Source organism: Bos indicus, chromosome 22, assembly GCF_029378745.1.
Source record: "Bos indicus isolate NIAB-ARS_2022 breed Sahiwal x Tharparkar chromosome 22, NIAB-ARS_B.indTharparkar_mat_pri_1.0, whole genome shotgun sequence".
NCBI classification, from domain to species: domain Eukaryota; kingdom Metazoa; phylum Chordata; class Mammalia; order Artiodactyla; family Bovidae; genus Bos; species Bos indicus.
In genome coordinates, this window is record NC_091781.1 from 3,268,662 (window position 1) to 3,412,840 (window position 144,179).

At 40.4% G+C, this 144,179-nt stretch overlaps 1 pseudogene; it reads right to left on the reverse strand.

Moving 5' to 3' along the window:
• Positions 1-35,348: 35,348 nt before the first annotated feature.
• Positions 35,349-36,260, reverse strand: LOC109575818 (mitochondrial carrier homolog 1 pseudogene; annotated as a pseudogene).
• Between the last annotated feature and the right edge of the window lie 107,919 nt (positions 36,261-144,179).

Consider the following 144,179-nt stretch of genomic DNA (forward strand, 5'->3'; position numbering starts at 1 on the left):
ATGAATATTCAGGAATGATTTCCTTTAGGATTGACTGGTTTGATCTCCTTGAATACAGGGACTTTCAAGAGTCTTTTCCAATACCACAGTTCAAAATCATCAATTCTTCAGTGCTCAGCTTTATTTATAGTCCCAACTCTCACATCCATACATAACTGCTGGAAAAACTGCTTTGACTAGATGGACCTTTGTGAGCAAAGTAATGTCTTTGCATTTTAATATGCTGTCTAAGTTGATCATAACTTTTTTTCCAAGGAGTAAGTGTCTTTGAATTTCATGGCTGCAGTCACCATCTGCAGTGATTTCAGAGCCCCCAAAATACAGTCTCTCTCTGTTTCCACTGTTTCCCCCATCTATTTGCCATGAAATGATGAGACCAGAAGTCATGATATTCATTTTTTGAGTGTTGAGTTTTAAGCCAGCTTTTTCACTCTCCTCTTTCACTTTCATCAAGAGACTGTTTAGTTCCTCTTCACTTTCTGCCATAAGGGTGGTGTCATCTGTGTATCTGAGGTTATTGATATTTCTCCTGGCAGTCCTGATTCCAGCTTGTGCTTCATCCAGCCCAGCATTTTGCATGATGTACTCTGCATATAAGGTAAATAAGCAGGGTGACAACATACAGCCTTGATGTACTCCTTTCCCAATTTGGAACAAGTCTTTTGTTCCATGTCCAGCTCTAACTGTTGCTTCTTGACTTGCATACAGATTTCTCAGGATGCAGGTAAGATAGTCTGGCATTCCCATCTCTTGAAGAATTTTCCATAGTTTGTTGTGATCCACACAGTCAAAGGTTTGGTGTAATCAAGAAAGCATAAGTAGATGTTGCTCTGGAATTCTCTTGCTTTTTCAATGATCCAGTGGATGTTGGCAATTTGATTTCTGCTTCCTCTGCATTTTCTAAATCCAAATTGAACATCTGGAAGTTCACGGTTCCTGTATGCTGAAGCCTGGCTTGGAGAATTTTGAGCATTACTTCGCTAGCATGTGAGATGAGTGCAATTGTGTGGCAGTTTGAAGATTCTTTGGCACTGCCTTTCTTTGAAGTTGGAATGAAAAATTGACCTTTTCCAGTCCTGTAGCCACTGCTGAGTTTTCCAAATTTGCTAGCATATTGAGTGCAGCGCCTTAACAGCATCATCTTTTAGGACTCGAAATAAGTCAACCAGAATTCCATCGCCTCCACTAGCTTTGTTCATAGTGATGCTTCCTAAGGCCCACTTGACTTCACATTTCCAGGATGTCTGGCTCTAGGTGAGCGATCATACCATTGTGGTTATCTTGGTTATGGAGTCCTTCTTTGTATAGTTCTTCTGTGTATTCTTTCCACCTTTTCTTAACATCTTCTGCTTCTGTCAAGTCCATACCATTTCTGTCCTTTATTGTGCCCACCTTTGCATGAAATGTTCCCTTGGTATCTCCAGTTTTCTTGAAGAGCTCTCTAGTCTTCCCCATTCTATTATTTTCCTTTATTTCTTTACATTGATCACTGAGGGAGGCTTTCTTATCTCTCCTTGCTACTCTTTGGAATTCTGCATTCAAATGGGTATATCTTTTTATTTCTCCTTTGTCTTTAGCTTCTCTTCATTTCTCAGCTATTGTAAGGCCTCCTCAGACAACCATTTTGCCTTTATGCATTTCTTTTTCTTGGGGATGGTCTTGATCACTGCCTCTTATATATTGTCACTAACCTCCATCCATAGTTCTTCAGGCACTCTATCAGATCTAATCCCTTGAAGCTATTTGTCACTTCCACTGTATAATCATAAGGGATTTGACTTAGGTCATACCTGAATGATCTAGTGGTTTTCCCTACTTTCTTCAATTTCAGTCTGAATTTGGCAATAAGGAGTTCATGATCTGAGACACAGTCAGCTCCTGGTCTTGTTTTTACTGACTTTATAGAGCTTCTCCATCTTTGGCTGTGAAGAATATCATCAATCTATTTTTGGTATTGATCATCTGGTGATGTCCATGTATAGAGTCTTCTCTTATGTTGTTGGAAGAGGGTGTTTGCTATGGCCAGTGCATTCTCTTGGCAAAACTCTGTTAGCCTTTCCCTTGCTTCAGTTTGAACTCCAAGGCCAAATTTGCCTATTACTCCACATGTCTATTGACTTCCTACTTTTGTCTTCCAGTCCCCTATAATGAAAAAGACATCTTTTTGAATGTTAGTCTAGAAGGTCTTATAGGTCTCCATAAAACTGTTCAACTTCAGCTTCTTCAGCATTAGTGGTTGCGGCATCGAGTTGGATTACTGTGACATTGAATGGTTTGCCTTGGAAATGAGCAGAGATCATTCTGTCATTTTTGAGATTGTATCCAAGTACTGCATTTTGTACTCTTGTGTTGACTATGAGGACTACTCCATTTCTTCTAAAGGATTCTTGCCCACAGTAGTAGATATAATGGTCATCTGAATTACATTCACCCATTGCAGTCCATTTTAATTCACCAATTCCTAAAATGTCAATGTTCACTCTTGCCATCTCATGTTTGACCACTTCCAATTTACCTTGATTAATGGACCTAATAATCCCGGTTCCTATGCAATGTTTCTCTTTACAGCATTGGACTTTACTTCCATCACCAGTCACATCCACAAATGAGTGTTGTCTTTGCTTTGGCTCCGTCTCTTCATTCTTTCTGGAGTTATTCCTCCACTTTTCTTCAGTAGCATATTGGGCACCTACCGACCTGGGGAATTCATCTTTCAGTGTCATATGTTTTTGCCTTTTCATATTGTTCATGTGGTTCTCAAGGCAAGAACACTGAAGTGTTTTCCCATTCCCTTCTCCAGTGGATGGATCATACTTCGCAGAACTCTCCACCATGACTCGTCCGACTTGGGTGGCCCCACATGGCATTGCTCATAGTTCTACTGAGTGAGACAAGGGGTGGTCCATGTGATCAGTTTCATTAGTTTTCTGTGATTGTGGTTTTCATTCTCTCTGCCCTCTGATGGATAAGGATAAGCGGCTTATGGAAGCTTCCTGATGGGAGAGACTGACTGTGGGGGAAACTGGGTCTTGTTCTGATGGGCAGGGCCAAGCTGAGTAAATCTTTAATCCAATTTTCTGTTGATGGGCGGGGCTGTGTTCTCTCCCTGTTGTTTGACCTGAGACCAAACTATGGTGGGGGTAATGAAGATAATGGAGACTTCCTTCACTAGACCATTCAAGTATGACCTAAATCAAATCCCTTAGGATTATACAGTGGGAGTGACAGACAGATTCAAGGGATTAGATCTGATAGAAAGAGTGCCTAAAGAAGTATGGACAGAGGTTCATTGTACAGGAGGCAGGGATCAAGACCATCCCCAAGAAAAAGAAATGCAAAAAGGCAAAATGGTTGTCTGAGGAGGCCTTACAAACAGCTGAGAAAAGAACAGAAGCTAAAGGCAAAGGAGAAGAGAAAAGATATACTCATTTGAATGCAGAGTTCCAAAGAATAGCAAAGAGAGATAAGAAAGCCTTCCTCAGTGATCAGTGTAAAGAAATAGAGGGAAAACAATAGAATGGGGAAAGACTAGAGATCTCTTCAAGAAAATTAGAGATACCAAGGGAACATCTCATGCAAAGGTGGGCACAATAAAGGACAGAAATTGTATGGACTTATAGAAGCAGAAGATATTGAGATGAGGTAGCAAGAGTACACAGAAGAACTGTACAAAAAAGATCTTCATGACCCAGATAACCACAACCGTGTGATCAATCATCTAGAGCCAGACATCCTGGAATATCAAGTGGGCCTTAGGAAGCATCACTATGAACAAAGCTAGTGGAGGTGATGGAATTCCAGATGAGCTATTTCAAATCCTAAAAGATGATGCAGTAAAAGTGCTGCACTCAATATGCCAGCAAATTTGCAAAACTCAGCAGTGGCCACAGGACTGGAAAAATTCAGTTTTCATTCCAATTTCAAAGAAAGGCAATGCCAAAGAATATTCAAACTACTGCACAATTGCACTCATCTCACATGCTAGTAAAGTAATGCTCAAAATTCTCCAAGCCAGGTTTTAGCAATATGTGAACTGTGAACTTCCAGATGTTCAATTTGGATTTAGAAAAGACAGAGGACAGAGATCAAATTGCCAATATCCACTGGATCATCATAAAAAGCAAGAGAATCCCCAAACAACATCTACTTATGCTTTCCTGATTATGCCAAACCTTTGACTGTGTGGATCACAATAAACTGTGGAAAATTCTTCAAGAGATGGGAATGCCAGACTATCTTACCTGCATCCTGAGAAATCTGTATGCAAGTCAAGAAGCAACAGTTAGAGCTGGACATGGAACAACAGACTTGTTCCAAATTGGGAAAGGAGTACATCAAGGTTGTATGTTGGCACCCTGCTTATTTACCTTATATGCAGAGTACATCATGCAAAATGCTGGGTTGGATGAAGCACAAGCTGGAATCAAGACTTTCAGGAGACATATCAATAACCTCAGATATGCAGATGGCATCATCCTTATGGCAGAAAGCAAAGAAGAATTAAAGAGCCTCTTGATAAAGTGAAAGAGGAGAGTGAAAAAGCTGGCTTAAAACTCAACATTCAAACAACGAATATCATGGAATCTGGTCCCATCGTTCATGGCAAATACATGGGGAAGCAATGAAAACAGTGAGAAACTGTTTTTCGCTCCAAAATAACTCTAGATAGTGACTGTAGCCATGAAATTAAAAGATACTTGCTCCTTGGAAGAAAAGTTATGACAAAGTAGATGGCATATTACAAAGCAGAGATATATCTCTGCCTCTATGTTGGACTTTTGAAGTTCTGGGAGTTTTGCTTTTGTTTTTCCTGTTTTCTTTCTCCTTCCATTTTTTTTTCTTTTCTATAATTTTAATTGTTTGAAACCAATTATAATTTTTCTGTGTTTATTCCTTTCTTTCCCTTTCCTACTGTTCTTTTCCCATTGCAGTTAATCTTTAATGTATATAAATCTTCTTCATGTAGCTCTCTTTAACTTTGCATATCTATTCTTTCTTTCTTTTCTTTCTGTCCTTTCCTCTCAACATATTTCTTAGTTTTGTTTTCATTGCTTTACTCTCCACTTGGCACCGTGCTTTAGTTTTGTTTTCCAGTTTGTGCTTTAGTTAGTTTTGTTCTTCACTGGTAAATAAAATGTTTTCTTTACTTTGTTTGCTGGATCAGTTACTGTACTTTATTTTTGTTGGGCATTTTCACTTTGCTCATATGTATTTGTATATATTCCATTGTTTAATTATTATTTGCCTGATTTTGTAACTGCCATTTCTCTGGTGTTCATCTTTGGTTTCTCATTTTTGGATATTTGTTTTAGTATCACTTAATGACATAACAGGAGAAGGCAATGGCACCCCATTCCAATACTTTGCCTGGAAAATCCCATGGATGGAGGAGCCTGGTAGGCTGCAGTCCATGGGGTCACGAAGAGTTGGACACGACTGAGCGACTTGACTTTCACTTTTCACTTTCATGCATTGGAGAAGGAAATGGCAACCCACTCCAGTGTTCTTGCCTGGAGAATCCCAGGGACGGGGGAGACTGGTGGCTGCCGTCTATGGGTCACCCAGAGTCGGACACGACTGAAGTGACTTAGCAGCAGCAATGACATAACAAACCACTTGTGGAATCTTTGTTCCTGACCTGAGATCAAGACCTGAGCCTTTGGAGTGGGAACACTGACTCCAAGACCATAGATTACCAGAGAACTACCCCTGCTGCTGCTGCTGCTGCTGCTGCTAAGTCATTTCAGTCGTGTCCGACTCTGTGCTACCCCATAGACAACAGCCCTTTAGGCTCTTCTGTCCCTGGGATTCTCCAGGCGAGAATACTAGAGTGGGTTGCCGTTTCCTTCTCCAGTGCATGAAAGTAAAAAGTGAAAGTGAAGTCACTCAGTCATGTCCAACTCTTAGCGACCCCATGGACTGCAGCCTACCAGGCTCCTCCATCCATGGGATTTTCCAGGCAAGAGTACTGGAGTGGGAGAACTAACCCTGGAGAGTATCAAATAGTGAGAACTCACACAAAGGAAACCACTTGAATACAAGACCCAGCATCACCAAACCACCATTAGCACCCTGTGCAGAATGCCTCATCTAAACAGCAATTAAAATAAAAATACACATATACACCTGTGGCGGATCCATTTCGATATTTGGCAAAACTAACACAATATTATAAAGTTTAAAAATAAAATAAAATAAAAAAATAAAAAATAAAAATATGAACCCAGTCTTTGGCAGACAGGATTACCACCTCACTCAGCCTTGCCCAACAGAGGAAAAACAAACAAACAGAAACTCAGCACAAAGCTTAAACAAACCACTGGGCCCACCTTAGGAGGGCAGAAACCAAAAGGAAGAAAGAATTCAGCCCTAAAGCCTGAGAAAAGGAGACCTCAAACACAATAAGTTAAAAAAAAATAATGAAAAGGCACAGAAATACTATACAAAATGAAGGAACAAACTAGAAACACAGAAGTCCAAATAAATGAAGAGGAAATAGGCAAACTACCTGGAAAAGAATTTAGAATAATGATAGTTCATTTCAGTTCAGTCGCTCAGTTGTGTCCGACTCTTTGTGACCCCATGAATCGAAGCAGGCCAAGCCTCCCTGTGCATCACCAACTCCCAGAGTTCACTCAGACTCACGTCCATTGAGTCAGTGATAATGATAGTAATGATGATCAAAAACCTTGAAAACAAAATGGAGACTATGCAAGAGTCAATTAACAAAGACCTGGAAAAATTAAAGAATAAACATACAGAAACAACACAATTACTGAAATTAAAAATACTCTAGAAGGAATCAATAGCAGAATATCTGAAGTAGAAGAATACAGTGAGCTGGAAGATAAAATGGTGGAAATAACTTTTGAAGAGCAAAATAAAGTACAGAATGAAAAGAACTGAGGATAGCCTCAGAGACCTCTAGGACAATATCAAACACACCAACATTCGAATTATAGGGGTCCCAGAAGAAGAAGAGGAAAAGAAAGGGTATGGGAAGATTTTTGAAGAGATTATAGTTGAAATTTCCCTAACTTGGGAAAGGAAATAGTCAATCAAGTCCAAGAGGCACAAAAAATCCCACTGAGGATAAACCCAAGGAGAAACACACCAAGACACATACTAATCAAACTAAGACTAAACACAAAGAAAGAATATTAAAAGCAGCAAGTAACGTACAAGGGAAACCCCATATGTATAACAGCTGATCTTTCAGCAGAAACTCTGCAGGCAAGAAGGAAATGGCAGGATATATTTAAGGCACTGAAAGGGAAAAATCTACAACCAAGATTTCTGTACCTGGCAAGGATCTCACTCAAAACTGATGGAGAAATAAAAAGCTTTTCAGACAAGCAAAAATTAAGAGAATTCAGTTCCACCAAACCAGCTTTACAACAAATGTTAAAAGGACTTATGTAGTCAAGAAATACAAGAGAATAAAAAAGATCTACAAAATCAACCTCAAACAATTAGGAAAATGGCAATAGGAACATATATATCAATAATTACTTTAAGATAAATGGATTAAATGCTCCAACCAAAAGACACCGACTGTCTGAATAGATACAAAAACAAGACCCATATATATGCTGTCTACAAGAAACCCTCTTCAGACCTAAAGACACATATAGACTGAAAGTGAGAGGATGGAAAAATATATTCCATGCAAATGGGAAGATGGGGTAGCAATCCTCATATTAGACAAAATAAACTTTAAAATAAAGAAGATTACAAGAGATAAAGAAGGACACTACATAATTATCAAGGGATCCATCCAAGAGGAAGACATAACCATTGTAAATATCTATGAGGCAATGGCACCCCACTCCAGTACTCTTGCCTGGAAAATCCCATGGATAGAGGAGCCTGGTAGGCTGCAGTCCATGGGGTCGCTAAGAGTCGGATGCGACTGAGCGACTTCACTTTCACTTTTCACTTTCATGCATTGGAGAAAGAAATGGCAACCCACTCCACTGTTCTTGCCTGGAGAATCCCAGGGACGGGGGAGCCTGGTGGGCTGCCGTCTATGGGGTCGCACAGAGTCAGACACGACTGAAGCGACTTAGCAGTAGCAGCAGCATGCATCCAACATAGGAGCACCTCAATACATAAAACAAACACTAACAGACATAAAAGGAGAAATTGACAGTAATAGTAGGAGACTTTAACACCCCACTCACAGCAATCATTAGATCATCAAAACAGAAAATTATAAGGAAACACAAGTCTTAAATGATGCATTAGATGAGATGCATTTCATTGATATCTTCAGGACATTCCATCCAAATGCAGAAGAATACACCTTCTCAAGTGCACATGGAACATTCTCCAGAGTAGACCACATATTGGGTCACAAATCAAACCTCAGTAAATTTAAGAAAATTGAAATCATATCAAACATCTTCTCTGACCACAACACTATGAGACTAAATATCAATTACAAGAAAAAAACTATAAGAAACACAAACACATGGAGATTAAACAACACGTTTGTAAATAACCAACAGGTTGCTGAAGAAATCAAAAGGGAAATAAAAAAAATTTCTAGAAATAAATGACAATGAAAACACAACAACTCAAAACCTATGGGATGCAGTGAAAGCAGTTCTAAGAGAGAAGTTTATAGAAATACAATCCTACCTCAAGAAACAAGAAAAACATTGAATAAACAACCTAACTTTATGCCTAAAACAACTGGGAAAAGAAAAACAAAACAACCCCAAAGTTAGTACAAAGAAAGAAATCGTAAATATCTGAGCAGAAATAAATGAAAAGGAAATGAAAGAAACAATAGTAAAGCTTAATAAAACTAAAAGCTGGTTCTTTGAGAAGATAAACAAAATTGACAAGCCTTTAGACAGACTTATCAAGAAAAAAAGAGAGAAGAATCAAATCACCAAAATTAGAAATGAAAAAGGACAGGTTACAACAGAGAATGAAGAAATACAAAGGATTATAAGAGACTATTATGAACAACTATATGGTAATAAAATGGATAACCTGGAAGAAATGGACATATTCTTAGAAAAGTTCAATCTTCCAAGAGCGTACTAGGAAGAAATAGAAATTATGAAAAACCCAATTACACACACTGAAATCAAAGCTGTGATCAAAAATCTCCCCAAAAACAAAACCCCAGGACCAGATGATTTCACAGGAGAATTCTGTCAAACATTTAGAGAAGAGCTAATGCCTATCCTTCTAACACTCTTTCAAAAAATTGCAGAGGAAGGAACACTTCCAAACTCATTCTACGAGGCCACCATCACCCTGATACCCAAACCAGACAAAGACAACACAAAAGAAGAAAACTAGGCCAGTATCACTGATGAACATAGATGCAAAAATCCTCAACAGAATTTTAGCAAACAGAATTCAGCAACACATCAGAAAGCTCATACACAATGATCAAGTTGGGTTTAATCCAGGAATGCAAGGATTCTTCAATATATGCAAATCAATATAATACACTATATTAACAAATTGAAACTTAAAAAGCATATGATCATCTCAATAGATGCAGAAAAAGTCTTGGACAAAATGCAGCACCCATTTGTGATGAAAACTCTTCAATAATGGGCATAGAAGGAACCTACCACAACACAGAAGAGGCCATATATGATAAGCCTACAGCAAACATTATTCTCAATGGCGAGAAACTGAAACCATTCCCCCTAAGATCAGGAACAAGACAAGGGTGTCCACTGTCACCACTACTATTCAACATAGTTCTGGAAGTCCTAGCTACAGCAATCAAAGAAGAAAAATAAATAAAATGAGTCCATATCTGAAAAGAAGACGTAAATCTGTCACTGTTTGCAGATGACATGATACTGTACATAGAAAACCCTAAAGATAGTATCAGAAAATTACTAGAGCTAATCAGAGAATTTTGCAAAGTTGAAGGATACAAAATCAACACCCAGAAATCACTTGAATCTCTATACACTAAGAATAAAAAATCAGAAAGAGAAATTAAGGAATCAGTCCCATTCCCCATTGCAACAAAAAGAATGAAATATCTAGGAATAAACTCACCTAAGGACACAACTGAGCGGCTTCACTTTGACTTTTCACTTTCATGCATTGGAGAAGGAAACGGCAACCCACTCCAGTGTTCTTGCCTGGAGAATCCCAGGGATGGGGGAGCCTGGTTGGCTGCCGTCTATGTGGTCGCACAGAGTCAGACACGACTGAAGCGACTTAGCAGCAGTAGCAGCAGCAAGGAGACAAAAGAACTGTATATAAAAAATTATAAGACGCTAATGAAAGAAGTCAAAGACAACATAAACAGATGGAGAGATATTCCATGTTCCTGGGTAGGAAGAATCAATATTGGGAAAATGACTATACTACCAAATGCAATCTACAGATTCAATGTGATCCCTATCAAATTACTAAATGCATTTTTCACCAAACTAGAACAAAAAATTTCACAATTCATATGGAAACACAAAAGACTCTGAACAGCCAAAACAGTCTTGAAAAAGAAGAATGAAGCTGGAGGAATCAACCTTCTTGACTTCAGATTATAGTACAAAGCTACAGTCATTAAGACAGTATGGTGCTGGCACAAAAACAGAAATATAGACCAATGGAACAAGATAGAAAGTCCAGAAATAAGCCCATGCCCCTATGCATATCTTATTTTTGCAAAAGGAGGCAAGAATATACGATGGGGCAAAGACAGCCTCTTCAATAAATGGTGCTGGGAAAACTGGAGAGCTACACATAAAAGAATGAAATTAGAACACTTCCTAACACCTACACAAAGATAAACTCAAAATGGATTAAAGAACTAAATGTAAGACCTGAAACTATAAAACTCTTAGCGGAAAACATAGGCAGAACACTCGATAACATAAATCAAAGAAACTCCTATATGACCCACCTCCTAGAGTAATGGAAATAAAAACAAAAGTAAACAAGTGGTACTTGATTAAACTTAAAAACTTTTGCACAGCAAAGGAAACTGTAAGGAAGGTGAAAAGACAACCCTCAGAATGGGAGAAAATAATAGCAAATGAAACAACCGACAAAGGATTAATTTCCAAAATACATAAGCAGCTCATACAACACAATGTCAGAAAAACAACCCAATCAAAAAGTGGGGAAAAGACTTAGACATTTCTCCAAAGAAGACATAAAGATGGCTAACAAATACATGAAAAGATATTCAACATTGCTCATTATTAGAGAAATGCAAATCAAAATTACAATGAGATATCAGCTCACACCAGTCAGAATGGCCATCATCAAAAAGTCTACAAACAATAAATGCTGGAGAGGGTATGGAGAAAAGGGAACACTCTTGTACTATTGGTGGGAATGTAAAGTGATACAGTCACTGTGGAAGATGGTATGGAGATTCCTTAAAAAACTATGAATAAAATTACCATATGCCCATCAATCCCACTCCTAGGCATATACCCTGAGGAAACAAAGGGTTGAAAAAGACACATGTATCCCATTGTTCATTGCAGCACTATTTACAACAGCTAGAACATGGAAACAACCTAGATGTCCATTGATGGATGAATGGATAAAGAAGCTGTGGTACATATACACAATGGAATATTAAACCATAAAAAGGAATGTATTTGAGTCAGTTCTGATGTGGTAGATGAACCTAGAACCTATTATACAGAGTGAAGAGAGTCAGAAAGAGAAAGATGCATATTGTATTCTAACACATATATATGGAATCTAGAAAAATGGTATTGAAGAATTTATTTACAGGACAGCAATAGAGAAATAGACATAGAGAATAGACTTATGGACATGGGGAGAGGGGAGCAGAAAGTGAGATGTATGGAAAGAGTAACATGGAAACTTACCTTACCATATGTAAAACAGATAGCCAACAGGAATTTGCTGTATGGACCAGGAAACTCAAACAGGGGCTCTGTATCAAACTAGAGGGGTGGGATGGGGGGGAAGATGGGAGGGAGGTGCAGAAGGGAGGGGATATATGTATACCTATGGCTGATACATGTTGAGGTTTGACAGAAAACAATAAAATTCTATAAAGCAATTATCCTTCAATAAAAAAGTAAATTAAAAAAAAGCAGAGATATTACTTTGCCGACAAAGGTCCATCTAGTCAAAGCTGTGGATTTTCCAGTAGTCATGTATGGATGTGAGAGTTAAAGAAAGCTGAGCACTGAAGAATTGATGCTTTTGAACTGTGGTGTTGGAGAAGACTCTTGAGAGTCCCTTGGACTGCAAGGAGATCAAACCTGTCAATCCTAAAGGAAACTAGTCCTAAATATTCATTGGAAGGACTGATGCTGAAGCTGAAACTCCAATACTTTGGCCACCTGATGTGAAGAATCCACTCATTGGAAAAGACTGATGCTGGGAAAGATTGAAGGCAGGAGGAGAGGGAGACAATAGAGGAGAAGATGATTTGATGGCTTCACTGACTTGATGGACATGAGCTTGAGCACGATCCGGGAGTTGGTGATGGACAGGGAAGCCTGTCTTGCTGCAGTCCATGGGGTCACAAGGAGTCAGTTACGACTGAGCAACTATTCAGAACTATCCCTTTTGTGGACTTCCCCGGTGGCTCAATGGTAAAGAATCAGCCTGCCATGTAGGAGTTTGAGGAGACATAGTTTCCATCCCCAGGTCAGGAAGATCCCCTGGAGGAGGGCATGGCAACTCACTCCAGTATCCTTGCCTGGATAATCCCATGGACGGAGGAGCCTGGTGGGCTACAGTCCATGGGTTCACAAAGAGTCGGATATGAGTGAAGCAGCTTAGCATGCACACAGATAGCCCTTTCATAAACTTGGTCTTTAGTAAACCATGGTAGGTGAGAACCTTACAGTTAATCTCCTTAATATGGAAAACCAGTGAATCAAAAAGAAAAGATATGTTAAGAAGTAACAATTGAGAATTCAACCAGGTATCCCAGGGTTGTCATTTTCAGTGGCAGATAAAACTGACAGCATTTAAGGGTGAGAGCAGATGTCCGAATGATCTGAAGAGACTGGTGTTACAGGAAGGAAGAAAGAAGCATTTCATTTATTGTGTTTTTGTTGTAAGAGAAGGAAGAGATCTGGTGATACACGGCTACAGTGAGTGTTTTTCCTAGATCATATATTGTTCTCATACCTGCCTATGAAACGCCCTGTGCTCAGTTTGTGGCTGAACTCAGTCCTCAGCTCCTGACATGTCTACGGCATGAATGAATAGACACACTATAGGAAATGCTGGAAGGAAGCTCTCAGCCATTAGTTCCCACCTTCTCCTTCCCTGAGGCTCATCAGAGCTGATAAACGGGGTAAAACACATTTCTCTTCATCACTGGTGTTGGTTTTTATCACTGTGGTGGGAGGAGAGATGGCCAGGGGCCAGGAGAACCCATACTCCCATCCTGGTCATTCTGATGTTGTATGCTGATGTTATCTTCATGATGGACCAGGCAATCCATGATGTGGGGGATGAGGGGCTGGGGTAAGAGAGACTTGCTGTTGGGAGGGGCTCACAGTGAGCTGTGGCGTTGGGTTGGGAGGTTTTGGTCAGAGGCGAGGAGGTGGGTTTACTCTGGAGTGAGTGCTTCTGGGAGGTGAGGTTACATTGTCTGGGGAATGTTTGGTTCGTTTTCTGATGTGGATAGTGGTTTTTATTTTCCTCTCTGCTTGGATCTAGTTATGGAGTCATGTTGTTTTTGTCTTATTCAGTAATGTTTACAGAGGAACCTTGTCTAATCTGAGTCATTTTCCTAAGTAAGGAGCTCATTGGCCTTGCAAGTAATGCTAAGCTGTGAACGTTAGATGGCTGTATTACATGTACCTACAGACAGACACATACTCACACACACACATACACATACACATATACCCCACACATACACCCACACTCGCACACACTCCCCTATACACACCCACTTCCATATTCACACACACACCCAACCACCCACACCCACCCCAACCCCAAACAAAATTATTTGTTTGATTGTGTATGTGAGGTAGAAACCTTGATCTACCCTCTCTAATCCTTCCATTCATCCTGATACTTGCATTCAGATATTTGACTATCTGGCCAGAATAGCAAAGTGATGTTCTTAACTAGAGTTGACATCCTAGCATTTTAAATCCAGAGATCAGGGAACCTGATACCGGTTCTTATGCATTTGCAAACTGTCATGGCCTCCACAGTTTCTTTAAAGGATAAGGACAAAACTGTGGGGAAACAAACTCGACCAATATAAACCTTACAAATGTGGACTTGCGTTTGAAAATGAACTATTCAGAGTATAGGAGGTTAGGGTCTGATTAGCTAAAAGGTCTGGTGAATGATAGCTTGTCTCTCAACGTGGCCTCCAGTGAATCAAGCCTCCCAGTCCTCACACCTCTGCCTTCCTTCCTCTCTTGAGCTCAGCTGGCCCTCTCTCGCACCTTTGACCAGTGGGGTGCAGTGCAGTGAGACTGTGGGGCTTGCAAGCCGAGGTGCTAAGAAACCTTGCAGTCTGGGCCTTACGCTTTTGGAATGCTTACTCTAGAAGAAGCTGTCTGTCACGCAGAGGCCCCATTACCCTAAGATTACAGACTATGTGGAGCCTGGATCACCTTGTGAAGAGGCTGCATGAAAAGAGAGAGATGGCCAGGCAATCGCCACCTGGTCCCAGTGTCTTGCAGAAGTAGTGAACCTGGGAGAAAAGATGCCTTCAGATGATGCTAACTCTTGCCACCGTCTAACCGCAGGGAAAGACCCCACGTGAAACCACCCAGCTGAGCCTGGCTGGTAGTTAGCTGTGCAGACAAAGGTAACTAAGGCTTGCTAGGTGGCTCAATGGTAAAGAATCCACCTGCCAATGCGGAAGATCCTGGGTCATCTTCTGGTTCCATCCCTGTGTCAGAAGACGTGTGTTCAATCCCTGGGAGAAGGAAATGGCAACCCACTTCAGTATTCTTGCCTGGGAAATCCCATACAGAGGAGCCTGGCTGGCTACAGCACATGGTGGGTTGCAAAGAGCTGGACTTGAGAGCGACTGAGCACGCACTTATGCAAAAGGTAGCTAAAGTCATCACTGATGTTACAATAAACATGACTGTTGTCCGTGGCAATGGCTAGGAAAGTGTTGTCAGTTACAAAACTCAGCTCTGCTGCTTTGAGTGACATGTGTTAACGTTCATTTGATGAATCATGCCTCCTATATGAAAGTAAAACACTAATTAGTGATTTACAAAGTTAAAATTTCACCCTGCAATCTTCTTTTCATTATTCATTGGCGAACAAATATGTCCCAAACTGATCAATGCCATTTTAATTCTCATTTGGCGCTCAGCTCAGACTCTTAGGACTTAAGACCCCAGAAATCATGAGCCTTACTTTTTTGCAGTGTTGTCCATAGGGTATGTTTGGGAGACAGTGATACTAACCAGATATTCCGCTTGCTTCCCTGCATTGCTCTTCCCTGCGCCTTCGGATGGTACCACAAGACAGATTTCAGCTGAAGTACTGGTGCAGATGGCATGCCGCTCACGTGTGGAGGCTGTGTGACCTTGCCGCTTCCATCTCCCACACAGGGCAGAGGGACCACGTGTCTCAGTTACAAGACAGTGGGGTCCCCGTGGTCTGGGTCTCTCAGTGAGTGAGAGGGGCAGATCACAAGCCAGAAACAAGCCCTTAATTATTCTCAAGCCATTGCGATTTGGGGTTTCTTTGAATCTGCAGTACAGTCTCATCTCTTGGGAGTAATACAGGAGGCTTTAATGTCCCATAAGCTCTCCATCACAACCATCCAAGCCATTCAAAATCAACTTGAAATCTAAATAAAAATAATGTGATTTCTGTGTAAACAGATCTTCAAGACAGACTTTCTGATTATTTCTCCAATTAGATTCGTATCCCTAAAGCCCTCAATTTAGAAATTCTGGCAACAACAGTTTATTTACTTGGGTGATTGGAGAACACTTGACACGCAAATCATTCTCAAATCAAGTTGTTATCCTTTTTATTTTTCAGAGTGATTTTATGGCAGATTATTAATAAAATAATATTCTAAAGGACTTAAATATTTATTCAATTAATATAATACCAACAAAAACATCTAAGTTTTTTTTTTTACTTTTATAAATGGTTATTACAAAATTTCCAAATGCATGAGAGTAGAGAGAACAGTGAAATGAACTCCATGTACCTCAGCAGTGATCAACATGTGGGCAGTTTTTCAAAGAGAGTTTCTGGCTACACACAATTTTATTCTGACTGATTACCCTTTCAAATATCAGAAAATAACTACTTTTCCCCTCCACCTCCAAAAATAGACCTGAATTTTCTATGAACACATGCACTTTGTAGTCATCTTCCTCATTTATTTCCAGCTTTGCCCTTTAAGAATAACTTGAAAATGTTTTGCTAGAATGACTTATTTAGAGGGTGACCTTTTCTCCCAGCCTGACCGGGAGGGTCACAGTTCACACTTGGTGTGTTGTTTCTTACTATTAGCACCCACTTACATTCTCATTCGTAATTGCTGGAGAGAAAATTACATAGTTATCCTTGTTATTAAACAGATGGGCCCATTCCTCTGTCAAATTTGTCTGTTCTTTTTTTACTGTTTTCCAACAGGTCTAAACCAATCCTAATCAATGGAGCCTTATCCCAACATGCATGGGTCCTTGCAATATCTTCAGTGTTTGAAATGTCTCTGGCATCCATAATGGCCAGCACATAATGGCCACATAATTCCTGGGGCCCGGTGCAAAATGTTAAAATATTGAGAATCTCAAGATGGTGACAGCAAATCATTAACCCAAGTGTGGTATCCTTGATTTAATGGTAGCAGCAAAGGTGGCTCATCTGCAAAGCCAGCCCTGGGCCCGCTACCTGAGTCCCCAGGTTGACCAGTTTCAGGATGTGTTCCTGTACTTGACCCTCTGCTGTACGTACGGTCAATTTATCCTCAGTCCTTCTCAAGGACTTCCCTGGTGGTCCAGGGGTTAAGAATCCACCTTCCAATTCAGGGGGTGTGGGTTTGATCCCTGGTTGGGGAACTAGATAGGACCCAACGTGCTGCAGGATAGTTAAACCTGCATGCCACCACTGCTGAGGCTCCACACACCACAACTGGAGAGGAGCCTGTGAGGATAGTTAAGCCTGCATGCCACCACTGCTGAGGCTCCACACACCACAACTAGGGAGGAGCCTGTGCATTGCAACAAACAATCCCAAGTGTCCAACTGAGACCTGGTGCAGTCAAATAAATACTTTAAAAAATTCCTTCTGAATCGTTCTGAACGCTGGCCTTTCTGGTTAGTGTTACCATTGTGATCATTTGCTATTACTTATGAGCAGCAGAACCAGAATCCAACACAAATGTGCTTGATTTCAGAAGGAGGGATTATAATTTCTCCTGTTCTGACACTTAACCCTCATGGCTTAGCTGACTCTTGGCAGGGTTCCCACCAAGACTCCTGTCTGGATTCCCAGGAATAAAAGCTGGTCATTTATGAACAGACGTCCAGGGACTACGGTGCACTTTCGCGACTCTCTGCATTCCCATCTGTCTCCTTGGACTTCTCTCTGATGGGTGCACTGGCTCAACTGTACCTTCTCCCCTAATTACTGTACCTACCAAGAAAAGCCTGAGCGTGAACTCTGAGGATCTCCTGGCTTACCTCTGGATCTAGCTTAGTTTCATCCACTTTAAAACTTCCTTCATGGTCCCACATTCAAGGTGTTGAATGTATTGAGAAATATGTATTGATATCCAACGTGATGATTTACAAAGGGAATTTCAAGGGTTGTTTTGATAACATTCAGTTTTGCCTTCTGCTGTCTATGGAACTGTTAAGGGAAGTCTCTACTCACTTCAATATAAACATATTTATTCAGTTTAAAGAACCCACATGGGCCAAAACTCCTGTGAGTTCTTTGAAAATAGTTACTGTGGAAGACAGAAGTTATTGAGGGAGCAATAACTTTGGCAGTCAAATAGTCAACTATTTTGTTTTAAGGAGTAAGCTTAGATTTCTTCTTGATTATTTTGTGTCAAAGAAAGGAATAAGATTTCTGTACAAGTTTTACGATGCATCATTAATATGGAAATGAAAAATGAGACTTGAAAACAATGAGGCTCTCATATCCTTTCTATATTGTTATTGTTCATTTCCTCACAAAAACAGATCCTACAGCGTCTGTTACTAGATCAGGGGTGAATGGGGCTATTACTGGAGCATGAGTGGGTGTTAAGAGACCACGTGATATAAATATAAATTAAAAACATTTATTCTTTTATGAATAAATGTTTGCTGTGGGAAAAAGCCATGAGCAGAACAAGAAGAGGTTCTGTGTCCATCTGATATTGACACGTCCACATTAGTGTGATGGACTGTCTGCTGGAGCACGTGACTTCTTCACTTCCACCTCAAGGGAAGCATGGCTACCTCAGTGGTCAGTGGTGCATTTCAGCCTTGGGGGAATTCTCCGTGGAATAAATGGAGAGACATCTTGATGTTTTGGGGACTGTGGAATATGAAATAAGTTAGTGATCTTACTTCTCTATAGACCCACTCATCCGTATTGTTGCTGATATTCAGTCGCTCAGTCATGTCCTGCTCTTTGTGACCCCATGAACTGCAGCACGCCAGGCTTCCCTGTCCTTCACCATCTCCCACAGCTTGCCCAAACTCGTGTCCATTGAGGCAGTGATGCCATCCAACCATCTCGTCCTCTGTCATCCCCTTCTCCTCCTGCCTTCAATCTTTCCCAGCGTCAGCGTCTTTTCTAAAGAGTCAGCTCTTCGCATCAGGTGGCCAAAATATTGGAGCCTCGGCTTTAGTCTCAGCAAATTAAATGCCCATTAGCAAATTAGATATGAATTCCTGAAGGACAGAAGCCTCTGCCTGATGTTAGCAGGGAAAAAAGCTGGAAAATGAGACACGAAAAGCCAGGTAGTTGTTCTTAGTGACACGTGGTTCAGTGGAGATGGACTTGATGTCTTTCTTCTCTGGTTACTGATTGCTATGTGGAAGCCCAACAGTGGCCTCACTGGCTTTGCTGTGCTGCACTGCAGTCTCTGCTCTGTCACTGAAGCTGCTTCCTATTTTCTTTTTTCCCTTTAATTTCTGTCATCAGTGTTGTTCTGGGTTTTGGTGGGATGATATGGGAGAATGCCACTGAAACATGTATAATATCATATGTGAAACGAATCGCCAGACCAGGTTCGATGCATAATACAGGGTGCTTGGAGCTGGGGCCCTGAGATGACCCAGAGGGATGGGATGGGGAGGGCGGTGGGAGCGGGGTTCAGAATGGGGAACATGTGTACACCCATGGTGGATGCATGTTGATGTATGGCAAAACCAATACGATACTGCAAAGTAAAAAATAAATAAATAAATACAACTGGAAAAAAATCTATTTTTATTTGTTTATTTGGCTGCACTGGGTCTTGGTTGTGGCATGCAAACTCGTAATTGTGGCGTGTGGAATCTAATTTCCTGATGAGGGATTGAACCCAGGCATCTTGCATTGGGAATGCAAAGCCTTAGCCAACCGGACCACCAGGGAGGTCCCTGCAGTTGCCTTCTTAATGGAGCACGATACCCTGTCGATCTCTTTCAGGGCTGCAGACTCTCAGAGTGTATCTCTTTGGAATTTGGGGGAAAAGATACAAGACTTGACCTCAGAATGATATGATTAGTATGAAAAGCCTTTAGTTCCATAGTGAGATATGGCTCTATAAGATGAGAGATCTTTTTGCTTTATAGGGTGTGTGTATATTTAACATCTTGCATACTAGGGGGAGAAAGAAAATGATGAGACTGGTGGGCTTGTTGTTTTGGGTGGCAAAGGCAAGGAGTTCTTGAGGCAATAATGGTTAAGCACTGGGACCCTGAGACATGCAAAGCTAGATTCCTCTCCCAAATCTGTCACTAGCTTGATCTTGGGACGTCTCTTAGCACTTGCTTTTGTATCTGTAAAATGGAGGAAATGATTGACGTTAACTCATAGAGGGTTATGAGTATTAAACGTTCAGTCAGCAAAACCCTTAGAATTTTAGTTTTCTATGAGAAGCATGCCATGAGGATAGCTAAGCCATTTGCACAGTTTGGCAATGAATGGGACTTTGGTGCGTAAGGGTTGTTGTATGAGCCGCTGCTCGTGCCCATAGCGCTAGTGTTTCTGCACAGACCATCTGAGACTTAGACCCACATTCACTTGTTACTATTTGAGATTGGGTTGGAATCAGTTAATTAATCCAAGTGGTGAATCCTTTTGAGCCACAGGTTAGCTTAACTAGACACTTAGAATGACAGTCACTTTCCAGAGTGTGTCTTCTGACTGGTGAATGTCTGGTGATGCTCATCTCTGTAACTGAGGACAGAAAAATGCAGACTGTTAAGGAGACTAAAAGATTTAGTTGATGCTGAGCATACCTAGAGAAGAACTCTCCACATCAATATTTATCGTCTTCTTTCAAGCTTATATTGACAGAGTTGACACTTTTCTTTGTGGCCAACATGAACATTATGACTATTATAAGTTCTAATTTATATAAAATATGTTAAATTGGATTTCCATCTCATACTAACCATACTCTTTTTCTATAAACATTTGGAAGAATTTTCATTACTTTGCTTTGAAATCATTTCACTACAAGAACAAATACAATTTCTAAGGCGCTCTCATTTCTCAGTTACTGTGCATGCATGAGCATTCTTGCAAAGTGAGAAAAATTGAATCTAAATTATTTTCAAATGTGAGGATATTTTATGAATACTAAATTTAACCACTGGTGAAACGGCTGGTTTTAAGTTTTATTGATATTTGTGGTCTACATTTTGTAGATTTGGTGTTATTGAAGGTTAAAGCAGTTTGAACCATGAAAAAAATAAATCTCGGCGTTACCCCTCCCCAACTCCTCACTGGTAACCGCTAGTCTGTACTCTGTATCTGTGGGTCTGCTTCTTTTTTTAATATTCACTGGTGCGTTGTACTTTTTAGACTCCACACATAAATGACATCATACAGTATTTGTTCTTTGTCTGTCTGACTTAACTTCACAGAAGTCCATCCAAGTTGCTACAAATGGCAAAATTTCTGTTTTTATGGGTTAGTAGTATTCCATTATATCTGTCTGTCTGTCTGCCTGACTATCTAGCTATGCCACTTTTTTACCCGTTCATCTATTGAAGGACACTGAAGTTGCTTCTGTATGCTGGCAATGGTAAATAATGCTGCTATGAACACTGGGCTACATACATCTTTTTGGTGGTGTGTTTTTTTTTTTTTTTCCAGATAGATGCCCAGGAATGGAATTGCTAGGTCACGTGGTAGTCTGTTTTCGTTTTTTGAGAAACCTCCATACACTCTTCACAGTGACTGTACCAGCTTAGACTCCCACCGACAGTGTAGGAGGATCCCCTTCTCTTCACACCCTCTCCAGCATGTGTTATTTGTATTCTTTTTGATCACGGCCCTTTTAATAGGTGTGAGGTGATATGTCTTTGTGATTGTGAGTGGATGTGCACTTCTTTGATGGCTATTGATGTTGAGCATCTTTTCATGTGCCTGTTGGCCATCTGCATTTCCTCTATGGAAAACTATCTATTCAGATCTTCTGCCCATTTTTAATTTTTTTTGATGTTGAGTTGTAAGAGCTATTTATATTTGTTGAATATTAATCCCTATGACCAGATGTATTGATACTTTAAAACTCAACTTTTTTTACTTTTAGAAAGTTAAAACAGCTTATATTCCATATACTTTATAACAGTCCTGAAAGAGTCTTGAACAATGTCCTTAATCAATCACATTAGCATGGGGCTAAATAAATAAAAAGCTTCAGATTATGTCAGGTCAGTTTTCACCACTAAATCTGTTCATGTCAGATAAATTCTTGTTGTAAAATGCCTTATGAAAAAAAGTTTGCCCAGCATTTTGAATTTTGGAATACCTTTGAGGAATTATTGACCTATGACCTCTAGCCTATTACTGGAATTAGATAATTTTATATGGCTTATAGATTAAAAAGGAATATCATCTTCATTTTATGGCTGGCTAAATTGAGATACAGAGTAAATTGATAACTTTTTTCTAGGTGACAGAGCAAGAATGTTATCAAAACAGAGATGGCATCAAAATGCTCTGAGGTACCCCCATCCCCAGGGATCCTCTTAATTTTTAACATGATCCTTAGTTATTCAAATGGCTGTTTCATTATAGCTTGCTTGAGCCTTAATGACACTAGTTTCTACAGATAGGTGAGGACCTCAGCCCTTCTCAGCATCACTGTGCCACACCGTTTCACTGAGTTTTGCTGCACTGGGGCCCTGGTTGTGTAATTGTGCTATAGAAAACCTCTAGGGCTCACACACCAAAATATACATGTGTGACATTGTTGAAGTGGAGTGAAACTCACTCAGTTATGTCTGACTTTGCGATTGCATGGACTGTAGCCTGCTAGGCTCCTCTGTCCACGGAATTCTCCAGGCAAGAATACTGGAGTGGATTGCCATTCCCTTCTCCAGAGGATCTTCTGGACCCAGGGATCAAATCTGGGTCTCCTGCACTGCAGGCAGGTTCTTTACCATCTGAGCCACCAGGGAAGCCCCTGTGACATTGTTGGGATGGGCTAAATTAGGTGTTATCTGTTCCTTGCAAGGTTCATTTGCTAGTGTTTTCCTGGCCTCTCTTTGCTGAAGTCAAGAGGATTGAAGCTAGCTTCCTGCTGTATCTCCTCCCAGCTGTTAAAATTTCCTGCTCTGTTTCGCAGGCACAACCCATGTCAGGATCCAGGCGTGTTTCCTTGCTGCTGCTTTACTCACTTATTTTCGTCAGCACAGAGCTTAGTCTCAGAAATGACAGCTTAAAATAATTCATTTGATGTTGTCTTCGTGGACATGTGAACTCTGAATGACTTCACAATACCTGGTATGCAGAGAAGCCTATTGTGACACTCGTGGTATCTTTAGCAGAAGCTAATATTAGCATTCAGGTTTTTTTCTTTGCATGTAGGCATTCATTCATTCCTTTGTTTTCAGTTTATCCAGGAAGCATATATTAAAACCCTAGGAGGGAGCTAGAGCTAGGAAGGTCACACGAAGATCACTGTACAGCTGTCTCTCTGGAAATACAGTGAGGAGGGAATGCCTTTCCTCCCTGGCACAGCTAGGTCATAAATTAGCCGAAGCATTCACAACTTTCCAGTAGAGTGAGCCAAGGCTTCATTCGTTTTTTACAACCACACATAAGAAGCCAGGCAGGGCAGTTTAATGTCATGGGTTCGCAGCACTGGGCTTTGGTGACATATGGCTGGGGTTCAAAATCTGACAGACCACTTACCTTTACTTTTTTTGTTTGTTTGTTTGGATTTTGGATCCTGCTACCCTGCTGAGTCTGTTTATCAGTTCTTAGTCTGTGCGTGGAGTCTTTAAGGTTTTCTCTGTGTAGTATCAAGTCATCTGACAGTTTTACCTCTTCCATTCTAACTCAGATACATTTTCTTTCTTTCTTGTCTAATTGCTGTGTGTCAACTTTCAATACTATTTTGAGCAGAAATGATGTGAATGGGCATCCTTGTTCTAGATTTAGAAAGAAGGCAAAGTGCTTTTCACTGTTAAGTGCCATATTGGCTGTGGGTTTGTCATAAATAGCTTTTAGTATGCTGAGATATGTTCTCTCTGTAGTCACTTTTGTAACAGTTTTTATCAGGAATGGATGTTGAATTTTATTACACGGTTTTTCTGCGTCTACTGAGCTGGTCATGTCACTCTTGTCTTGTTTGTTGTTGATGTGGTGTATCACATTGATTGATTTGCATGCACTGAAACATCTTTATGAGCCTGAGATAAACTCAGCATGGTCATGGTGTATGACCTCTTCTATGTGTTGTTGTATTTGGTTTGCCAACAACTGGTTAAGAATTTTTGCATCTATATTCATCAAAGGTATTGGCCTGTAATTTTCTCTACTGGTGACACCTTTTTTTGGTGGTGGTATCTTTATCTGATTTTGGTTATCAGAGTGATGGTGGCTACATAGCATGTCTTGGGGAGGTGTTTCCCTTTTCTTCAGTCTTTTGGAGAAGCATCAGAAAGAATATGTGGGTCCACCTGAGAATCCCCTGATTTTGGTTCTGTGGTCTGTGAAATGAGGGAGCTTAATGAAGCCACTGGTGGGTGTGAATTCACCCGATGCTGACCTGAGCAGTAGATAGTTTTCTTTCCCTTCGTTGCTGCCCTGTAACCTGTTTTCTGATATCTCTCTCAACTGTCTCTCGATGAGAAATTTTCTCACTGCTTATTGCCTTTTACAATAAGAATAGTATTAATTTCAGGCATTGAAATTTACATAAACAAAAGAGTGAGATGAGTTATTTCAAATATATATAATTATATATTAATTTATATGTAATAGTATTAGTTTATATATATAATTATATAATATATTAGCATATTGTATATGCAAATATGTATTATATATTGTGTTGACCAAGATGTTCATTTGGGCTTTTCCATAAGATGTTATGTAATATAAATTATATTACATATTTTCCATATTTCATAAATATAAATTTATTACAAATAAATATATATTTGTATATTATATACATTATTGATATGTAACTATAATATATGAATCTATTATATATTAACCATAATTGTGTTTGTTAAAATAAATACATTTAATATCAATATATTAATTTAATACACTTATACATTATATGTTTATATTAATATATTTATATATAACAAATCTGTATTTATGAAATATCTTAAAATTACTATAATTTATATCATATAATATAGTGACATATATTGCTGTAATGTAAATTATCTATTATATACATTTATAAATAAAAATGTATTATATATAAACACTTTAATATAAATATATAATATATGAATATATGTTTATAATATATATGCTATATTAATGTGATTGTCACTCAAAGTGTCTGACTCCTTGCAACCCATAGATTATATAGTCCATCAGGCTGCTCTGTCCATGGGATTTCCCAGGCAAGAATAGTGGAGTGGGTTGCCATTCCCTTCTCAAGGGGATCTTCCTGACCCAGGGATCAAACCTGCATTGCAGGCAGATTCTTTACTGTGTGAGCCACCAGAAGCTAACACAACATTGTAAATAAACTATACTTCATTAAAAAAAAAAAGTTTTTTAAAAGGGTTTAAAAAAAAAAAAGGAGAGAATTCTGCTAGGAGAAACCTTTAGACTCAAAATGAAGCATCAGCTGCTCCCTGGGTTTGCAGGCTAGAAATGGCAACCCACTCCAGTGTTCTTGCCTGGAGAATCCCAGGGATGGGGGAGCCTGGTGGGATGCCATCTATGGGGTCACACAGAGTTGGACACGACTTGAAGCGACTTAGCAGCAGCAGCAGCAGCCGTCCTTTGCAAATTTTGGACTTGCTACATTCCACAATTACATGAACTAAAACTGCTACTGTAAGCTACGAGCTAGGAAATGGACTAAACGCTGAAAAAACAAAAATATACAAGCTGTGAACTTGAGCTTCAAGTATCTTCCCTTTGAGGACGGATAGGGACCAATCACTTCCTTCTTTATCACTATTACCTGAAGGCAGAAGGTCTTCTCTCTGGAACACATATTAAACATATATTGACTCCTGTAGTTGCTTTTGGGCAATTGGTTGTCTAAGGAATACATCCGAAAGTCAATATATTTATGTTAAAAGGGCATAACGTTGCTGCCAGGAGGGACACACACAGAATATTAAAAGTGAATGTAAACCAAGATCACAAGTTTAACTCCATGTCATGTTACCTGGAGTCTCCTGGTTCTTACAATCTAGAGGAGATTGATCCCAACACCTAAGTTCGTGGTTTTTAAGAAATTCAAAGTTCTTTTTCTTTCACATTGAATTTTTTTTTTAATTTCAAAGAATACTTTTGTTTGATATAGGATCCTTTGTTGATAATTTATTTTTCTTTCGGGAATTTAAATCTGTCATCCCACTAAAGCTCTTCTTAAGCGTTCTCTCTTGCTGCCGCTGCTTAGTCGCTCAGTCGTGTCTGGCTCTTTGTGACCCCATGAACCGCAGCCCACCAGGCTTCTCTGTCCATGGTATTCCCCAGGCAAGATACTGGAGTGGGTTGCCATCCCCTCCTCCAGGGGATCTCTCCGACACAGGGAGGGAACCTGCCTCTCTTACATCTCCTGCATCGGCAGGTGGATTCTTGACTTCTAGTGCCACCCGGGAAGCCCAGGTGTTCTGTCTTATTCTATTTCTATTATGTGGAAATGGGGATTTTTCATCTTCCACGTGGCATATCTCCTAATCCTCCCTCCAAAATAACTGCAGATCAAGAGTTTTATTGTATGTTGTAGGGTTTATGTGGAAGGGCTACATTAGATGGTATGGAACAAATAACTAGAGTATTAAAAACAAACAAACAAACAAAAACCTCTATTAAAACATTTTTTTTCCCCAGCACCACTTTATCCTATAGCACTTGGAGCAGAAACCTCACCATCTTCCTGGTTCCTCTGTGGGCTGTATTAACATCCTCCTTGTCTCTTAGTGAGGATTTTATCACTCAGCTTTTGTGGTCTCTGTTTCTGCCAGCCCACAGGCCCACAGCCATCTTCTGCACCAGTAGGGCTAATTTCTCAAGTAAAGATATCTCCTCCTTACATCTAGTCCTGCACCCACTCTGGCCAGAAATTGTTTATAGTCCTCACCTAGGAGAATAGCCAAATCCAGCCTTGGAGACCATTTTCTTCATCCTAGCTCGTTTCCATTCCCCAAAACATCTTTTCAGGAAAGCAGAAAAGTTGAGTTTGATTCCAGAAGGCTTGGCCACAGTTTCTCAGTGATTATTAGAACCAGAGGAATAAGGGGTAAAATATTAAGAATTTGTTGAGACTTGAGAGACAAAGTGGCCTTCTTTTATACTCTAAGGAGGGACTTTACATCTTTACATTTTAAGTTTGTTCTCTCTGAAATGCATTCCCAGACTCCTTTCTACCTAGAAACCCATTTCTTCAGCTCCTCCCCTTCCTCCTCCTCCTCCTCCTTCTATTTTGGTGTTTCTTCTGTTACAAACAACTGGAGAAACCTTTCAAAATTAGCACCAGAAATTTCATCACTTCTAGCTCTTCTTTCTCTAATATAGTCGTTACTTTAAGACTGTACAATTTGACTGTGTCTATCTTTCCTACTAAACTGTGAATTATTTGCAATTTGGGACAGGATTTGTTCTGAAGCGATGTGTGTTTCTTAAAGTGGTTGGTAAATTAAGGAAAGATAGCATTTAAGAGGAAGTTGTGTTGATTCCTATGCGAGTTGGCCCAGAATGTTCATGTTTTGAAGTGATCAGATATAAGCTTTCTTATAATTAAAGAAGAAAATTTAGCTGCATGTAAGAAAAACACCTAAAACTTTGGCCAATGTACCTTTCTTTACCAAGAAACAGATGATTTAGTGGCTTCAGGAACTGCTAACTTCTGCTATGTTAAGTTATTAAGCGATTCATACATTTGTTCTCTACATCTGTGTTTTCTGGGGTGGGATAAATTGGGAGATTGAGTATGACATATATACACTACTATGTATAATGTAAAATAGATAACCAATGAGCATCTATTGTACAGCACAGGGAACTCTACTGCGTGATCTGTGGTGACCTAAGCAGGAAGGAAATCTAAAACAGAGGGGTTGTATGTATAGGTATTGCTGATTCACTTTGCTGTACAGTAGAAACTAACAAAGTTGTAAAGCAACTATACTCCAGTAAAAATTTTTTTAAAAGAGAGCAAAAAAACAATCAAGGGAAGTATCCGTTTGGGTCTTCCTCCCACTTTTTGGTTGGGTTGTTTGTTTTTCTGATATGGAGCTGTATAAGCTGCTTGTATATTTTGGAGATTAATCCTTTGTCAGTTGTTTCATTTGCAATTATTGTTCTCTAAATTTAATTTTATTTTTGTTTGGAGGATAATTACTTTACAATATCGTGTTGGTTTCTACCATATATCAACATGAATCAACCATAGGTATACACATATCCCCTCCCTCTTGAGCCTCTCTCCCACCTCCCACCCCTCCTACCCCGCTGCATTGTCACAGAGCCCTGGATTTGGGTTCCCTGCATGACACAGCAAATTCCTGCTGGCTATCTGCTTTACATATGGTAAGGTAAATGTTTCAATGCTATTCTTTCTCTCACTCCTTCCCCTACTGTGACCACAGTCTGTTATGTTTGTGTCTCCTTTGCTGCCCTGCAAATAGGGTCATCAGTACCATCTTTATAGATTCCATATATATATGCGTTAATATATGATATTTTTTTCTCTTTCTGCCTTACTTCACTCTGTGTAATAGATCCTAGTTTCATCCACCTCATCAGAACTACTCACATGCGTTCTTTTCTCATTTGCAATCATTTTCTCCCATTCTGAGGGTTGTGTTTTCATCTTGTTTAGAGTTTCCTTTGCTGTGCAAAAGCTTTTAGTTTAATTAGGTCCCACTTGTTTATTTTTGTTTTAATTTCCATGACTCTAGGAGGTGAGTCAAAGAAGATATTTCTGTGACTCATATCAAAGGGTGTTTTGCCTATGAGAAGTTGGGACACATATCTACAAGGGAATATTACTCAGCCATAAAAATGATATGAGTCAGTTCCAGTGAGATGGATGAACCCAGAACCTGTTACATAGAGTGAAGTAAGTCAGAAAGAGAAAAACAAATTTCATATATTAACACATATATACAGAATGTAGAATAATAGTACTGATGAACCTATTTGCAGGGCGGGAATAGAGATGCAGACATAGAGAACAGACTTTGGACACAGTGGGGGAAGGAAAGGGTGGAATGAATTGAGAAGATAGCATTGACGTATATACACTATCATGTAGGAAATGGATAGCCAGTGGGAAGCTGCTGATTGAGCAGAGGGAGCTCAGCCGGGTGCTCTGTGACAACCTAGAGGGGTGGGATAGGGTGGAGAGTGCGGGGAGGTTCAGGAAGGAGGAGACATATGTGTAACTGTGGTTGATTTATGCTGTTGTATGGCACAAGCCAACACAATATTATAAAGCAATTATCCTCTAATTAAAAGAAATTTAAAAAATCAAGTGAAGAATCTATCTATTGCTTGAGAACAAAGCAATCTCTATCTTTATCCTTATTCAAAGGAAAGACTTCAAGAGTCAATAAAGATGTTGCAAAGATATTTTAAAAAAAAATTGTGAGTGCAGAATTTCCGGTTTTTAGTGAAGCTTAAGACTTTTCATCTATCCTCATAGGTTGTGTGCAGAGGCCTTCAAGTTAACCCTACAAAAGACAGATCAACAGGAGAAATACATGCATATTTTACTTGATGTTAATATTTTATGTAGCCTGAAAGCCTTCATAGAGAAGAAAAATGGTGTAGGAATGCGATAGACCTGGGAACTTCCATGCCATGTTAACAAAGAACAGTTCACTGTGGAGATCATTCATGGCGAAGGGGCTGGGCTGGGGATGCTAAATTTTGGGAAAGTTAGGAAATATGTGGAGAAGGCAATGGCAACCCACTCCAGTACTCTTGCCTAGAAAATCCCATGGATGGAGGAGCCTGGTAGGCTGCAGTCCATGGAGTCGCACAGAGTCGGACACGACTGAGTGACTTCACTTTCACTTTTCACTTTCATGCATTGGAGAAGGAAATGGCAACCCACTCCAGTGTTCTTGCCTGGAGAATCCCAGGGATGGAGGAGCCTGGTGGGCTGCCGTCTATGGGGTCGCACAGAGTCGGACACGACTGAAGCGACTTAGCAGCAGCAATGAGAGGTAAAGGTTATTTGAGTAGGTTCGTTTGCACAGACTCATTGTGGCATCCACATTTCATGTCTGGACAGAAAAATGTTCTCTTCTTCTTAGTGCATGGTGGGCACTTTGCTCACAGGAAATCCTATGTCCTATTTTTAGGTAGAATGAGGGTGATCAGAGAGCCCTTCCTGCATCTGCTGTTTGTCAAGTACTTGCAGCTCAAAATCATCCACATGGCAGGGTGGCAATTTGGGGCTGCCATGTTCTGATCCCCTTCAGAGTGTAAGGATTTTCCCCCCCAAATCACCACCACTATAGTTATTTGAGGGAGAAAAGATCAAAATCTTATTAGGAACTTTTAAACTGGATAGGGCCAGAGAGCTTGATCTGCCTAATATCTGGGTGTTCACAGCTGCATGGGAGACCAAGTCCTGCACATGAGGTGTCATCATTAAAACAATGAATGGAGGACATTCTGAGCATTCACATGATGTTCCATTCAGAAAGTGCTGCATTTTTATCAGAAAAGTAGTGTTGAGAAAAATGAAGGCAGAACCTGACCAGAACTTCAGCACAAGCCTGGACATGATGGTGGCTCTTGAAAGGGGGTCACATGCTATTTACAAAGCAGGAGAGCAACATTCCCAGCCAAGCTGTAGGATGAAATCCAGGGCTGGCTGGAGGGGTTTGAATGGGATCGTGGCACCTGATCCCATGAGTTTTTGCCTGACAAGACCTGCCCCGACACAAGGCAGACTTGGTAAATCTTCAGATAAGGGGAAAGTGAAAGTGTTAGTCATTCAGTTGCGTCCGACTCTCTGTGACTCCATGGACTGTAGACTGCTGGGCTCCTCAATTCAGGGACTTCTCCAATAAAGAATACTGGAATGGATAAATTGCCTGCAGGGGATCTTCCCAACCTAGGGATTGAACCTAGGTCTCCCACATTGCAGGCAGATTTAAAACAATACCCAGCTGTGGATGTGACTGGTGATAGAAGCAAGGTCCGATGCTGTAAAAGAGGAATATTACATAGGAACCTGGAATGTCAGGTCCATGAATCAAGGCAAATTGGAAGTGGTCAAACAAGAGATGGCAAGAGTGAATGTTGACATTCTAGGAATCAGTGAACTAAAATGGACTGGAATGGGTGAATTTAATTCAGATGACCATTATATCTACTACTGCAAGCAGGAATCCCTCAGAAGAAATGGAGTAGCCATCATGGTCAACAAAAGAGTCTGAAACGCAGTACTTGGATGCAATCTCAAAAACGACAGAATGATCTCTGTTCGTTTCCAAGGAAAACCATTCAATATCAGAGTACTCCAAGTCTATGCCCCAACCAGTAACGCTGAAGAAGCTGAAGTTGAATGGTTCTATGAAGACCTATAAGACCTTTTAGAACTAACACCCAAAAAGATGTCCTTTTCATTAAGGGGACTGGAATGCAAAAGTAGGAAGTCAAGAAACACCTGGAGTAACAGGCAAATTTGGCCTTGGGATATGGAATGAAGCAGGGAAAAGACTAATAGAGTTTTGCCAAGAAAATGCACTGGTCATAGCAAACACCCTCTTCCAACAACACAAGAGAAGACTCTACACATGGACATCACCAGATGGTCAACACTGAAATCAGATTGATTATATTCTTTGCAGCCAAAGATGGAGAAGCTCTATACAGTCAACAAAAACAAGACCAGGAGCTGACTGTGGCTCAGATCATGAACTCCTTATTGGCAAATTCAGACTTAAATTGAAGAAAGTAGGGAAGACCACTAGACCATTCGGGTATGACCTAAATCAAATCCCTTATGATTATACAGTAGAGGTGAGAAATAGATTTAAGGGCCTAGATCAGATAGAGTGCCTGATGAACTATGGACTGAGGTTCGTGACATTGTACAGGAGACAGGGATCAAGACCATCCCCATGGAAAAGAAATGCAAAAAAGCAAAATGTCTGGGGAGGCCTTACAAATAGCTGTGAAAAGAAGAGAAGTGAAAAGCAAAGGAGAAAAGGAAAGATATAAGCATCTGAATGCAGAGTTCCAAAGAATAGCAAGAAGAGATAAGAAAGCCTTCCTCAGCAACCAATGCAAAGAAATAGAGGAAAACAACAGAATGGGAAAGACTAGAGATCTCTTCAAGAAAATTAGGGATACCAAGAGAACATTTCATGCAAAGATGGGCTCGATAAAGGACAGAAATGGTATGGACCTAACAGAAACAGAAGATATTAAGAAGAGGTGGCAAAAATACACAGAAGAACTGTACAAAAAAGATCTTCATGACCCAGATAATCACGATGGTGTGATCACTCACCTAGAGCCAGACATCCTGGAATGTGAAGTCAAGTGGGCCTTAGAAAGCATCACTACAAACAAAGCTAGTGGAGGTTATGGAATTCCAGTTGAGCTCTTTCAAATCCTGAAAGATAATGCTGTGAAAGTGCTGCACTCAATATGCCAGCAAATTTGGAAAACTCAGCAGTGGCCACAGGACTGGAAAAGTTCAGTTTTCATTCCAATCCCAAAGAAAGGCAATGTCAAAGAATGATCAAACTACCACACAATTGCACTCATCTCACATGCTAGTAAAGCAATGCTCTAAATTCTCCAAGCCAGGCTTCAGCAGTATGTGAACCGTGAACTTCTTGATGTCAAGCTGGTTTTAAAAAAGGCAGAGGAACCAGAGATCAAATTGCCAACATAGCAAGAGCATTCCAGAAAAACATCTATTTCTGCTTTATTGACTATGCCAAAGCCTTTGACTGTGTGGATCACAATAAACTGTGGAAAATTCTGAAAGAGATGGGAATACCAGACCACTTGACCTGCCTCTTGAGAAATCTATACGCAGGCAGGAAGCAACAGTTAGAACTGGACATGGAACAACAGACTGGTTCCAAATAGGAAAAGGAGTATATCAAGGCTGTATATTGTCACCCTGTTTATTTAACTTATATGCAGAGTACATCATGAGAAACACTGGACTGGAGGAAACACAAGCTGGAATCAAGATTGCCGGGAAAAATATCAATAACCTCAGATATTCAGATGATACCACCCTTATGGCAGAAAGTGAAGAACTAAAGAGCCTCTTGATGAAAGTGAAAGTGGAGAGTGAAAAAGTTGGCTTAAAGCTCAACATTCAGAAAACGAAGATCATGGCATCCGGTCCCACCACTTCATGGGAAATAGATGGGGAAACAGTGGAAACAGTGTCAGACTTTATTTCTCGGGCCTTCAAAATCACTGCAGATGGTGACTGCAGCCATGAAATTAAAAGACGCTTACTCCTTGGAAGGAAAGTTATGATCAACCTAGATAGCATATTCAAAAGCAGAGACATTACTTTGCCTACAAAGGTTCTTCTAGTCAAGGCTATGGTTTTTCCTGTGGTCATGTATGGATGTGAGAGTTGGACTGTGAAGAAGGCTGAGTGCCAAAGAATTGATGCTTTTGAACTGTGGTGTTGGAGAAGACTCTTGAGAGTCCCTTGGACTGCAAGGAGATCCAACCAGTCCATCCTAAAGGAGATCAGCCCTGGGATTTCTTTGGAAGGAATGATGCTAAAGCTGAAACTCCAGTACTTTGGCCACCTCATGCCAATGAGTTGACTCATTGGAAAAGACTCTGATGCTGGGAGGGATTGGGGTCAGGAGGAGAAGGGGAAGATAGAGGATGAGATGGCTGGATGGCATCACTGACTCGATGGACGTGAGTCTGAGTTTACTCCAGGAGTTGTTGATGGACAGGGAGGCCTGGCGTGCTGTGATTCATGGGGTTGCAAAGAGTCGGACACGACTGAGTGACTGAACTGAACTGAAGTAGAAAACAGCAGTGGCTACAGCACTGGAAAAGGTCAGTTTTCATTCCAATCCCAAAGAAAGGCAATGTCAAAGAATGTTCAAACTACTGCACAATTGCACTCATCTCACACACTAGCCAAGTAATGCTTAAAATTCTCCAAGCCAGGCTTCAAAAATATGTGAACAGAGAACTGCCAGATGTTCAAGCCGGATTTAGAAAAGGCAGAAGAACCAGAGATGAAATTGCCAAAATTTGTTGGATCATAGAAAAAGCAAAAGAATTCCAGAAAAAAATCTGCTTTATTGACTAGGCTAAAGCCTTTGACTGTGTGGTTTACAACAAACTGTGTAAAGTTCTGAGAGAGATGGGAATACCAGACCATTGTACCTGCCTCCTGAGAAATCTGTATGCAGGTCAAGAAGCAACAGTTAGCACCAGAAAAAGAACAACAGACTAGTTCCAAGTTGGGAAAGGAGTACATTAAGACTGTCTATTGTCACCTTGTTTATTTAACTTATATGCAGAGTACATCATGCAAAATGCTGGGCTGGATGAAGCACAAGCTGGAATCAAGATTGCAGAAAGAAATATCAATAACCTTAGATATGCTGGTGAACAGTACCCTTATGGCAGAAAGCAAAGAGGAACTAAAGAGCCTCTCTCTTTATGAGGATTAAAGAGGAGAGTGAAAAAGCTGGCTTAAAACTCAACATTCAAAAAACAAACATCATGGCATCTGGTCCCATGGCAAATAAATGGGGACACAGTGGAAACAGTGAGTGACTTTATTTTCTTGGGCTCCAAAATCTCTGCAGATGGTGACTGCAGTCATGAAATTAAAAGACACTTGCTCCTTGGAAGAAAAGCTATGACCAACCTAGATAGCATATTAAAAATCAGACACTTGATTTTACCACCAAAGTCTGTATAGTCAAAGCTATGGTTTTTCTAGTAGTCATGTATGGATGTGAGAGCTGAACCGTAAAGAAAGCTGAGCACCAAAGAATTGATGCTTTTGTACTGTGGTGTTGGAGAAGACTCTTCAGAGTCCCTTGGGCTGCAAGAAGATCAAACCTGTCAATCCTAAAGGAAATCAGCCCTGAATATTCATTGGAAGGACTGATGCTGAAATTGAAACATCACTACTTTGGCCACCTGATGCAAAGAGCTGACTCATTGGAAAAGACCCTGATGCTGGGAAAGATTGAGGGCAGGAGGAGAAGGGGATGACAGAGGATGAGATGGTTGGATGACATCACCAACTCAGTGGTCATGAATTTGAGCAAGCTCTGGGAGTTGGTGATGGACAGGGTAGCCTGGTGAGCTGCAGTCCATGTGGTCACAAAGAGTTGGACAAGATTGAGCAACTGAACTGAACCGAAGGGGATTCTGCCCCAGTTCCCCAGCCCTACTTGCTTCCCCAGGTGTAATGGTGGCCAAGCCACTTGAGCTCAGGTTAACCCCCACCCAGCCCCTGCTTCTGTGCAGGCACAGGGCAAATGTGGAACCTGGAGACCAACTGGGCTGGAGGTCTTAAAGGTGCTCAGAGAGTATCAGACCTCATTCATGGTGGCCAGGCTGACACTGTGGGTTTGTCTGTATGTGTACTAAAAAAAAAAAAAAAACTTGAAATAGAGTCAATTTACAATGTTATGTTTCAAGTGTATAGCAAAGTGGTTCCATTATATCCATGTATGTATTCTTTTTCAGACCGTTTTCCATTATAGTTTATTACAAGATATTGAATTAGTTCCCTGTGCTTTACTGTAGGTCCTTATTGTTTAGGGGCTGCAGTGTTTTTTCAGGTGGTTCACGTTGTTCTGGGCAAAGCAGGATTCTGATGACACTTGGTGGTAGAAAGGTATGGGGGCAGGGGGTGCTGCAAAAATGCTGGCCCCACACCCTCCGGTCCTTCCAGCCGTGGATCCAGACTTGAACCCTGTGAGTGAGAGGGGAGGCCCTGCCTGTGGCCCACAATTGTTCACAGCCATGAGATCCACCCACCAGCAGGAAGAGAGAAGTCAGCATGCTCACTGGCATCCCCATCACAAATTTGGGTTGGCTCCCGCTGGTCAGTCCATGGAGCGATCATCCACCAGGGATGGTGGATGCGGAGGGGCACTGAGGGAGGGGCCAGCAGGTTATAGCCTCGCAGGAAAACTGCATCTCCCAGGAGGTGAGGGACTAAGCTGACAGAGAATCTCAGCAACCCCCTTTGAAAATATTGCCAATGGAGCTCAACTCTCTGCTGTGCTTTGCCTCTGACCCCATGAAATGGACCAAGCAGCTGTTGACATGACACCCGGGGGGCGGGACAACACACAGGACATGGTCTGTATCAGCATCATCTGGGAGGTCTCCTTCTCTCCCCTCTTCAGAGAAGTCCCCGAGTCATCCTTGTTGGACAGCTTCTCCATCTCATCTGGAGGAAAACCCTTCATGCTGCCCAGGTCAGTGGAGAGGCTGGTAGATGTCTCAGCAAAAGGCTCAGGCCTTGGAAGAGCCTATCTTCCCATCCACTTGCAGTGTCCTCGGCATAGGTGAAGAAGTCTGGAGGGTAGAGGACCTCCCTCCCCAGCACACTGGTCCCAACGGTGGGGGCTCACGACCCATCTGATGAGCAGCTTCACGTAGAGCAGCAGGGGACTGAGCACCATCATGGTGGTGCCCAGCGCCATGAAAAGACCTTGGTGGGTAGGTCAGGGACTGGTCCCCAAAGCCCAGGTCCCCAACACATGGTGCCTCCTGCAGGCTGAGGGTGGGGGTGTGCAAGGCTGCTCAGGGATGCATGGGTATGGATTGAGAGCAGGCCTGAACCCCACCTCGGCTCCTGCTCTGGCTCCCACCACCCTTGGGTAGCCCTGGGCACCACTGCAAGCCCAGGGCCCAGACTCTGGTTTTCATTTTGATTAAACTAGCCTCTTAAATGTTTTCAGGCCCTACATCTCTGAAGAGGATGTGGGGGAGGAGAACAAACTCCAAGGTACAGGGCTTGTGAGAAAGGGTAAGTTCAAGTGATGCTGGGGCTTAACTTCCACTAGTAACTTTTATTAAGATTATTAGTATGTGTGTTAAAGTTCTATTCCAAAGTTTCTTAAGTTTTGATTAAATTTCTCCCACTCCTATTTTTTTCCCCCATAATACAGGATGCAAAGTTTTTTAGTAAAGTGTGTTTAATGTTAGAGCAGAAATGTGCGTATCTGCAGTTCTTAGCAAAAAGAAAGTTCTCAAAAATATTTGCTAATTGGGCAGGAAATATAACGATGAGGATAGTCCCAGAACATTTTACCTGAGTGTCTCTTATTTATAGCTGAGCTCACCTTATCTCAGATTCCTAAAAAATTATCTACCTTGACAGCCCCAATTCCTCTGTGAAATAAACCATTTCTGTTTCTCGTTATGCCTTATTTATTCTCCTCCCAACACGAACTCTTAATTACCTGTGTGTCTGTGTTCCCCATTAGACTATGAGTTCTACCAGACTGGGTGCCCGATAGGCGCTCCACAAACACAAATTGTTGAATGCATGAATCAGTGTCGGGCGAATGTTTGTGTCAGTTGTCAACCTAGAATCTTAATTTCTCTTGGGAGAGATAGAAAAATGACAAAGTGTATCCATCAACAGCAGGAAAGCTATTTCTAATAATGTCTTACATTTATTAAGTAATACATATGGACAAATGATTTAATATAATCCTCGTAACTATCATATCAGGGCTTCCCTGGTGGCACAGACGGTGGTAAAGAATCTGCTTCAATATGGGAGATTCAGGTTTGATCCTGGGTCAAGAAGATCCCCTGGAGAAGGAGCTGTCAACTCACTCTAGTATTCTTGCCTGGAGAATCCCATAGACAGAGGAGCCTGTCTATACAGTCCATGAGGTTGCAAAGAGTTGGACATGACTGGCAACTAACACATACATCATATCAAAGAGTACTATTTTGCCCTCACTTCATAGATGAGGCTTACTCCTTGGAAGAAAAGCTATGAAAAATCTAGACAGTGTATTAATAAACAGAGACATCATTTTGCCCAACAGGTCCATATAGTCAGTGCTATGGTTTTGCCAGTAGTCATGTACATATGTGACAGCTGGACCATAAAGTAGGCTGAGCACCAAAGAAATGTTGCTTTCAAACTGCGGTCCTAAAGAAAACTCTTGAGAGTCTCTTGGACAACAAGGAGATCAAACCAGCCAAGGCTAAAGGAAATCAACCCTGAATACTCATGGGAAGGACTGATGATGAGGCTGAAGCTCCTATGCTTTGGCCACCTGATGTGAAGAGCTGACTCATTGGAAAAGACCCTGATGCTGGGAAAGATTGAGGGCAGGAGGAGAAGGGAGCAAAAGAGAACGAGATGGTTGGATGACATCATCGACTCAATTCCATGGGGTTGCAAAGAATTGGACATGACTAAGTGACTGAACTGAATTGAACTGAACTGAACTTTGCTTCTGAAATATCATAATCTCATATAGATTGAGACATGGAGAAAATTTAGTCAAGGAGAGACAAAATGACATAAGATAATGCTTTATAAATGCAGAGTCCAGGAACTTCCCTGGTGATCCAGTGGTTAAGAAGGACTCTGTGCTTCCACTGCAAGGGCTGTGAGTTCAAACCCCAGTCAGGAAGCTAAGATCCCACATGCCTTGGTGCCAAAAACACAAAATACAGAACAGAAGCATCACTATAACAAATTCAATAAATCGAGTTTAAAAATGGTCCACATTAAAAAAAATGCAGAGTCCAAGTTCTTTATAGGAGTGTACAGTCATCAGAAGCAGGTCAGCAAAATGTTGCCTCATGAAGGCCCTTTGAGAGCCTGTTCTAAAGGAAGGACTCAAAATTAACCAATTCACTGATGATTTATAAATAGTTTCTACTCCAGGGTGTAGTGGTACTGAAAAAATTAGAAAATTAAAAAACATTTTGAAAACAGGTTATACTGTTAAGTAAACTAAAATAGGCCCATACTCAAATTATCCCCTAAGTCATAACCTCAAAATTATCTGGGTTATTTCATTTATTTTCAGAGCCAAGTTTTTATCCATAACTTTCTGTTTCATTCTTTCCCAAGTAATTGAAAATTCAATACTTGAAAGCCTGTGGTCTTAAGGTTTACTCTATCTGTTATACAGAAAGTAGAGTGTGTGTAAGAGTTGACTCATTGGAAAAGACTCTGATGCTGGGAGGGATTGGGGGCAGGAGGAGAAGGGGATGACAGAGGATGAGATGGCTGGATGGCATCACTGACTCGATGGACGTGAGTCTGGGTGAACTCTGGGAGTTGACGATGGACAGGGAGGCCTGGCGTGCTGCATGCAATTCATGGGGTCGCAAAGAGTCGGACACAACTGAGCGACTGAACTGAACTGAACTGAGAGAGTGTGTGTATGTGTTTGTCAGTGAGAGCAGGCGTAGGAACGCATATGTATGCATTCTTATGTGTATGTCATGTAGATTACCACATTCCATGCAAAAGTATTCTTATTAAAAAGAGGAAAACTGGAGAAACACATTTATGTAACTCCCCTATGCATAAAGAGATTTTTTTTAATTTGTCAGTTTGCATATTTGTTTTCTCTGTATATCTGAATTGTTTTGTGATAGCTATTCAAAGTTTATTTGAACAGTTTGGCTGAATAAATGAGGAAAGAAGAGTGAGAATAAAGACAAGTGGGTATAGCTTGATTTTGTGAAAAACCAGAAGGCAACTTTAAAAGATTTTTCTCAATTCTGGATGGATAAGCAAATGGTGCCCTTTACAGTTTGCTATTCTTTGAAGCTGGTATTGCAGAGAATATTTTTTTGTGCTTTAAATTGGATAATTTATAAATGAATGCTCCCAAAGGAACTATTAAAATCAAAGAAAAAATAGGCTGCTGGAAAATTGATTTGTCACCAGTACATTTTAGCCTAAATATTTTTCAACTTTGATAATGACTTGATTTAAAATTTCATTCGTGGAACATCAGGAATATGCAAATAATGTAGATGGGAGGGATGGATGTGGTGAAGGTATCTCCTGGGGAAATGTTTCAGCCACATCTCTCATATCATCTAATGGAAATAGATCATTACTTGCAGTTGTACTTATATACCTCAAATTTAATATGTGATTCCAGTTGGAAAAGGAGGAAAACAACATTCATGCTGAGGTTTCTGATCATCAGGTGCTGTGTTTGGTGTTTTCTGGATGTCTGGGCAGATCTGATTTAATTCTCAAGGCAATCTTGAGAGCAAGGTGATACCCTGATTCTACTGATGGGAAAGGTGAGGCAGAGAGGCTGGAGGGAGTCATTCACAGTGAAGGTCTTTTAATAAGCATTTTTAAATTGAAGTGTGGTCAATTTGCAATTGCTGTTACTTTGCCAACAAAGGTCTGTATAGTCAGAGCTATGGTTTTTCTAGTAGTCATGTATGGATATGACAGCTGGACCATGAAGAAGGCTGAGCACTGAAGAATTGATGTTTTTGAACTGTGGTGTTAGAGAAGACTCTTGAGAGTCCCTTGGACTGCAAGAAGATCAAACCTGTCAATCCTAAAGGAAATCAACCCTGAATATTCATTAGAGGCACTGATGCTGAGGCTGAAGCTCCAATACTTTGGCCTCTTGATGTGAAGAGCTGATTCACTGGAAAAGACTCTGATGCTGGGAAAGATGGAAGGTGGGAGGAAAAGTGGACAACAGAGGATAAGATGGTTGGATGGCATCACTGATGCAATGGACATGAGTTTGAGCAAGCTCCAGGAGGTGGTGAAGGACAAGGAAGCCTGGTGTGCTGCAGTCCATGGAGTCACAAAGAGTCGGACATGACTGAGTGACTGAACAGCAACAATTTACAATGTTGTGTTAGTTTCAGGTGTATAGCAATGTGATTCAGATATATATCTATATCTTCCCTGGTGGCTCAGATGGTAAAGAATCTTCCTGCAATGCAGGAGACCCAGGTTCAATCCCTGTGTTAGGAAGATCCCCTGGAGAAGGGAATGGCAACCCACTCTAGTATGCTTGCCTGGAGGAGGAGCCTGGTAGACTACAGTCAACTGGGTCGCAAAAAGTCAGACACAACTGAGCATGCACGCACACAAATATATAACACAAAAAATATATATGTTTTTGTTGTTATTATAGTTGCTAAGTCGTGTCCATCTCTTTTACAACCCTATGAGTCTTGAGAGTCCCGTGGACTGCAAGGAGAGCCAACCAGTCCATCCTAAAGGAGATCAGTCCTGAGTGTTCATTGGAAGGACTGATGTTGACGCTGAAACTCCCATACTTTGGCCACCTGATGAGAAGAACTGACTCATTTGAGAAGACCCTGATGCTGGAAAAGTTTGAGGGCAGGAGGAGAAGGGGACGACGGAGGATGAGATGGTTGGATGACATCAACGACTCAATGGACATGAGTTTGGGTAAACTCGGGGAGTTGGTGATGGACTGGGAGGCCTGGTGTGCTGCAGTCCATGGGGTCGCAAAGAGTCAGACATGACTGAGCGACTGAACTGAACTGACTGAGCTGTAGCCCGTCAGGCTCTGCTGTTCATGGTATTTCCCAGGCAAGAATACTGGAGAGGGTTGCCGTTTCCTTCTGGAGGGGATCTTCCTGAGCCAGGGATTGAACCTGCATCTTCTGCATCAGTAGGCATATTCTTTACCACTGAGCCACCAGGTTACATATGTATGTATATATGTGCATGTGTGTGTGTGCACGCGTGTATATATACACACACTTTTTCAGATTCTTTTCCATTGTAGGTTATTACAAGGTGTTAAATATAGATCCTTGTGCTATACACCAAGTCCTTGTCCCTTATCTATTTTGTATATAGTACTGTGTATCTGATAATCCCATGCTCCTAATTTATCTAACATCCTCCCTAGCTGTCCCCTTTGGTTACCATAAGTTTGTTTGTTTTCTTTGTCTACGAGTCTATTTCTGTTTTGTAAGGAACTCTGCTTACACCATTCTTTGAGATTCCATATGTAAGTGGCATCGATATGATTTATCTTTCTCTGACTAGCTTCCTGAGTATGAAGACGTCTGGGTCCATCCATATTGCTGAAAATGGAACATTTTCCTTGTTTCTCGTGGCTGAGTGGTGAAGTAATGAAATTTTAAACGGTTTTTATGGCTCCTTCCAACTTCTTCCACTGCAGAAGCAGTTCTCAGGCTTGAAGGGGCATCACAGTCCCCTGGAGGGGGTTGCTGGGCTCCACCCTCAGACCTGATGATCCAGGGGTCCTTTGGAGCAGTCAAGACTGCATTTCCATCAAGTTCCCAGGTGATGCTGCAGCTGATTCTGGGGCCACACTTTGAGAACCAGTATCCTGTCCCAGAGGATGGGGTCTCAAAACCCACATCAATCATGCTCTGTTAATAAAAACTGAGTCTCCAGGGCCTGATTGAAATCTGCAGCCTGATGTGCTTTACTGCGCCTCAGATACATGGTGTGTGCCCTTGGGGAATAAGGTGGTTTGCCCGGGGGGGTCCTCAAAGCTACAAGGTAAACACCATGCATCTTCCAGGACCACTGGTTTTCTTTGATGGTTAACAGTTTAACATGCAATTTTTATATTAAAACACACACACACACAGCTAGGCTCTGGAGGAGAATACAAATTGATATGCATTCCTAAATAAAGCTGTAGATTTCAAAGCAAGTCTGCCCTTGTGGTAAGCAGCTTTAAGCTGTGCTTGAGTCTCAGAGGGTGCAAGTTGGCTGTCCTCTGGCAATGACAGGATTTAGCCGAGGAAAAAAAAGAGGTCACTTTATGTCGATATTAAATACTTTCTTGAGCTGTGAGTTTTTGTTTCTGGGTTCATATTCTAGTCTCTCCCTGACCTGATATTCCTTCAGGACCACGTACATAGGCCTTTTTCTGAGGACATATAGAAACTTGACATTACTGTTTTTCAGAACTGGATGGTATAAACTTCAAATTTAAAAAAATTATGTGTGTGTGTATATATGTGTGTGTGTGTGTACATATATATACATATACATATATATACATATATATATATATATATATATATATATGCTGCTAAGTCGTTTCAGTCGTGTCCGACAGAGGGCAGCCCAGCAGGCTCCCCCGTCCCTGGGATTCTCCAGGCAAGAACACTGGAGTGGGTTGCCATTTCCTTCTCCAATGCAGGAAAGTGAAAAGTGAAAGTGAAGTTGCTCAGTTGTGTCCAACTCTCAGCGACCCCATGGACTGCAGCCTACCGGGCTCCTCCATCCATGGGATTTTCCAGGCAAGAGTACCGGAGTGAGGTGCCATCACCTTCTCCAATATATATATATGTGTGTGTGTATATGTGTGTGTGTATATATATATATATATATATATATATATATATATATAAATAAAACAGCGGCACGGGGAACTGTATTCAATATCCTATGACAAAACATAATGGAAAAGAATATGAAAACGAATGTATGTAACTATATAACTGACTCACTTTGCTGTACAGAAGAAATTAACACAACATTGTTTATCAATTATGCATGTGTGCTAAGTCACTGAGTCGTGTCTGAGTCCTTGCCGACCCCATGGGTTATAGCCCGCCAGGCTCCTCTGTCCATGGGATTCTCCAGGCAAGAATACTGGAGTGGGTTGCCATGCCCTACTCCAGGGAGTCTTCCAGACCCAAGGATTGAACCTTGGGTCTCTTAAGTCTCCTGCATTGGCAGGCAGGTTCTTTACTATTAGCACCACCTGGGAAGCCCAATATCAAGTATGGTTCAATAAAATCTAAAAAGAAATTAAGGAAATTAAATATACTTTAAACCTGTTGTCTTCATGGAGGAAAATAATTCAAAGTCAGCCTGGGTGATGTTTCCCTTCACTGGGGGTCTTAGTGAAACCTGGGGTTCATGGCATGGGCCTCTGGATGATACCCAGCCCCCAGCATAGACACAAGTACCAAGTCAGGGCCCTGTCCCAGGCTCCCCTGTCCATCAGGAGTGAGCGTCCTGCTCCGCCAGGCATGAGCAAGAGGCCCTATCTTTGGTCCTGAGTTTGCAGCTTGGCTAAGGGTGGTGACACTTACTTACTTCCTCCTGAAAGTTCTCTCACTACCAGTTTCATTTGGCCCACAAGTGGAGAGTGGTTTTGGTTTTAAATGGCCAAAAAAGATCAAAACAGGAATAATGTTTCATGGCACATGAAAATGACAAGAAATTAAAATTTCCATGCTGGGAAAGGCAGTTTCCATAAATAAAGTTTTATTGGAACACAGCCACGCTCATTCCATTTTATTGTCTACAGCAGCTTTTGGCTGCCTTCCCACTTCAAGGACAGAGATGAGTGGTTGTGACAGAGACTTTGTAGCCCACAAAGTCAAAACAAAGAAACTTTTCTGCAGAAACTGTATATGGATTACTGCTCTAGACTCTGCAGGAGATGAGTGCATTTTGCATGTCTTAGATCCAGAATCAGACAGGCCCCTTCCCCTTGTCCTCCCTAGAATAGATTGTCTCTTCCTTCTGTCCTTCCCCTAAGGAAAACTTTGGTAGCTGGTGGTTGTCTGCATGCCTGACAACTCTGCAACAGAAAAGTAATGTATCCTTACAATGGGGTACGTTACTCAGGCTCAGAACTCAAGGCCTGTAGAGATGAGGAAGGGAAAGTATCCCTTATTTATTCCTATCCCAGGATTTAAAAAAAACAAACTCTAAATTAATGTCAGTACATTTTCTTACCCTAATTCTTTTTTTTTTTTTTTTTAATTTTATTGAAGGGCTTTCCAGGTGCTGCTAGTGGTAAAGAACCCACCTGCCACTGCAGAGATGTAAGAGATGAGGGTTCGATCTCTGGGTTGGGAAGATCCCCTGGAGGAGGAAATGGCAACCCATTCCAGTGTTCTTGCCTGGAGAATCTCATGGACAGAGGAGCCTGGTGGGCTACAGTCTATAGAGACGCAAAGGGTCAGACACGACTGAAGCGACATGGCACACAGTTGATTTGCAACGCTGTGCTAATTTCTGCTGTACAGCGAAGTGATTCAGTCATATGTGTGTGTATATATATATATATATATATATATATATTCTTTTCATATTTTCTATTACGGTTTCTCATGGGATGTTGAATACAGTCCCCTGTGCTCTACAGTAGGACCTTGTTGTATATACTAGTTGGCATCTCCTAATCCCAAACGCCCAGTCCATCCCTCCCTCAACCTGCTCCCCTTTGGTAAGCACAAGTCTCTTCTCTATGATCTAAGTCTGTTGTTTTTTTTTTTTTGTAGATAAGTTAATTTGTGTCATATTTTAGACTGCACAGATAAGTGATATCATAATTGCCTGGTTCATAAAGTCTTCAAGAGGAAAGGCTGTGAGAAAATAGGAATGGATATGAGGTTTGCTCTTTATCCCATTGATACAAGAAAGTAAAGCAGGCAAAAACCTTGAGTGTCTCCCTAGGTGACTATGTTGGTAGTGGTACCACCTGTTCACTTTTTTCTCCAAGGAGAAATGTACTCACTCACAGACACCTATGTCCATCCTGCCTTCTTCCCAGAAAGCAAAGTCTGAATCAGGGCTTGCATGCAGGTAGTTCGTTATGAAGGGTGATCCAGGGAATAGACTGGAGAGAAAGGAAAATAGGATTAGAGGAAAAGCCAAGACAAGGGTGCAATTCTTTAGTGTCTTTATTCTTAAAATAAAAAAAGCCTTTTTTTTTTTTTTTGCAGATATAATCCACATAACATAAAATTCCTCCATTTGAATATATAATTTCATAGTTTTTGTGTATCCAAAGTTGTTGTTTTGCAGAAAGTTTTCACTTTCATCTCAGGTTCAAAGGATTTGTTAACAAAATAAGCCCCTCATTATACACAATACCAATATTTATTAGAGAATTAGAAATAGAAACAGCAGAGGATATATCACCAAATTGGGTTCTGACCAACATCCAGACTCAAGCAGTGCTGGGAAGTCCTGTGTCACAGCATATCTGGAGTCCCAGTTTAGAAAAGGTCCCAAGAACCCCATCTACGCCATGGGTGAGACTTTTAAAACTGCAGTTCAGGGTTCCTGCTTGTCATCCCAGGGTGCAATGTGATATCATCATCAATCTGTGAGCAATCTGCCACTCTGGTTTCACGTTAATGCAATTTGTTCTGTCCTATAAAACTTGGAGTGTCAATCCTGAGGCTTGGTTGGCCAGACCCCCTCCAGGGTCTCAACCGTCTCAAGATTCCTCCCCTATCTTATCTATGGTGCACTCACAGCAGGCAGGCAGGGCACTCACGGTGCAGTCTCCAGGCAGGTTAGAAGCAAGGTCGGAGGCCTGCTCTGCTTTGTCTCTGAAGCCTAAAGAAGACTATTTAATTTCCCTAACAGTTGTGCAGCCTTCACCTCAGTCAAAGTTTAGAACATTTTCAGTATCCCAACAGAAGCCTTGTTTCCTTTACTAATCCCTTCTCCCGGGTCCTGGTAACCACCAATCAACTTTCTGTCTCTATGTGTTTGCCTATTCCATGTAGGGGAAAGCACATGAGACCCGCTTTTCACTGAGCATGTTTTCAAGGTTCAGCCAGGTTTCAGAATGTGTCAGCCCTGCACATCTTTTTATTGTCAAATAACATTCTCTTGTATGAACAAACCACATTTTAATTATTCATTCACCAGCTGGTGGGCATTAGTGTTGTGCCTACTTTTTGGCTATTAAAAGGATGCCAGGAACTTTGGTACAGTATATAAGGTTTTGTGTGGACCCGTGTTTTCAGTTTTCTTGGGTGTATTCCTAGGAGTGGCATTTCTGGGTCATATGGCAACTCTATGTTTAACCTTCTGAGGAACTTCTGGCCTGTTTTCCAAAACGATTATACCATTTTGCATTCTAACGTGCAATGAATGAGGGTTTCAATTTCCCTACATTCTCGGCAATGCTGGTTATCATCTGTTTTTTTTTTTTTTTTGTCCGTTGTAGGAGGTGTGAATTGATATCACATTGAGCCTTTGGTTTGCTTTTCCTGGCTAATGATGGTGAACACCTTTTGTGTGCTTATTGACCATTAGTATATCTTTGGAGAAAATGTCCATTCAGACCCTTTCTCTATTTTTCAATTATTTGTCTTTTGATCACTGAATCATCAGAACCTGATTATACCATGGAAGTGTGCGTCCTTCAGTCTATCAGCGATGAATTCTGCCACATCCCTCTGAAGGATCAGGTGTTTCAGAACTGTCCGCCAAAAGGACAGAGAGAGGAGTATTTTTCTATCCACGCTTCCCATCCCCCACCTCTCATGTTTCCTCGTAAAGTGTTAGCGCCCTTGCATTTTCAGGATTTCCATGTGTGTGTTCCAAGTGAGTTCTTGCAGCTGGTCTATACTGCAGATTCAGGGGAGGAGCCGGGCAGCTGAAGTGATGTGCTCTTATGTGTCGTGGCAGGGAAAGCTTCTAGGTAGAAGCCTGTTGTTGCGCCAATGGCTGGAGTAAATGGTTTGATGGAAGATGTGAATTAGGGTACAAAGCTACTCAATATACTGTGTCCACGGAAGTACCTCAATCTCCTCATGCTTTTCACCATCTTTAACATTCACAGAGATTTCAAAGCTGTGGTCACCCCTCCAAGTCTACAAAATGCTTAAACATGAGGATCTGTGGAATTAGCTTCAGCTGTTACTTCTGCAATTCCTTCTGGGGCCGCAATTAACATTCATTGCCTCTCTCTCTCTCTCATTATTGATTTCCTTCACCTTTAGTCAGCACTTCAGTGCAGACAAGTTGCTTGGTAGGGTAGCTCAGAGCTTCATCTCTGAGGGCTGTAAGTCCTCAATTGTTTTACCTTTCCTGAACTGTGGTTTCTGCAGTTTCCCATTTACAGTTATTATGGAGCACAAAAGCACTAAACGATGCCCCAGGGAAGCCCCGAGGTACCGTACTGTGCTCCTTCCTGCTCATCATTGTAACAACATCCTTCCCCTACGTGGTAATGGGATCAGTTAGGACTGCCAACATAATAATGCCTTTTCTCACTTGATGTTCTGCTGTAACGAGGAGCCCCCAAATGGCAAGGTGGTAGCTGTAGGTTAAGGTTATGTGGAATCCGACCCAGTGGAATCTAACATTTTAGGGACAAGAAGAACACATTTCAGAAACCAGAAACTGGGCATGGGAAGTGTTCTCTACCTGGCTTGTGCCCCTTGGTGCCATCCAGGCCACTGACTCTGGCTTTTGGGGACATAGCACCATGAGGATCAGCCACGGCTTCAGCACCAAGCCTCAGAGCACGGTGTCCAAGACTCCTAGGCTGTTGTCCCTGAGGTGGGCCTTACGGGAGACTTCAGTGAGCCATTCCAATGCTGTCAGGCCGATTGCTTCTGAGTGATGTGATATATGGTGGATCAAGTGATCAAACGCCCATCACCATAAAAAGTGTCTTTTAGTTGGTGGTGATGGGTATCATAGGCAGCTGTAAAGATGTTCTGTAAGTCTGTACATAGTTCCAACAGAGGGACTGTAGGCCAGGAAGGCAATCCCGTGTCTGGAAGAGGTATCAATTCTAGTAAGTAATATTCTAAATGTGCTGTGTGTGCGCTGTCACTTCAGTTGTATCGGACTCTTTGTGATGCTAAGGACCATAGCCCACCAGGTCCCATTGTCCATGGGATTCTCTAGGCAAGAAAAGTGCAGCGGGTTGCCATGCCCTCCTCTAGGGGACCTTCCTGACCCAAGGATCAAACCCACGTCTCTTCTGTCTCCTGTAACAGCAGGTGGGTTCTTTACCACCAGCACCACCCGGCAAGCCCAAAGCCTGACTTGTGAGGTTCCAGCAGAGGGACCAGGCCAGGAAGGTGATTTCATGTCTGGAGTAGGTATCAATTCCGGTAAGTATAGGAGTCATCTAATAAATCAATCTACCAGGAAGTGGCTGGCAGCTCTCGTCAGGAGACAGTGCATCAGACTCTGCTCTCGGCAGGCTGAGTATTCAATAGTGACCGTGGTAAGAGGAGCTCCTTGCTGTGTGACCCACGCACCACCTCCATGGCTGTCACCATCACATAACAACTCTGTTCCTGGGCCCTTTGCCCAGGCTCTGGGGCAATGGTCACGTTAGAGTGAGCTCCAGCACGAAACACAGATGAGCTTGTTTTGCGTCCTTTGCAACAAGTTCACCCCATGTCTGTTTCTGCTCTTCTGGTCCCACTCTTTCCTGGCAGCTGACCAATAAGAAGAGACATTCAGCAATGCCCAGCATTGGGCATTGTTGTACATTTCAACTCGGGTCATTTCTTTCTCCATACAAAGCAAAGACCACATTTCCTGTTCTTACTTTTGTCCACTGGGAGGATTTCCCTCCAGGTCACCTCAGACCAGGCTTCTGTAGGGCAGCAGCATCAGCACCGATACCCAGAGCCCATCTGTCAGGGACCGGACCCACGTGTCTCCTTCTAGGATCAATGTCCCCCTGAGGACGTAACACATGAGTTGAGAGATGGGCCACCTCCTCCTGTAAGTTCTTTGTGCCTCCAAGACCCGTCTGTGCCTGATCCTGGAGGCACTGTTTCATAATATGAAGGACTGCTGCAGCCACTCTACATTATGGTTTGATGGATTTGATAGTATCAGTTCATAATGAGCCACCCAGACACATGCTTTCTTGGTGTTCTCTGGTCAGGCTGTTAAGATTCTCCTAGGGCTTCAGAATCTGCCTTCAGTCCAGGAGACCTGGGTTAGATCCCTGGGTTGGGAAGATCCCCTGGAGTAGGAAATGGCAACCCACTCTAGTATTCTTGCCTGGAGAATCCCATGGAGAAAGGAGCCTGGAGGGGGTTGGTCACAAAGAGTCAGGCATGACTGAGTGACTCACACTTTCACTCTCAGGGCTTCTTAGCACTCTAGGAACTGTTTTCCAACAGTTTCTCCTACTAAAAACATGGCCTTATTCTAGAATCCAAGGTATATGCACTAGACTCTTCTATAGAGGCTTGTCAGGGATGATACACTGCATTTTTATTAAGCAAGAGTGTCCCTAACACCATGACATCTGTTAGTCTTATGGCCTCAGTGGCAGGACAGCTCGCCCTACACCCTGGAACAGCTGCACAATCTTCTCTTGCCCTGAACACCCCTTTCGGCATCACCTGATAAATGGCTCAGAGCAATATTCCCAAGTGTGGTATGAGTTGCCTCTAAAATTCATAGAGACTCACCAAATGCTGTACATCATTTTTAGAGCTATGGAATAAGGGCAGCGATGCCTTCTCTGCTTAGGGGAGGCTGTCCTGCCATGCCAGACCCTGTTCCTGAGATACTGTGGTCTGTGCTCTGTAGTCACAGATCTTCATGGGTCAAGACTCCCTGGTTGCTACTTTGGCTTTGTTTTTCCTCACAGTAATTTCATCCATCCTGCCTCTGTCTGTTAAGTAATGCCACATGGCCTCTGTGATCATGGATCCCACTGTCCTTATTGATGCTATAAATCCCAGCCTTTGTCAGCATCTTCTACTGTTAATGTTGTCCTGCAGGACCCAGCAGCAGGGAGCCTGGAAAAGATGCTGGAGTTCCCCTCATGAATGGAGTGTCCACCTGCTTACTCTGTGCTGAGCTTATTTGTATGTTCAGTCTTGGGGTGTTACTGATTTTTGAATGTTCTACATCAGTCTTCTACCCAAATCCCTGTAAGTGCCTGGAGATCAGTTCCTCATATGCCCCGCTGTGGCTTCCTCATGTCCTGACCACACCTGGGACCTTGGGAAACTCCTGTGTTCAAAAACCTCAGAGTATATCCACAATCAAGCCATCTATTTTCAGAAGTACCCACAATTTCAAGACTCATTTCACATACTTCCTCTACCTGGGGTCTAAATCCAAGAGGATTGGAAGTGACACAAATTCCTTACGGGTTCCTGCTCTTTCTTATTTTCCTGAAATCCTGTTTGTTTTCTCCCCAGCTCAGAGCGAGTTTGGGCCTCGCTGAGGAGTGTGTGGAGGTGTGGGAGCCCCTGTCAGTGCTCACTGATACCTGCTCCCCTTTCTCTTTTGGGTGAACTAGCAACATAACTTCTGCAATGAGGCAGAGCCAGATCACTAGTTCCCATGGATGGTCTGGGGTCAGATACATTGTCTGTCACCCTGGAGCTGAGGCAGGTGCGTTATCAGTTAGCTCAGGCCACCAGGACAAAACACCACAGACTTCGGAAACTTCCCTGGTGGTCCGGTGGATAAGACTCCACCTACCACTGCAGGCATGAGGGTTCAATCCCTGGGTGGGGAGCTGAAATCCCACATACCTTGTGGCCAAAAATAAAAAAATAAAAACGACTGAAACAGAAGTGATATTGTAGCACATTAAGTAAAGACTGTATAAATCATCCACATTAAAAAAAAAAGTGTGGGACATTAAAAACAATACAAAACAAAAAATAAATGTCTCTTTCCTCACAGTCATGGTAAAAGGAGCTGGGAAACTGGGTTTCGGGAGAGAGCTGTCCTCCTGGCTGTAGCTGGTTACCTGCTTGCTGAGGCCTCGCTGTGCCCACAGGTGGGCAGAGCAGGAGAGCCAGCAAGAGTCTTCGTGCTGTATCTGCTCCTTATCAGGACACCATCCTCATCAGAGGCGGGCCCATCCTTAGGACCTCATTTCATATTAGCCAAACTAAGGGTCCTGCCTCCAGATACAGTCACAGGGATGCTAGGGCTTCAACTTGTGCATTTTGAGGAGACACAGTTTGATCTGTAACAGCAGGGCACATCTTCTGGGTCATCCTTCAACTTGCCTGATCAACCCTGGAAGCTCTGTGCCCAGGTGGCACAGCTGTTCCAGATGAAAGGGAATTGAGTGTTGAACCATGGCTCTTGGAAGGCACTACCTTGGCGGACAATGGGACTGGAGAGAACTTGGGTGAAGGAACAATGTCTGTGTGGTCAGAGCTACGGGGACTGTTTTGTTACTGCAGCACAACCTATCCTATACTGTAGGGTAATAAGGGAAATCAGTTTCTGATTAATAAGGGAAACTGTACTCCTGGTATACACATGCTCCCTAATTCCATTTTGCCTCATGGCTAGTGTCAGTCAGTCAGTCATTTGGTTCGGTCACTCAGTCATGTCCAACTCTTTGTGACCACATGGACTGCAGCACACCAGGCCTCCCTGTCCATCACCAACTTCCAGAGTCTACTCAAACTCATGTCCACTGAGTCGTGATGCCATCCAACCATCTCATCCTCTTTCATACCCTTCTTCTCCTGCCCTCAATCGTTCCCAGCATCAGGGTCTTTTCAAATGAGTCATTTCTTCGTATCAGGTTGCCAAAGTAGTGGAGTTTCAGCTTCAGCATCACTCTTTTCAATGAACACCAGGACTGATCTCCCTTAGGATGGACTGTTTGGATCTCCTTGCAGTCCAAGGGACTCTCAAGAGTCTTCTCCAACACCACATTTCAAAAGCATCAATTCTTCGGTGCTCAGACTTCTTTATAGTCCAACTCTCACATCCATACATGACTACTGGAAAAACCATAGCCTTGACTAGATGGAACTTTGCTGGCAAACTAATGTCTCTGCTTTTTAATATGCTGTCTAGGTTGGTCGTAACTTTCCTTCCAAGGAGTAAGCGTCTTTTAATTTCATGGCTCCAGTCACCATCTGCAGTGATTTTGGAGCCCCCAAAAATAAAGTCTGTCACTGTTTCCACTGTTTCCCCATCTATTTGCCATGAAGCGATGGGCCTGGATGCCATGATCTTAGTTTTCTGAATGTTGAGCTTTAAGCCAACTTTTTCACTCTCCTCTTTCACTTTCATCAAGAGGCTTTTGAGTTCTTCACTTTCTGCCATAAGGGTGATGTCATCTGCATATCTGAGGTTACTGATATTTCTCCCAGCAATCTTGACTTCAGCTTGTGCTTCATCCAGCCCAGCATTTCTCATGATGTACTCTGCATATAAGTTAAATAAACAGGGTGACAATATGCAGCCTTGACATACTCCTTTTCCTATTTGGAACCAGTCTATTGTTCCATGTCCAGTTCTAACCATTGCTTCTTGAGCTGCATACAGATTTCTCAAGAGGCAGGTCAGGTGGTCTGATATTCCTATCACTTGAAGAATTTCCCACAGTTTATTGTGATCCACACAGTCAAAGGCTTTGGCATAGTCAATAAAGCAGAAATAGATGTTTTTCTGGAACTCTCTTGCTTTTTCCATGATCCAGAGGATGTTGGCAATTTGATCTCTGGTTCCTCTGCCTTTTCTAAAACCAGATTGAACATCTGGAAGTTCACAGTTCACATATTGCTGAAGCCTGGCTTGGAGAATTTTGAGCATTTCTTTACTAGCGTGTGAGATGAATGCAATTGTGTGGTAGTTTGAGCATTCTTTGGCATTGGTGTTCTTTGGGATTAGAATGAAAACTCTTCAAGTCCTGTGGCCACTGCTGAGTTTTCCAATTTTGCTGGCATATTGAGTGCAGCACTTTCACAGCATCATCTTTTATGAAATATTTCAACTGGAATTCCATCACCTCCACTAGCTTTGTTCATAGTGATGCTTCCTAAGGCCCACTTGACTTCACATTCCAGGATGTCTGGCTCTAGGTGAGTGATCACACCATCGTGGTTATCTGGGTCATGAAGATCTTTTTTGTACAGTTCTTCTGTGTATTCTTGCCACGTCTTCTTAATATCTTCTGCTTCTGTTAGGCCCATACCATTTCTGTCCTTTATTGTGCCCATCTTTGCATGAAATGTTCCCTTGGTATCCCTAATTTTCTTGAAGAGATCTCTAGTCTTTCCCATTCTATTGTTTTCCTCTATTTCTTTGCACTGATCACTGAGGAAGGCTTTCTTATCTCTCCTTGCTATTCTTTGGAATTCTGCATTCAAATGGTTATCTCTTTCCTTTTCTTCTTGCTTCTCTTCTTTTCACAGCTATTTGGAATGCCTCCTCCAACAGCCATTTTGCCTTTTTGCATATCTTTTTCTTGGGGATGGTCTTGATCCCTGTCTCCTGTACAATGTCATGAACCTCCATCCATAGTTCATCAGGCACTCTGTTTATCAGATATAGCCCTTAAATCTATTTATCATTTCCACTGTATAATTGTAAGGGATTTGCTTTAGGTCATACCTGAATGGTCTAGTAGTTTTCCCTGTTTTCTTCAATTTCAGTCTGCTGCTACTGCTACTGCTAAGTCGCTTCAGTTGTGTCTGACTCTGTGCGACCCCATAGACGGCAGCCCACCGGGCTCCCTGTCCCTGGGATTCTCCAGGCAAGAACACTGGAGTGGGTTGCCATTTCCTTCTCCAATGCATGTAGGTGAAAAGTGAAAGTGAAGTCGCTCAGTCCTGTCCGACTCTGAGCGACCCCATGGACTGCAGCCTACCGGGTTCCTCTGTCTATGGGATTTTCCAGGCAAGAGTACTGGAGTGGGGTGCCATCACCTTTTCCGCAATTTCAGTCTGACTTTGGCAATAAGGAGTTCATGATCTGAGCCACAGTCAGCTCCCAGTCTTGTTTTTACTGACTGTATAGAGCTTCTCCATCTTTGGCTGCAAAGAATATAATCAGTCTGAATTTGATGTTGACCATCTGGTGATGTCAATGTGTAGTCTTCTCTTGTGTTGTTGGAAGAGGGTGTTTGCTATGACCAGTGCGTTCTCTTGGCAAAACCGTATTAGCTTTTGCCCTGCTTCATTCTATACTCCAAGGCCAAATCTCCCTGTTACTCCAGGTGTTTCTTGACTTCCTACTTTTGCATTCCAGTTCCCTGTAATGAAAAGGACATCTTTTTTGGGTGTTAGTTCTAAAAGGTCTTGTAGATCTTCATAGAAGTGTTCAACTTCAGCTTCTTCAGCATTAGTGGTTGGGGCATTGAGTTGGATTACTGTGATATTGAATGGTTTGCCTTGGAAATGAACAGAGATCATTCTGTCATTTTTGAGATTGCATCCAAGTACTGCATTTTGGACTCTTTCGTTGACTATGAGGACTACTCCATTTCTACTAAAGGATTCTTTCCCACAGTAGTAGATAGAATGGTCATCTGAGTTAAATTCACCCATTCCAGTCCATTTTATCTCACTGATTCCTAAAATGTCAATGTTCACTCTTGCCATCTCCTGTTTGACCACTTCCAATTTGCCTTGATTCATGGACTTAACATTCCAGGTTCCTAGGCAATATTGCTCTTTACAGCATCAAACCTTGCTTCCATCACCAGTCACATACATAACTGGGTGTTGCTTTTGCTTTGGGTCTGTCTCTTCATCCTTTCTGGAGTTATTTCTCCACTGATTCCAGTAGCATGTTGGGCAACTGCTGACCTTGTGAGTTCATCTTTCGGTGTACTATCTTTTTGCCTTTTCATACAGTTCATGGGGTTCTCAAGGCAAGAACACTGACGTGGTTTGCCATTCCCTTCTCCAGTGGACCACATTTTGTCAGAACTCTCCACCATGACCTGTCCCTCTTGGGTGGCCCTGCATGGCATGGCTCATAGTTACATTGAGTTAGACAATGTGTCCATGTGATTAGATTGGTTAGTTTTCTGTGATTGTGGTTTCAGTCTGTTTGCCCTCTGATGCCCTCTCTCGGCACCTACCGTCTTACTGCGGTTTCTCTGACCTCGGACATGGGGTATCTCCTCATGCTGCTGCTCCTGACCTTGGACGTGGGGTATCTCCTCTTGGCCACTCCAGCACTGTGCAGCTGCTGCTTCCACACCACATGGTTAGTGTAAGGTCCTTTAAGTCTAGGAAATCTTATTTGCATTTTTCTATGTAAGAGTGGCCATGATTTCAAGAACAGGTAATATTTTATGTACTGCTTTCCATCCCATGTCATCATATAGTTTCCATAAGGATCATTTTATTGGCTCCACAATACCTTCATTCAAAAGCTGAGTACTCTAATTTTGAAGACATTCTTTTCATATAAGTTATTATTTTACATCTAGTTTTGTTTGCCAATGCAAAGCTTTTCTTCCAGTGCCTTTCCTGGAGTGAATTACCAGAGTTTAAAAATATAGTTTATTTGTTACATTAATTTTTATTTGAGTACAGTTGCTTTACCATGTTGTGTTAGTTGCATGTATGCAGGAGAGTGAGTCAGCCATACGTATACATTTATCCCCTCCGTTTTGGACTTCCTTCCCATTCATGTCACCATAGAACATTGAGTAGAGTTCCCTGTGCTATATGGTATATAATTCTCTTTACAGAATTAACACACAACTAATTCTCATTACGGAGAAGGCAATGGCACCCCACTCCAGTACTCTTGCCTGGAAAATCCCATAGACAGAGGAGCCTGATAGGCTGCAGTCCATGGGGTCGCTAAGAGTCGGACACAACTGAGCGACTTCACTTTCACTTTTCACTTTCATGCATTGGAGAAGGAAATGGCAACCCATTCCAGTGCTCTTGCCTGGAGAATCCTAGGGATGGGGGAGCTTGGTGGGCTGCCGTCTATGGGGTCGCACAGAGTCGGACACGACTGAAGTGACTTAGCATAATTCTCATTAGTTACCTATTTTATACATGGTATCAGTAGGGTATATGTGTCAATCCCAATCTCCCAACTTTTCCCCGACCTATTTCCCCCTTGGCATCCATACATTTGTTCTCTATATCTGCATCTCTATTTCTGATTTGCAAATAAGATCATCTATATCGTTTTTCTAGATTCCACATATATGCATTAGTATGCAATATTTGTTTTTTGCTTTCTGACTTACTTCACTTTGTATGATAATATACCTTTGTTTTAGTTTAAAATGAATGTGATGTTCAGATTCATGAAGCCATGGTATCGTTCACTTTTCAAAACATGACATTTTTGTCTACTCTCTTTTGCTTTAGTTCCCAAGTAGTTTTATTTATGTGCTACTCTCGAGGTACACAGAGCTGTCTCAGATAATGTAGTGTGTCGTGCAAAGAACAGAAAGTTCCTCCCCTAAGGAGCTTGGAGTCAGCAGGCAGGTTACCTAATCCAGAATGCAGAATAAAGAACAAGCGCTGTGTGAGGGGTAGGGCTGTGTCTGGAAAGATCAGCAGCACGGTGTTTTTTTTAGCCTTGCACACAATTGATGCTATGGTTCAATAATTTATCAGGTAAAAGGAGACATTTAACAATGAAACAGGTCATTAGGAAGTCACCAGTGGGTCATTGCAGGAGGCATTTCCGTTTTAAGGATAGCCTCAGCCTTGTTGCAGGGAATGACACAGAAATGCCTACCCTTGTGGAGATCTCAGCATGGCTAAGTTATTTTTTAACTGTATGTCTGTGGTCTCTGAAGGGAACATAAGAGGATGGAGGAGCAAATACAGTCAGCCCTCCATCAGCACCTGTGACAATACCATCTCCAGTTATAGCCCTGTCTGAGATCGCTGGAATCGTGTTTCTGAAGTGGTCATTTATTAAAGGCTTAGGGCTCTTCTGATAAATAAACTGGGGGGGTCTGTCATTCTCTTCTCAGAGCCGAGGGAGCCGGTGCTGGGGCTCAGTGTACCATCAGGACCGTGTGGGCAGAGGAGGGGGTGAGGTGAGGCTCAGGCCTGTGATTCAGCACCTGAGTAATGAAGTGACAGTCTGGAGGCGACTTCATGGTCTGCAACTCGGTGGCCCCATCCATCTAGAAGTGAGAACCTGGTGAGGGGGCAGGCAGCGTGTGATGGGAAAGGAAGTAGCAGGAGCCACAGAGCAGGAGGTCTCAGGAGTGAAGAGAGGTGCGTGTGGATCCTGGATAAACAGGAGATTAAGGACAGGCTATTCAGCTTCTCTGAGCCTCGACTTCCCTGTCAGTAAAATGGGAATGAGAACAGTGCCTTACGTAAAACCTGTGGTACGTAATCAACAATATAATGTGCAACTGAATCACTTGGCTGTCCAGCAGAAATTTACACAACATCGTAAATCAACTAAACTTCAGTGAAATATTGAAAAAGTTAACAAAAAAATAAATGTGGATTGGAGCTTCCTGGCAGTCCAGTGGTTAAGATTCCATGCTTCCACTGCAGGCGGCATGGGTTCTATCCTTGGTTGGGGAACTAAGATCTCACATGCTGTGCAGTACAGCAAAAAATAAACATTTTTATCAAAGTAATGTGGATTAAAATACTGAGCCTAGTACCTGAAAACAACCACAGCAATAATAACAACATTCACTTCTGTGACCACGTGCTGGGTGCCTGTAGATATAAAATCATATACAATCTTCCACTTAAGTTTAACAAACCTCTGCAAGGTACCACACTCATCTTTGTAGGAAACTGAGGGGAAGTGAAATTTGTAACTTGCCCAGGGACTGAGGCGGGTAGCCTAGATTCAAACCTAGAGTTTTTTAGCAGAAAAACTGGCCATCTTTGCGCTGGGCCACCCTACAGACAGGCTGAATAAACATGTAAGACAGCTGGGCAGACACTGTTAGCTGAAGAGGGATATAGAATAAAAAATTATGTTCCTTGTAATCCCTACAGAACAACTTGAGTATCTCAACTACTTGAAAGGCCAATTGGTCTTAGGAGTATGGTTTAAGGGGGAGATTGCAGTGGATGTTTCAATGTGTGCGTTGGGATGATAGAAATATTTATTATTTTCTTCAAGTATGTGGACAAGATAATTTAGATAGCTACGCATGCTATAAAATACTAGGCATAATTAACTAGAATTATTTGATACAGATTCTATGCATGCTAGAATTTCAACTGATTTTTCTAAAATTAGATATTCTAAGCTTCCTTCATCCCCTGGGGCCTGTTTGGTTACATCAAGGAGCTGGAATAAATGTTTTATATGAGGATTGTTTGTGTGCCAATAGGCCAAATGGGTGATATAAACATAACTTAAAAAAGAATGGACTTCCATTCTAGGTGTGATGTTGCTTCAGAGCACTGAAGGCGGCTGGGGCAAGAGCCGGTAGATGTAACTCCTCACCATGGCTCTATGCTTCCTTAGCTGTGTCCACATTCATCAGTAATCTATTCATGGGTTACTGGATCCAAATTTGACTAAGACTCAGTCTTTGCACCAAAGCTAATCATCTAGTAAAGAAGACAAATTCATAAGCACATAAGAAAATCTCTCCCAGAATAGACATGAAAGAGTATACAGTCATTTCAGTTTCGAAGGGTGAGGTGAATTACCTACCTGGGAAACAATAAAAGGATTTTAATGGCACCATTCACTTCTGTACACATTTTGAAGTGCCTGCTATATGTGAGGAACTGTGCTATTGACTGAAGTTATGGGTAGAAAAAAATCAAAGTGATGCCTGCCCTCAAGGACTTCACAGGAGAGAATCAGGTATATAAAATATGAATCGCCATAGTATGGGGTAGACACAATAATAGAAGCCCAGACTTTAGCATTAGGGAGGAGAACCATTGACAAGACCATTTTGTTAATGAGGTTTTTGGTGGTAAGCAACAGAAATAATTTGTGGGTCCTTTAAACTGAAGAGGAATTTTGTAAGACCCCATTAGATAGATCACTGAACTGCTTAGAGGAATAGAAAACTAGTTGGCAAAATAGCAGAAAATGGAAGCCAGAAACACCAGACCAAATCCTTGCACTGAGTCCATCTGCTGAAGACAGAGTGGCTGTCCCCACTGAATATCAGCACTGTCCTCAGCTGTTACAGCCACCAGCCCTGGGTGCTGCCCATCGATCCACTCTGGACTCAAGGCTTCTGCCACCTGCGCCGGTTTGATAGAATGTAGGTCTCCTCCTTTCTCTCTTACTGCAAAGGGAGCAGGGGAGTGAGTCTTGGGCAGCTTCTAAAATTGGAGTAGGTCTCTTTTTCCCTTGTATGTATAAAATTTATAAAGTGAGGTGAATTCTCCAAAGGTAGGAAGGGATTTCAGACACTGGCCAGCCAAGATCACGTGTTGCAGATAGTGGAAGGTATCATCTTCATCTTTGCTGATTTTCTTGTGAAAGTGTTAGTCACTCAATCATGTCCAATTCTTTGTGACCCCATGGACTGCAGCCCACAAGGCTCTTCTGTCCATGGAATTCTCCAGGCAAGAATACTGGAATGGGTTTCCATTTCCTTCTCCAGGGGATCTTCCCCACCCAGGGATTGAACCTGGGTCTCCCACAGTGCAGGCAGACTCTTTACCAACTGAAGCATCAGGGAAACTTGTTGTGCCTATCGGTTAAAAAAAAAAAAAAAAAAGAATCAGACACAACTTTATGATTGAACAACAACAACATCAGTAAAAAGCAAGTTGATATAGTATCATTTCATATTTATGGATGGATATAAGTAAGGCTTCCCTGGTGGCTCAGCAGTTAAAGCGTCTGCCTGGAATGTGGGAGAGCCGGGTTCAATCCCTGGGTCAGGAAGGTTCCCCTGGAGAAGGAAATGGCAACCCACTCTAGTACTCTTGCCTGGAGAATCCCATGGATGGAGGAACCTGGTAGGCTACAGTCCATGGGGTCGCAAAGAGTCGGACACGACTGATTGACTTCACTTTCATATGTAAGGCTACCGTAATATGTGCAGTAATTGATCATCAAAAGAAAATCTCCTGTATCTATACCTCCATAAGCTGTGCATTTGTTCCTTATTTATTTCCAAGCCAAGCATAAGATGTGCACTTACACAAGCCCCCCACCTTGAATCATGGCTCTGTACCAAAGAACTAATAAGTAAGCCCAGGGTTCTTTTGTTTTCTGTGTTTTTTGAATAATTACTTTCCCTATTTTTTTCTTACCAATCCAGGCAATATACTTTATCTCAAGGAAATTGCATTTGCTCATGTAGGTGTGTGAATAAGCAGAATGACGAGAGCTTGTTTCAGCTAGAATTAGATATTGTAATTATTTGGAGAAAGAACGTTTCCCTAAATTCAGCTATGAATCCTCTACAGATCAAAAACAAAGACCACTTGAAAGATGGTTCTCTTGCCTTAGTACATATTATATTTTGTGAGCATATAACAACCTCTTACGATGTGCTAAAATATCCTTTTTGGCATTGAGGGAAACAAATATATTCTGAATTTCATCATAACAGGGAGAACAGATAAGGTGAGTTTTCTGGGTCAAAAAACAGGGGATTATGAGCTTTTCAAGTGTGCGTGATAAAGACTGAAAAGGAACTGTCATGGATGTTTTTGCAGCTCTAAAGAGCTGCAACCTGGCGTCTCCACTTAGGATTATAACTAGAGTTTCCTTTCCTGGCCATGTTCTGCCAGGCCCTGTTACTAATGGATCTGGACCCTCTGGGCCTTCCTCCCATGTCCTTAGCCTTCCTTTTGTCTGTGGAGAAACTTTAGCCAAACAATAACTTTAATCAGAGAAGCAAGAAAATGCAGAGACACAGGAAAACAGTCCAACAAGACCAAATAGTAACAGTTTAGTTACTAAGCAAAGTCAAGGACTTTTATTTCCACAAGGGCTATAGATAATATTCAGAAACATGTCCTGTGAGCTATCTTATAGATACTGAAACCCCTGCAGGTGGAAGAAGTTAGCTACATGATGACCAGACTGCGACCCCATGGACTGCAGCCTGCCAGGCTCCTCCATGGGAAAGTCCATGGGATTTTCCAGGCAAGAGTACTGGAGTGGGCTGCTATTTTCTTCTCCGGGGGATCTTCCCAACCCAGGGATCGAACCTGGGTCTCCTGCATTGCAGACAGGCGCTTTATTGTCTGAGCCACCAGGGAAGCCAGTAGCCATGACAAGCTGCTACAATTCTGAAAACTGGCTCCGAAGAAACGGGAACAGACTGACCCTGGAACTGAAGGCTATACTTAAAACAGTCAAGATGACACTGATCAGACCACTGATGACCAATTTCAGGATGACCATCAGAGCCGACTGTGAAGTTTCTGCATGTAGCCCCCTTCCCTCATCCTGAAAAGCTCTTGCTTACTGATTGGTGGGGGTGGAGTCAGCCCTTGGATGGAAGTTCCCCTCTCGGTTGCAGGCCTTGGAAATAAAGCAAACTCTCCTTTCCACTAACTTTGCCTCATTAGCTTTGGAGCCTCAAGCTCCTGAGCCCACTTTCGCGAATAGATTTTGGCGCCCACGTGAGGCTGTGCTCTCGCAATGTCTGGCTGAGGGCGGGGGGAACCAAATGGAGCTGCCGGCATGATGATACACCTGGGGGGCTGTGAGGAACAGCAGTTCGTGGCTCACTGGCACTGAGGGGGGCTTTGGGGGTCTTTCCCAGCAGCTGCCAAAACCATTTATTTTGGGGATCCTCCCTGTTTCTCCCCTGCTCAGCACTGAGTGCCAGCCTGTGCTTTTCCTTGGTCAAACGGACAGACGCCTCTGGACAAGGTGATGAGGTCCAAGACCCAGTAAATCCACCGGTGTGTGTCCAGCTAACTTCTCTTTTGAGGGCGAAGTACTATTTGGGCATTTTTGCCAATTGGTTCTGACGTGTCCCTGCTGTTAAGGACCCTTTATGAACACTGAGTGTCATTTGGGTGTCTTTGCTGGCCGGTTCTGACGTGTATCTGACATCGAGGCCCATTTCTGTTGGGAATTGTTTGTTTGGGACTCCATATTCTCTGGGCTGCTGCTGCTGCTAAGTCGCTTCAGTCTTGTTCTACTCTGTGCGACCCCATAGACGGCAGCCCACCAGGCTCCCTGGTCCCTGGGATTCTCCAGGCAAGAACACTGGAGTGGGTTGCCATTTCCTTCTCCAGTGCATGAAAGTGAAAAGTGAAAGTGAAGTCGCTCAGTCGTGTCTGACTCTTCACGACTGCATGGATTGCAGCCTACCAGGCTCCCCCGTCCCTGGGATTCTCCAGGCAAGAACACTGGAGTGGGGTGCCTTTGCCTTCTCTGCCATATCCTCTGGGGGTTTGTGACAATTCCGTCTTCTGGTTTGTGATTGTGTATTCTATTTGTGTGACTGGTATTCTTGCTGCCTTCTGTAAAATGGGAACAATATATGGCAACAGTATTATTTAGACTGGAGAAAATTCATTAAGGTGAAATTCTTTTGAAACTCCAAAAACTGATTCTTTTTGCATATGCAGTTAGAGAAATCTGACTTAATAAAATATTTTTTTCAGAATCCTTACCCCCAGAGAGCAATGTTTCTTTCAGTATGTTTCTTCAATGTTGCTTTCAGTAACATCAGGTGCCCCTTTTAGGGTTTCTGTTACCAGCGCATGAGCTACTCTGCTCCAGCATCTATCTCAATTTTTAGTTTGCTTGTTTCCCTTTTTTTTTGAGGGAAGAAACTGTATTCTTTCTCTCTAGAACTCTTTGCTCTTTTCATGGCTCTACCAGAATCTAATGACTTGAGCATAATCAGGTGAATAGTGTCATGGAATTAAAGTAGATATTTATGTTTTATTCAGAGTCATATTCCAGTCAAATAGTAGATTTTGAGTATGTACTATGAGCCCAGTGGTGTGTTAGGTAAGGCTACTAGATGTGACATGTAACAGACGTGATCTATCTTCCTTGGATCTTGGAATCCAGAAGAATGTGCTTCTATTGACAAATAATGTAAAATTATATATGGCTCAAGGGGTAGAGAAGAAGTTCCAAAATGCATTTCTGGCCAGATGATTTGTGAATTATCTTAATGAGCAAAGATATTAATGTGCTATGTAGAGATGCTGCTGATACAGGTTTTAAAATCATTATACAGTTTTTATTTAATATCTGGTCTGGTTAGCAAACAGTGATGACACTCTCTCTCTGCTTGTCTATCTATACATGAAAAATTACATGTATTAAATTAAGGATAAGGAAAATCACATCCTCTAATATGCTAGAGCAAAGAGGGATGGATAAAACACAAAGGTGAAAATGTCACAAATGGTGCTATAAATATTATGAGTTTTCCTAAGATATTTTTTCATGAGCAATAATCAAGGACTTTTTGATGATGGCTGTTCTGACCTGTGTGAGGTGATACCTCATTGTGGTTTTGATTTGCATTTCTCTAATGAAGTGAACTGAACTGAATGAAAGTTACTCAGTTGTGTCCAACTCTTTGTGACCCCATGGACATGGATTATACAGTCCATGGAATTCTCTAGGCCAGAATACTGGAGTGGGTAGCCATTCCCTTCTCCAGGGGATCTTCCCAACCCAGGGATTGAACCCAGGTCTCCCTCGTTGCTGACAGATTTTTAACCAGCTGAGGCACTGGGGAAGCCCAAGAATACTGGAGTGGGTAGCCATTCCCTTCTCCAGGGGATCTTCCCAACCCAGGGATTGAACCCAGGTCTCCCTTGTTGCTGACAGATTTTTTACCAGCTGAGGCACTGGGGAAGCCCAAGAATACTGGAGTGGGTAGCCTATCTCTTCTGTAGTGGATCTTTCCACCCCCGGAATCGAACTGGGGTCTCCTGTGCTGCAGGCGGATTCGTTACCAGCTGAGCTACCAGGGGAGTCTCATTTCTCTAATAATGAGTGACAGTGAACATCTTTTCACGTACACATTGTCCATCTGTATGTCTTCTTTGGAGAAATGTCTGTTTAGGTCTGCTGACAGTTTTTTGATTGGGTTGTTTTGATGTTGTTGTTGATGATGTGCGTCGACTGTGTATTTTGGAAATTAAGCCCTGGTTGGTTACATTGTTTGCAAATATTTTCTCCCATTCTGTAGGCTGTCCTTTTGCTTTATGGTTTCCTTTGCTGTCCGAAAACTTATAAGTTGATTAAGTAAGTTGATTGAAGAACAAATAAGTTGATTAAATCTTATTTGTTTATTTTTGCTTTTATTTCTGTTTCCTTGGGAGACTGAACCAAGAAAACATTGGTACAATTTATGTCAGAGAATGTTTTGCTTATGTGCTCTTCTAGGAGTTTTATGGTATCATGCCTTATATTTAGGTCTTTAGGCCATGCATAAAAATTACTATTGATTTCTTTTTTGATAGACTTTGAGATCAGGTGATTAAAAAAAATCAAGGTTTTCATTAATTTCAGCAAGACATTTAACAGTTTTCACTGATTTCCTGTTGACAAATTGCTACACTGTCAATAAAGAATGTGGTCATGAAGCATTTCTCTGAGGGTGGCCAAGGGATGCCCAGTCTCCATGCCCTATGCTAGTCCCTGACCCTTTCGTAAAGGCAAATGTGGATTGAAAAGGTGTGCAAATGACTGAAAACCGAGGATTGCATAGCATAGCAAATGTGGAGTTCAAGATGGTTTAGGGAGGTTGGAACAAACAGCCCAAACCAAGACAACTCCACTTATCATGATTAAATTCAGATACAATTGTTGGGGTTAGAAAAAAAGGAAGAACAGAGGTGAGGCGACCTATCTGGGCTGCTGTCAACATATACATGAACAGATTTTTATGCAAATCAATTCTCCTGTAAGGGAACAGAAGGATGTAGCTGTTAAGAATTCTGATTACTCTTTGGATGGCATCAGTCACAGGTTAACATGAAGTCCAAGGGATGATCCTTTCCTGCATGCTGGGCTTCCCAGTTCACACCAGAGAATGGTATTAATATCTAGTTGTTGCTTCAGTGATAAGCCAAAAGGAGAGTGATCAGAGACTTTCCCTGAAATTAAAACAAAAACCAAAACTTCTCTGATGGTACTCTGGTTATTTGGCTTAAGGGAGAAAGATTTAGGGATGCTCTGATAACAATTTTTATTTATAAAGGGCTTTTATATAGAGCAAAGAATAATTTTGCGTTATTCTAGTAGATGGTAGAAATCATAATAAGTGTGGAATGCAATTCATCACAAAGAACTTATTAATTATTAGAGCTGTGTGAAACTAGGGGAGAAAGCCTTAGGAGGCCTTGAGCTCCCATGGTTGTTAGTGCTCAGACGTGTAACTGACAGCTTTCCAGGTGGGGATTTTTATTTGGAGTGAAAGTTAAATGGTAATCTAAAGACTTCTAACTCTGAGGTGGTCTGAGCTTATAATTCTGTTTACTTTTTAACTCCAGAGGCTAACTTAATATCTTAAAATCACCCTTATATTACAAGATGCCTCACTAAAGATAGTGGACAGACTCCATTGGGAGGAGACACACTGCGTTTGACTTGCTGTTCTTTGATAGGTCTTAGCTGAGGTTGACAGTAACCATGGCATATATGTGAGTCAGGTTCTATCTCTATTCTTGGTTGTTACTTTCTGCTTGTATACAGTGCTGTCACTCTTCGCATATTCCAATCTTTCTTTTAACTCCCCTCAGAGTTAGCTCTAGCAATAAATAAAAACTTTAAATCATTACCTTTCAGTATGCTTTTAAATAACTGGAACAAGAGTTCTGAATTTGAATTGAATTGTAATTCTAAGTGGCACACGGATTGTTAGTGTAAACTTTCATAGCCTAGGCACATAGACAACATTGTTAGGCACATTTATCCTCTACATTAATGCTGTAGTTATTGTCATGTTTGTTGTATATTTCATCCTTTGATGGACACACTTATGGTCACTTTATGTGCTTTATCTTGTTTAATCCTTACAAAAATTTTAATAAGTAACACTCCTGCCTTATGGATGGGAGACTACTATTTAGAGATTGTAAGCTATTTTTTATGGTGACTGAGAGCTGGTTTTGACCATGTTATCACCATAGTATAGCAAGATTTATTTTGCATACACAAGAATCTGCAGTTTCATTCCACTCACCCACTTCAGCCACTCAGGAGCAAACACTTCTGAAATTTGCTTTAAACTGACCATCCCCCCTACTTTTTGATATTCATGAAAAAAGTAAACAGGCTTTGGCTTTTTGTCTAATTATTTCTTATACCCAGCCTATTTACAAAATTTAGTTCTAAACATTTAGGCCTGCTTCCAAAGTGTAGTTTGTGAGATTTTTGCACTCAGGTCATTTTAAACTATGCAATGTTCCCAACCATCATCTTCCCTAAAAATGTCTCCAAGTTTCACCTACAACAGTCAATCAACTGGGACCACTAGATGGAGTCTGCAGTGGGTAGAGTCATGACCTAGTTGCCATGGAGAGTAACCCAGGGAAGAGAAGATTTTCAGCCTGCTGAAACACAAAGTCATGCAAGCACACATTCAGAAGGATATACATGGAGCAGGGATAAATTGATCACGCTGTAGGGGTCAACTAGCTAATCTGTTGTATTTCTATGGAGCATTGATGACCATGGCTGAGTGTGTTATTTAAAGGTTTCCAATGCAAATATTATAAAAGGCATTATTCAGTCAGAGCAGACTCCCTACATTTTCATTCGTTCCAGCCATGCAAGATTAGTCATTGATTTCAGCAACAAGGACTACATACAATATCATCACCTGCTGTTGATTGCCTTTCTCTTGTTCACTGAGCAGGCGACAGGAGACAGCAAGGTTACTTAGTGGGATATATTAATTCAGCCAAGTATCTGAATACACAGCCAAGCTATTGAGATAAGGCTGTGACATATCTGTAGCAATTTTCTTCCCTTTTCTTGTTTATATGACTGAATTTGCTTTCCTCATGGATAAATCCTTTGAGAGTCTCTTTAATTGGGTACCCTATTACAAAGGGGTCAGAGATATATCTAAGTCATTAGTTCTTTTCTTTTTGTTTAAGGGTCAACTCAACTTTATTCTCCCAATAATTGCAAGGCTTTCTTCACCAGCAGAGTGAATTTTCTTAGGGGGAGGAGAACAGAACAGAGCAAATCCAGAATGAGTAATTTTAATTTTTTTATACTTTAAAAAAAAACCTTAAGTAAAAATATGTTGTTGATATAATATATATATAATATATAAAATAAAAAGATATAAAATATCTTTTTTCATAACTGGTATGTTTGTTATTATTGTTTAGTCACTGAATTGTGTCTGACTCTTTGTGACCTCATGGACTATAGCCCACCAGGCTCGTCTGTCCATGGGATTTCCCAGGCAAGAATACCGGAGTGATTGCCATTTCCTTCTCCATAAGTCCTTAGTTCTTTATTAGCTTGGAGACCATAGGAAAAATACTTTAGTGAAAACCTCTCTCTCTCCTTCTCTTTCTCTTTATCTCTCCCTCCCTCTCTTCCTGTTTCTTATATATTCACTCTTATATCCCTTTCTCAGTTAAAACAGAATTTGGTGTCATTAATTGGCTCCTAAAATCAGAGAATGGAGAAGTTCTTTCTATGCTATAATTCTTTAGGGAGATGGATTGTAAAAAATAAATAAATAGTAATTTTGCTGTGTGGGTGCTCCAGATTTCCATTGGAAAGTCTCTAGCCAAAAGTCTCATGCTTATTCAGAGACACAATTATCTGATTGGATGCAGGACTTGGCAGAAGTCATGTTTTAGCTCAGACATGGGATGGCGACAGAGTTGCATTACGTTAATTTTATTTACAGGGCAGCCCAGTTTCCTGTGCTGTGTGCTGGGTGCTTATTCAGCTGCCTCGGCTTAGGTGGGTTTGCAGTACAGCATATTTTTGTTTCCAAACCATTTTGGCCCTGGAAAGATGTCTGGCCTCGTTTCACTGTCATAAACTCTGATGAAAGCCACAGAAGATTCCAGGGAGTCAGAGCAGGCCACTTGTGGGGCCCACCCTTGCTCTGTGTGAATGGCTGCTGGAGGGTGGGTTCTCATCATAAGAGGCCCCTGTTTCCTGAGGCTTGTATCTCTGCTAAGAAAGGAATGTTGTCACCAAACGTTGTGTAGACCTCTCTGTGCCACACTTCCCAAGCTGGGCTGAAAGCCACTGAATCAGCTCCTTTTCTAAGTAGATATGGGGTCTTATTACACCGCTTGCCCTCACCCAGGATGTTCTGTGTTCATACTTACTACCTAGGATATGGAAAAATGGGGGGAAAAAGAGTCTGGATATGGTTTTGAGGCTGCTACTTCTGCTTTTGTTCCATTTGTTTCTCCAAGTATTAATGTTTTTACACATTACCAAGTACCTACGCATATACTTTCTCATGTAAGCATCACAACACATGGATGAAGGATGTGGAAACAGTGATGTTATTTCATAGAATAGGCTCAAAGGGGCCATTGATGCAGGTCACCCAGCTTGAAAGTGCTAGAGCTGGAATTTAAAGTCTTGGACAAGTAGTCAATGATTTCTTTCTCAGGGATGGTCCTCAACTGCAGAAATCATTAAATTTATTAGGATAGACTGTATCACATTTAGAAAGTAATGATAAATTAGATAACTCATATCATAAGAAGATATTGATGGTTGCTGAGGAATCAAATCAGACCTAAATTCACACTTAAATTCACACTTTCGACAATAAAAATTCAGTTGTTTCAAAATACACAAAACCGTATTTTGTGTTGGGTGTGGCTACATTGGTTCAGCTGTAAATACAAGGGAATGAGGTTTCTTTATGTAGGAGTGCTGACAGAGGGCTTCAACCAGCCCTGTTTTTATGATACAGGCTTAGTTGGTCCTGAAACTGATGTATTTGCCCTTTAGGACCAATGCACGTAGTTATGCATATATAGGACAAGAACTGTTCAGAGTTCATCCCAAATTAATTGAGACCAATAGCTCCTGTGTTCCAAGCCCCTGCTGTCTCTGGGTCCTGTGCTGGATGCTTGTCACTACCCAGTAGGAGGTTAGGGACCGTTAGCAGGTGGACACAGGGGTTCCCGAGTGTAAAGCACTGCATCTAGTACCTGCATCTCCCACAGCCACTGCCCCAGGCACCTGGCAAGGTCTCCTGCTCTTGCCTTCCTGGGACATCTTAACCTAGAGCTTCATAAGGGCTTCAGTGACATGGAAGCATGAGAGAGAGAGCCCCTGTTCTTATCTGCCCCTTCCCACAGGAAGCAAGAAATAGGGGCTTTCAACAATTATTTTTATCTTTCATAAGAAAGCAAGCATTTGCTTCAGTGAGTGAATGTAAAAGGTTAAGATGCTTCTCTTATCCTGAAAGATCTTAGTAATTGCCTCAATTTTCTACTTCTCTTTTCGTGGGGAGGTATTGCCTTGGTTTTTTTTTTTTTTTTAGAGTTTTTGCAACCAATAAGGTTCCAATATATTTGAAGTTTTAATTATCTCATAGAATGTAATAAGATCTTTTTCTTTGGGGTCTCTTGTAAAAATACTGCGTTAGCCAAAAAGTTCATTTGGGTTTTGGTAAGATGTTATGAAATACTTAAATATTTTAAAAGGATTTTTAAAATATGCATACTTGGCTTAGCACTGTTAGCAAACGTTCACATCACTTCAGTGGTAGCCATTTTTAGGAATGATAGAAACTGCAGAAATTAGAATGACAATAAACCATGAAAACACTAAACATTAAATATAAACATTGTTCTGCCTCCTTCCCACCTCTTAAAAAAATTAAGCTGAATTTTGTATAACATCTCTGTTGTTATTTTAAGAATGTAATTATCTTGATTCTTCTCAGAGACTCAAAATTAAGTTTCTGGTTTTCTAGATTTTTAAGGTTGACAGATTAAAACAGGATATTTTAGAACTGACTTCTTCAGCAGCTGAGACTGTTTCCTGTAACATTTTGTTCAAAAAGAGTTTCCATAGTAGAATCATCAACCAGAAAATCAGGACTGATACGGAGAAAGCTATAGCCAGATGGGGACCACAGTCGGGTGGCAAAGTGTTTGGAATATAAAGAAGAAATAGTCTGTAAATTTCATAATGGGGAAATTGGATGAGCAGTTCAGATTTATGATCTCAGTCCTGTGATGGAGCCAAAGGCAACTCTTGATATTTGAGCCCCAGTGCATCTTCCTTGTTCTACTAGATTTCCTGACTTCAGGGAACCCAGCTGGTGGATGTGAAAAGTGATCGTAACAGTCACGGTTCAAATCTGCAACTGTTCTCCACCCACCTTCCGACTTTACTCTCATTTTATTGTCTTAAATGACTGTCTTAATTTACCTCAGCAGGTTGATTATATGATGATAACCCTAACATTCAGAAAATAATATGACTATATTACTGCATATTCTTATATGCATAATATACTGAAATATTTCATCTGCACTAAATGTGCACAGATTTTAGCAGATAGAGCTGCAACATAGCCAAGAAAATAAACCCTTTTTACAGTCCAGGTTGATGCCCCTTCAAGGAATTAGCAAGAAGTACTCTTGCATTTTTTTTTTTTCCTTATCATTCAAAAAGTCCTAAGCAAGACTGGGGCATGTGATGCAGAGGAGGAGTTTGGGAGTTTACTGCAGAGGTAATAACTGGTTTTCAGTGAGGAGTGAGGTTCAGTGAGAGATGGCTATAACATAACCACTCCTCATTCCTGGAAGAAGCATTGGATCCTGGGCCCGTGAGCAGGTGATAAAATGATAGACCTGTCTCTCACATTAGTTGTTCATTCATTCATCCATGCATGCATTTCAGTAATTTGACAGTTGAATGCCATTTTTCAGGCATCGTACTATTTGCTGGGGACAAAACAGTGAACAAGATTGAAATAGTTCTATTTTTCCATGGAGTTTAGTGGAGGATATAGAGTTGTTGGACAAGGGAAGACAGTCTTCATTTATCGAAAATATGGGATGAAGGAGGCACTTCCCAGGTGGTGCTTGTGGTAAAGAATCCACCTGCCAATGCAAGCGATGCAGGTTGGATCCCTGGGTTGGGAAGATCCCCTGGAGTAGGAAATGGTACCCCATTCCAGTATTCTTGCCTGGGAAATCCCATGAGCAGAGGAGCCTGGTGGGCTACATTCCATGGGGTTGCAAAGACTCAGACACGACTGAAGTGACTGAGGATGCACACACACACGGGATGCAGGGAGTAGAAGAATGCTCCAGAAGAATCCTTTTCTGTGACAGTCCCCTTATATCTACCAGCAGATAAACTGTCATCTCAGGGCATTTGTTATGAAAATGTGGATGTTGAGATGGATGGGTTAAATCTCAAAAGCCTCCCTGCTAAGTTTAGAGTGAGCTTTAATTGGATCTCTTTCTACTTAGAAATGCTCAACTCATACATTTTTGTTTGGATTGACTCCTTAAGAACTGAGCTGACAGGTCCGTGGATAAAGGCTGAGGTCACCCTGACCTTTGGTCATGAGTTCAGGACAGCATAAATTTATTCATTCTAGTCTCTGTGATCATCCTAAAATCACTGAAAAAATAAAGACATTTATTAATAAAAGTTTAATGGAAGCCGTGGAGAAAACTTCAAAGTTTCCTTGGACTTGACATTGGTTAACAATTAAAAAGTATATTTTACAGTGTTTATGCTCAAGTGGGTTGGGAAGTTTTGATGGAAACATAAATTCTGAAAATGCCTACTATTTTCTATCCTTTGCCTACATTAAAAAAAAAAAACAAAACTCAATAGGAAGGTATTACATAGCAGTAAAGAAATCAGCATGAAAAGCTGATTGTCCCATGTTTTAAACTTTGTGGTTCTGTATTACCTACAAAATTTTGTGAATTCTCATTTTACATTTGTGTTTACTGTTCAGGTTTCCATGACCAATAAGTTCAATCTTCTGCCCAAACAAGCTGAATGACTAACAGCATCTTTTCTGTTGAATATCACATCAGCTTGTAAGCCACACAAAACGATAAATACATTTACTTGAATTATTAAATGTGACTTTTACTTGAATTATTACTTGAGTTACTTACTTGAATTATTAACTGTGAAAAAAACACTTAATATTCCCTTAGCTTTTGCTGAAATATTGTTGAATATGTTGTCAATAGTACCAGTTTTTAAAATTCGTACTAAACTCTAACATGCTCTTAACTTAGTTGATTAAAATACTACTAAATGGTTTCATGGAAAATGTGTTTGCTTTGGTCCAATTTAATAATTATGTATTAAGCTCCCTGTAGGGCTTCCCTCATGGCACGGTGGATAAAGAATTCACCTGCAATGCAGGAGACACAGGAGACAGGGCTTGATCCTTGGGTTGGGAAGATCCCCTGGGGGAGGGCATGGCAACTCACTCCAGTATTGTTGCCTGGGAAATCCCATGGACAGAGGAGCCTGGAGGACTACACTCCCATGGGTTGCAAAGAGTCAGACACAACTAAGTGCGCACACGCACACACACACACAAGCTCCCTGTATACACAGTTTAATGTAGGTGTCCCACTCCTCTGGGTCAGGGAGAGCTTTAAATACTCAGGTAGGACACTTCTTCATTTAACTGTGGCAATGGCATTCCTCTATCATATTTTATGCTCTTCTGGTAACATTTCCCCCAGTTTATTACATTCTATTTAAAGAGTACAAAGTGATCATAGAAAATTAGAAAAACAAATTATCTGTATTTCCATTATCTAGTTAGAACCATTATACTCTTGTTCTTTTTAAACCCATCTGTTTTTCTATCTCTAAATTATGATTCTGATATGTTTGTTACATCTATTATTTACTCATATGCTTTTTCCAGATTGGTAAATAATCTCCATGTCATGAACATTTCCCTATTTCTTACATTGTTTTTTCAAGACAGATTTTCAGTAGCTGAACAGTGCTGCACCAAATGAACAGTATGGTACGATACACGTAGGCAATTCTCTATTGTTAGGTATTGAATTAACCAGGGTAGAGGCTAAGCAGGTGTGACAGAGACCTGAGCTTTGGCCATTCAGTCTGAGCACTGACAGCTGAGAGAGAGGCAGGTGTTCTCCCTGTGGTGGGTGCTTTGCTCTGGGAGCCCCTGGAAACTCAGACTTCTCCTGTGCTGCTGCTCTACCATGTCCAGGGCTGTCCTCCTCTTCTGGGTGCCTGGAGTTACTTCACGAGCTCCATGTCCCTGCCCGTTATACTTTCTTATAACAGTACGGTCTGATAAAACCTGGGGAGGAGAGTGGTGCTGTTTTACAAAGTGAAAAAGGAGAAAATGGAGCATGGGAGGAATTAATAATATCGCTGTAGGCATATAGAGTCTTTCTCAGTTTTTTCTATTGTAAATATCATAGAAAGATTTCTTGTCTATTAGTGTTAATGTGCATATTTGACAACTGATTTGAGATAAATATGGAATATTAGGTAAGCATATACTATGTTTTCACATCTTTTCATCTATACTCTCTGGTTGCCTTTCAGAAAGGTTCCATCTTGGTTATTAGCTTTTAGTTTAATTGTTGAGATTCTTTAGTTTAAAATGGCATTTCATCACACTATTCATTTGCATTCACTTCCTTACTAGTAAGCTTGAGTATTTTTCAGGATTATTGATCATTTATTTGTATTTTGTAATTTAACTATGCTATTCTTGGCCAGTTTTTCTTAGAATTACGTTTCCTTCTGATTTGTCAAATTCTAATCACCTTTTGCGATCTGTATGGCATACATTTCCCCATATTACCATTTTTCTTTATTTGTATTTATTCTTTCAAATAGAGTTTTTCTATGGCTAGTGTAGGTGATTGAATTCCAGCTGAACTATTTCAAATCTTAAAAGATGATGCTGTTAAAGTGCTGTAGTCAATATGTCATCAAGTTTGGAAAACTCAGCAGTCGCCACAAGACTGGTAAGGTCAGTTTTCATTCCAACCCCAGAGAAGAGCAGTACCAAAGTATGTACAAATTACTCTAGTGCTGTGCTCACTTAGCATACTAGTAAGGTTACGCTCAAAATCCTCCAAGCTAGGCTTCAAGCTGCTTCTACATGAACCTAGAAATTATGTACAAGCTGAGCTTAGAAAAGGCAAAGGAACAGAGGTCAAATTGCCAGCATTTGTTGGATCCTAGAGAAAGCAAGGGAATTCCGGAAAAATATCTACTTCTGCTTCACTGACTATGCTAAAACCTTTCACTGTGTGGATCACAACAAACTGGAAAATTCTTCCAGAGACAGGAATACCAGATCACCTTACCTGAGAAACATGTATGTGGGTCAAGAAGCAACAGTTAGAACCTTACATGGAACAACTGACTGGTTTAAAATTGGGAAAGGAGTATGATAAGGCTGTATATTGTCACCCTGTCTATTTAACTTACATGCAGAGTACATCATGTGAAATGCTGGGTTGAATAAATCACAAGCTGGAGTCAAGACTGCTGGGAGAAATATCAACAATCTCAGATACACAGCTAATATTACTCTAACAGCAGAAAGTGAACAGGAACTAAAGAGCATCTTGATGACGGTGAAAGAGGAGGGTGAAAAAGTTGGCTTAAAATCAACATTCAGAAAAAGAAGATCGTGGTATTTGGTTCCATCACGTCATGGCAACTAGATGGGGAAAAAGTGGAAGCAGTGACAGATTTGATTTTCTTGGGCTCTAAAATCACTGTAGACGGTGACTGAAACCATGGAATTAAAAGATACTTGCTCCTTAGAAGGAAAGCTAAGACAAACTTAGACAGCATATTAAAATGCAGAGACATCACTTTGCCAAAAAAGATCCAGATAGTCAAAGCTATAGCTTTTCCAGTAGTCATGTACAGATGTGAGAATTGGATCATAAAGAAGGCTGAGTGCCAAAGAATTGATGCTTTCAAACTGTGGTGTTGGAGAAGACTCTTGAGAGTCCCTTGGACTGCAAGGAAATCAACGCAGCCAATCCTAGAGGAAAACAGCCCTGAGTATTCACTGGAATGACTGATGCTGAAGCTGAAGCCGCAGTACTTTGGCCATGTGATGCAAATAACCGACTTAGGAAAAGACCCTGATGCTGGGAAAGATTGAAGGCAAAAGAATAGGGTGACTGAGGAGATGTGATGATGTAGGTAGATAGCATCACCGACTCCATGGACGTCAATCTGAGCAAACCCAGGAGATAATGAAGGACAAGGAGGCTTGGCATGCAGCTGTCCATGTGGTCACAAACAGTCAGCCATGACCTAGGGACTGAGCAACAACAACAGAGTTTTTATTGTTATGTTTGTGAGTCTGTCCATATTTCCCACGATGTCTTCTTTCTCCTTGTTTTTTTGTTCTGTTTTGTTTTGCTTAGTATGGCTTACACAAAACTGAATTGAGATAATTGCCATTTAAAAATATTTTTCTTTTTTTCCCTTATAACATCTTAAATATCTATGTGGGTGAAAACTAATAAATATTTTTAAAATTTCTTTTCACTGAATTACTCAACAAAATGTTTATTGATTGTTGAGTACATGGCAGGCATTCTTCTAAATAGATATCACAGACCTCAGTTAGAGCTTGTGCATTGAGCAGATTATTATATTAATGAATTCCATCTCTCTGCAAGAGTTTGAAATGCCATTTATTCCTTGAATAAATTCTTACATGATTTGGATCTGTTTCTTTCCATTAGAGTTTGTTATTTTATTTTATTTTTTTACTCTAGTATCCATCTTGGTTGTGATTGGGAGTAAATATATCCTAATTAATACAAAAACTCAACAAAATCAAGACTCAATTAAAAATATCTCATCTAAATTCCTAGTGTGAGGGTGATAATGGTAATATTATTTTGTTATATAGTTTTGAGGGAGCTCTTAAAGTTAAAAATAAGAAAATATATTTTGGTGTTATATACATTTTAATACTTAATTATTAGGATAGCAATTTTTAAATTGAAAGGATCAGGTTTGGCAAGGAGTCCTCCAACTGTCATTAAAATATGATAGGATCCCATATAACTTGGTATAATAAAAAGTGTAATAATTATAAGCAGAAATTCCAGTAATTGGCACAACTGCCATTGTCCGCATATATTTTCTTCTGCTTTCATCTTTATTTTTATATTATATAACATTGTTACATGAATACATTCTGATGCATTATGCATATTTTGATTAAGTATTTGCCTTCATTGTTTTATTCTAGTGTCATATGTAGTTATTCTTTTCAATGTTTTTAGACATGTGTGTCTCCATACACATATACAGACTATTGACAAATATGTGCTTACTCTTTAAAATTATTTTGATACATAATTTTATCATCATAATCATACTCAGTGCCAAAATAGTTGAATGTTTCTGTGTTATTTGTCCAAGTATTTCAACTTGTCAGATTTCATCTACTATTATGACTATATTCGAGTGTGCTGCATTGCAATCATCCTATTTGCAATCAAAGACTGTTTTAAAAATCTTGTCTCATAAAAATGAACTGCCACCAATTACATTTTGAGCTACATAACCTTGGCTGGATAGAGACTGTAAGGCTCTTCTTGCATCCGTCTTAGTTGTCTGTGTCTTAGTGGTAGATTTTCTTTTGGTTAATCTCTTAACTTTCAAAATATTAGTCATTTAAAGGCAAGCAATTTTTCATGACTTAACCTGTATTGGTTATGATATACACCACAACCTTGTTCATGGAACTCATTTCTTGCACTTGGCCATACGTAAACAGTACAAGCGAATCATGTTTATCTCACACTTTGTGCCACGATTCTATCAGTTATTTGGCATGTTGGATGATAGGTTGAGAGACGTTTTCAATTCCCTCATTAAATTTAAAGGGTTATTTTTTTTTAAACAACAACTGTGATTTGCCATTAGCAATTACAGATGACTGTGCCAGAAACAGATTCCACCTCATTAAATGAATTGCAGTTGTCTTTACACAGTCTTACACAAAGTGCCAAATTCTATCATTTCATCATAGGAATCCTGTGACGTGAGATGCATTGCAATGCTGTATAGTATGTAGACTCTGGGAGTTTCTGAGATGTGAAGGGACCGCCCAAAATCATACAGCTGGGAAATGTCAGACACATTCTTGAATTTCAGTCTCTGATTTTAAGTTCAGGACACTTTTCGTTATGTACTAAAAACAAAACAAAACAAACCCAGAAAACCAAAAAACTACCTGTGTAGTATAATATTGACTGGTTGACTGATTTAACCTTATGAGGTATTCTTGTTTATAAAAAATATTCACTTGAGTTGAGAATTGAATAATTATGTAGTAAAAGCTTTACTTAGCAAATGAAATTGGTTACAGTAAATACTGAAATTGTCTTCATTTTGTATTGAACATTGACTTGCCTTTAGGTTCTATTTTCTCTGCTTTTGAATTTATAATTCTAATCTATTACAAGTAAAACAAATTTGTCTCTTCATTTTTTGTTGACTATGTTAAGGTTTTTAATTTAACATATTACTTTGTGTTTATTAAAAGGTGCTGATTATAGGAAATTTTAAACAGATTAAAGAAAATTAATTATAGGTAATTTCAATATCTAGAGATTATGAATATTGGAAATATCTTTTGTCTATGTGTGTGTAAATATACACATATATTTACATTATATATATATATACATATATACATAATATATACATAAACACATGTATACAAACAAACTTACATGAAAATACACATGAACATTTTCTTCTGATTTAAATAAAATTGAGAGTCTACTGTTTGAGTATTATAAATTTCCCATACTCTTTGATGACAAGATTTCAACATTCACATCATATCAATTTAAACAAACCATGTCCATTCTTCCCTTTACCTCTATTTTCATTGAATTGCTCAAAGTATATTTTTATTACTACTAATGAATTTTCCCATAATAATAAAATTTAGTAATTTTTTTTTTTTACTGATTTACTATTACAGGAAAGGAAAAATGACACATTTTTTGTATTTTTTTAAGTTTATTAATTTTTTTGACGGATAATTGCTTTACAGAATTTTGCTGTTTTCTGTCCAACCTCAACATGAATCAGCCATAGGTATACATATATCCCCTGCCTTTTGAAACTCACTCCCTCCCCATCCCACCCCTCTAGGTTGATACAGAGCCCCTGTTTGAGTTTCCTGAGCCATACAGCAAATTCCCATTGGCTATCTATCTTACATATGGTAATGTAAATTTCCATGTTACTCTTTTCATACATCTCACCCTCTTCTCCCCGCTCCTCATGTCCATAAGTCTATTCTTTATGTCTGTTTCTCTACCAGAAAAACAAACAACCCAATCAAAAAGTGGGAAAAAGACCTAAACAGATATTTCTCCAAAGAAGACATACAGATGGCTAACAAACACATGAAAAGATGCTCAACATCGCTCATTATTAGAGAAATGCAAATCAAAACTACAATGAGGTATCACCTTACACCGGTCAGAATGGCCTTCATCAAACAATAAATACTACAAACAACAAATGCTGGAAAGTGTATGGAGAAAAGGGAACACTCTTGCATTGTTGGTGGGAATGTAAAGTAATACAGCCACTATGGAAGACGGTATGCTAAGTCGCTTCAGTCGTGTCCGACTCTGTGCGACCCCATAGACGGCAGCCCACCAGGCTCCCCCGTCCCTGGGATTCTCCAGGCAAGAACACTGGAGTGGGTTGCCAAAACACTAGGAATAAAACCACCATATGACCCAGAAATCCCACTCCTAGGTAAATACCCTGAGGAAACCAAAATTTAAAGAGACATATGTATCCCATTGTTCATTGCAGCATTATTTACAATAGCTAGAACATGAAAGCAACCTAGATATCCATTGACAGATGAATGGATAAAGAAGTTGTGGTATATATACACAATGGAATATTACTCACCCATAAAAAGTAACACATTTGAGTCAGTTCTGATGAGGTGAATTAACCTAGAACCTATTATACAGAGTGAAATGAGTCAGAAAGAGAAAGATAAATATCGTATTCTAACACATATATACGGAATCTAGAAAAACGGTACTGAAGAAAAGGGACAACTTTTAATGAGAGAAAATTTTAGTTAGTGATATTATATACTGTGTCTTATTAAGCACGACAAAGCAGTGATGGGGATAATAATAGACCTTTTATGCCCATGTAGATCATTAAGAAATAAGACGATGGTGCCCTTTAGAAGACATGGAGTGCTAATGAACGCAACTTGGCAATTCTCTGTAAGGCTGAGCCTTGGCATGCAGTGGAACATCTGTAATGTTCTGAGGATGTTTTGAGAACATAATCTTGTGGCTTTCCAGGAATAAGCATCTTTAGCTAGCCAGACACCATGGACCAAAAGGTTCACTGACATTACATCCATCACCCACTCATCCTCTTGGTGATGCAGGTTTGTGAGAATTTGGGGACTAGAGGTAACAGACTGGAGGAGACACTTCTGTCTTCTGTTTCGGCCACACACAGTACATAAGACTGTGGAACAAGGCTCAGGAACTGAGCCTTGAATGTTCAGTTCAGTTGCCTTTCATGTGTAGGTCAAGGAACATTGTGAGAACATTTTGCTTTTGGCTCTTAGTGTCTCTAAATACTTCCATGGCTAGCCATCCAGAAAACCCTAATGGTCATCTTTAAATTGTTTAAAAAAGAGTTTAAATCAGAACTGAACAAAAGAAATTGATGCCTCTCTTGTAAGGTGAGAAAGTAAATTGTAAATTGAGAAATTTGTTTTCTCTCTTGTAAATTGAAAAAAAAATTTCTGTCTTTTATTCCTGGAGGGGAAAAGGGAAGACAAACTCCAGGTTTTGTCTGGAATTGTCTGTGACTTCTCAGGTGTAAATTTATTGTCCTATTTCTTTGCTCAATCTAGTCTCCTTTGTACTGGATCTTGCTGCTAATTACTTAAAATGTCTGGCTTTTAGATAACACCTCTGCTTGATTTCCAAGGATAGCATAAGGTTTCCCAGTTCTTAATTGCAGCTCTTCATATCTATAGGAATTGATGATGGAGGAGACTTAAAAATATAGATTTAACTTACTGTATTGAATTAGGCCTTGGAAACATGACTTTGGAGCATTTTCTGATGTGGGAGTAGAACTTAATTTCTTTAAATATTTTTATTTTTGATGTTTAGTTTCCAAATTTTGCTTTACTATAACACCATAACAAATTTCTTTGTATCTCTAACTTTATCCATATACCTCAAAAGTTTTCTTTGAGTGTGTGCATAGTCACTCAGTTGGGTACAACTTTTTGCAGTCCCACGAATGGTAGCCTGCCAGGCTCCTCTGTCCGTGGAATTCTCCAGGCAAGAATACTGGAGTGGGTTGCCATGTCCTCCTCCAGGGGATTTTCCCAACCCAGGGATCGAACCTGCGTCTCTTGTGTCTCCTGCATTGGCAGGCGAATTCTTTACCCTGCAGCACCTGGAAAGCCCATGCACAGTGAGGCCACCTCAAAGTTTACTTTGTCATACTTATCCTTCCTTCACTCTAGAGACTCAGTAATACACTATTTTGAGACAGTTTTTAAAGTGACACAGGCCACAGCAAATAAAGAGAACAGTGTTGGTCAGTTACAGATCAAAAAACCTGCCTGTGAAAGTGAGCATCTCCCTCCTCCTTCCTAGTCCTGAGATCCACGAAGCAAAGGTTGTACCATTTAGAGAAGATGTTTGTGTTCCTGTATGTCTCTAGCCTCTATCCTTTTAAACATTTACAAGTCACATTTTTAGCTTAAAAAGGAGATTTAGAGTTAAATTCAACTAATATTTCTCAAATATTTATTATGTGCTAAACAACTGGACAATGGAAGGCAGCGAATAAAAATCTCTGTATCAATTACTGTTTATGTATCTGTGTATATATCACTGTATCTATGTATCTTTGTATTTATCTATGAGACAAGATTCTTGCTTTTAAGTACGTACTTGTTTCATTAGGGAGCAAAGATATGCAATTTTCAAACTTTAGTATAAGTGTCAAAATGTGTTGCATAGATCGTGGAGTAGCAGAGGAAGAAGTATTAGTGGCTGATTTGAATGGACAGGGATCAGTTGTTCAGATGATGCATTGTAGTCATTACTGTGCCAAGAAAATTGATTCTAGGATGGTTTTATGAAGTGTCTTTTGTTCTTAATATATGTTAATATATTTACTTTTAATTACTTAAGTAACTGCATGTATTTTTCACAAATTTAAGCAATGAATAATTTGCACTTAAAATATTGACTTGAATCAATAATTACTAACAAAACACTTTCTAGGTTAAGGAAAAAGTTAATTTTAAAAAAGCTAATTGCAGAACAATATATACAATATGCTTTAATTTCTAGAAGTACAAAAGTCAACAACACAAAATAGAACTATATGTATATATATGAAACATCATTGTATATAACTATAACTATATATTATATGTGTGTTTGTGTTAGTCTGTCAGTTGTGTCCAACTCTTTGTGACCCCATGGACTGTAGCCCACAATGCTCTGCTGTCCATGGAATTCTCCAGGCAATGATACTGGAGTGGGTTGCCATTCCCTTCTCCAGGGGATCTTCCTGACCCAGGGATCTAAGCCGGGTCTCCTACATTGCAGGCAGATTCTTTACTGTTCGAGCCACAGGGATGTGAGAAGCCATAAGTTATTTCTCTACTGTGTCGTTCATTTTCCCATATAGCCTGAAAATGCATCTGATGAAAGTGAGATCTGAGACGCTGAGCTGTGATCTGGGTCTTATTCCAGGACACAGTACTACCCCTGCCACGGGCGGTGTATTTGTCAGGTCCTGACTGTTCCTGAAAGGCAGGGCACACAGCTGAGGTGGTCACGGAAGGGTAGGAGACATTGTTCCCAAAGCTTGGCAGCAATCTTGACCTCCTTTCCTTTGTCTACTGTATAAAAATAAATCTCTTTTCAACTTCACCCTTCTTCTCTCAAGCTTTCTCATGTAAGCCCTGCAGCAGTTCACTGTGGTCCATCAGTCTGGCTCTACCCCAGATGGAAAGGATGAGCCTGGCTAACATGTGACTTCTCCTTGTGTCTGCAGCATCACCTCATAACTTTTGGGGCATGTTTACAACCAAATTCCAGTCATACTTATGAGTTAAAACTTAGCTTCCCTAAAAAGAGAATCATCAAGGACCAGACATGCTTGGTTACTTAGCAGGTTCTCAAGGGAGCACTAATGGTGAAAGATGTGCAGTGATTCCGAGCAGGTTTTGTACCAAGCTTCTCATACCTGGAGGTTCATTTTACAGTTAAGGCTATGCCCCGTGGAGAATCAATAGAGTCATCCTTCATGGACAAATTTCACCCTGCCCCCTCCCTTATGGTGTAACAATCAGAAGGGGAAGGCCTACCTTCCTGGGAGCACAATAAATGCACATTCTCCTTTCACAGAAAACACGGAGCACTTGCCTGGTGCCCTTATGAGCAAAAAGTCCTTGAGCCATGGTTTAAAGACTATAGCTGGATACATTTTTAAATTAATGAGTATTCAACTGTTTTACTCAGAAAGACTGAAAGAAAACAAAAATGAAGGACTTACTTGTATCATAAAAGAAACTTCCAGGTACTGGGTGGGGAGCTGGGGAAAGAGAAGTGACAGCCAGATTCCAAGGAAAGAACTGGGGGACTGTATGTTCCTTTAACCACACTGAGAATGGGAGGACGGGGCCCAATCTGCTGCAGTGTCCCACACCCACCCACTCAGTTCCTCCTGTTCCTTCTCACGGTTGCCATCACCTCCTTCATAGTTCCAGGCTATATGTTTCTTTGTTGTTGTGCGGTCACTAAGTTGTGTCTGACACTGTGGCACCATGAACTACGGCATGCCAGGCTTCCCTGTCTTTCACGGTCTTACAGAGTTTGCTCAAACTCATGTCCTTTGAGTTGGTGATGTCATCCAACCATCTTATCCTCTGTTGTGCCTTTCTCCTGCCTTCAGTCTTTCCCAACATCAGGGCCTTTTCCAGTGAGTCAGCTCTTCACATCTGGTGGCCAAATTTTGAGCTTCAGCTTCAGCATCAGTCCTTCCAATAAATATTCAGGATTGATTTCCATTAGGATTGACTGGTTTGATCTCCTTGCAGTCCAGGGGACTCTCAAGAGTCTTCAGCACCACAGTTGAAAAGCATCAGTTCTTTGGCATTCAGCCTTCTTTGTGGTCTAGCTCTCACATCCATACATGACTACAGGAAAAACTATAACTTTGACTATTCAGATCTTTGTTGGCAAAGTGATGTCTCTGCTTTTTAACATGCTGTCTAGGTTTGTCATAGCTTTTCTTCCAAGGAGCAAGCATCTTTTAGTTTCATGGCCACAGTCACCATCTGCAGTGATTTTGGAGCCCAAGAAAATAAAGTCTGTCACTATTTCTATTTTTCCCCATCTACCTGCCATGAAATGATGGGACCAGGTATCATCTACATATCTGAGGTTGTTGATATTTCTCCTGGCAACTTTGATTCCAGCTTGTGATTCATTCAGCTCAACATTTCACATGATGTACTCTGCATATAAGTTAAATAAGCAGGGTGACAATATACAACCTTGATGTACTCCTTTATCAATTCAAACCAGTCCGTTTTTCCATGTGTGGTTCTAACTGTTGCTTCTTGACCCATATACAGGTTTCTCAAGCAGCAGGGAAGGTGGCCTGGTATTTCTGTTTACATTTTCCACAGTTTGTTGTGATCTACATGGTTAAAGGCATAGTCAATGAAGCAGAAATATATGTTTTTTTGGAATTCTCTTGCTTTTTCTGTGATCCAACAGATGTTGGCAGTTTGATCTCTGGTTCCTCTGCCTTTTCGAAATCCAGCTTGTACATCTGGAAGTTCTCGATTCACATATTGTTGAAGCCTAGCCTGAAGGATTTTGAGTATTACCTTGCTAGCATATGAAATGGGTGAAGTTGTATGGTAGTGTAAACATTCTTTGGCACTGGAATGAAAACAGACCTTTTTCAGTCCTGTAGCCATTGCTTAGTTTTCCAAATCTGCTGGCATATTGAGTGGAGCACTTTAACAGCATCATCTTTTAGAATTTGAAATAGCTCAACTGAAATTCCACCACCTCCACTAGCTTTGTTCCTAGTAATGCTTCCTAAGACTCACCTGACTTCACACTCAGGATGTTTGGCTCTAGGTGAGTGACCACACCATTGTAGTTATCTGGGTCATTAAGACCCTTTTTGTGTAGTTCTGTATATTCTTGCCACCTCCTCTTAATCGCTACTGCTTCTGTTAGGTCCTCGCCATTTCTGTCCTTTATTGTGCCCATCTTTGCATGAAATATTCCCTAGATATATCTTGGGGAAGTTTTACTTTGTTCTTCGTAGGATGGGCATGCCTGAGCACTGTCGCTACACCACTCTTGGCATCTGGAGCCAACCTTGAAATGGGTGGCATTGACCTTGGAGGGCCGTCCTCTGCTCCTCATCACCTCCCATGAAACATACCTGACTACAGCCACTTCTCCCAGTTTCTAGCGATGACCACCACTTCCAAGGTTGATCCTGGGGGCACAACAGATTCACTATGTGGATCCTCTGTGAACCAAGAATAAGGGTGGCTGCTTGGCATGCTGGGCAAGTCTGTGGGTGTCAGCAGGTGGTACTTACTTTCAACTAATCACCATGGGAACCAGAGACTGTACAAAGCATTAGAATTGGGTAACAGTTAAGTACTCAGAAATTTCTCAGGAGGAAGTTGATCCTTCTGTACCCTTGTTTGTAGTGGATGACTAAGAAATGTTGTAGAAGGAGAAAATGGCAAGAAAAGAAAATTTCAGAGAAGAGTAACTTCTTTTATCTTTGAAAAAATTCATAAAAACAGCAATTTACCCTTTGGAATGGAAACTTTTTGTTAATTGTTCTAGACTTATTAAAATTCATGATTTTAAGTATGTCAGATTCTGTGATGATATTTTATTATTTTTAAAGAAAACAGAAGACTTTAATAACTTCACTCTGAAGAAAACCAGACAAATAGTTCTTAAAACAACTTTTGATTCTTATAATTGAAGAATTAAGTGAAATCTATTAACCCCAGCCTCTCTCCTTGTCTTTTCAAGGAATTTACTCCCAGTTGTAGGTTTATTTCTCTTCTCTACTTTCTGAGCCAATTCTCTTTGAAGGATGGAGCTTTGCTTTCAGTCCCTGCATTCTGGTGGGAGAGGTGCATTGGGCTCCTTTTCCAGGTACACTGCCCTGAGAATGAGGGGCTCAGGGCTCACCAGGCATCCTTGCATACCGTGTGTTTCTCACTGCGCTGCTACAGCCCAGCTTCATGGGATTCTACAGCGCATGAGTGCTTTGTTAGCTGACCTCCACAGAACTGACCTTCTTTCTGATCCATATCCCGAGTTTCTTTGTAAAGACTGCGGTGTGCAGTCTCCTTATTGTAACTCCAGTCTGACTTCGTTCTTCACGGAGTCCATTACTAGTGTATCCTCCCTGGTTGGATCTCTGGGGGTTAGTCATTTCCTCTGTTCCCAGCTGTTGAACTTGTTATGCCTACCAGGACATTATCTTAGGTCAGAGGTTGCAAACTCGTATGGCTTCTGAAAAGAGAGCTGGGTAAGGATTGAGATGGACTTGAGATGAAAGTACATGCCCCATTTAAAAAGAGTGACTGCAAGTTATATCCTGCTGATTAACACAATTTAAGGAGAATAAAAAAAAAAAATCTGAACTTAGGTGTGAAATTTCCTGATTTGAAAATGTTAGCAACTAATTAAAAAAAAAAAAAAAAAAAAAACGACATGTGAGCCAAATATGTTCCATCTGCTTCCTGTCCTGTGACGCAGCGACGCATGTGCGACTTCTATCTTAGACAATGTTCTAGAACTGTGCAAATCCTGGTATCTGTACTCTTGTAGGTGGGTGAGCCTGTGCTGTCACACCTAAGGCTGCGACATCTCACTGTCTTCTAGCCAAACAGATGGTGGACCTCCAGGAGTAGCTTATTTCCTGTGCATTTCCTATCTTGCTGCATGTCAGGTGTCAACATATTCCCGAGAAATAATTCCTTGGAAATATGATTTTCTAACCCAGGAAATTTATTATGCAACTCTTGTGTGCTAATCGCAATGGTGTTTATTAAGAGGATAAACATCAAATATTAGTAGGACATAGACTTTGTTCTCCAACAGCATGGAGGACCTACCCAAGGTGAACCTCCAATGACTAATGTCCTTGTGTAACCCCTTCCCCTTGGGACAGTCAGAACCCATGACCTAGAAAAAGGTGATGCAATGACAGGTCCTTGAGTAGGTTGTGCTAAATGTCAGGGGAGATGGGGTGCTGTGCCTACGATTGCATTTTGTTTTATGAGGCTTCTTTATAGCAGTCTGAGCACGAGCATATCCTGCTGGCTCTGAAGAAGCCAACAGCCATGCTCTGACCTGCTTATGGGAAGTGTTACATGTGAGGGAACCATGGGGGGCCTCTCAGACTAGAGGACAGCCTCCATATAGCTGCCAGTAACAAGCTGGGTCCCCCAGCCACAATGCTGTGAAGAAATGGATTTTTCCATCCGCCTGAGTAAAGCTGGAAGTGGATTCCTCCCTACCAAGCCTTCATTTGAGACTGCAGCCCCGGACAACACTTTGATTACAGCATGCGAGATCCCAAGCAAAGGACCCAGCTAAGTTCTCCCTGGACTCTTGTCCTAGGAAAACTGTAAGAAGGTATAAATATGTTTTTTAAGCCACTAAATATGGGGTAATTTTTTTATGCAAAACTAATAACAGCCGTTTACAGCTTACTGTGTGAAATGCCAGTTCTTGCACCACATAAATCAGGGTAGAGAGACATTACTTGCTCAGGTCCCTTTTAGGGAGAGGACTGTTGTACTGTACAACATTCCTAGAGTCTAGAGCTCATTAGTGTTTTGAGTTCCTCCCTCCTAGGAACATGCCCCCTTGAAGCTGGCACCTCTTTTCCTGCTCTGCCTGTGTCCCACAGGGAATCTGACTCCTCAGATCTGCTGCTTGCTAGATCCCACCAATTGGAAGCCCTGGCAGGAAATTGGAGAGGGGAGAGTGATGGTGAAGGTGAGAGATGTCAGGGACCACCTCCTGGTCCTTTTCTAGCTCTGGTAGCATCTTAGGCGGCATCTGCATGTCCTTCAAAGCTCCATGTCCCCAGGCAATGGCCTACTGTGATTTCAGCTTCTAGAGCATCACTGTGCAACATGATGGCCACTACTGTATATCCAGCTATATACATTTAAATTCATTAAATTTAAATAAAATTTTAAAAAATGTTTTTCAATTGCATTACCCACATTTCGAGGGCTAAATAGCCACATGTCTCTGGTGGCTACCATATTGGATGGTGCAATTTACAGGTCATTTCCTTTATCTCAGAAGGTCCTATTCAATAGTACTGCACTCTAGAGTGATCTGGCCCATGGGCTCTGGCAACATCACCCCCTCCCTTTGCCATTCTGGTCAGGGGGTGGTAGTGACTGTTGGATGCTCTTAACCTCTGGATTGTCTCACTGTTGTCTCTGAGTTCTCAGCATTTCTTTCACCTATATAACCAACTCTCTGCATTGAGATTCCCTTTGTTCAAAATAACTGAGTGATTTCTTTCATAATAATACTTTGAAAGAGATACGAGAAGAGACCAGAAGAGGAAAGGATAGGATAGTCAACATTGCTATGTTAGTTGCCAATTATTATGTGATGAATTGCCCTGAAACTTAATGGCATCAAACAACAAAAATTTATTTGATGGTTTCTGTGAGTTAGGAATCTGGTTTAATCTTTCATAAGAGTGCAGTCATAATGTTAGCAGGAGCTGAAGGCTCAGCTGAAGGCTCAGCTGGGGGAGGATCTGTTCTCAGACTCGTCCATGTGGTTGTTGGCCAGGTGTTGGCTGAGACTCCCTGCCACCTGGGCTTCTCCGTGGGCTACCTGTGTGCTGCATGGCACAAAGGAGTTCTCCCAGGCCAGGTGTGCAGAGGAGAGAGCAGGAGAGAGTATCCACGACAGATGATGTCATAATTTACAGCCGAAGTCTGCAATTAACCAGACTGTATCAGACTGACCATAGAGACCAACCTGGCACCATGCAGGAGGGGGTACCCAGGATGGGAAGGCCAAGAGGCATACATCACTGACACCACCTTGGAAGCTGCCTATACAAGTGCTCCAGGGAGGCGGAGTGGGTCTTTTATGTGGGAGATTGTTTCTCCTCCTTGGGACTTACATTGGGAAAGGCAGAGGTCACACAGCAAAGGTAAAAGACTGTCCTGGTGTAGAGACTTTTGATAGGAAAAGGCCAGGACCTCAATGATGCCATGTCCACTTTAAATTGTGTGTGACATTCAGATGTTAGAGGTCAGTGCTTCCTGTTTTAACTCAAATCCAAGAAAGGATGGACCCTTATAAAGACATAAGTACTTTCTCTGGAAAGCAATTTGAAAGCATCAGACTATTAAAATCAAGAATTGGGGCTAATGTCGTAACATTCAGATATAATGTTTTGTGCAGAAGAACAAAATATGCCTGACGAGTGAAATGTCAAATCTGTTGGTTCTTGTCTAACATTCTTGAGGGAACATTTAGCAGCAGAAGCTCAGTGGGCTTGGCAGTGGAGGGGTTTCTAGAAGGGAAGGTTTAGGAAGCACAGCTGACGGAGGGGTCAGTTGGGGGCTGCATGCAGGGCTGGGGTGGAGCAAAGAGCACCTCCACGCCGACATCAGTCTGTGGGAACAAGGTGGGGCGGCTGGTACGGGTCAGCCTGTTCTTCCCCACACAGTGAGCCTGAGGGTTTAGAGATACTGAAACCCTCCAAGGTCAGTGGTGACATCCTCTGATGGAAGAGATCTCATCTTGTCTCCAGTCGCTTATGATTACTTTGAGTCAAACACAATCTGCCAGGGAAAATGGCCTGTTCAAGAAAATGCCACTTCAGAGAGAAATCAGAATAAAGAAGGGGGTTTCCAAGGAGCGTTTTGTTTTCCTGAAAAGAGAAAGAGACAATGAATGGGAACAAGAAAGAAAGAGACTAAAGGTGGGAGTAAGCCTAGGAGGTAAAGTACATTTCTTTTCCTAGTGAAATAGTGAATAGTTTCCCCAGTGAATAGTTTCTTTTTTTAAAATTTAAATTGAAAGGCATTTTTGTGTTTGAAAGTTCTAAGCTATAAAAATAAACCCTGGAAGTAGATTGCTTGGGGTAAGATTTAATTAAACATTGTACAGTAAATTAGCATAATTTGATGAGGATCAGCTTTAGTTCCAAGAAACTGCAACAGGCACAATTCTTAATTTTGTAATATCTCTTAAAGTCTACCATCTCATCTCCAAAGTGTAGTTTTCGGGGGAAAAAAAACTCAACAAGGTATTACCAAGAAGGTGATTTCTTAGAGATATTGTCGGCAGCTGGCAGTGAGGAGGATCTTAATGCACATACTGAATTGAAAGAGGAATGGTCCTTTGTTAAATGGAATGTATGGGAAAAGGCCTTGAGTTCCTCAGCTTGAAGCAGAGAGGCCATCTCTCAATTTTATGTTAAGACTTGTTGGACTGTGATTTAACCAGCCTTTCATGCAGAAGCTGGACCTTCCTTCCTCTTTCTTTCTTTTTCTCCCCCTCCCTCTCTATCTTTCTCCCCTCTTTGGTTTTCTCTTGACCTTTCTAAATAGAAAGACTACTGTAGATCGTAGATAAGAGAGAAAGAGAGAGGAAAGGGGAGAGGGAAGGAGGGAGAAGAAGGAGAAAGGAAGGAAGGAAGGAAGAAAAAGAAAAGGAGAGACAATGAAACACACCTTGGAGATCTCTTTCTTCCTGGATGCAACTACGTCTTTGTTGCTGTTTTGCTGTAATTCACCAGCGTGGTCCTCAGACTTATTCAGTGTCCAGAGCTTGTTTGATAGCTAAGGGATCCAAGAGGCACAACAGGCTAGAGTTTGCTCTTGGCTGGAAAAAAATATAGGGAAATTTCCCAGACAACTATCCTCCAAAAAAGTCTCTCCTATGTGAGTGTGGAATAGTGAAATGTAACAGCTTTTTAAAAGTATGAATAATTTTTGAGATTAATTATTTGTCAGTTGCTTCATTTGCTTTTATTTTTTCCCATTCTGAAGGCCGTCTTTTCACCTTGCTTATCATTTCCTTCATTGTGCAAAAGCTTTTAAGTTTAATTAGGTTCCATTTGTTTCTTTTTACTTTTATTAGAATTAATTTCAAAAATATACAAGCAGCTCATGTAGCTCAATACCAGAAAAATAAACAACCCAATCAAAAAATGGGCCAAAGAACTAAACAGACATTTCTCCAAAGAAGTTGTACACATGGCTAACAAACACACGAAAAGATGCTCAACATCACTCATTATCAGAGAAATGCAAATCAAAACCACAATGAGGTGCCATTTCACGCCAGTCAGAATGGCTGCTATCCAAAAGTCTACAAGCAATAAATGCTGGAGAGGGTGTGGAGAAAAGGGAACCCTCTTACACTGTTGGTGGGAATGCAAACTAGTACAGCTACTATGGAGAACAGTGTGGAGATTCCTTTAAAAAATGGATATAGAACTGCTATACGACCCAGCAATCCCACTGCTGGGCATACACACTGAGGAAACCAGAACTGAAAGAGACACGCATACCCCAATGTTCATCGCAGCACTGTTTATAATAGCCAGGACATGAAAGCAACCTAGATGTCCATCAGCAGATGAATGGAAAAGAAAGCTGTGGTACATATACACAATGGAGTATTACTCGGCCATTAAAAAGAATACATTTGAATCAGTTCTAATGAGGTGGATGAAACTGGAGCCTATTATACAGAGTGAAGTAAGTCAGAAAAAACACCAATACAGTATACTAACGCAAATATATGGAATTTAGAAAGATGGTAACAACGACCCTATACATGAGACAGCAAAAGAGATGCAGATATAAAGAATAGACTTTTGGACTCTGTGGAAGAAGGCAAGGGTGGGATGATTTGAGAGAATAGCATTGAAACATGTATATTACCATATGTGAAATAGATCGCCAGTCCAGCTTTGAAGCATGAAACAGGGCATTCAAAGCCTGTGCACTGGTACAACCCAGAGAAATCAGATGGGGAGGAAGGTGGGAAGGGGGTTTGGGATGGGGCACACATGTACACCCGTGGCTGATTCATGTCAATGTATGGCAAAATCCACCAGAATATTGTAAAGTAATTAGCTTCCAATTAAAGTAAATTAATTTTAAAAAGTATGAATCTTTCTAAACAGGACGCAGTGTGACAGGATTGGTTGCTGATCTGTGAGTTCTGACTGGGGAGTTGTAGGCAGGTCATTGTCCTGGGTGCCTGCTCACCCATGTAAGTGGCTCAGGGTGACTTAAGGTCAATAGGTGCTCAGAGGTTTTTACTCAACCACAACAACACATTTTAGATATAATGACCTGTCTTTCCAACTCTAAAGCTTAGAGTCAACAATACCATAGTGGGTGTAAAGTATAGGTTCGGGCTGAGGCAGAAAAGGAAAGATGACCTCAACAGAAGTACGTTACCTTTATTCAGGCAAGGAGGGGCAACATTCGGCCTAAAGACCAGGCTGAGCACCGAGGGATCAGGGAGGCTCCATATTTATAGGGAGGTTTGTGGAAGTGATAAGGGATGTTTCATCTCAAGCTAATCAGGTGGGATGTTTTGTCTCATCTTTAGTTGAGATGGCATTTGCAGTTGGGCAGGGGATGATAAGTCTTCTGGGCAGCTGTAGGGGGTGGAAGGTTTCTGCACAGGGGGTCATAAGTCCCAGATAGATGCAACCAGCCTGGAGCATCAGGGCGGGACCTAAAGTTCTGTTTTGTTTTCTCCAAAGTTAGATAATTCAGTAAGGGCCTTTGAGACTGTTGTTTTCTTTTCTAGGCCCTAAGACTCCTCCAGTGGGAAAAATAATGACTGAGAAACTTTAAAAAAAAGTGAGAATTTCCTTAAAAATATTTTTTTATTTATTATAAATGAATTGTAATAGGCACTATATTCTTCATTTCCATTTTGCAGCTCTTATTTACTAATACAGTTTCATGATCTCCCATCATGTGGTTTCAATGTCATGTTGACAGACTGATCTGCCATCAATGGTGGGGCACTGACCATTTAGGATGGACGGTGGTCTGAGCCTGTCTAGGTGGTGTTGTTCAGTCGCCAAGTTGAGTCCAACTCTTTGTGACCTGTCCTTCACTATCTCCTTGAGTTTGCTCAAATTCATGTTCACTGAGACAGTGATGCTATCTAAACATCTCATCCTCTGCCACCCTCTTTTCCTTTTGCCTTTAATCTTTCCAAGCAGCTGGGTCTTTTCCAATGAGTCAACTCTTTGCCTCAGGTGGCCACAGTTTTGGAGCTTTAGCTTCAGCATCAGTCTTTCCAATGAATATTCAAGGTTGATCCTTTCAGATTGACTGGTTTGATCTCCTTGCAGTCCAAGGGACTCTAAAGAATCTTTTCAAGTACCACAATTCAGAAGCATCAGTTCTTCAGCACTCAGCCTTCCCTATGGTCCAACACGCACACCCATACATGACTACTGGAAAAACCATAGCTTTGACTGTACGGACCTTTTGTTAGTATAGGTGTTAATCCTTTAGATACTGGGTCCTGGGAATCCTGTGATTCCTGGGGAGGGATGGAGGAGCTGAGGATGCTGAGGACAACAGGCATTTAACAACCAGGAAGGTGTGTTTCAGTGGTTTCATGTAAGTATCATGAAACCACCCTGTGCTGATGTGCTCAGTCGTGGCTGACTCTGTGCAACCCCATGGACGGTGGCCCGCCAGGTTCCTCTGTCCGTGGGATTTTCTAGGCAAGAATACTGGTGTGGGTTGCCATTTCCTCCTCCAAAAAACTACTGTTCCAGGTGAATTTGGTTGTGTCTGTAGAGTTGCTTCGGAGAAGGCAACGGCAACCCACTCTAGTACTCTTGCCTGGAAAATCCCATGGACGGCGGAGCCTGGTGGGCTGCCGTCTACGGGGTCACACAGAGTCGGACATGACTGAAGCGACTTAGCAGCGGCAGTAGAGTTGCTTTACTTTGTTGTCAACAATGAGCATACCTCAAGATATTTTTCTCACCTCTGAGTAGGATTTCTCCTAAACATTCAATGCCGTAGAGAGTGTTGGAATTTTTAGCACAAAAATATTGCTTCCATCTACCTATATCCCATCTCTAGCATTCACCCTTGGCCTCCAAAATGCAGAATAATAATCTAGGCATTCGGATTTGTTTCTATCCATTATAGCAAACTTAGACATTAGCAACTACTACACAAATCACAGTTTCCTTCTTCCCAATAAGCACACGAATTTAGTTTTTAAGACCTAGGCTTCTCTTTACCTCATGCTGTTTTGTCAACAAGTATCTTAGGAGGCTGGCCAAGCAAAGGATCCAAAGATAGGAGGAATCCAGCTGCTAAGGACTTCTCCAGAGGGTTTTAATTAAAAAAACAAAACTAGGAGAAACTGGTTTAATTTTGACACAAGTGTAAAGTGACATAAGACTGTATACAGTCTAAACTTGATGTTGAATTACACATATAGAGAGAAACTTTTTTTTTCACTAAAGATAAGTGCCTAAAAGTCTTCATCTGGCCCTGAGTTAACCTTGTTTTCCCTCTCTTCTCCCTTTCTGGGTTTTATTGTCAAATTTCCTCCTCTGATTCTGCCTTCTGAGTTACCGCCTTCTTCCTCTGAAAACCCTGGTTTCTATTTTTTCTAATTATGCCTAACTGGAGTAATTGGCAAATCACTTACACTGGAACTCAAATTCTTGTGGGTTTGCTAAAAAAGGTTATGCAGAAGTAAAACCACAGATACTTACATTTTGCAAACAGGGAACTCAAGGCCAGGGAAAGGTTGCGGTTTTGTAGGATGATCACTCTAACCCTCAGAAAGCCAAGGGCATCCTTTCTTTAAAGGCATCCCCACACTGTTTATGTGGGAAGTGGTCCAGGGCACAGTGAGTCTCTGGCAGGACACTGCTGGCCTTTTGCTTTCTCACTGGTTGCTGTAAGCAAAAACAGCCCTCCGGAGGCTCTGTGTTGAGGGGATATGTATAGCTATTCTCAGGAATGAGAAAAGAATAGGCTCTTGCAACTCTTTTCCTGGGTTCTTACAGCCAGTTTGGGTTCTTACAAGCCAGGAGTCATGAACCCAAATTACAGGATACCAGCTGCTGTGGATCCTTCACCTGATTTTCCTTGCTGTTCAGTTGCTCAGTCATGTCTGACTCTTTACAACCCTGTGAACTGCAGCACACTAGGGTTCCCTGTCCTTCGCTAATCTCCCAGAGTTTGCTCAAACTTATGTCCATTTAGTCAGTGATGCCATCCAACCATCTCACGCTTTGTCAACCCCTTCTCCTCCTGCCTTCAATCTTTCCCAGCATCAGGGTCTTTTCCAATGAGTTGGCTCTTCTCATCAGGTGGCCAAGTATTGGAGCTTCAGTATTCATTTTCCTTAAATTAATCTATGATACAGAAGGAATCTGGATTTTGACTTTGTGAGACCTGAGTTTTACTGAAGAGGATGTGATAGGCCCCCTTCCTCTCAATGGTGTCCCCAACACCCAACTAGTCAGTAGCTGGCCTATTTGTATTTTCAGGCCTCAATTCTTCATACTTTCTTTAGATCCCAGGGCCAAAATAGACTAGACACTTAAAAATAATTGTTTTTGTTCATTAAAAAATATATATAATATATATTTACATATTTTTAATTGAAGAATAATTGCTTTACGGTATTGTGTTAGTTTCTACCAAACATCAGCATGAATCAGCCATAGTTCTACCCCTGTCCCCTCCCACTTGAACATCCCTCCTACCTGCCCCCAAATCCCATCACTCAAGGTTATCAAAGATACATTTTTGAGTTCTGAAGATAAGAAACTTTATAACAAATGGATTGATTTTAATGTATCAATGTCTAAAGATGTATCAGTATGTTTTTAGAGAGTGATACAATGAACATCACCATGGAAGTTGTTAGAACTTAAAATTGATTGAGTTCATTATCATTCACATTTTGCTGCATTAAATTTTTGTTCCAACCTTGTGTATATTATAAATATAAAATTTTCAAAAAATTATGCATCACAAAATTTTGAGTGAAGAATTTTTTGCTGAATTTTATTTTGGTTCTTCAGAATGTAGTTTTGATTCAGATGATGTGACTCTTAGATTAAAAAAAAGAAAAAACTCTCAGTGATTGATTCTGATAGGGAAAGTATAAGTGAAACTCACGGTGCTAGAGAATGCTTCTTTGCTTCTACAGAAGAGTGGGTTGAAGACAACACTTCACAAAAATTAGAGACTTTGCAGGTGTGTCAGGTGTACCTACTAAGTGTAATAACCCTCAGAGTATTAGGGAAATGACAATTAATTTTTGGCTGGCCAAAATAAACATCACTGGCCACAGCATTAGTTTGTGCAAAAATTCCCTAGTCAGGAATGAGTTAAGAATTTTGTGGTTGTAAAATAGATCAGGAGTGAGAGTAACTGCCTGGGATTCACCTTTTACTGGCTGTGTGACCTTGGGCAAGTATTTTTAACTCCTCCAAAACTTTTCTTCTACCAAATGGGGATATTAACAGTACCTACCTCATGGATTTTGTGAGGCTTAAAAGAGATGATTTATTCAGTAAAACCCTTAAAACAGTGCCTGACTATAGTAAACACTCAGTATATGAAAGTTTCTATTGTGTTCGCAGTTATTGATAATGTCACCAATGTCATCATCAGAATTTTTTATTGGGATTAACTTAGATCAGACTGTCTACAAGCAGAAACCTGAGAAAGGGGTTCTGGCACAAGTTTTTCTAGAGGGATTACTCCCAGGTAAAACCTGTAAGGAAGTGAGAGAATGTGAATAGGACAAGTAAGAATTTTGTCCATGTTGTGGTTTCAGCTGAGGTCTGACTTCAGCCTGATGCCATGGGGAGCTCCGGAAGATAAATCACTAAAAGTTGTCCCACTCTAAGAGAAGGGAACCAACAATGGTACCCATGAACCAGTCATCGGCTTTGGGCTGCCCCCAGAGGAGAAAACATAATTCCCAGGAATTTCAAGAGGAGGTGGCCCTGGGGAAAGGATCTGGTGAATTAGCCAGAAACTGTAGTTAATTTGGAACTAGAGCAAGATTCTATGGATCCATCTCATTTAGAGAAATCTTCCCATTGAAATGTTCAAATGCACCCCAGACTAGAGCATCACAAATGCTCAGTGAATATATTCAAGGAGAACATTTTACAGACTTGCTTGGGGTTTCCTGAGTGGAGATCAAGATCAAGAGCATTCAGTTTGGTTTTTCATTAGTATTTAGAATTTTCAGCTTCCCAAGGCTCCTGAGCAGCCTCACTGGGCTGGGATTGGTAATAACTTTTAGCAGGTAATTCTGGAGTGAACCATGTCCCTGTATCCCTTTGCTACTTGTTGCTGTTGCTCTGAAATCATGCACAGTGGGTTGCTGTAAGGTGTTGCATGCATCATGATTCTCAGCATTTGAAACTTGCTATTTTGAGGCCTGAAGCTGTTTTCTTTTTCTTTGTTTGTTCTCTTTAGGAATGGAAAAAAAAATTAATAGTGAGGAGATCAGAACCTTCATGATTCTTACAGCGACTGGAATATCAAGTCCCTCCCTCCCTACTGCTGTGGCATCTGCCTCCCCCTCCCCCTTATTCCATTCATGAAAGAGACTCACTTTGCACCATGCTGGGTTCAGCTTGTCCATTATATTAACTCTTTATGCTGCTTAGAATTGAAATAGAAAGGAAAATAAAGCTTCCCAGGTCTTCTGAATTTTTGACCAAGTTGAGAGAAGCCCTCTAATTAGTGCTTTAATTTTCTGTTAAGGTACTCTATTTAAAAGACCAGTTTCACTTTGGATTCTTGAGTCTAGAATTAATGAAAACTTTGAGCATATGACTAACTCCTCCTTATCCACACGTGGCTTGTCCACTTTGCAAGCCTATCTTCTGTAAATACTTGAGTCTTAGACTCCCCTACCCATTGTGTCAAACCACTGCCTCCCACTGCCAACTGGTAACTACATCATGCTAGGTTAACGTTAGTATAAGCCCAAGAAAAATCTCATAAAGAAGAGAAATCAGGTAACAGAAGAAAGAGATTGTCTCAGTTTCTTTCAAAGCAAATATAAAGATAATTTTAAATATCTTGTGTCTTGAAATATTCATGGCATTGCTTTTCCCTTCACTTGGTAAATGTTTTAATGATACCCAGGTATAGGAAGCACAGAGGGTCCCAAACAAGGTAAACTCAAACAGACACAAGGCAAGACATATAATAATTAAAATGGCAAAAGTTAGAGACTATTCTAAAGGTAGCAAGAGAAAAACAAAAAGTTATATACAAGGGAACTGCCATAAAGTTATCAGCTGATTTAGCTGCAGAAGCTTTGCAGGCCAGAGTAGAGCTGTATGATATATTTAAACTGTAAAAAGGGAAAAACATGCAACCGAAGATACTCTACCTAGCAGGATTATTATTTAAAATAGAAGGGGAGATAAGAACTCAGACAAACAAAAACTAGGATTAAGCAATACTAAACCTGCCCTAAAACAAATGTTTAAGAGTCTTTGCTAAGTGGAAGAAAGAATTTGTAGTAAAGGGAAATCACAGTAGAAAAGGTGGATATATAGTAAAGACTGAAGATTTTCAAATAAGTTAGTATACAGATTAAAAGACAAAAAACTATAAAAGCAACAATAGCTATAATAAGCAGCTAAAAGCAACAATAGCTATAATAAGCAGCTAAAGGATAAGCATGAAGATGTAAAATATGACGTCAAAAATACAAAATGTGGGAGAAGGGAGTAAAAAACAAAGATCTTTTAGAATGCATTTAAACTTAAATGACATGTCAGTTTAAAACAAGTAAATATAATTATGGATCAGCATATATGAACTCTGTGGTAACCACAAATCAAAAACATACCATAGATACATTATTGTATAAGTAAAAAAAAGTAAAACAATAAACAAAATTGATAAGCCTTTAGCTAGGCTCACCAAGAAGAAAAGAGAGAGGACTCAAGTGAACTAAAAGGAAAGAACAAAATAATACTACTAAAGAAAGCTGTCAAACCACAATGAGAAAAACAAAAAGAAGAAATGAAGAGAGAACTACAAAAACAACTGGAAAATAAGTAATAAAATGGCCAAAATACATATTTGTAAATAATTACTTTAAATGTTAATGGACTAAATGCTCCAATCAAATGCTCCAATCAGAAGATCAGTGGCTAATGGGTAACAGAATTAGACTCTTCAATGTGCCATCTACAAGAAACTCTTTTCAAGGCTTAAAGCACACTCAGATTAAAAGTGAGGGAATATTTCATGCAAGTAGAAATGGCTAGAAAGTGGGGATAGCAATCCTTACATCAGACAAAATGAACTTTAAAAGAAATACTATAACAAAAGACTAAGAAGGACATTGTATAATGACAAAGGGATCACTACAAGCAGAGGACATTTCACTTGTTGACATGTTCACTCAGTACAGGAGTATTGATAGTATTAGGTATAAAAGAAGACGCTGACAATAATACAGTAATAGCAGTGGACTTTAAAATCCACAGACATCAGTGGGCAGATAATCCAGGCAGAACGTCAGGAAAGCAACAGAGGTCCTAAATGATACACTAGACCAGTTGGACTTAATTGAGATCTGCAGGACGCTACATCCAAAAAAACCCAGAATACACATTCTTTCCAAGTGTGCTTGGAAAGTTCAAGATCAATCACATATCAGGCCACAAGACAAGCCTCAACAAATGTAAGGGGGTAGAAATTATATCAAGCATTTTTTCCAACCACAATGGTATAAAACTAGAAATTGGCTACAACAAGAAAAATGGGAAAAGAAAAACCACATGGAGACTAAACAGCATGCTACTAAAAGATCAACTGGTTGGGACTTCCCTGGTGATCCAGTAGCCAACACTCTGCATTCCCATTTAAGGAGGCCTGGATTTGATCCCTGGTTGGAAACTATCATGGATCCTACATACCACAAGTAAGAGTTTGCATGCTACAACTGAAGACCACATGTGCTGCGGTGAAGATCAAAGATGCTGCATGCAGAAACCAAAAGATGCTGCATGCTACCATGGAGAATGAAGATCCTGCCTGCTGTTGCTGGACCCAGCGCATCCAAATAAATAAATCAGTAAATACCTTTAAGAAATGGATTAGTGACCAAACTGAAGAAGGTATCAGAAAATACCTCAAGACAAAAATGAAAACACAACTTTCCAAAATCTATGGGATTCATCAAAGGCAGCTCTAAGAGGGAGGTTTATAGCGATATGTATGGGCCTTCCTCAAGAAACAAGAGAAATAGCAAATAAACAATCTAAACATATGACCTAAAAGAATTGGAAAAGGAAGAAGAAACAAATCCCAAAATAGCAGAAGAAGGAAATAATAAAGCTCAGAGGGAAAAAAAAGTAAAATAGATATCAACAACAGCAAAGAATAGAAAAGATCAATGAAACTAAGAGCTGGTTTTTTAAAAAGGATAAACAAAATTGATAAGCCTTTAGCTAGGTTCACCAAGAGGAAAAGAGGATTCAAATGAACAAAATAAGAAATTAAAGAGGAGAAACAATAACTGATAACACAGTGACACATAAAATTGTAAGAGAATATTATGAGCAACAAACTGGACAACCTAGAAGAAATGAAAATATTAGAAATATACAGCCTGCCAAAACCGAGTCAAGAAGAAACGCAGCTTGAGCAGACTGATCACTAGAAGTGAAATTGAATTTGTAATAAAAAAGCTCCCAGAAAAGAAAAGTTCAAGATTAGATAACTTCAAGGGGGAATTCTATGTACAAATAAAGAGGAACCAATTCCTATCATACCTATTCCCCCAAATCATTCTACGAGGCCATTACTCTGATAGCAAAAGCATACCAAGACACTATAAAACAAAATCTTTGATGGCCAATATCTTTGATGAATATAGATGTAAAAATATTCACATATCAATTTCAACCATATATAAAAAGGACTATACACCATGATCAAGTTGGATTTATATCAGGATTATGAGGGTAATTTAACATTTGTAAATCAACAAATGTGGTACACTGCATTAACAAAAGGAAGGATTAAAATCACATCATCATCTCATTAGATGCAGAAAAAAAAATAACATTTGACAGAATTTAACATCCATTCATGATGAAAACTTTCATCAAAGTGGGTACCCAGGGAACATGTATTAACATAATAAAGGACGTTTGTGGCAAACCCACAGCCAGTATCATACTTAATGATAAAAAGCTTAAAGCTTTCTTGCTAAATTCAAGAAGAAGATAAAGGTGTCCACTCTCCCCACTTCTATTTATTTATTTATTTATTTTTCCCCCCACTTCTATTTAGCATAGAACTGGAAGGCCTAGCAACAGCATTCAGACAAGAAAAAGAAATAAATGTATTCAGATTGGAAGGGAAGAGGTAAAACTGTCCTATTTGCAATGAATTGAATGACTTTACATAGAAAACCCTAAGGTTTCTGCCCCAAAATTATTAAAACTAATAAATGAATTCAGTAAGGTTAAAAGATACAAGATTAGTGTACAGAAATCTGTTGCACTTATGTACATTAATAAGGAAATATCAGGAAAAAATGAAAAATCCCATTAAAAATTGAATCAAGAATAAAATACCTAGGAATCAGGTTGTCCAAACAGACAAAAGACCTGTGTTCTGAAAACTATAAAACACTGATGAAGGAAATTAAAGATTATACAAAGAAATGGAAAGATATTTAATGTTCTTGGATTGAAACACTTAATATTGTTAAAATGGCCATACTCCCCAAAGCAATCTACAGATTAAATGCAGTACTCAAAGTACCCATGACATTTGTTTCACAGAACTAGAACGAATACCAAAATTTAACTAGAACCACAAAAGAGCTCAAACTGACAAGGCAATCTTGAGAAAGAAGAAGAAAGCTGGAAGTATTGCCCTCCCAGATTTCTGACTGTACTATAGAGCTACAGTAATCAGAACTACAAGGTAATGGCACAAAAACACATATCTGAGAACCCAGAAATAAATCAGTGCACCTATGGTCAATTAATCTATGCCAAAGGAGGCAAGAATATGCCATGGATAAAAAATATCCATAAGTGGTCCTGGGAAAACTGGACAAGAATAAGTAAAACAATGACATCAGAACACTCCCTCATATCATATACAAAAATAAAGTCAAACAGTTTAAAGACCTAACTGTAAGAATGGAAACTGTAAAATTCTTAGAAAAGTACATAGGCATATGTACATAGATAGGTACTTGCTTGACATAAATTGTAGCAATATATTTTGAATCAGTCTCCTCAGGGAAAAGAAATATGAACTATAATAAAGAAATGAAACATAATTAAACTTAAAAGGTTTTGCACAGCAAAGGAAACTATTGACAAAATGAAAATACAGTTTACAGAACGGCCAAAAATATTTGCAAAGATGTAACTTACATGAGTTACGTGAGAACAAGGAGTTCGTATCCAGACTATATAAACAACTCACATAATTCAGTATTAAAACAACCTAATCAACCAATGGACAGAAAACCTGCATTGGCATTTTTCCAAGGAGTCATGCAGATGGCTAACATGAACATGAAAAGATACTCACCATCGCTAATCATTAGAGAAATGCAAATCAGAACTACAATGAGCTGTTACCTCAGAATGGCCATCATCAAAAAGTCTATAAATAATAAATGTTGGAGAGGTCACATACAAATGTGAGAGTAGGACAATAAAGAAGGCAGAGTGCTGAAGAATTGATGCTTTTGAATTGTGGTGTTGGAGAAGACTCTTGAGAGCCCCTTGGAAAGCAAGATCAAACCAGTCATTCTTAAAGGAAATCAACCCTGAATACGCTTTGGAAGGACTGATGTGAAGCTGAAGCTCCAATACTTTGGCCACCTGGTGAGAATGGCTGACTCATTGGAAAACATCCTGATGTTGGGAAAGATTGAAGGCAGGAGAAGAGGGCAACAGAGGATGAGATGGTTGGATGGCATCACCAATTCAATGGGCATGAACTTGGGAAAACTCCAGGAGTTAGTGAGTGACAGAAGCCTGCTGTGCTACAGTCCATGGGGTCACAAAGAGTTGGACATGCCTTGGTGAGAGGAAAGGGAACCTCATACACTATTGGTAGGAATGTAAATTGGTGCAGCCACTATAGAAAATAGCATGACTTTCCTCAGAAAAACTAAACACAGAACCATTATGAAAGTGAGTGAAAGTCATTCAGTCATGTCCAACTCTCTGTGATCCCATGGACTGTGTGGTCCATGGAATTCTCCAGGCCAGAATATGGGAGTGGGTAGCCTTTCCCATCTCCAGGGGATCTTCCCAACCCAGGGATCGAACCCAGGTCTCCTGCACCGCAGGCAGATTGTTTACCAGCTGAGCCACAAGGGAAGCCCAGAGCCATTGTATGATACAGTAATTTCACTCCTGGGTATAAATCCAGGAAAAAAATGAAAATACTAATTTGAAAAGATACCTTGGATGTGCACCATAGTGTTCAAAACACCACTACTTACAACTATCTACCAAGACACGGAAACAGCCAAGTGTCTGTCAGTAGGTGACTGGATTAATAAGAGGTGGCATATATATACAATGGAATATTACTCAGCTTAAAAAAAGAATGAGATTCTGCCATTTATAGCAACATATATGGGCCTAGAGAATATTATGCTTAGTGAAACAAGTCATAGAGAAAGAAGTATTATTTATATGTGGAATCTAAAAAGTAGTGCAAATGAATGTATATGCACAACAGAAATGGACTCAGGGACAGAGAACAGCTTTGTAGTTACCAAAGGGGAGAGGGAGTGGTGGAGGGACAAATGTAGGGTGTGGGACTAACAGAGGCAAACTGCTATATATAAAATAGAGAAGCAACAAAGACATACCGCATCACACAGGAAATTACACCCAGTGTTTTCAAAAATACTGAATCACTATACTATATACTTGAAACTAATATAATACTGTAAATTCACTGTACTTCAATTAAAAAAAAAAGAGTACATTCTATCAACAGGACTCTTTGCCAGTGATGTTAAACTCTTGATCATTTGGTTGAGATAGTTTTCAGGCTGTAAAGTTACTCCTCCCCTCCCTTTCCATACTGTACTCTTTAGAAGAAAGTTACTATGTGCTGCCCACACTTGGGATATGGGGCATGTTATGCTTTACTTATGAGTGGGAGGACATACACAAATTATTTGGAGTTCTTCTATATAGGAGATTTGCCTGTCCTTCCTTATTTATTTATGTATTTAATAACTTATTTAATATCAGCATGGATGCATTGATATTCACCTTATATATGAGGCTATAGCCCAGTAGTATGTTATTTATTTTGCTGCTCTAATTGTTCCAGATTTGGCCATTGAACACTTTCAGTGGGCTCTTGCGTCCCTTTGGCATACTCATCATTTTGTTTTTTGAGCATTTCCTTACTTTCTGGCACTGTGGCATACAGGCTCATCTTGTGTATTCTCTGCCTTCGCCCTAGAATCAGCCATTTCTCCTTGTATTGGAGAATTGTAGTAAACCAGGATCTGGGTGCTAGATGTTTCATTGCTACTGGGATGTCATTGCTTAAAGCAAATAGAATTTAGAAATATATATACACACACATATATATACGTTTACTAACCTGTGTCTATATACATGTCAGCAATCATTTCTATGTTTTATCCATCTGTGTCTCTATTAAGTTAAAGGTGAGTTAATACTGATGTCTCCAACTCCAACCTGTATCACATTATTCATTCTAACCTCCTTGCTTGCTTATCTGTGACCTCCCAGTGTAATAATGGGAAACCTAGCTCCTACTGCCCACTATCCATTTACCTATATATTTAGTTCCAGTGTACACATAAAGTGCTTTCAAAATTGGTAGCCTCTGCACTTATGAGATGGGGAAGGAAATGGCACCCCACTCCAGTACTCTTGCCTGGAAAATCCCATGGATGGAGGAGCCTGGTAGGCTTCAGTCTGTGGGGTCTCAAAGAGTCGGACAGGACTGAGCAACTTCACTTTCACTTTCACTCTCACTCTTATGAGAAGGGCTTCATTGGTGGCTCAGTGGTAAAGAATCTGCCTACTAATTCAAGAGACATGGGTTTGATCCCTGGATCAGGAAGATGACTTGGAGAAGGAAATGGCAACCCACGCCAGTACTCTTGCCTGGGAAATCCCATGGACAGACAGAGGAGCCTAGGGGGCTACAATCCATGAGATCACAAAGAGGCAGACACAACTTACTGACCAAACAGCAACTCCCATGAGAAACACCTTTATCAACTACAATGCTATGCCTGTGTTCAGTTCATTTTATCTTTAACTTCACAGTCTCCTCTCATTTCCAAAGTTACTTAGGTCAGCGCCTATTTCTCCTACCACTGCAGCGCTGTTTTATTCGTTATACAGAGAGATTCTTTTTTCCTGGTCTGAATTTAGTCTTGGAAACCCTGAGTTTTCTTGTCATCTTCCTGTAATGATCTCAGATAACTCTGAGAGTTACCTGATAGTGCCATAAAATTGGATACAGAAATGGTGCAAGCGAATAGGAGAGATATAAACGGAGAATCAAGCATTAGAGAAAGAGCAGTTAACAATTAAAAAAGAAAATAAAGATGTTTCAAGTCCCAACCTTGTTTGCCTCTCCCCTAAGTAGCTGTGTCACTAGAAACTCACTGAAGCCTATTGTCCTTGGGTTTCTTGGATAACTGGGTCCAGTTTCTCTGGATTGTCAAGAGAATTGAATTGGAAAAAGACCATGGGAGTGTAAATGCTATAATAAACTTTCAAGTACAATTATTACATGAAAAAAGGTAAATTCGAAACTCTGGCAAGGAGCGCTCAGGTTAAGGACGTGAAGTTTTGACTTTCAGGGGACTGGCTTATTTATAGAGGTTCTGCAAAGTTTAAAAGGAAGGAAGCTTTCATACAACTGATTCAGTAACCCTTGCCCACAGCTGTGATTCTCTGTGTGTGTATAAATTTGTTAATATTTCTTCTTCCAAGAGAACCTAAGGTATCTCTTGAGTACGTTGGTCTTTTTAGATTACTTCTCAGTCTCTCTAACAAACATTTGGGAAGACATCCTGAGTCAGCATTTTAAGAATTCACGTGTTGTACAAGGTCATTTGGACTGTTTTGCTTACTTTGCTTCTACTCTTACACACCTGTAACTAAGTTACTTTTTCCTACTTGATGACAACCTAGATCTATTTACTATATCCTTAGGGTGTTAATTCTCTTGTTCAGGTGTAACTAAACAGCTTAATGGGACTTAAAATCAGAGGGACTAGGTATACGCTTTGGGTGGGCCACTGTTGCTTGGAAGGATATATGACCTTGAAGAACTCGTTTGCTGTAGGGAAATAGTCAGGTCCAGCAACCTGTCAGCAGAGCCAGTGGGGAGGAGAGAGGTAGGCAGAGCCTCTCTCTAGGGCTCATGTCTGTCCTGTCCATTCCCAGGGGTGCCATTTCTACATATTTCAATGAGAATAAAACCCCTAGAACAGGGCCATGTGTCTTCTTCAGAGATGGAGCCTGTTTCATTGTTAGTAGAGGTGAGAAAACACATTTAAAAAAAACACAGACACACTCACCAAAAACTCTTTGATTACTGTGCTTCCTGAGGCTTAATGATTTTGTAGTATATTTCACTCCACTTCATCTAATATGTTTTTCTCTTCTTTAAAATATATGGTAACAGTGGTATGTGAACATTTTTGAAAGGTGCTACCTTTGGAGAACATGCCACTGTGCACACCCAGGGCAGGTGAGGACTTTTATCTAAGCTGGAGTCTCCTCTTTGCAAAATGAAACAGATAGGATGAAACAAGAGCATTTTGTGAAGAGCAACTCCTTCTGCGTTAGTGGCTTATGCTGAGCTGACCCAGCTTCCCATTCATTAACATCCTCAAGCTTCACAAATAAAATAGCAAGACCACAAATTCTTCTTACCGACATCTCTCTTGGTTGATTTCATGTGTTTACCTTCTCTCTATGCAGTGTTTCATTGTAAATACCGGTTGTACTTTGATAACTACATTAAAATGAAGATGTTTGTAGCAATTTATTTATACAGCTATTTACTTTCTTTCATCTCAGCGGAATCCATAAATAAAAATGTCTTTTCCTTCAAGCAGTTGACTTTAAAAACACTCATATTTAAGAAAACCTGCAAAAGAATATGCTATCTTTATGATTTATTAAAAGTAGATAAATGAGAAGTTAAAAAATATCTTTCCACCTACTATCATTAACTAAAGAGGGAAAATATGTCAACTGGTATATAGATGTCAAGAAATGGTAGGGAATTATAGTTTTTATGACTTGAGATCTTTTTCAGACAAATGGGTGGAGACAAATATTCCTTGTACTTTGTGATTTCTTTTACTAGTAAAGTCCTATCTATATAGCACAGCTTAAAGTGCAGATTTGAATTAGATTGTCTGCTGTAGACAAGCTGTGTAATTTAAACTGTGAGGTGAAACTTTGAGTTGAAATCTCTAGCTTGTGTTAAGATAGAAGGCGTCTTAACTGAGAACTTTCTATTAACAATAAAGACTTTGCTTCAGATGTTTTGCATCCCAGGTTTCCTGGAATAGACCCCAAACAATCAATAGATCTCAATTTCAAATATTCCCTCCCATTCTCTCTGTGTGTATTCTTCATTAGAATGTATATCCCTATTTGTTCAGAGAATATAGTTACCATATATGTTGTATAATATAAATAATATTTCTACATCTTAGTTCTCTGTTAGAGTCCACCATTTTATTAATATCAGGATTTGTCATTTTATTTGTTTTGATGGAACATAGCTTGGAATGGGGCAGGGTTTCCTAAACTGAGCTTTCCAAGATACTGTTTCCCAAAATGTTAGTTAGTTTTATACAGAATGAATTATATGACTATTTAAGAAACACGTGGTTGAATAAAATTAAATCCTTTTTTTCTTGCATATTTCCAGAACTGTTGATATGACATTCTGAATCTCCAAGAGGAAAATACAATTTCAATGTTTCCCAAATATTTATGTGGAACTTCATTTTTTAATGCCATAAATTATGCTTCTCCATCCTCTGATAGCTCAGTTGGATCCGTCTGCAAAAAACCGTTGGCAAAGCAGGAGACCCCAGTTCAATTCCTGGGTCTGGAAGATCTGCTGGAGAAGTGAAAGGCTTCCCTTGTGGCTCAGCTAGTAAAGAATCCGCCTGCAATGTGGGAGACCTTTATTCGATCCCTGGATTGGGAAGATCCCCTGGAGAAGGGAACGGCTACCCACTCCAGTATTCTGACCTAGAGAATTCCATGGATGGTATAGTCCATGGGGTCACAGAGTCAGACATGACTGAGCGACTTTCACTTCACTTCACTTTCAGTTATCTATGGCTGTATGATACACAAGCCCCTGAGGCAGAACAATTTATGACTGTCTCTCACAGCTTGTACTTGACTGAGTTGGGTGATTCTTGCTTGAGGTCTCTTGTGCAGGTATGGTCAGAGGAGACTGAGATTCTGATTACCTGCAGGGTTACCTGACTGGACATTTATATGATTGGTAGTTGCTGGCTGGGAGCTCAGCTGTGATTGTCAACAAGAGTTCTTGCCCACGTCCTGGCTGCATGCCTTTGGGTTCTCATCAGAATTCTGCGACAGAGTATTCCCATAGGGAGCATCTGGCAAGTGAACATCACAAGAGACCTAGAAGGAAGTGCCAAGGCTTCTAATATTCAGGCTTAGAAGTGTCAGAACATCACTCTGCTAAAATTTCTTGGTTGGGCAACATAACAGACCAATCCAGATCCAAGGAGAGAGGGGTTAGACTCTAATTTTAAAGTATATTAGGTTTGCAGTGTTGTATCAGTTTCAAGTGTACAGGAAAGTGATTCAGAATATGTGTATATATCCCCTACATGGATCACAGCCTTGTGGTGGTGAAGGGGCATGGGCAACTCAATGAAGCCCTGAGTCATGCCATGCAGGCCACCCTGCAAGGAGATGAAACCAGTCCATCCTAAAGGAAGTCAACCCTGAATGTTCATTGGAAGGATTGATGCTGAAGCTGAAGCTCCAATACTTAGGCCATCTGATGTGAAGAGCCATCTCACTGGAAAAGACCCTGATGTTGGGAAAGATGGAGGGCAAAGAAGAAGGGGGTAGCAGAGAATGAGATGGTTAGATAGCATCAATGACTAAATGGACATGAATTTGAGCAAACTCGGGAGATAGTGAAGGACAGGGAAGCCTGGAATGATACAGTCCATGGGGTCACAAAGAGTCAGACATGACTTAGAAAATGAACAACTGAATAGTATGTGTGTGTGTGTGTATCCTTTTCCAGATTCTCTTCCCTTTTAGGTTATTACAAAATATTCATATAGTTTCCTGTGCTATACAGTAGATCTTTCTTGGTTATTTATTTTATATAGTGTGTGTATATCAACCCTTAACTCATAATTTAAACCTCCCCCACCTTTCCCTTGTGGTAACTATAATTTTGTTTTCTGTGTCTATGTGTCTATTTCTGTTTAGTACATAACTTCACTTGTATCATTTTTAAAAGATTCCACATACAAGCAATAAATCATGTGATATTTGTCTTTCTCTTTCTGACTTACTTCACTTAGTATAATATTCTCTAGGTCCATCCATGTCGACACAGATAACATTTTTCTTTATTTTTTATGATTGAGTAATATTCCATCGTATATACGTACCACATCTTTATCCATTCATCTGTTGATGGACATTTTGGTTGCCTCCGTATCTTTGCTATTGTAAGTAATGCTGCAATGGAATTGGCCGCATGTATCTTTTTGAATTATAGTTTTTTTACAGATACATGCTCAGGAGTGGGATTTCTAGATTACATGTTGCTCTTTATCTTATGGAGGTGCCTCCATAAAATAGTTTTAGATAGTTTTACTGTGGATGCTTGGGGCTGGTACGCTGGGACGACCCAGAGGGATGGGATGGGGAGGGAGGAGGGAGGAGGGTTCAGGATGGGGAACACATGTATAGCTGTGGTGGATTCATTTTGATATATGGCAAAACCAATACAATATTGTAAAGTTAAAATTTAAAATAAAATAAAATTAAAAAAAAAAGAAAAAAATTACAAATAGGGTTACCAGGTGAAATGCAGAATGCCTAGTTAAATTTGAATTTCAGTTAAATATCAAACAATTTTTTTTTTAGTGTGGATAGGTCCCAAATATTACATGGGGGTCTGCTTTTAAAAAAAGTGTTATTTCAAATTCACATTTAATATTCTGTATTTTTATATGCTAAATCTGGCAGCACTATCTACAGATAATATTCTCCTTCACTGCCAGTATTATCATTGGTATTTTGCCCTTCCCTCCCTCCCCACCTCTCATATTGTTACCCCACTGAGCTATTGAGTTTGGGGGAAAAAAATTATATAAAAAATGTTAGGTTTTAGAACAAGAGTGATTTGATTTCAGATCCTGGCTCTTCCATGTATGAGCCTTGTAACTGTAAGTCATTTAACTTCAGTGAGCCTCAGTCTCATCCCCTGTTGGGACTGGTCATAATTACCTGGCAGGTTTGCTAGGTGCTTAGGGGAGATGAAGTGTGTGAAGCATGTAACCTGGTCATTTGAACATAACAAGCGTGAAATAAAAGGTAACCCTGCCAACTGTTCTCCCAGAGAAAGGAGAGCAAGAGGGGAGTGCCCTGTGCTTTGTAGATGCTGTGCATTTGCTGAGGAATGTCAACAGGCAAGGGTTGTGTTCTAATTCTTGCAGAAGAATGGGGTAATAAGTGTGGTATCTTCTTGGGAGTTGTAAGACTGGTTTAGTCTTGATGTGGAAGAGAAATTTTAAATGATGACAACTGTGCTGTCAACACTGTAACTGATCCATGTAATAGACCTCTAGTATATAATCCTTCTGAATTACCTACTAATGATCTTTTAACTTTGGTTTTATTTGCTTGCATATTTATACTTCTATGTAGATTGTTACCTGAAAGTTGTCAATTATAGCATATTTGACTGTAGGAGTCAATTTCATAATAGGGGTCGCACAGAGTCGGACACGACTGAAGCAACTTAGCAGCAGCAGCAGCATTCTGATTAACCCCACCAGGACAAATTTGAAGGTGTGTTAAATCTGAATTAATGCCATGAAAAATTTTCTTGCATGAATCTTGTACATACAGGGGAATAATTTGTGACCACGTACTCTGTCAAATACTGTGGCATTCTCTCTAAATGAGATATGGTTAGCTCCATTATTTTTTTCACAGCTGGGGAAATTGAGACTCAAACTGGCCACAAGATGTGTTGACAGTCACCAAGCTAAGAGACGTAGATATGGCCCTGCCTCCTCACTCATTGTCACCAGGCTCATATGGATCAACCACGGGCTGCCTCTTGAGAGACCTGTTCTGGTCTCAACAGTGTTAATATCCCAAAGTCCTCCTTTCTCTCCTTTCCTTTATTTGTCTTGGAGGCTTGTCCTCCTTGACTAGTTAATTCTAGTTTGCAGTTCCTCAAGGCCATGACCAGAATCTTCTCTTCCATCCCCCAAACCTTTTATTTTCATCACATGAACAACTCAGTTCCTATCATAGTTCTGGTGTCACACATCTTTTCTCTGGCCACCTCACAAGTGCATCTTTATATTTATTGGTTTAAATATATTTTCATAGCTTTCTGTTTGTTTTTACTCATTGGAAGACCCTTAGTGCTTTATGCCTGGTAAGCTTATAGTAAAGAATAAGTGAATGAATGAACCCAGACTGTATGGCCTAAAATCTATTTTTTCCACTTTCTATTCTCCTCACACTGAAACCATACTCACAGAAAACTAGTCAATCTAATCACAATAGGACCACAGCCTTGTCTAACTCAATGAAACTAAGCCATGCCTGTGGGGCAACCCAAGACGGGTGGGTCATGGGTGGAGAGATTTGACAGAATGTGGTCCGCTGGAGAAGGGAATGGCAAACCACTTCAGTATTCTTGCCCTGAGAACCCCATGAACAGTATGAAAAGGCAAAATGATGGGATACTGAAAGAGAAACTCCCCAGGTCAGTAGGTGCCCAATATGCTACTGGAGATCAGTGAAGAAATAACTCCAGAAAGAATGAAGGGATGGAGCCAAAGCAAAAACAATACCCAGTTGTGGATGTGACTGGTGATAGAAGCAAGGTCCGATGCTGTAAAAAGCAATATTGCAAAGGAACCTGGAATGTCAGGTCCATGAATCAAGGCAAATTGGAAGTGGTCAAACAAGAGATGGCAAGAGTGAATGTCGACATTCTAGGAATCAGCGAACTGAAACGGACTGGAATTGGTGAATTTAACTCAGATGACCATTATATCTACTACTGTGGGCAGGAATCCCTCAGAAGAAATGGAGTGGCCATCATGGTCAACAAAAGAGTCTGAAATGCAGTACTTGGATGCAATCTCAAAAACAACAGAATGATCTCTGTTCATTTCCAAGGCAAACCATTCAATATCACAGTAATCCAAGTCTATGCCCCAACCAGTAACGCTGAAGAAGCTGAAGTTGCATGGTTCTATGAAGACCTACAAGACCTTTTAAAACTAACACCCAAAAAAGATGTCCTTTTCATTAAGGGGACTGGAATGCAAAAGTAGGAAGTCAAGAAACACCTGGAGTAACAGGCAAATTTGGCCTTGGAATACGAAATGAAGCAGGGCAAAGACTAATAGAGTTTTGCCAAGAAAATGCACTGGTCATAACAAACACCCTCTTGCAACAACACAAGAGAAAACTCTATACATGGACATCACCAGATGGTCAACACTGAAATCAGATTGATTATATTCTTTGCAGCCAAAGATGGAGAAGCTCTATACAGTCAACAAAAACAAGACCAGGAGCTGACTGTGGCTCAGACCATGAACTTCTTATTGCCAAATTCAGACTTAAATTGAAGAAAGTAGGGAAAACCACTAGACCATTCAGGTATGACGTAAATCAAATCCCTTATGATTATACAGTGGAAGTGAGAAACAGATTTAAGGGCCTAGATCTGATAGAGTGCCTGATGAACTACGGACTGAGGTTCATGACATTGTACAGGAGACAGGGATCAAGACCATCCCCATGGAAAAGAAATGCAAAAAAGCAAAATGGCTGTCTGAGGAGGCCTTACAAATAGCTGTGAAAAGAAGAGAAGTGAAAAGCAAAGGAGAAAAGGAAAGATGTAAACATCTGAATGCAGAGTTCCAAAGAATAGCAAGAAGAGATACGAAAGCCTTCCTCAGTGATCAATGCAAACAAATAGAGGAAAAGAACAGAATGGGAAAGACTAGGGATCTCTTCAAGAAAATCAGAGATACCAAAGGAACATTTCATGCAAAGATGGGCTCAATAAAGGACAGAAATGGTATGGACCTAACAGAAGCAGAAGATATTAAGAAGAGATGGCAAGAATACACAGAAGAACTGTACAAAAAAGATCTTCACAACCCAGATAATCACGATGGTGTGATCACTCACCTAGAGCCAGACATCCTGGAATGTGAAGTCAAGTGGGCCTTAGAAAGCATCACTATGAACAAAGCTAATGGAGGTGATGGAATTCCAATTGAGCTATTCCAAATCCTGAAAGATAATGCTGTGAAAGTGCTACACTCAATATGCCAGCAAATTTGGAAAACCAGCAGTGGCCACAGGACTGGAAAAGTCAGTTTTCATTCCAATCCCAAAGAAAGGCAATGCCAGAGAATGCTCAAACTACCGCACAATTGCACTCATCTCACACTCTAGTAAAGTAATGCTCAAAATTCTCCAAGCCAGGCTTCATCAATATGTGAACCGCGAACTTCCTGATGTTCAAGCTGGTTTTAGAAAAGGCAGAGGAACCAGAGATCAAATTGCCAACATCTTCTGGATCATCGAAAAAGCAAAAGAGTTCCAGAAAAACATCTATTTCTGCTTTATTGACTATGCCAAAGCCTTTGACTGTGTGGATCACAATAAACTGTGGAAAATTCTGAAAGAGATGGGAATACCAGAACACCTGATCTGCCTCTTGAGAAATTTGTATGCAGGTCAGGAAGCAACAGTTAGAACTGGACATGGAACAACAGACTGGTTCCAAATAGGAAAAGGAGTACGTCAAGGCTGTATATTGTCACCCTGCTTATTTAACTTATATGCAGAGTACATCATGAGAAACGCTGGACTGGAAGAAGCACAAGCTGGAATCAAGATTGCCAGGAGAAATATCAATAACCTCAGATATGCAGATGATACTACCCTTATGGCAGAAAATGAAGAGGAACTCAAAAGCCTCTTGATGAAAGTGAAAGTGGAGAGTGAAAAAGTTGGCTTAAAGCTCAACATTCAGAAAATGAAGATCATGGCATCTGGTCCCATCACTTCATGGGAAATAGATGGGGAAACAGTGGAAACAATGTCATACTTTATTTTTCTGGGCTCCAAAATCACTACAGATGGTGACTGCACCCATGAAATTAAAAGACACTTACTCCTTGGTAGGAAAGTTATGACCCACCTAGATGGCATATTCAAAAGCAGAGACATTACTTTGCCAACAAAGGTTCGTCTAGTCAAGGCTATGGTTTTTCCTGTGGTCATGTATGGATGTGAGTGTTGGACTGTGAAGAAAGCTGAGTGCCGAAGAATTGATGATTTTGAACTGTGTTGTTGGAGAAGACTCTTGAGAGTCCCTTGGACTGCAAGGAGATCCAGCCAGTCCATTCTGAAGGAGATCAGCCCTGGGATTTCTTTGGAAGGAATGATGCTAAAGCTGAAACTCCAATACTTTGGCCACCTCATGCGAAGAGTTGACTCACTGGAAAAGACTCTGATGCTGGGAGGGATTGGGGGCAGGAGGTGAAGGGGACGACAGAGGATGAGATGGCTGAATGGCATCACTGGCTCGATGGACGTGAGTCTGAGTGAACTCCAGGAGTTGGTGATGGACAGGGAGGCCTGGCGTGCTGCGATTCATGGGGTCTCAAAGAGTCGGACACGACTGAGTGACTGATCTGATCTGATCTGATTTTCCTCACAAAAGACTTTATTTTGCACATGGGGGGTACTGACATTCAGAGAGGTTAAAGAGTTTCTCCAAAGTCACACAGCACTCAGAAGCTGGGTCTGCTCACTCAAAGGCTAGACTCTGCCATTCCAGCTCAGCTATCTGACAGAACATGGTCACAGGGATGCTGATTTTCCTTGCTGATAATGGAAAGAAGATTTTGAAGAATTGGATCTTCGTATGTTAGTTCGAGTCATCTCTGCCCTTTAGAACCTGTCAGAAAACAAGGTTTTTATCTGTACTAATTCCTCTGTACTTTTCTCTTTTTCCTTCTGTTTCTACAATGACTCAGCATTTTCATCATTTTTTTTCTCTTTAGTTTATCTGAAAAATAGCCCTTTAACAGTAAAATATTACAGTTTATTCAAATGTAGTAGACTTCCTAGAGATTCCATATGCCTAATATTTGAAGTCGTATGTTGAAATGCCAAACATATTAGTGAAATGCTATAAAGCTAATAGCTTTTCTAAAATTCCACAGAAAGGAGTCCTCTTTCCATGCTGGAGTCTGCACATATGCTGTGGTGGTGGTGTGTTGAGTGGTACCTTTTTTTACTGACTGACAGAATAAATAGAGTCTAAAGCCAAAATAACCCACCACAGGTGACTAAATGCGTGTTAAACTTAGCTAAGAGTAAAGGCACTTGCCATTTTAAAACTTGCATTTCACTTCCTCTCTTTGCGGTGGTGGTGGTAGGGTAGTGTGGGTTGGCAAGGCAAGCGTAAGGGAAAGGAAAAACACGGCATGCATGAGAGATGGTGGGGGAGAGTCAGACATATTTCCATTCTGTTATAAATTCATACAATTCTTGACGATGGAACTAAGAGAAGGCTTAAAAACTCTCATCTTCCTCTATTATTTTTTAGGTGAAACATTGCAAATTCCAGAGAAGTTATGTAACTTACTTAGGCTCACATAGTTAGTTAATAGAAGAGTGAACAGTTAAGTTCTTTGATGTCCATTCATCTTTAAGGCTCTTCCCTTCATAAGAAGCTTCCCTCATAGCTCAGTTGGTAAAGAATCCGCCTGCAATGCAGGAGACCCCGGTTCCATTCTTGGGTCAGGAAGATTGCCTGGAGAAGGGATAGGCTACCCACTCCAGTATTCTTGGGCTTCCCTTGTGGCTCAGCTAGTAAAGAATCCACCTGCAATGTGGGAGACCTGGATTCGATCCCTGGATTGGGAAGATCCCCTGGAGAACCCACTCCAGTATTCTGGCCTGGAGAATCCCATGGACTGTATAGTCCATGGGGTCGCAAAGAGTCGGACAGGACTGAGCGACTTTTGCTTTCACTTTCACTTCTTCCCTTCAATGTGAAGCCTTCTGTGAGTCACCCAGGTAAGGCATGCCCCCAGCACTGCAGTGCACCCCTGTCTACACCCGCAGCGTTGCAGATACCTTTTTTCCTGCCTTCTGATCTCCCCTCTGCCCTTGGGCTCCATGTGCTCCAGTGTCACTCTCTCCATGAATCAAGTAGCACAGAGGGAAGAGGGTGATTTCCTTCTTCGCTACTATGGTGCAGACTCACTTCCTTTTATCTTAATCTAGGCCCCTTTGCCCAGAGGGATTTCCCAAATGGCTCCTTTGTTGTCGCTCAGGAGTTTCCTTTTTGCTATTTCTAAGACCCAGTGTGCTTCCATGGCTACTGCTTTGCTATCACACCTGGCATCATTTCCTGTTCTGTTACTCAAGCATTGGTTTGTTCCAAAGTAGGTTATTTAGTCTTTTGAGTATTGATTTTCTCTGTTCTGTGAAATGGGTATGTAAACAGCTCTATTTCAAGATCTTCATTCAGACTCTCGGGTAAAGGAGAAAGAAAGCCCCTCAGTTCTGGCCTTGCCTTTTGCCCTTTTTCTGTTTGTTCCTGGTAGGACAAGACTGAACTGGTATGGCAGTGAGCAGAAAGGGCGCTTCTGTAAGGACTCAGTGAGTGATTTCAGTTGTTATTCTGTTGCTATGATTATTGTTATTTTGCTTCTGATCCTTTTAAGTTATCTAGAATTTTCTGTTACTAAGGTCGATTACATTGATGGATTTTTGAACCAACCTTGCATACCTAGAAAAAATCCTGCTTGGTTGTGCTATAGAATTCTTTTTATGCAGTTTTTTAGTAGTTTGCTAATATTCATAAGGAAGTTCACGCATATATGTTCCTGATCTTAATTATTTGGATACTAGTCATTTGTTTCCTTGTAATATTCATCTGGTTTCAGTTTTAGGATAATGTTGACCTCATAGAATTATTTCTTGTTTCTATTTTTTGGGAGAGAATTGGTATAATTTCTTTTTAAGTGTTTGGTAGAATTTACCAGTGAAACAATTTAAGCTTGATCCTTTTTTTTTTTTTTTTGGAAGGCTATTAAATATTGATTCAGTTAAAAGTACATATAGGGCTATTCAGCTTATTTATTTCTCCTTATATGAATGAGTTCATCTGTTTTATCTAAATGGCCAAAGTTGTGACCATAAGGTTTTTTTGTAGTAAGTATTCCTCTATTACCATTTTAATATCTATGAGATCAGTTGTGATGGTATTTCATCCATTTTTGACACTAGCAATTTGTGTTGTCTTTTATTCTTGGTTAGCCTGGCTAGAGGTGACTTTGGGTGGTGTTTCCCATGCAGACTTTTGGTATCATCTTAACCAGAAGATTTTGATACACGATTTTTTTTTTTTTTGTCTTTACAACAGTTTTCTTGGTCAGATATTCTTATTACTATTTTATAGATGAAGAAACAGGGAACCAAATCCTTTTTTATAAGCAGGGAGAAGAATATCATAGGTGTTGTAGGGATTTTTCTGTGCCTTAAAGTAGTCTTTGATTGCCTTCCCACCTAATCTCTTCTTGTAGCACTGGAAACCTCTACTGTGTTGGCTGTACCATCCTAGAGAAGGAGATAGAAATGAAACAGAATGGCTTAGTGCTGGCAGAGCATTGTCTTTCAACTCCACTGAAATTAAAATGACAGTGGTAACCCTAGTTTTATTACTCTTAAGTAATTTTTAATTAACGGTTCATTCCATGCACAGCTGGTTGCAGCATGCAAACATGCTCTATGCTCCCTCTTGGTGCTGCTGCTCAGTGAGGGTAAGGGACGTTTTCTTGCTCAGCAGTGCAACCACGGCGGGGCAAGACACATCTTTGTTCTTAGTTTTACTTCCTCAGCTAAATTACATAGATAGCATTCTACTGGGAGGGCATTTTGCTGTCACTTGCTAAATAGAAAAGCCCAGATAAGTATGCAAACCTTGTTTGACATTTATGAGCAACGTGGGCAATTTCAAGAAATGCAGTAGGTAGTAAAGACAGTTCCATAAAAGGTGGCTGGCTGGTAGTTTAACCAAAATACGATGCCTTGTGGTTTATGACAATTTTCTCTAACAGGAACAGATATTGAATTTATTCCAAAAGTGGCTCAGTGTCCTCCTTTTGCTTCCAAGGCATTGCCACTTTCTGAAAAGCACACAGTAGAAGAGAAAAATACTTCAGGCCATAAAATGAGGATATTGCATTTGTGTGTGTACATGCTGAAGGGAGGGGGCTTAGTTCAGTGTGCTATTGACTTCCTCTAGACAGGTTGATAGGCCGCATTTTATCACTGTGATGACTGCAAACTCATTGCAAATGCAGACTTTGTTAATGAAAAGAAAAAGACAGTGATTTAAGGAAATTTATTTGATTTCAATAAGCAGCTCATGGGCAATTCCCTCTACAATATTTTAAGCAAATATGCCATTAAAGACTTGCATCCCATTCTCAGCACAACTTCTTTCATTCCTCTTTTTAAATTAAGTTATAGAATAGCAAAATCTCATCACCTACTTTAAAATTCTCTCAGGCATTTTAACTAAAGTCAGAACAATTTCACTTGCTGCTTCAATGGGCTGCTTGTATGATGAGAGGAAAGAATCAGGGTATGTTTTCATACTGTTTCTGCCACAAATTAACTGTACAGCCTCTGCAAATAATTTATCTTCCTGACATCTAAGTCCCTATTTTTTAAGTGGAGATTAAAATACCTGTTAATATTTATATCACAGGGTTGCAATGGAGATAAAGTGAGATAATACATTTGCAGAATAGTCCCTTCTGATTCTTCAAGGCTCTCTGGCCCAGTTTGCATGTATGTGGCATATTTTGTGAGTATAAATTTTGTTTCCAAAATGTTTTGGAAATCCTACATTTGGATAGATGTGGGCATGTTGTTGACACAGAATTAAGTTCTATGAATATCATTACTTGGCCCTTATCTATTGCGTTTCCTCCATTTTAGCATGTAGAACTGAGACATAAAAATATGCTAGTGTGTGTGTGTATGTGTGTATACACAGAGGTGAGGTATGATTCAGTGTTTTATTCAAAACACTCAGATCCCCAAACAATAGAAACTTTAAAAGAGAAGGAAGAACAAATAATACCTTAGAATATTGTGGTATCTCATTGTGGTTTTGATTTACATGTAGTCAGATCATGATTATTTTTTTCTTTAAAAAAAAAAATCCATTCTACCAAGCAGTGCCTTTTAATTGAAGTGTTTATTCCATTTACATTTAATGAAATTGCTATGTGGTAATACTTATGTTTTCCATTTTTCTATTTATTTTCTCTATGCCTCATGTCTCTTTTGTTCTTGTTGTTCTGCATTTCCTCTTTTACTGCCTTCTTTCGTGTTCTGATTTTCTAGTGTATCACTTTAATTCCCTTGTCATTGACTTTATTGTGTATATCATTTTCCCAGTGACTGCCCTAGGAATTATGATCAACATATTAATTTATACAGTCTAGTCATATTAACACAAATTTAATGTCAGTAGTTTAAAAACCTTTATTCCTAAATGGCCCTAGTTTCTCCATCATCCTTGCTGCTGCTGCTATTGTCATGCAAATTGCATCTTCTTTCTTTATAGGCTCGTCTACCCAGATTTATAATTATTGCTTTATGCAGTTTTCTTTTCATCAGTTAGGAAGAAAAAGTACTATAAATAATACATACATTATAGAATCTTTTATATTTATCTATGTAGCTCTCTCTACTGCTGTAATTTATTTATTTATGTGGATTTAAGTTACCGTCTGGTGTTCCTTCATTTCTTCCTTTAGTATTTATTGTAGAGCAGGTAATTTAGTGACCACTTCTCTCCATTTTTGTTTATATAGAAATACTTTAATTTCTCCTTAGCTTTCAAAGGATAATTTTACTGGATGTAAAAGTCTTGGTTCTATAGAATTGCTGCTTCAACTCTTGGTTGATAGTGTTTTTATTTCAGTACTTTGAATGTATCACTTCACTGCCTATGGTCTTTATGATTTCTGATGAGAAATTAGTTATTAATCTTATTGAGGAGCACTTGTATGTGATGAGTACATCTTTCTTGCAGCTTTCAAGAATCTCTTATTGCTTTCACATTTGATAGTTTGATTACAGTGTATTGAAAAGCTGTTTTCCCTGGAAGAATTCTGAATTAGGTCAAATGAAAGCTGATTCTATGAGAGTTCCTTTCCAGGGAATGGACAGGCAGGTCAGATAACGGCAGTTCTCTGGGATTTGGGCACTGGAATAGCTTCATCCTTGTTATGACACTTTCAGAGGCTGCTAGAATGTTAGTTTTCACTGATTGTGAGGGTGTTGGTTTTTCAAGCCTACTGCAGTGTTGGAAAAGGGGGATAGAAGTAGACAAGTTGAAATCCTGCAAGTTATCTGTTCTTACTGAGATTCAGCCATTTTTCTTGGATGTGTGTTTTCTAGAGTGTTGAAGCCTTTGGTTAATTTCCATAGCTCTGAAAAGGTGATTTCTGACAACGTCCCCCATGGCCTCAGCGCTTCTGTAGAGGAGAGGGTTTTCGGAGTCCTCAGTTCTCCGTCTGACTGGCAGCACTTCCTGATGCTTTACAGAGGATAAAGCTGCATATCCTCTTGAAGCTTTTTCTGTTGGAATACCATCTGAGCAAAGGAAGGTGTATTATTCAGGATAATTTAGTGGTTCAGCTTTCCAGGAAGCAGAGCCAGAGATGAGAATTCCTGTTCAAGTAATTTATTAAGGAAGGGCTCCCAGGAGAAACCACTGAAATACTGAGTGGAACCGGCCAAACAAGGGCAAGAAACTCAGGAAAGAGTGTGACCATGTCCCAGCCTCAGCTTCATCTTTCAGAGCCTCTCTGGACTATACCATGTCTCACTGTTTATATCTCCTGAGACAAGGAAGGTCACTGATATAAGCTGAATTGTGTCCCCCTAAAAATTCAGCTATTGAAGTCTTAACTTCTCAGTGCCTCAGAATGTGACTATATTTGGAGTTAATGTCTTTACTTACCATGTGCTGTGCATGTGTGCATGCTAAATCGCTTCAGTTGTGTCCAACTCTTTGTGACCCCATGGACTGTAGCCCACCAGTTCTCTCTGTCCATGGGATTCTCCAGTCAAGAATATTGGTGTGGGTTGCCATGCTGTCTTCCAGGGGACCTTTGTGACCCAGGGATCAAACCCATGTCTCTTATGTCTTGTGCATTGGCGGGTGGGTTCTTTACCACTAGTGCCACCTGGGAAGCCCCTTATGACTCAGCAATCCCACTACTGGGCATATACCCTGAGAAAAGCATAATTAAAAAAGACACATATACCCACCAGTGTTCATCACAGCCCTATTTATACTGGCCAGGACATGGAATCAACCTGGATGTCCATGGATAGATGAATGGGTAAGGAAGTTATGGTACATATATACAATGGAATATTGTTGTTGTTTAGTCACTAAGTCCTGTCTGACTCTTTGTGACCCCATGGACTGTAGCCCTCCAGGCTTCTCTGTCCATGGAATTTCCCAGGCAAGAATACTGGAGTGGGTTGCTATGCCCTCCTCCAGGGCATCTTCCCAACCCAGGGATCAAACCCATGTCTCTTGTACTGCAGGTGGATTCTTTGCCACTGAGCCACCTGAGAAGCCCACAGCGTACTATTACTCAGCCACAACAAGGAATGAATTTGAATCAGTTGTAATGTGGTGAATGAATCTAGAACCTGTTATACAGCGTGAAATGTCAGAGAGAGAAAACCAAATTAATGAATATATATGGATTCTAGAAAAATGGTACTGGTGAGCCTATTGATAGGGCAGGAATAGTGACACCGCCATAGAGGATGGACACAGTGGGGTAAGGAGAGGGTGGGACAAACTGAAAGACTAGCACTGACATGTACACGGCACCATGTATAAAGGAGATAGAGGGAAGCTGCTGTATGCAGGGGTCTCTACCCCACACTCCGTGATGACCTGGGGTGGTGTGCTGTTGGGTACAGTGGGAGAGAGTCTCAAGAGGGAAGGCATGTCTGTGTACTTATGACTGATTTGTGCTGTTGTACAGCAGAAACCAACACAGCAGTTTAAAGGAATTGCCCTCCAATTAAAAAGAAAAACAAGTTAAGATGAGGTCACATGGGTGGGCCCCAATCCAATATGACCAGTGTCCTCCTAAGAAGAGATCAGAACACACAAACACACACACACACACACATACAACTAAGACCATGTGAAGACACAGGAAGAAGGTAAGCCAAGGAGATCAGCCCCAGAAGAACCAGCTCTAATGACATTTTGATTTTTGGCTCCTAGCCTCCAGGATTGTGAGAAAGTAAATTTCTACTGTTGATGGCGTCCAGGCTGTGGTACTTTGTTATAGCAGCCCTAGCCAGCTGATACAGGAGTTTCCATATTCCTAACATGTTGATCATTTGTCAAATACTGCCTAAGGAGGGCGTCAGTTTTCAAGCATTTGCAGCTCTGTGGGCTTGTGTACAAAACACTTTTATACTCTGAGGGTAGTCCTTTCAAAGAAAGTTGCAAGAGTTACCTTTACAACCAAGAGTGCACAGGGGGGACATCTGAGGGGAAACCTCACAGCACTGAAGAGTGGAATCAGAGGATCTGAGCAGAGCTTGGAAAATGTCCACTCCAGGGATATGGTTACAAACCAGAGAAATCAATCATTAATGGTTTAAGCAGAAAATAAGTAAATTAAAGTATATTGACTAGGTCCCAGTTTCTAGAAAGCTAGAGAAATAGGTGCCATGATCACAGAGTGATGATCTGTGTCCTGTATCACCAATCAGAATGGGTCAAGTGAAGATACCATGGCAGACACTATTAATACTGGACATCAGGTTAGGGTTAGGGTTAGGGTTGTTGACTTATGACAATGGGTTAAAATTGTTGACCAAGAACCAATAGGTTGTGAATGAAGTGGGTGACGTGCATGCTGTTTGCTGTTGGTGTTCTGAGTCACTGCCCATTCCTTAAGTGACTGAGTTCCTCCTCACTCACGGTTGGGCATGGTTTGGGCATATTCTTGTGTTTTCTTGACAATTCTTTCAGCTTTGCCTTCTCCTCCCATTTTTCCTCTGGATAAAAGCTTCTAGTCCTTCAGGCAATTCTTTGTATTTCTTCAAAGATAATCTCTTTTCTGTGTCTCTTATAGGGAAGCAGGTGTCCTTTACATGTGCTTATCTCTGGTGTTACGTTGTTTCTTGTTGCTGCAAATATTCTCACCCTTTTTCCCCCATGTAGTGATTTTCCTCTTTAGAAAAGGAAAATAAGACTATAAATATGTGTCTGTCTTCAGATGTTTGGAGGTTTTACTGACTTGGTGATTCCTGCCAGTTTCAGAGGAGCAGACTAGTCTCAAATTCCTCTCTTCTCAATTCATCATTTCAAGGTCTCCTCCCAAATCATCCCCTTTCCTTCTCCATCACTGTTGCAACTGTCTCATATCATGTCAGAAAGCAAGGAGAAATTTTTCCAACATTTAACTCCAATTGAAGGGGATCCTCTCCTTAGAAGTTTCATGAGATCGTTACATTCCCATAATAGGGGAAAGATTTAGGTGTATCTGCTGTTGTTGACATTTTGTTGTTAATGGAATCACTCATGTCTATCAACATAGATAAGGTGAATAATATATTTATGTAAAACTGTTTATCAAGGGAAAAGGTAAAAGTGAAAACAAGTTATTTTCTGGTAGTCCTATCTGACCAACAAATGTGAAGGGTGTCTTTGGCTGTGTTGTGCTTAGTCACTTAGTCGTGTCCAGCTCTTTGCGACACCATGAACTGTAGGCCTCCAGGTTCCCCTGTCCCTGGAATTCTCCGGGTAAGAATACTGGAGTGGGTTGCCATGCCCTCCTCCAGGGGATCTTCCCAACCCAGGGATCAAACCCAGGTCTCCTGTATTGCAGGTGGATTCTTTACCATGTGAGCCACCAGGGAAGCCCTTGTTAACCATAATGGTGCCTAAACCTGGAGAAGAAATAGAAAGCTATACCAACTAGAGGATATTTGATTCCAAATCCTTATCATATATGCAGGGATACCAGCCACAGTCTGTGTTTGTAACAGACCCTAATAAGTTAGAGATACTAACCTGAGTAGATGTCGACATGGATTGACTCAGTTATGTAAAAATGAACCCAGTGAATAAAGCGAATCAGATACCAAAGATGTGGAGCCTGAAATTGTTAGTGTTGACATGGAGAAGGCTGATCCAGGAGTGTAGAGCTGGCAAGCCTAGTGTTGGCATGTCAGGGATATAGACTGATCCCCAGAGTAGGTGAACAATGAGAAACAGAAGTGAGAGACCCAGAGAAAGAGAAACAAGAGCCAGCTATACTACTTTCTTTTAGATTTTTGATTTGCTCTCAACACCGTCGTGATATGGAAAGCTGTGTGCATGTGTTCAGGATGCTCTCAGTTCTGAATACGCCCAATTGTAGGAGTGGTCATTACAGAGAGTTCGTCCCTATGATAGTCAGGAGAGGTTAGGTGATGCTGCGGTGACAAGAGCATCTTGAATTCTCTGTGCTGTGAGAGAATGATTACTTGTCACCCATACTGTAGTACATGGAGGTCGGGCAGCTCTCCTGGGTGGCTTTCTTTCAAGTGATGACCCAGGATCCTGGGATGTTTCCGTACTGAGGTCCTGTCATGTGGAATGAAGACTGCCAGTGCCACCATGCAAGGAGAGGAGAGGCTGGGGATGTGAAGCGTGTTCTAAAATGATTGTCCTCTCTCTGCTGTGTATCATGGACCAGAGCTCAGTGAAGTCACCCTCCTCACTGTCACTGTGGCTGATACTCTGCCCACATGCTCTGGAAGAAGGGTGGGGTCAAATCTGCCTCACTGTTCAGGATTATGAGGGAAAAATGCTGCATTGGCCTGTGGCCCATGTGTGAGAAGGTTCTTGTGAAAATGAAATACCTTGCTGGTGGTAAGTCAGCTTTAGAAAATATATGAGCACTGGGTGCTCTTAACAGAGTTACAGTTTGAATTAATAAACATGTCAGACCTCACCTCCAGAATACATAGAGAAGAAAGAATACTTTGGACATACACTCTTAGGATTCCCCCATTAACAATGAATGCATTTTAGCCATAGGATTTCCATCTACAGTTGTTACCAACTTTAAACTCTCTGTGCTGAGGTTTCAACCTCTGTATGAGGGTTACACATAGTCTCTAAGGCCATTTCCAATTCTGTCATTTAACATCACCATGGTTTCTCTTTGCTTTGAACACTTGTGGTAGATTTGATATAAACTCTATAGCTGACAGGAGAATTTTTATCTGGGAAGAGAATTGTTGAAGGTAGAAACAAAAGTCTGTTTTCCAATCTCATGTGTCTGATTCACCGATACTGGATTTTTAAAGGTTCCACTTGCCATCTGTTACTCCTTTACTCCAATGATCATCTATACGCACTTTTTCCTCTTCTGAAATACGAATTTGTATTCTGGAGTGATTTATTCAACAAATGAAATTCACATTCTGAGGGATCTGTAAACCCTGCTCTCTGTAGTTTTTATAGTATTTTCTTTTCTTGGAGTACTGTTACTCTCTTAGACTAGACTTTGTAAAAATGAAGGGAGGATTTTGCATAACTGTGAATCAAAGGCTATTATTATTTCATGAGATTCAGAGGTGAATTTTTACCCAAATTTCTTTTTTTTTTTTCTTTCTGTTTAAATTTTTTTGGCCATTCCACTTAGTGTGTGAGATATCAGTTCCTTGATCCAGGAATCAAGCCCTTCTCCCCTCATGTTCCCCACTGGAAGCTTGGAATCCTAACCCCTGGATCACCAGGGAAGTCCCTTTACTCAAAGTTTAACCTAGTTAGTGGATGTGCTATTTAAACAGTGAGTGTCCTTTGCTTCTTTTGTCAGTTCTGGAAACAGACAATCATGGTTTTGGAATGTAACTGCACTTTTTATTACATCTGTGACCTAATAAGTAAGTTATTTGCTCCTCTATGTATGGGTTTATTCATCTTCAAAGTGAGGTAGTACTGTAGTACCTACCCAACAAAGTGGTTGAAAAGATCAAAGAAGAGAGTGCTTGACAATTTTGAGCATAGTGACACTGGTAAGCAAAGATTAGGCATTGCTACCATGAGGATTGCTAATAATCTCATTTGATTCAATCACCTTAATTGAACTTGCTTGTTAACATTATTTATTAAGCCCAACAAAAATATCTCTATTTTAATGGAGAATATACCAAGTTCTTCCATGATAGTATCAAACTTAGCTCAAGCTTTCCAAGGCGGGGGTGGGGACTCCTTTTTTTCCTGGCTCCACCCTGAGTGTTTAGGAAACTGTTGTCATTCTTTCGCCAGATCTACTTATAATGACATCTCAGTTTAATTGTGTGTTTCACGAATGATCCTCTGTCTCATACTGTACCAGGCACATAATAAGTACTTCATAAATATATGCTGAATATACTAGGACATTTATGCAATGAAATTACAGGCCCTCACTTAGAAAGAAGGAACTTGCTCCCTGAAATTATTTTTCCACGGTACACAATCATATTACTTGAACACTCATTATGTAAATTTAGAAATTCAGCACTTTTGTAACCATAGTTCATTCATCTAGGAAGCAGAACCCATCAGCTTCCATGTCAGATCCTCCAAGAGAAGCCTCGTTAAAGGAAACAATATTTGAAATGACTGATTCCAGGTAAGCAGAAGAAAATTGGCTTCTGGAGGTCTCAGATATTCCCTGGCTTGATTCATACTGTCTCTTTGCTGTCTCCTCACATCATTTTCCTTCTGAACCTGTCTGTGTCTAACGTTCCTCTTTTTTATAAAGATACTGTCGTATTGGAGTGGGGTCTACCTTAATGACCTCATTTTAACATTACTTTTTCCAAGTAAGTCACATTCTGAGGTAGCGAAGTTTAGGATTTCAATATCTCTTTTTGGTGGAACATTGACAATTAAATCAATGTGTAAATTTTATGGATGTTTATTGAAATTAAAAGTGGTTCACTTCATATTGAAAGTGTTTAAAAGTATAAAAGACTGTAATACATGCAGCATGTTATTATTGTTATTAGCAGGGGTAGGCATTTATTTACAAATGAACTCAGACATTGGATAGATTATATGCTACTTTAATTTAAACAAAATGCACTCCGTAAATGAATTTTTAGTCTTTAGGCTACTAATAAGACTTTGTGTCAGTTTTTCTGCTGAGAAAAATTTTGTAATTCCTCTTTAGCAAAGAATAATCAGTCCTGAAAACAGGATTAACTTCAAGTTAATGAAATCTAAGTGGCATGAGGACATTCAGCCATGTCTACACATTGTACTCAAGGCCCACTCTAAGTCATTGTATTACTTTTCCTGTCTTCACAAAGAGATGACCATTTTTACATAAACCTCAAAAATCAGAAACCCCACAAAAATAAATATCTTACTCTTGTTTGTTAGTTTTAGATATATAGAGTTCTTGATTCTCATGCTGTGACATGATGAACTTGATGATTAACTCTGCAGGCATTTTTTTTGTTTTTTCTCTAATCAAATCAGAGTGGGGGAAGAGAGAAGTCTGTACATGGGAATGAAAGCTCTAGAGTGGTTATAGCTGTTTTGCAGCAGTGGGTAACCTACAACTTTAGAAGAACACCCTTCAAGCAAAACTAAGAGAGATTGGAGTTTATGTGTGGCCATCCCAGTGCTGGCTATATCCCATCAGCATAGTGGTCACTTGGGATGAGAGACTGAGAGGTGGTGATAAGCTATCAGATCTCAGAAAATCCCAATAGAAAGCTCCATAGATGCCTGACTTGAGCTAACCCACAGGATCAAGGTCTTAGCTCAGACCCCTCCTGAATGGCTACCTTGCAGTTAATCTTCACAGCTCTCCCACATCAGTTGAGCAATATTGAAGACATATGTGACAGAAGCAGTGATCTTTAAGTAGGTCCATGCTTGCCTTCATTTCCAGTCTTGTGATGTTAGCACACTGACCCACTGACAGATGTGTAGATTCAGAGAATGTAGTGCAGCATAGCTTACATGACAATACCACCAGCAGTATATTGAAACCATCTTTTCACCTAGCAACTGTGCAATTCAGTGTCACTTCCACTTTGCTCTCCAGGAATGAGGGTAACTTGGCTCCCAGCTGGGGATAAAACCAACAGTGCCTTTCTCCTCCCAACACTCTAGTCAGAACCAGAAGTGTGAGGTTATGGTGCTGGACTAATGTGGTGTTGCTGATTTTTAAAGTCCACTCTTTTGAACTGTATTTTGGAAAGAATGGGAAGAGTAATATGTGGGTGGTCCTTGAGCTCTGTGCATGACTTTTCTGTGCATCCTTTCTGCAAGAGCTGAGAGATTTTAATAGATAATAGGGAATTAAATAGAAACATCATCTAATAAACAGGATGTGTCCTGTCACTGTTAATTCAAACATAATGAACATGACTGAATAGTTAGTGATGGTTGCTTACGGAGGGCTGCCATATGCTCATTCTGGGTGATGTTGCAGGAGGCTTCCTTAAGTGCGAATGCCATGAGAACTCCAAATAACCAGGCTTTCTGCCGCTCTCAGATCTTCACAGGCATTTTAGCTTTTTCAGTTAGTTCCCTCATGAAAAATGGAACCAGATCCTTAAGGGTTCTGTAGAGATGTATGCTGTGGCAGAGAAGGAAGGGGGAGGGTAGAGAAAGAGAGGAAAGGAAGACAAAAGTGGAAAGGGAACCAAGCCCTTATTCTGTTTTCCTCTGGACTGGGACCAGTGTGTTCTGAATTAGTAAGTCTGTTTATCACTCATCCTTCCCCCATCTGAATATTAACTAACCTCTGCTTTATTTAAAACTGTGTGTTAATGACACAGTATATGTAAAGGGACATTCCTCTCTGTATACCATTCTAATGTCTAAATGAAGTCAAAATTACAGTGCATTCTGATATATAAATAATGCCAAATAAATCCTTCTATTGTAGACTGAATTGTAGTCTGGAATTGATTTATTTTGCTCATACATTGGCTACTGTAGCCTGCCAGGCTCCTCTGTCCATGAGATTTTCCAGGCAAGAATACTGGAGTGAACTGCCATTTCCTTCTCCAGGGGATCTCCCCAACTCAGGGATGGAACCTAGATCTCCTGCATTGCAGGCAGATTCTTTACAGACTGAGCCACCAGGGAAGTCCAGATAATTATACAGTCTAAATGAACTCATGGACCGCAGGACTTTTTCTGATTTTCTCCAAAGGACTGGATGTCTAACCTGACAGAGGTGCAGGGGAAAGCCCTCTTTTGAAGTAGAAAGAAAATAGATTTGTGTCTGTTTGTGTGGGTTGTAGGGTTGTATTGCATACGGTCTTGAGAAGACCCCGAAGCTCTCAGCCACTTAATTTTTCTTAAGCATTGATATGGTGGGGGGAGGGTGAGAATTATAGAAGAATCATATAAACGAATGCACTTTGTGAAGAATAAGATGCAAGGCCCTGCTACCAAAAGAATGGTGTGGGAACCCACAGTGCCAGGTTCACCTTGTGAGAAATGTAGAGTCTCAGGCCCAGCACCAGATCCACTGAATTTGAGACTGCATTTCAGTAAGACCCCAGGTGATTCCCATGCACATTGGGGTCTAAGAATTATTTTGTTAAGTATACATTAAGTTTGAATACATATACTGTAAAAATATATTTAAAAATAATAAAACTTTGAAAAGCCAAATTATTTCTTGGGCATAATCTTGTAATCTTTTTGAGAGAAGAGATTAATGACAAACAAGTCCCCTGCAAAAGAAAAAAAAAAAAGTCTGAGCCAAAACCAAATGATTAAAAAAAAATCCAGAAACAATTGCCACATATATCTCCAAGGTATGTTCTAGGATACAGTAAGTTCAAGCAATTCATCTTTCATTTTAACCTTTCCATAGTTTGAACATCATTGATTTCTGTGAGATCCATGGAAGTTCACAATAATCTAAAGATTTATTATGTTACTGTTATAGGAAATGCATTTATAGATTCATAAAAGATTTTCATTCACAAGTGTTTAAATATAGTCTTTCATCATACTCAATAATGAGAAGATTTAAATCCTAATCCCTGCAAATTCTGGTAATTCATATCTTTTACTGCACTTTCTTTTTGTTGCAACAGAAGTGGCAGCAGCCCTGGCTTATAGTGGTAGGGTCTGATAGAAGTGCCATGGAACATTTCAATTCCACACAGAAATAGATGCTGAAATTTCCATTTTTCTTCCAAACAGGACTTTGTTGATTCAGAGAAAAGGAAAGAAAATGGGAGGAAATACTCTTTAATTTTTTTTAGTCATGAGAAGTTTGGGGAAAATATAACCTGTTTACTTCTTATATCACTTTGAAATCTACTCCCTATGGACTGAAATTCTATATTTTAGCAGATTTGAGGAGGTACACAGTGAATGTGTAGCAACAATACACATTATGAAATAAACAAGGTTTAAAAGTAACCTAGTTAACAAAAAAGTAGCAACGCTTGTCATTTTTCAAAATTTGTTTTATTCAAGTATAGTTGATTTACAGAGTTGTGCTAATTTCTGCTGTACAAAGCTTGTCAGTTTTAATCACTGACTTTCATAAACCATTTTTAATAGAGTACTGAAATTCAAGTGTGATTCACATTCTATGTCTATAAAGAAAATTCACTTGAATTACAGACTTACCAGCTATCAGTTTTTATGGGAAAAAACACTAAGACACACAACTCTTTGAGATGTAAATAACTGAATTAATCAAGTCTACAATATGACTAAAAATTTCTGAGTCCTTCAGAGTTTTTTTTTTTGTGGCCCCTATTTATGAACTTTCTTTCTACACACGGAATAGACAGTTCTCTCTTTCTCTTTTCTTCTCACTCTGCTGACCCTACTGAATATTAGAAATGCTCTCAGATGCAAGTAATAGTACAGTGACAGCGCAATGCCATACTTAAAACTGAGGACCAACAAGGACCTACTGTACAGCACAGGAAGTTCTGCTCCGTGTCATGTGGCAAACGGGATGGGAGGGGAGTTGGGGGAGAATGGATGCATGTGTATGTATGGCTGAATCTCTCTGCTGTCCGTGTGAAACTCACAGCATTGGTAATCAAATATACTCCAGTATACAATAAAAAGTTTTGAAAAAGCCCTAAGAAAACAACAGTGACTTAGACAAAGGGGCTTGTAATTATCTCACAAAACACAAGTTCAAAGGTGGACAGTGCGGTTGGTGCAGTGGCTCAGTGATATCATAAGACTCTTTTTAACCCCATATATGTGTTCTTAGTATCTATGTTAGTGATGTCTGCTCTTATTAGCAATGAAATAGCTGTCCCAGTTATGAACATTGTAACTTTACAATAGGAATCTTAGAAGAAAGGTAATTAGAAGGTAGCAAAAAAAAAAAAATCTTACCGTACCATCTCTACTTTGCTCAAAGGGGAAACTCTTTACCAGAAGCTGCCCAGTAAACATTTCATCATGTCTCATTGTCCTCCTGGGTGGTCATTGCTACTCTTAGCTGGAAGAGAGGCAGAGAAGTTGCTGGCTGTTTTAGTGTTGTTATTGGAAGGCAGGCAATAGAGAAGGGTTTGAGAATGGCTGATGGGTAGGTCACTGACAGTGCCTGATGCCATCTCAGTTCAGTTCAGTCACTCAGTCGTGTCCGACTTTTTGCGACCCCCATGAATCGCAGCACGCCAGGCCTCCCTGTCCATCATCAACTCCCGGAGTTCACCCAGACTCACATCCATCGAGTCGGTGATGACATCCAGCCATCTCATCCTCTGTCATCCCCTTCTTCTCCTGCCCCCAATCCCTCCCAGCATCAGGGTTTTTTCCAATGAGTTAGCTCTTCACATGAGGTGGCCTAAGTATTGGAGTTTCAGCTTTAGCATCACTCCTTCCAATGAACATCCAGGACTGATCTCCTTCAGAATGGACTGATTGGATCTCCTTGCAGTCCAAGGGACTCTCAAGAGTCTTCTCCAACACCACAGTTCAAAAGCATCAGTTCTTCGACTCTCAGCTTTCTTCACAGTCCAACTCTCACATCCATACATGACTACTGGAAAAACCATAGCCTTGACTAGACGGATCTTTGTTGGCAAAGTAAGGTCTCTGCTTTTCAATATGCTATCTAGGTTGGTCATAACTTTCCTTCCAAGGAGTAAGTGTCTTTTCATTTCATGGCTGCAATCACCATCTGCAGTGATTTTGGAGCCCAAAAAATAAAGTCTGACACTGTTTCCCCATCTATTTGCCATGAAGTGATGGGACCAGATGCCATGATCTTAGTTTTCTGAATGTTGAGTTTTAAGCCAACATTTTCACTCTCCTCTTTCACTTTCAAGAGGCTTTTTAGTTCCTCTTCAGTTTATGCCATAAGGGTGGTGTCATCTGCATATCTGAGGTTATTGATATTTCTCCCAGCAATCTTGATTCCAATTGTGCTTCATCCAGCCCAGCATTTTTCATGATGTACTCTGCATATAATTTAAATAAGCAGGGTGAAAATGTACAGCCTTGACACACTCCTTTTCCTATTTGGAACCAGTCTGTTGTTCCATGTCCAGTTCTAACTGTTGTTTACTGACCTGCATATAGGTTTCTCAAGAGGCAGGTCAGGTGGTCTGGTATTCCCATCTCTTTCAGAATTTTCCACAGTTTATTGTGATCCACATAGTCAAAGGCTTTGGCATAGTCAATAAAGCAGAAATAGATGTCTTTCTGGAACTCTCTTGCTTTTTTGATGATCCAGTGGATGTTGGTGATTTGATCTCTGGTTCCTCTGCTTTTCTAAAACCAGCTTGAACATCTGGGATTTCACAGTTCATGTATTGCTGAAGCCTGGCTTGGAGAATTTTGAGCATTACTTTACTAGCGTGTGAGATGAGTGCAATTGTGCGGTAGTTTGAGCATTCTTTGGCATTGCGTTTCTTTGGGAATGGAATGAAAACTGACTTTTCCAGTCCTGTGGCCACTGCTGAGTTTTCCAAATTTGCTGGCATATCTAGTGCAGCACTTTTACAGCATCATCTTTTAGGATTTGGAATAGCTTAACTGGAATTCCGTCACCTCCACTAGCTCTGTTCATAGTGATGCTTTCTAAGGCCCACTTGACTTCACATTCCAGGATGTCTGGCTCTAGATGAGTGATCACACGATCATAATTGTCTGGGTTATGAAGACCTTTTTTGTACAGTTCTTTTTAATATCTTCTGCTTCTGTTAGGTCTGTACCATTTCTTTCCTTTATCGAGCCCATCTTTGCCTGAAATGTTCCCTTGGTATCTCTAATTTTCTTGAAGAGATCTCTAGTCTTTCCCATCCTGGTTTTTTCCTCTATTTCTTTGCATTGATCGCTGAGGAAGGCTTTCTTATCTCTCCTTGCTATTCTTTGGAACTCTACATTCAGATGTTTATATCTTTCCTTTTCTCCTTTGCTTTTCGCTTCTCTTCTTTTCACAGCTATTTGTAAGGCCTCCCCAGGCAGCCATTTTGCTTTTTTGCATTTCTTTTCCATGGTGATAGTCTTGATCCCTTTTTCCTGTACAATGTCATGAACCTCCGTCCATAGTTCATCAGGCACTCTGTCTATCAGATCTAGTCCCTTAAATCTATTTCTCACTTCCACTGTATAATCATAAGGGATTTGATTTAGGTCATACCTGAATGATCTAGTGGTTTTCCCTACTTTCTTCCCTGATGCCATCTAGGGAACGACTGCATTGACCTCCTTCAGAGGTTTCCTCTGTCCTGCCCTCTCATCAAACTTTAATGTGTGTATCTTGCTGAAGGATCTTGGCTGAAACACAGATTGTGAAATGGTAGCGCCAAACCCTTAAGTGATGCCAGTGCTGCTGGATGCAGACCACACTTAGAGTAGCTGAGTATTATGTCTGTTCTAGCACATATTTTTCCCAGTATCGATATAATTATGTAGTGTGTGTGTGTGTGTATGTTCAGTCACACAGTCATGTCCTACTTTTTGTGATCCCATAGACTGTAGCCCACCAGACTTTCTTTCCTTGGGACTTTCCAGACGAGAGTACTGAAGAAGATTGCCATTTCCTTCTTCCAATCTCTGGGGTCCTTCCAACCCAGTGACTGAACCCACATGTCCTGAATTGACAGGTGGATTCTTTACCAGTGAGCCAACTGGGAAGTCCTCAATGTAATTATATCTACCTATAATCTCTTAATTTCCTTCTTCTGTCATTTTCTTTCTTTTTTATTGAAGTGTAGTTGATTTACAAGGTGGTGTTAATTTCTGGTGTACTCTTCTGCTCTTCTGTGTGCAGTTCAGTTTGTTTTTAGTCTCTGCATTTTCTCGGTTGTGTCGGCAAGCACTTTAATGAGATAATTTATATCAAGTGTTTAGCACAAACAAATATTACCTACAAACCTCTACTCTTACTTAATTGAAAGATTGTTTACTTTCCCCATCCCCTTTCTCTTTAAAAACTTTATTTATGAAGGCAAAATATAAATACCTAGACTGACCACTGTAAATTTAGTGACAGTGATATCCTCATGTCAAGGAAAAGAAAAAGCTCCATGGTGTGATTTTTAAATCAAATTGTAATATAGAATGACTTACTAGCCACCTCCAATGTTGATGGAAAAGCTGGGAAGATGTTTAATGAATTGTCACAGAATTCCCTGCTCAGGTGGATACCTCCTTCTCTAATTAAGCTTGTTATTCCTTAACTGCAGCGTTCCTAGGAAGTAAAGCACTATTTTTCAGCAATGCAATTGTTTCCCTGTATGTTTGATTACAAGTATATAATAGAATTATTTACAACTATGTTGCATTGTTAATTTGCAGGATTCCAGTGACATTGACTTCTAAATAGATTTTATTTTTAGTGTTTACATTGGTCAGTCTTTCAGTGAGTACTTTTTAAGGGTATTTTTAGTGTGGTAAAACAAATATAATGCAAAATATTTCATTTTAACCATTTTAAGTGTACAGTTAGTGGCATAAACTATTCACAATGTTTTGTAAACACTACTACTGTTTTCAAAACTTTTCCATCACCCAAACACATCCTCTGTGCTTATCAAGCAGTGACTACCATTATGCCCCCCTCCAGCCCCTGATGAACACTGATCTACTTCTTGCTCCTGTGAACTTGCCTGTTCTAGATATTTTATATTGTTGTTGTTCAGTCACTAAGTCATGTCCCACTCTTTGTGACCCCATGGACTGCAGCACAGTAGGTTTCCCTGTCCTTCAATATCTCTCAGAGTTTGCTCAAACTCATGTCCACTGAGTCGGCGAAGCCATCCAACTATCTCATCCTCTGTCGCCCTCTTTTCCTCCTGCCCTCAATCTTTCCCAACATCAGGATCTTTTCTAATGAGTCAGTTCTTTGCATCAGGTGGCCCAAATATTGGAGCCTTAGCATCAGTCCTTCCAATGAATATTCAGGATTGATTTCCTATAGAATTGACTGTTTTGATTTCCTTGCAGTCCAAGGGACTCTCAAGAGTCTTCTCTAATACCACAGTTCAAAAGCATCAATTCTTCAGTGCTCAGCCTTCTTTAAGGCTCAGCTCTCACATCCATACATGACTAATGGAAAAATCATAGCTTTGACTATACAGACCTTTGTCAGAAAAGTGATGCCTCTGCTTTTTAATGTACTGTCTAGGTTTGTCATAGCTTTCCTTCCAGGAGCAAGTGTCTTAATATCATGGCTGCAGCCACCATCCACAGTGATTTTGGAGCCCAAGATAATCAAATCTGTCACTGTTTTCCATTTTTCCCCATCAATTTGCCACGAAGTGATGGGACCAGATGCTCTGATCTTCATTTTTTCAGTGTTGAGTCTTTAGCTAGCTTTCTCACTGTCCTCTTTCAAGGACATCTTTCAAGCTTCATCAAGAGGCTCTTTAGTTCCTCTTTGCTTTCTGTCATTAGAGTGGTATCATCTGCATATCTGAGATTGTTGATATTTCTCCCGGCAGTCTTGATTCTAGCTTCTGATTCATCTAGCCTGGCATCTTGCATGGTATACTCTGCATATAAGTTAAATAAGCAAGGTGACAATATATAGCCTTGATGTACTCCTTTCCCGATTTTGAACCAGTCCATTGTTCCATATCTGGTACTGTTACTTCTTGAGTTGCATATGGGTTTCTCAGGAGACAAGTAAGGTGGTCTGGTATTCCCCTCTCCTTTAAGAATTTTCCAGTTTGTTGTGATCCACACAGTCAAAGCTTTAGTGTAGTCAATGAAACAGAAGTAGATGCTTTTCTGGGATTCTCTTGCTTCTTCTGTGATCTAACAAATGTTGGCAATTTGATCACTGGTTCCTCTGCATTTTCTAAATGCAGATTGTACTTTTGGAAGTTCTCAAAATGTTTGGAGGTTTATGAACTGTTAAAGCCTCGCTTGAAGGATTTTGAGCATTACTGTGCTAGCATGTAAAATGGGCTTCTCTGGTGGCTAAGATGGTAAAGAGTCTGCCTGCAATGCAAGAAACCCAGGTTTGACCCCTAGGTCAGGAAGATCACCTGGAGAAGGGCATGGCTACCCACTCCAGTGCTGTTGCTGGAGAATCCCGTGGACAGAGGAGCCTGGCAGGCTACAGTGTATGGGGCTAGTAAAGAGTCAGACCCCACTGAGCAGCTAACACTTTCACTTTCAGATATTTTATATATTCGTATATTTCCTACAGTATTCATCTTGCTGTATTTTAGGGTTCATCCAAGTTTTGTAACATCTATTAGATCTTTACTTCTTTTAATGGCTGATTATTATTATACTGAATGTGTGAACCACATTTTGTTTATCCATTCATCTGCTGATTGCTTCCATTTTCTGGCCACTGTGAATAATGCTGCGGTGAACCCTGTCACTCAGGTATCTATTTAAATCCTTCTTTTAAATTCCCTTGATATATACTACAAGTGGTGTTGCTGGCTCATATGGTAGTTCTTAATTTTTTGAGGAACCTCTAAACTATTTTTCACAGGGATTGCACCATTTTACATTCCTACCAGGAGTGGAGGTGGGTTCCAACTTCTCCACACCCTTGCCAACATTTGTTATTTATCAAGGAGACTTTTACGGACTCACCTAGAAATAATCTGTACTCATGATTTTATTGGAAAATACATTTTGACCTCTAGTCAGTCAGCTTTTATATACACCTTTAAGTGTGCTATCTTTTTATTGATCAAAGACACTTTATATTCTGCAAGTAGTACTGCCCAATAGCACTTTCTGTGATGATAAGAATATGCTATATCTGTACTATCCATGTCTGTACTGTCCAGAGTGGTTGCCACCAGCCATATACGGCTACTGAGCATTTGAAGCTTGGTAGTCAGGCTGAAGGATTGACTTTTAAAATTTCACTTAATGTTAATTAACTTTCATTTAAATTTGACTAGGCATTTGTGTCTAGGGGCTAGCATATTGGACAGACATCTCCAGAAGCACTGAACGGTTCCTGGTTTCGTTGGTTTGTTTTTACCAATGTTAATGATTGGTTCTGGAGGTTACCTCCTCATTTTTCTATAGAAGTATCGTCTAAAAGTCTACTCATTTTTTAAGAAATGTTGCTGTGCAGTATAAACAAGACTAAGTTCACTGCTTTTGCATGCATAGTGAATATTTGGGTAAAGGAGGACATGGATATTGATTAAAATTTTCTGACAGGAAAGAACAAAGGAATAGGAGATTTTAACAATTATTTGAATAATAAGTCTCCTTTTTGGATTGAAGACCTCATTGGACTTTATAGTTTCATGTCCATCTGAGTGAAAATTATTTTTATTTTACTAATACAGTCATCACCTAATTATTCATATCTGTCTCATGGACTATCAACATGACTTTTTATTAGTGTCATTAACTCAGTCATTTATTATGCATACTATGCCAACTTTCAAAAGGAATTGGAAGTGATTCATTCAGTCATCACCTTGCTTAATCAAGTATTTGTCTGGATATTTATAAAGCTTGAATATAGTTTCTTACTCAAAGTGCTCAGCTGCAAAGAATCTCAGAGCATTTACATGTTAATGTCACACCTGTCCTCATCTTATTTTTTCTTATCCTTAGTTTCCATTTGATCATATTTTTAATCCTGTATATATCTTTAAAAGCTGCCTGAAACTCTTTTGTAATAAGGTGGGATGAAACCCACAATGAAAACCAAATAAATATACTAAGATATATACATATTGGAGTTTACTTGAGGGCTAGAAATGTGTATATTTATAATTTTCTAGAATGAGTTTTGGAAATATGTGTTCAAAATAATTTAAAATGTGTGTATTTTTGATTCATCTATTCTACTTCTAGGTGTTTTCCTAAGGGAAATAATGAAATAATGTAGAAAGATATAGATGAAAGCATGTACAATATATATTTCAAAAAACTATTTTGTATTAGAATATAGCTGATATACAGTGTTGTGTTAGTTTCAAGTGTACAGCAAAGTGCTTCAGTTATACATATATGTATGGTATATATATATTCTTTTTCAAGTTCGTTTCCTATTTAGGTTATTACAGAATATTGAGCAGAGTTCCCTGTGCTATATGTGTGCTGAGTCATTTCAGTTGAGTCTGACTCTTTGTGACCCCATGCAGCCCACCAGGGTCCTCTATCCATGGGATTCTCCGGCAAGAACACTGGAGTGGGTTGCCATTTCCTCCTCCAGGGAATCTTTCAACACAGGGATCGAACCCAGGCCTCTTACGTCTCCTACGCTGGCAGCAAGTCATTTACCACTAGCGCCACCCGGGAAGCCCCTGTGCTATACAGTAGGTCCTTGTTGGTTATCCGTTCTATTTTAAATAGTGTGTATATATTCCTAGCAGTGAACACTGAGGTGCATGTATCCTTTCAAACTATGGTTTTCTTCAGATATATGCCTAGGAATGGGATTGCTAGGTCATATGGTAACCCTACTTTTAGTTTTTTAAGAAACTTCCTCACTCTTCTCCATAGTGGTTGTTTCCAGTTTACATTCCCGACAACAGTGTAGGAAGTTTCCCCTTTCTCCACATCCTCTCCAGAATTTATTGTTTATAGACTTTTTGATGATGGCCATTCTGATCGGTATGAAGTAATATCTCACTGTAGTTTTCATTTGCATTTCTCTATAATTAGCAATGTTGAGCATCTTTTCATGTGCCTTTTGGCCATCTGTATGTCATCTTTGGAGAAATGTCTATTTAGGTTTTCTGACCATTTTTTATTTGGGTTTTTTGTTTTCTTGATATTAACCTGCATGATTTGTTTTGTAGATTTTTGAGATTAATCCCTTATCAGTCACCTCATCTGCAAATATTTTCCTCCCATTCTGTGAGGTTGTCTTTTCATTTTGTTTATGGTTTCCTTTGCTGTGCAAAAGCTTTTGAGTTTAGTTAAGTCTTACTTGTTTGTTTTTGGTTTTATTTCCATTATTCTATTTTTTTAAATTTTATTTTATTTTTAAACTTTACAATATTGTATTAGTTTTGCCAAATATCGAAATGAATCCGCCACAGGTATACCCGCGTTCCCCATCCTGAACCCTCCACCCTCCTCCCTCCCCTACCCTCCCTCTGGGTCGTCCCAGTGCACCAGCCCCAAGCATCCAGTACCGTGCATCGAACCTGGACTGGCGACTCATTTCATACTGTTTGATTCCATTTAATTAAGTTTCAAGGTCATGAATTCTATCTATGGTATTGGAAGTCAGGACAGTGTTAATTCTGTGCTGATGAGAAGACAGGAATGAGGTATGAGGATCCTGTTCTTGAGCTGGGTGTTGGTAACTTACTATTTTAGTTTCCATGTCAAATTACTACAAACTTAATGGCTTAATGCAACACAAACTTATTCTCTCATAGTTCTGGATGCCAGAAGTCATTTGAAAATACAACGGTTCACCAGTTACATTTAGATAAATAATTATGCTTGCAAAAACTGAATATTCTGTATTATTAAAATAGCAGCTTAGATCTATATTTATTGATGCTGAGAGATACTGATATTGTATTAATGAAAAAGCAGGCTACAAAATAGTATGTGAAGAATAATCTTGTTTGGTTCAAAATAATATGTATATTATATTTTATATTAAATATATGACAGTATTTTAATGCTGGCTATCCCTGTGTTGTAGGGTTAAGCATGGTTTAACATTTCTTTTTGTCTTTTCCTTAAGCATTAACAATATTTCAATATAAGGCTGATCTTCAGTATATATGTTTTCTTAAAACCATCTGTTCAGTTCAGTCACTCAGTTGTGTCCGACTCTTTGCAAGCCTATGGACTGCTGCACACCAGGCTTCCCTGTCCATCATCAACTCCCACAGCCTAGTCAAACTCATGTCCATTGCGTCGGTGATGCCATCCAGCCATCTCATTCTCTGTCATCCTCTTCTCCTCCTGCATTCAATCTTTCCCAGCATTAGGGTCTTTTCCACTGAGTCAGATCTTCACATTAGGTAGCCAAAGTATTGGAGTTTCAGCTTTAGCATCTGTCCTTCCAGTGAATATTCAGGATTGATTTCCTTTAGGATTGACTGGTTGGATGTCCTTGCAGTCCAAGGAACTCTCAAGAGTCTTCTCCAATACCACAGTTCAAAATAATCAATTCTTCGGCACTCAGCCTTCTTTATAGTCCAACTCTCACATCTGTACATGACTACTGGAAAAACCGTAGCTTTGACTATGCAAACCTTTGTTGGTAAAGTAATGTCTCTGCTTTTTAATATGCTGTCTAGGTTGGTCATAGCTTTTCTTCCAAGGAGCAAGCATTTTTTAATTCCATGGCTGCAGTCACCATCTGCAAGCATTTTGGAGCCCCCCAAAATAAAGTCAGTCACTGTTTCCATTGTTACCCATCTATTTGCCATGAAATGATGGGACCAGATACCATGATGTTAGTTTTCTGAATGTTGAGCTTTTAAGCCAACTTTTTCCACTCTCCTTTTTCACTTTCATCAAGGAGCTGTTTAGTTCTTCTTCACTTTCTGCCGTAAGGATGATGTCATCTGCGTATCTGAGTTTATTGATATTTCTCCCAGCAATCTTGATTCCAGCTTGTGCTTCATCCAGCCCAGCATTTCACATGATGTACTCTGCATATAAATTAAATAAGCAGGATGACAGTATACAGCCATGACAAACTCCTTTGCCGATTTAGAACCAATTTGTTATTCCAGGTCGAGTTCTAAGTGTTACTTCTTGACCTGCATATAGGTTTCTCAGGAGGCAGGTCAGGTAGTCTGGAATTCTCATCTCGAAGAATTTTCCACAGTTTGTTGTGATCCATACAGTCAAAGGTTTTGGTGTAGTCAATAAAGCAAAAGTAGATGTTTTTCTGGAACTCTCTTGCTTTTTCGATGATCCAGTGGATTTTGGCATTTTAATCTCTGGTCCTCTGCCTTTTCTAGATCCAGCTTGAGCATCTGAAAGTTCATGGTTACTATATGTTGAAACCTGGCTTGGAGAATTGGTTTATGTTGGAAAGCTAATAAAATTCCAAAATAAGGAATTTGCATCACCTACATAGGCCGCAGGTGTCCTCCTGTTCTCCCAAAGGAGAGGAGACACTAAGGCCTCCCCGGTCAGATCTTAGAAGCCCAGGAAAAATTAGTAGGCTTGACGAGCCTCCACGCCCCAGATGGGAATTCAGCCGGAAGGTGAGAGAAAGAACGACATGGGGAGACCAAGTTTTGGTGAACAAGGCCCGCACTTTATTTTCCAAAGTAGTTTTTATACCTTAAGCTGGGCATAGAGGATAATGGGGGAAGGGGTAGAGTCATGCAAGGACAGTAGTCCTTGATCCTAATCGAAGCCAGGCTTTCAAACTTATCATATGCAGAAGTTTAGGTGATTTACATCATCTTCTGGCCTGGAGGCCTGTCAACATTTTAGGATCCTTTTTTCAGAAAACTTCTTTTCTCTAAAGGTGATTATTCTAAAGTCAGGCGCCACCCTCCGAAAGCATTAGATAAAGTTGCATTCCTATAGGGCAAAGGTGTGGTGGGCTATAACAAGAAAAGAATTAACTCAAGGGTCCAAGGTTACAAACATTAAAGCTACTACTTACATTCCTATACACCAATTATATTAATCAATACACTGCCAGGGACACAGTAGGTAAGGGATATGGAAACTTAGCAGCAAACATTGGCCCAACAAGTGAAAAACCCTTCACCAATACAATTTCTAATCAATCTTTTAACTGCTCAAAGGAATCTGCATTTAGACAGTTTAGAACATCTCATGCCTCTCATGGTTGGAAGGCTCTGAACAATCACATGTGGCCGGAAGAGGCAGGCTAGAGGACTTCCAAAGGAGTTTGTAAGTTGAAGCACTCTTTGTCACGCCCAGGAACTTTATTAACTGGAGCTGTAAGTTAACTCTTTTTCAGAGAGAGGTGGTGGGGGACAGCCCCCTGTAAAGTCAGAGGTGTAGGTGAGAGCACAAAGCAGTAAAGTAGGCAGACTCTGGTTTTGGGGGTAGGTGCTTGAAAATTTCCAGGGGGACTCCTGAGGCTTGATCCTGCCTTTGCGTATGCCGAGCCTCCTTCCTCATGACCTTTGCCACGGGCGGAATTCCTCGTGCTGGCTCCCGGCAGTGTCCAACCCTTTGACCCCAAAAACCACAGCACACCAGGCCACCCTGTCCATCACCAACTCCCAGAGTTCCCCCAAACCCATGTCCATCGAGTTGGTGATGCCATATAACCATCTCATCCTCTGTCATCCCCTTCTCCTCCTAGCCTCAAACTTTTCCAGGATCAGGGTCTTTTTCAATAGGTCAGCTCCTCGCATCAGGTGGCCAAAGTATTGGAGTTTCAGCTTCAACATCAGTCCTTCCAACGAACACCCAGGACTGATCTCCTTTAGGATGGACTGGTTGGATCTCCTTGCAGTCCAAGGGACTCTCAAGAGTCTTCTCCAACACCACAGTTCAAAAGCATCAATTCTTTGGTGCTCAGCTTTCTTCACAGTCCAACTCTCACATCCATACATGACCACTGATAAAACCATAGCCTTAACTAGACGGACCTTTGTTGGTAAAGTAATGTCTCTGCTTTATAATATTCTGTCTATGTTGGTAATAACTTTCCTTCCAAGGAGTCAGTGTCTTTTAATTTTATGGCTGCAATCACCATCTGCAGTGATTTTCGAGCCCCCCAAAATAAAGTCTGACACTGTTTCCACTGTTTCCCCATCTATTTGCCATGAAGTGATGGGACTGGATGCCATGATCTTAGTTTTCTGAATGCTGAGTTTTAAGCCAACTTTCTCACCCTCCTCTTTCACTTTCATCCAGAGGCTCTTTAGTTCCTCTTCACTTTCTGCCATAAGGGTGGTGACATGTGCATATCTGAGGTTATTGATATTTCTTCTGGCAATCTTGATTCAAGCTTGTGCTTCATCCAGCCCAGCATTTCTCATTGTTACTCTGCATATAGTTAAATAAGCAGAGTGACAATATACAGCCTTGACACACTCCTTTCCCGATTTAGAACCAGTCTGTTGTTCCATGTCCAATTCTAACTGTTACTTCCTGACCTGCATATAGGTTTCTCAGGAGGCAGGTCAGGTGGTCTGGTATTCCCATCCCTTTCAGAATTTTCCACAATTTATTATGATCCACACAGTCAAAGGCTTCGGCATAATCAATAAAACAGAACTAGATGTTTTTCTAGAACTATCTTGCTTTTTCTATGATCCAATCGAATGTTGGCAATTTGATCTCTGGTTCCTCTGCCTTTTCTAAAACCTGCTTGGACATCTGGAAGTTCACAGTTCATGCATTGCTGAAGCCTGGCTTGAAGAATTTTAAGCATTACTTTACTAGCATGTGAGATGAGTGCAATTGTGTGGTAGTGTGAGCATTCTTTGGCAGAGCCTTTCTTGGGGATTGGAATGAAAACTGACTTTTCCAGTCCTGTGGCCACTGCTGAGTTTTCCAGATTTGCTGGCATATTGAGTGCAGCACTTTCACAGCATCATCTTTTAGGAATTGACATAGCTCCACTGGAATTCCATCATCTACACTAGCTTTGTTCATAGTGATGCTTCCTAAGGCCCACTTGACTTCACATTCCAGGGTGTCTGGCTCTAGGTCAGTGATCACACCATTGTGATTATCTGGGTTGTGAAGATCTGTTTTGTACAGTTCTTCTGTGTATTCTTGCCACCTCTTCTTAATATCTTCTGCTTATATTAGGTCCATACCATTTCTGTCCTTTATGGAGCCCATCTTTGCATGAAATGTTCCCTTGGTATCTCTAATTTTCTTAAAGAGATCTCGTCTTTCCCATTCTATTGTTTTCCTCTATTTCTTTGCATTGGTTGCTGAGGAAGCCTTTCTTATCTCTCCTTGCTATTCTTTGGAACTCTACATTTAATTGGGTATATCTTTCCTTTTCCCCTTTGCTTTTCACTTCTGTTCTTTTCACTGCTATTTTTAAGGCCTCCCCAGACAGCCATTTTACTTTTTTGCATTTCTTTTTCTTGAGGATGGTCTTTATTCCTGTCTCCTGTACAATGTCACAAACTTCCGTCCATAGTTCATCAGGCACTCTTGCTATCAGATGTAGTCCCTTAAATCTATTTCTCTCTTCCATTGTATCATCATAAGGGATTTGATTTAGGTCATACCTGAATGATCTAGTGGTTTTCTCCAGTTTCTTCAATTTCAGTCTGAATTTGGCATTAAGGAGTTCAT